This window comes from Schistocerca americana, chromosome X (assembly GCF_021461395.2).
Source record: "Schistocerca americana isolate TAMUIC-IGC-003095 chromosome X, iqSchAmer2.1, whole genome shotgun sequence".
Classification (NCBI taxonomy): domain Eukaryota; kingdom Metazoa; phylum Arthropoda; class Insecta; order Orthoptera; family Acrididae; genus Schistocerca; species Schistocerca americana.
In genome coordinates this window covers 669,984,797-670,128,975 of record NC_060130.1, presented here as the reverse complement: position 1 = coordinate 670,128,975, position 144,179 = coordinate 669,984,797, and the positions used below count along the sequence as shown (strand labels likewise).

Genomic DNA, 144,179 nt, shown 5'->3' with positions numbered 1-144,179 from the left:
CATATTCTGAGGCACCAAGGGATCACCAGTTTAGTATTGGAGGGCAGTGTGGAGGGTAAAAATCGTAGAGGGAGACCAAGAGATGAATACACTAAGCAGATTTAGAAGGATGTAGGTTGCACTAGGTACTGGGAGATGAAGAACCTTGCACAGGATAGAGTAGCATGGAGAGCTGCATCAAACCAGTTTCAGGACTGAAGACCACAACAACAACAACAACAACAACAACAACAACGGTAGAGATACCTCAAATGACCTTTTTTTACCACCAAAATTCAAACTTCCCACCAATCCCTATTAAGAAGTGGTGGACAGATGACTTAGGTTAGTGGAGGTAGCCCAATTGACCTATCTTCCCACCAGAATGGGCCATCTCGAATGATGTCATGCGCTGTTGCCAATTCTATCTTTGATACATCTGACAACAATGGAGAGTGTAAGGGTAATGTGATGATTTACTTCCCACCATACGTTTTCTATATTCGTCTAAAGTTCGCTTGCATTTGTAGGTCCGAATAGCAATGACTTTGCTACCTCCACCCACTTATTCTCCATCAGGTTGAGGTCCGGTGATCGTGGAACAAACGCCAACAGCTTTGTCCTCGTTTTCCCCAGAAATAAATCTAGGAGTACTCTGCTATGATGAATGGGCCTGTGGTCCTGTAAGTAAATTGTCATCTCGCTACTTCATACATATATATTTAAATAACGTATTTGTAATAAGCACATTGTCCGCCCTTGGTAGCTGAGTGGTCAGCACGACATAATGTCAATCCTAAGGGCCCAGGTTCGATTCCTGGCTGGGTCGGAGATTTTCTCCACTCAGGGACTGGTTGTTGTGTTCTGATCATCATCATTTCATCCTCATCCACGCGCAAGTCGCCGAAGTGGCGTCAAATCAAAAGACTTGGATGCTGCGAATGGTCTACACGACGGGAGGCCCTAGTCACACGACATTTATTTACAATAAGCACATTGTGTTAGTATTTTCCATGGGGTTTAAGAATTCAGACCCTGCCATAAATAAGTGATCTAGATTCAACAGTCCGATTAGGAATGTTGTTTACCGAGTCTGTCATATGATGAGAGTCGTCGTCGGAAATCCACATTAAGACTGACTGGCTGAATGCGATTAGCACGATGTAGTATCGAACTGAAATTAACAATGCTGCACAGATAAATTACTTTGATGGAGTAACAGGTAGCAACTGTCTAAGAAAAAGTGAGGAAAATGTCTACTAGCAGCAATGTAACGTAATTATAACCTATATTTTTGTGATGCAAACATTGAATCGAACAATACAGATATGCTTCACTGGTGGAAAGATACACCATATCGGATTTGTTGATATAATACACTACTGGCCATTAAAATTGCTACACCACGAAGATGACGTGCTACAGACGCGAAATTTAACCGACAGGAAGAAGATACTGTGATATGCAAATGATAAGCTTTTCAGAGCATTCACACAAGGTTGGCACCGGTGGCGTCACCTACAACGTGTTGACATGAGCAAAGTTTCCAACCTATTTCTCATACACAAACAGTTGTTGACTGGCGTTGCCTGGTGAAACGTTGTTGTGATGCCTCGTGTAAGGAGGAGAAATGCGTACCATCACGTTTCCGACTTTGATAAAGGTCGGATTGTAGCCTATTGCGATTGCGGTTTATCGTATCGTGACAGTGCTGCTCGCGTTGGTCTAGATCCAATGACTGTTAGCAGAATATGGTATCGGTGGGTTCAGGAGGGTAATACGGAACGCCGTGCTGGATCCCAGCAGCCCCGTATCACTAGTAGTCGAGATGACAGGCATCTTATCCTTATGGCTGTAACGGATCGTGCAGCCACGTCTCGATCCCTGAGTCAACAGACGGGGACGTTTGCAAGACAAAAACCATCTGCACGAACAGTTCGACGACGCTTGCAGCAGCATGGACTATCAGCTCGCAGACCATGGCTGCGGTTACCCTTGACGCTGCATCACAGACAGGAGCGCCTGCGATGGTGTACTCAACGACGAACCTGGGTGCACGAATGGCAAAACTTCATTTTTTCGGATGAATCCGGGTTCTGTTTACAGCATCATGATGGTCGCATCCGTGTTTGGCGACATCGCGGTGAACGCACATTGGAAGCGTGTATTCGTCATCGCCATACTAGGGTCTCACCCGGCGTGATGGTATGGGGTGCCATTGGTTACACGTCTCGGTCACCTCTGGTTCGCATTGACGGCACTTTGAATAGTGGACGTTACATTTCAGATGTGTTACGACCCGTGGCTCTGCCCTTCATTCGATCCCTGCGAAACCCTACATTTCATCAGAATAATGCGCGACCGCATGTTGCAGGTCCTGTACGAGCCTTTGTGGATACAGAAAATGTTCGACTGCTGCCCTGGCCAGCACATTCTCCAGATCTCTCACCAATTGGAAACGCCTGGTCAATGGTAGCCGAGCAACTGGCTCGCCACAATACGCCAGTCACTACTCTTAATGAATTGTGGTATCATGTTGTTGCTGCATGGGCAGCTGTACCTGTACATGCCATCCAAGACTTGTTTGACTCAATGCCCAGGTGTATTAAGGCCGTTATTACGGCCAGTGATGGTTGTTCTGGGAACTAATTTGTCAGGATCTATGCACCCAAATTGCATGAAAATGTAATCACATGTCAGTTCTAGTATAATACACTCCAGGAAATGGAAAAAAGAACACATTGACACCGGTGTGTCAGACCCACCATACTTGCTCCGGACACTGCGAGAGGGCTGTACAAGCAATGATCACACGCACGGCACAGCGGACACACCAGGAACCGCGGTGTTGGCCGTCGAATGGCGCTAGCTGCGCAGCATTTGTGCACCGCCGCCGTCAGTGTCAGCCAGTTTGCCGTGGCATACGGAGCTCCATCGAAGTCTTTAACACTGGTAGCATGCCGCGACAGCGTGGACGTGAACCGTATGTGCAGTTGACGGACTTTGAGCGAGGGCGTATAGTGGGCATGCGGGAGGCCGGGTGGACGTACCGCCGAATTGCTCAACACGTGGGGCGTGAGGTCTCCACAGTACATCGATGTTGTCGCCAGTGGTCGGCGGAAGGTGCACGTGCCCGTCGACCTGGGACCGGACCGCAGCAACGCACGGATGCACGCCAAGACCGTAGGATCCTACGCAGTGCCGTAGGGGACCGCACCGCCACTTCCCAGCAAATTAGGGACACTGTTGCTCCTGGGGTATCGGCGAGGACCATTCGCAACCGTCTCCATGAATCTGGGCTACGGTCCCGCACACCGTTAGGCCGTCTTCCGATCACGCCCCAACATCGTGCAGCCCGCCTCCAGTGGTGTCGCGACAGGCGTGAATGGAGGGACGAATGGAGACGTGTCGTCTTCAGCGATGAGAGTCGCTTCTGCCTTGGTGCCAATGATGGTCGTATGCGTGTTTGGCGCCGTGCAGGTGAGCGCCACAATCAGGACTGCATACGACCGAGGCACACAGGGCCAACACCCGGCATCATGGTGTGGGGAGCGATCTCCTACACTGGCTGTACACCACTGGTGATCGTCGAGGGGACACTGAATAGTGCACGGTACATCCAAACCGTCATCGAACCCATCGTTCTACCATTCCTACACCGGCAAGGGAACTTGCTGTTCCAACAGGACAATGCACGTCCGCATGTATCCCGTGCCACCCAACGTGCTCTAGAAGGTGTAAGTCAACTACCCTGGCCACCAAGATCTCCGGATCTGTCCCCCATTGAGCATGTTTGGGACTGGACGAAGCGTCGTCTCACGCGGTCTGCACGTCCAGCACGAACGCTGGTCCAACTGAGGCGCCAGGTGGAAATGGCATGGCAAGCCGTTCCACAGGACTACATCCAGCATCTCTACGATCGTCTCCATGGGAGAATAGCAGCCTGCATTGCTGCGAAAGGTGGATATACACTGTACTAGTGCCGACATTGTGCATGCTCTGTTGCCTGTGTCTATGTGCCTGTGGTTCTGTCAGTGTGCTCATGTGATGTATCTGACCCCAGGAATGTGTCAATAAAGTTTCCCCTTCCTGGGACAATGAATTCACGGTGTTCTTATTTCAATTTCCAGGAGTGTATATCTGTCCAATGAATACCCTTTTATCATCTGCATTTCTTCTTGGTGTAGCAATTTTAATGGCCAGTAGTAATATACATATATATATAACTGTGTTTCACATAGAACTGACTGTTTTTTATTCTATATACAGTATTTACATTTTTAATCAATTTCTATCTGATTGTGCTATGTGCAGTACTTACACTTTATTTCTGATCATTCTATATACAGTATTTGTATTTTAATCTTTGATCAATCTGCACACATTTTTCTATATACAGAGTGATCCACGAAGATATGCCAATATTTTATATCTTATTCTACAATTAAAACTGAAGAAAAAAGTTCATATAAACATAGATCTGCAAATGTTTAGTTACAGCGTTACGGCTAATAAAAGATTTTGCCTGAAATTTAGCAACTTCGCTAGTAGGAAGCCATCACAAAACTGTATGATGTTAAGGTAAAGCACGATTTCCATTTATTTTGTTGTTATTGGTCTGGTGAATCCAATAAGACATGTCTCAGACGTGTATCTGCACCAGTTTTCCAGGACATCCAGAGAAGCATAGATTATTATACAAGTAAATTTGTTTACTTTGCATTAAGAATGTAGAAATGTTAATGTCATTGTTGGCAACCGTTAGTGAGTTGTTTCAGTCATTTCCTAACCATGAAACACGTGAGGCATTACTTGCTAGAATTATGAATGCAATAGACAAAATTAAGAACAACCTTATGAAACTGAAATGAGCAACAAAATCTGTTCATACACGTGCAGCTAAATGCATTGAACTCGGTGGAGATATTTTTGAACATTTGTTGTGAATGTATTGTGAAACGGTATGTATACTGTACAACTTCTGTAACACTGAGCTTTGTTTTTTCCTGTTTGAATGAATTCACGTGTGCTATGGTATTAATAAAAGCAGATTATTTGACACATTCATACAGTTTTAGTTAAAGTTATTACCAGCGTTTTTCGAAAAATAAATTCTTTACAACTTTTGTTGAAAACTTTGTGCAATTGTGCTTTGACAATGAAATATACTGTTCAACTGTCTCAGGTGCAACATGACCTTATTATCTTTGAAACCAAACTGATCCACATGCTCAACAAGGACTTGAGCGTCATACTGCTCAAATTACGGAAGAAGAAGGGTATGTGTCATATGTGTCATGGCAATTGGCACTTCAAGTTGGACACATTGTGAGCTGCACTGCAGAACTTCCTCATTAGATGACAGTGGTCTCTATACGGACATTCTGCCTTTCTATCCACTGGTACCACACAAAGATGAAGTTAAGTGCCTACTCATGTAAAGCACGAGATTCTGGATGTAATACAAGCATGTTAAGTGGCAATATCGTTCAGAAGAGGGATGAAACTGGATCCCACAGTAAGTGGATTGTAGACATGTGAATGTACATCGAGGTGAAGTACGCTACTGAGCGCCTTACCTGAATCCCCTTCTTTCATATCGGAAGGAAGACTGAGTATGACACTCTTGACAAAAGTTTAGTACTGCTCTGCAGTTGAATTGCTTCATGATATCACTCCAGTTCTCCCCCAAATTTCGATGGAGTCCTTTCCCTTATCAGCATCACTGTCCTCTTTCGGGGGGAGGAGGTGTGAACTCACAGTATAGAGCTGTCATACACTTGATGGTAGGATAGTGTGAGTCGCTGACGATTTTGGAGAGCACTCTTTCCTAAACGCCTTGGCAAGCATCGAGAGAAGTTTCAGTATCTCGGTTCTTCACATTCATGTTGTCAATATAGGCTTCCGAGATCCTGTCACACAATCCATCAGCAGCCACAGAGTAGTCCATTGTGGCTACAGGACTTGGTGATTCACAACAAAGCGTCCAGGGCTACTGCTGCTGCTAGGCCCAGAATGACGTCGACGTGATGATGAATTCGAGATGATCCAGGACATGGAGAGTGTGGCTGTGTTGGCAGACGAGTTTGTGGCATCAGCCCATAGCAAGCTCATAATGGTGAACCCAGTTGCAAAGCGTTTGTGTGTGCAGCGAATACACCATCAAAGAACCAAGATGGGGCAGTGAACACATTATTGCAGGGTTAGTTGATGGAGTAGTAGCAGGTGCTAGCCCATGTTCACATGCTGTCCCCATATCATGTACTGGGTGGTTATAATTAAACTTTCCCTATTTAACACGTTATAACACAGAAACTAATTCCCGTATGAGGATCAATCTTGATAGCATTAATGTCAAGGACATGGGGAAGAGAAATAATGCAGAATCAATTCAACTGAAACACTTTTCATGTACTGTTACGGTACATCAAACCATTACTTACCGATACCATTAATGCTACAAAAAGGCTTAGTATGGAGCCCATTGGTGTCCAGAAGAGTTTGAAAGTGCATGTCCGTAGGTATGCTGGCTACTTCTCTTGATACGCTGTGCTTCAGGTCAGCACATATGTGAATGTTCTCCTGGCAAACCCTTTCCTTCAGGTAACCCCACAACCAGAAACCACAGGGCTTGAGGTCAGGTGATCATGCCAGCCGAGCACTTGGAAACCATCAGTTGATAATTCGATCGTTTCCAAAGGTGTTTCGGAGAAGCAGGTGAACTTCACAATCGATTTGCGGTGGCGCCCCATCTTTCGAATGCTTCAAATGGCTCTGAGCACTATGGGACTTAACATATGAGGTCATCAGTCCCCTAGAACTTAAAACTACTTAAACCTAACTAACCTAAGGACATCACACACATTCATGCCCGAGGCAGGATTCGAACCTGCGACTGTAGCGGTCACGCGGATCCATACTGAAGCGCCTAGAAACGCTCGGCCACTCCAGCCGGCCGCCCCATCTTTCATGAAAACTGTCGAGTTCAATGCGTTTCTCTCCTGTAGGGCGGGTATGACAAGCTGGCGCAGCATATCACAGTAACGCTGGCCAGTCATACTGCAAGTCTTTGGTCCTCGAGTGCCAACCTGTTCAGAGAAGAATGGGCCAATAATGAACATGGCCGTGAAGCCACACCATACAGTGACATGTTCACCATACAGAGGAACTTCATGTACAGTGTCTGAAGGTGAAGATCCCCACACTCATTAAAGAGTGGCAATCTGGAAACACTGTAACCACATGTACAGTAACTACCCCTGTCACCTCATACCAGCTTTCCTTTACAGTTGGTGCAGTGGGTAGAGTTTGGGTTAGCATGCAGGAGGTCGAGGATTCGATCCTGGGTTGGGGCACACTTTTTTATCTGCTAATTTCATTCTGGCGTTTCATACTGTAATATACACCGTTTCTTAGTTGACATGTATCCTAAATTTACAACATTTTGTGATGCTGAACATTAGAAATATGTGGTCCACCCCCATTAGTTGAGTGGTCAGTGCAGCGGAATGCCACGCCAAAGGGCCAAGCTTCGATTCCCGGCTGGGGCAGGAGATTTTCTCCACTCAGGAACTGGGTGTTGTGTTGTCATCATCATTTCATTCCCATCTCCGACGCGCAAGTCACACAATGTGGCGTTGAATTCAATAAGTACTTGCCCTTGGCAGCCGAACTTCCTCGAATGGGGGACTCCCTGCCCACAATGCCATATGCTCATTTCCATTTTCAGAAATTCGTGGTTAGACAGACAAGAAGCAGACAGTTGAAACAAATTACCTGTCATAGGACAGAATAACTACAAAAACATTATCAGTTTCGAGATGCTAAAGATGATAGCACAGTGCAATAACACTATATCTATTTGTCATTTCTATTACATGTAATATAAGCGCTCAGATTTCGCACATTAGCAACCAGTGACAATAATAATGTCCATATTAATGACCGCATGACCTTCACAACAGAATACGTTGTCCTCAGAACAATAGATGATCAAAGTGACCTCCCTGCACGTCCAGACATTGCGCAACCCGCCAGTTCACACACCTCTGAACCATATCCATTGCGTAACATGTAGTGGAACAACTTCCAGCACATCAGGCAGATAGTTTGAGAGAAATGCATGATACTTTCGTGCAGTCAACCAGTCAGGCAACATGTAGTGGCCCAAACACCTGTCGCCCAATATTCTGGCCCAGACGTTGATAGCAAAGCAAACTTGATAGCGACGGTCGTGGGTGATGTGCGGGTTAACCTCACACCAATGGCGGGCATTGTGCATATTAAAGACACCCTCATGAGTGAATGCTCCTTTATCCGACCATATTTACAATGTTCACGAAGTCATCGTTGGCTTCCTGTTGTTGTTGGAACCATTCACAGAATTGCATCCGCTGATGGCGATCTGCAGAATGCAGGTGTTGCATGAAAGCATAATGATAGGGGTGCAGCCCATGATAGTGCAGCACGTTAACCTTGCGTTGCACCGAGCGAGGTGGCGCAGTGGTTAGCACACTGGACTCGCATTCGGGAGGACGGCGGTTCAATCCCGTCTCCGGCCATCCTGATTTAGGTTTTCAGTGATTTCCCTAAATCGCTTCAGGCGAATGCCGGGATGGTTCCTTTGAAAGGGCACGGCCGATTTCCTTCCCCATCCTTCCCTCACCCGAGCTTGCGCTCCGTCTCTAATGACCTCGTTGTCGACGGGACGTTAAACACTAATCTCCTCCCCCTCCTCCTTGCGTTGCGAGACATGCAGCTGTCTTGTCACACTACATGTCCTTCGCTCCAGAATAGCTTCCTCAGTAAATGGTGGGTGGCGAGTCTGTGGAAGACCTCTGTCACGCGATTGTGGAAGAAGAGAACCTGACTCCCGAAGGTGCAGCTTATCTGGATGGCGCCGACGAGGATATCTAGAAGCATATCCACGAGTTGGAACATCAACCTGGTTATCGGATGCACCAAGGTACAGAAAAATATCGACATATGCATCGTTTGTGCATGCCATACGTCTGCCACACTTGTTTAGAGGTTTACAATGAGAAAATTCGATATGTGTACGCATGTACATTGGAGTCTGTCACAGGTGCATTACTTCACTCGCAACTACTCCCTGTCTGGTGGACAGTGCATGCAATATAAACACCTCGTCAGTCCTGTATGCTGTTGCACTTAACATGCATTACCCCTGTGACAGATATTGTTCTGCATGATTCATCCGAGCACCAATAATTGTGAAATGATGAGTTTCGAATTACACTGTTTCCCTAACGGTTTCCACAATCCCATCCATAATAATAACAACAATAATAATAATAACAATAATAATAATGATAATGATAATAATGCATTGACATATGTACTGAACAGCATGCGGCTACCAGATTCAGTGTTAAAAGGCATAATTAATGGGACCATGGTGATAATACACACAAATAGTAACTGAGTTTGGACATTATTTTCAAAGCATGTTGCTAGTCCTTCTGGCCCTAACGAAATATAATGGACCTCAAGGAGGCAAGAATAATAGTTGGTACTAATCTATGGAACGATTGGAGAAGGGTACAAAGAAAACAGGTTTCGCATCTAGTAGATGAAGTGGTGCAGATAAATTCACGCCCACGACGGGGAAAGAGCTTCTTTCAAAGCTGACCAGTCTTCCATTTCTACGACTGTAGTATGTAAGTGCAAATGTTTTCTAGAGAATCCGCTGAAATCACTGTTGTCGATTAAGATGCCAAATACCGTAACACCTGTACTACATTTGCCAAATAAAAAACATATACCTCAACCTGCGATCGAACCCTCAATCTCCTGCATGCTAACCCACAACTCTATCTTCTGCTTCAACTGTACACCACAAGCACTACCACATGGCAGAGGTAGTTACCATACACGTGGTTACAGTGTTGCCAGATTGCCACTCTTTAACGTCCTTTTTCTGCCAGATGTACTTGCAGGACGAAATTTTGTGACAGGCATTTTTGTTGTTGCTGGCATGTGAGGAATAGCACTGCGAAGCCCGAGAGGGCGAATTTAGCTTCACCCTGTATAGGGAAAGCTTGATTATAACCACCCAGTACATGGCAAGAAGGAAATTCATATCTATTATGTGTAAAATGAAATATATATGCAGACGTCAGTAGCAGGGGAATGTCTGTTCTGGGACATTTCTCATATCAAGTGAATATGAAATTAATTGATCACCTAATCAACCCCTCCTCCTGATGACATCATGGGATTTCCGCAACGGACCCATGGCCACCAATATGAGCGCACTTTTCTTTGTCACCTTCCGCTCTGGGAAATCCCACCTCCTCCCCTCCCCCCCTCCCTCAAACCTCGCTGTTACAAGGCACTTTTTGAATTCCGTGTGCTTTGGAATGGGGTTTCTGGTGCACTTTTCCTTGCCACCTTCCCCTCTGGGAAATTCCCAGCCTTTTTCCCTCCCAGAAACCCTGGGCCACCTTTTATATCAAATTAATTGACTAATTAATTAAGTTTATTGAAAAAAATTGACCAGAAATAGCTCAATTGAGGGACCTCCGATTAATCCATTGGTATTCTGTTGTGAATACGAGCTGCTTCAGATGAAGCCTGTGTTATTAGAATAGCTCCTCTACCACTCAATCAAATTGATTGACTAATTAATTAAATCGACATCCTTTTGTATGGAACAGTTGTCTTTGGTGGATACTACCCCTTCTGAAAATATTGATTAATTGGCAAGAAGACAGTGTATGGAATATTGTTTATTTAAACAATTTATGGGATACAGTTTGAGGAATATTAAAACAACTTCGATGCTTTTTTATAAAATCATGCATGGAATGCCATCATGAAACACTCAATGCACGTAATTACACTGTCAGATATCGCGCTACATATATCTGGCGACTGCTGGGCTGCACCACGCATTGCTGGAAGGAGTGACGTGACTAATGTTGGCTCCCACACTGCCCTGTGAAGGACCGGCAGCCGTCTCGCAGTATTAGCATGCCTTGAGTGGCTACCTTCTTTTGCATGCCATTACCTGGGGGAATTCCGCCCAACCTGTCCAAACCAGCACAACATGGTGTCTCGGAATACTGTATTCCTTTTTTTGTGACCATCCAGTAGCCAGATCACCCTACAGCTGTGGTCCCCTTTGTTCATGACTTTGTTCTTTGCCACCTCAATTGGCTACTTCTTGTTTGTGGGTACATGGACCAACCTTACCAAAACTGTCAACCAAAATATCCCCAAATACTGCCTTATTGGTTCACACCAAATTAGTGGGAGGAGCTTGAGTCTATATAAGCCCTACCCCTCAACCCTCGGCCACATGCTGCTATCGTTCAACGTTGGGTAACCTTGATTTGATTCCTTCTGCATGCATTATTAGTCTGTTTCCTTCATCGTCATCTTCTCTGTACCAACATGATGCGTTCTGCAGCAGTATCAGACAACAGGAACAGTAGTGCCAGTGGTAGCAATCATCCAAGGCAGCCACAGCAACGAGAATTACCTGGAAAGTACAGATCCAAATCGGCAACTGTAACTTTTTCTTCCACTAAGAATCTCGTAGTAGCGGTATAAACACATTTCGTCTTAATGTTTCAGTATATGTCCAACATGTAATTGGAGAGCTGAAAGCTAGCAGCAGCGACAGGATCAGCAGCAACAGCGTTGTAACTAGTATGTATATTTTTCTTCTTCGTAGTACTGTGTGTACGTAGTATGCTGCTGTTTGACAAAAATTTCATTGTATATGTAATATGGTGCATATCCTTTCTTCTTGTTGTAGATAATTTCCTGGCAGAAGAAGAGTAAGAGGGAGGGGTATGTGTCGAGGATAAGCAAGTGCCATCGCAGATCTTCTTTATGTGCATTTCTAAAAAATATTTTTTCTCATAATTTTTGAGTTTATGTGTTTTTTACTAGATCATTATGTTACAGGTGATATCAGTGAGAGGGACAGACGGCTTTTCGCCAGTTCGGGCGAGGACAAAATGCCACAGCGGGTGAAGGAGATGGAGAGAGACCTTCATCGGTATGAGAGGGTGTTGGGTTACCTGACGGAGATGCCAAGCAGCCAGCGGGAACTAGGTAATTTATATATATATGTACTCATTCTACTTACAAATAATAATAATAATCAGTGTGCTTTCTTTCCTTGCAGCAGCTAATGATGTCTGGAAAGCTGTACTTAATTTTTTTCGTTATTCTCTCTCTTCTCCAATGACTACATGAGGAGAACCATTTCCACAAAACACTGTGGCCCAGGTACTGGGTCAGCAAAGCCTTCTTCTCCAAAGTGGGATCTGGTGAGATATGCCTCCTCAGCAAGGTCGCCACTAGTCACCACATGAGAAACTGCCACTGCCAGTGCAGTTTACAGTCCCAGTACTGCTTTGGCGTCCAGGGATAGTTGAAGATCGGACTCTCGTCCCTCATGTAAGCCGTTCAGGGCTGCAGCAGCTCCAGCCAATCTGCACACACAGGGCTGATACCACATCATCTCCTGCTCATCCAGCTTCTCGTCCTCGCCCATCTCACAAGGAATGTGCACCTCAGTGTGTACCCCTCAACAATTCACCACAGGCACCTCACCAATGAGGTGGACGTGGTCATCATCTAGTCATAGTTGTAGTAATGGCGATGATCCTGTGGCTAGAATACTCAGTGATTGCAGCGGATCTCGTTCACTAGAACTGAGAATCCTGCAGGAGGGTATCGCGACCCTGTTCGGTTTCTAAGAGCGTGCCTTCCTATCGTGGAAACTGTGCTCCTCAAAGTGGTTAATGATCCTTCGTGTCCCGCCATTAAATGCAGTGCAGTGCTGTGTATTTAACTGTCGCATTCCCCTAAAGATACCTTTGGCATTGAACAGACAAATTTTAATTATTTTTGGGCGATAACAGGGAGTATATCAATCGATGAGTAGTTTAATGTATCCACTTGAGTGCTATGGACTGGTTTGCCGAGATGAAATTTAGGGGTCAGCTGAAGCACTGAGCTGAATACTACATCTAGACATCCATAAGCATGTCTATGATCTGGTAAATGGAGGGTCTAGCTATATAGAGCTACCTGAAATGTAGCAGACAAGAAGGCTTGCATTAATGTAAAAAAAATAAAATGGTTCAGTCTTGTTTTGCATGATTAATTCTGACTTGCGAGAGAAATTACAATGTACATCCAGAGCGTACAGGTTGATACCACATGGGAAAGATACTACCTCCAGAAGATAAAAGTTTGTCAGTATCGAGTTCCCCATCAAGATCCAGCACATACTTATATTTGAACCTCAGAGTACTGGACTGTCACCTCATGTTTATGGCCTGGAGAAATGTAAGTCAGATGAGCAGAACGAGCATATTGTTGTCAGCACTCTCCATTCCTCAAAATTTGCCGGTGAGTGTAATATACATGTAAACACACTGTTATTCTCAGATGAGAAAAATACAGAGATTGGCAATTATCATTATGTTCGGATCAAACGCATGTCACAACTCCTTTCCTCCCAATTGTCAAATAATACACATTGCAAAGCACTTTACTCAAGCTGCTGCAACGCCTCTTCAACAAGTGACATTTTAGCAAAGCATCTAGAAGATTGCACTTCCACAAGCATGGTACGTTTTATTATGGCTACTGAGGGAAACAAATTCATACAGTTTAATAATGCTCACCATCAGCAGCAACGCCCGTTTGTTATGTATGCCGACTTCGAATGCCTCCTCGCTCCTGTGATCTGCTCTGAAATTGACGCTATGGCCTCACATACTACCCTGACATATAAAACACGTACCGTATGCGGTAGCGTACCAGATTGTATCGTCTTAACCGCTACAAATATTACGTCGGGGATAATCGTGCAGTATGGCTTCTCACTGGGCTTGAAAAACTTTCATGGGAGGTTGATGAGCTTTACAGTGACAACGTTCCTTTGACCAAGTCGAATGACAATGAAGATTTGCACAATAACGTGGTTGACTATCATATTTTTGGGCTACAGTTAAATAGAAAAGTGGGAAGTCATCATAGGGATCACTGTCATCTTACGGGGAAGCTGCATGGTGCAGCTCACAATACATGCAATTTTAAGCACCAGTTACCATGGCACATACCCGTTTTCTTTCAAAATTTGAGTGGATGTGGCGCTCGCTTTCCTATTGAGCACTTCACTAATTTCGGCTGCGAGAAAAATCAGATCACCGTCCTACCTGAGAGGGTCGAGAAGTATTCTCCAGATGAATGACATCATGAATTACGCTCTGCTTTCTTGACTCACTACGTCTCATGCAGGCACCACTCCAGAAACTGTACTTAGGGAGGATGTACATATCACCCAAGCTCTATTTCCCAACGAGGAAAAGTTTCAACTTATGACTACGAAGGGGGTTTCCCATATAGGTATCTGTACAGTGTAAAAAAACTCAACGAAACCAGACTACCTGACATAACTGCAGACCCCAGCACCTTACAGGCGATACCATAACGAATGCTGAGTAAGAGCATACTGTGAATGTCTGGCAGGAATTCAACACCTCCACTTTAGGAGAGCATGCACGTCTTTACAAGGACACAGACATGCACTAGCTTTGCGTACGTTTCCGTGAAATTCTAGAGTTTATTCATGACCACATATTCTGTGGATCCCGCCTTTTATTGCACAGCACCTAGGTTGTCTTGGGACGCTATGCTCAAGAAAACGAAGCACGGCATCGAATTATTGACCAATGCTGACATGCTTCTTTTCTTTCAGCGATGGGCTTGTGGGAGACTGTCATCATGTCCACAGGCACATCGAGGCAAATAAGACACATACGGATGACAGGTTCAATGCATCACTTGGTTTGAGCTACATCATATATTTGGGAGTGAATAAGTTATATGGGCACACCGTGCAACCACACTGCCTATTGGGGAGTTTCTGTGGGTGCCCAAAGAGGAATCTAAGGGATTAGGTGGAAAAATCGAGGGTATGGCAGCTGATTCTGATGTGGGGTATGTGGTGAAGAATGACCTGACATACCCTATTAGTCTGCATGATGTGCACGCCAATTTGCAGCTGTGTCCAGAGCAAGTAGTTCCACAAGGAGGATCCACCCTAAAACTGATGACAATGCTGGGGAATAAGTGGAGATACATTATTCACTATCATAACCTCCAGCAGTGTCTCAGATTGAGGATGGAGCTGGTTAGAATCACCCAACCTATCTCCTTCAAGCAATCCCATAGTTAAAGAACTATGTTAATTTGAATATGACACTGAAGGCTTCCACGACATGACTTTGAGATAGATTTTTTAAGAATAATTAATAATTCAATTTCCGGTAAAACTATGGAGAATTTGACTGAACAATGTGACATTTTGATCAGAACCAAATGGGATGAGTGTAATGGCATAAAAATGTATCACCAGATCAAATTTTAAAGGGGTTACAATCTGAAATGAGAACTTTATTGCTGAGGAGATGGTGAAGGTTGGAGTAGAGTTTATGAAACCTATGTACAATATGTGAGGGTGTGCATACTAGACCTATCCAAACGCTACATGTACCGCTTTCATTATGAACTTGTGAAACCCCATTTCGCTGATCCTAAATCACTTTATATGCATGCAGATAACTTCACCTGTTGGGTGATGAACTGTGATCCACATGAAGTAATGAGGTACATGGCAATGAATTAGACACATCCTCATACACAGCCAATAATCCTTAAGTATTGTTCCACATAACAAGAAGGTTATTAGCCTACTTAATGATGAGGTGAATGGATTGCTGATTATGGAACTTGTAGATCTGCAAGCAAAAATGTGTGCCTGTCACACACTGGAAGGTGCCACCCAGAGGTGGGCAAAGGGTGTGGCAACGAGAGCCCTCTCTATCAAAGACTGTTTGCGGTGTGTGTACAGCGGTGTTCGCAGTGTTCCGCCACAGCTGCAGCACATTGTGTGGCAAACTACTATCTGATCAAGAGGACATGAGGTGTACTCTGTGCTGCAGTGTAAAATCGGCGTGTCCCTCATAATGATAAATGGGTCATTTGTGATGACAAGATTCTCACGCTATTCACTTGCTGAGTGTGTGGGAGGGGCGGGGACTGATTTTCTGAGAGGGAGACAACGAGACTGGGTAATTGTCCCTGTGTGTGTGTGTGTGTGTGTGTGTGTGTGTGTGTGTGATGTAAATATTTATTTGTGTACACTATGTATGCTAGCTTAGTTTGTGTACTGTGAACATGTTTGTAAATACATATGCACACCATGGATGCTAAAAAAAATTTGTAAATATATGGGCACATACCATCTGCACCAAGGTAAAAAGTATAGAATTGCACATCAGACTCCAAAAAATGTAATTGTGCCATCTACATTTGTAAATAGAATAGTCTTTAAGTTTCACCTGCCACTAGCCATCCAAGTCAGATTAGTTTTTAAGTTATGGAGTTCACAGTCCATTAGAACTCTTGTTGCTCATTCATGTACATTGTACTTTTGGGACTGCTGCAGTTTAGGAATAAAAGTATCTCTGCATTAGTGTTTAGAGTAGATTTATATATATCTTAAAACTGTAAATATTTCAACCCGTGATTTTTTCGTTTGTTATTCTTAAAAAATAGTATTACGTGAAAAAGAGTCAACTTGTAATATCAAGAACTGGATTGTAATCTCAAGAACTGAACTATATCTGTGAGAACTGAATAAACGAAAACATTCGTCACCATATGTGTTAGTTACTATCTACAAAAACTTATCCCAGCTGTATATATAAAGAATATGCAGGACACAAATGACATTACTTTTGAACATGAAGGTGAAGTTTAACATCGAAGATAACGAAATACACTCCTGGAAATGGAAAAAAGAACACATTGACACCGGTGTGTCAGACCCACCATACTTGCTCCGGACACTGCGAGAGGGCTGTACAAGCAATGATCACACGCACGGCACAGCGGACACACCAGGAACCGCGGTGTTGGCCATCGAATGGCGCTAGCTGCGCAGCATTTGTGCACCGCCGCCGTCAGTGTCAGCCAGTTTGCCGTGGCATACGGAGCTCCATCGCAGTCTTTATCACTGGTAGCATGCCGCGACAGCGTGGACGTGAACCATATGTGCAGTTGACGGACTTTGAGCGAGGGCGTATAGTGGGCATGCGGGAGGCCGGGTGGATGTACCGCCGAATTGCTCAACACGTGGGGCGTGAGGTCTCCACAGTACATCGATGTTGTCGCCAGTGGTCGGCGGAAGGTGCACGTGCCCGTCGACCTGGGATCGGACCGCAGCGACGCACGGATGCACGCCAAAACCGTAGGATCCTACGCAGTGCCGTAGGGGACCGCACCGCCACTTCCCAGCAAATTAGGGACACTGTTGCTCCTGGGGTATCGGCGAGGACCATTCGCAACCGTCTCCATGAAGCTGGGCTACGGTCCCGCACACCGTTAGGCCGTCTTCCGCTCACGCCCCAACATCGTGCAGCCCGCCTCCAGTGGTGTCGCGACAGGCGTGAATGGAGGGACGAATGGAGACGTGTCGTCTTCAGCGATGAGAGTCGCTTCTGCCTTGGTGCCAATGATGGTCGTATGCGTGTTTGGCGCCGTGCAGGTGAGCGCCACAATCAGGACTGCATACGACCGAGGCACACAGGGCCAACACCCGGCATCATGGTGTGGGGAGCGATCTCCTACACTGGCCGTACACCACTGGTGATCGTCGAGGGGACACTGAATAGTGCACGGTACATCCAAACCATCATCGAACCCATCGTTGTACCATTCCTAGACCGGCAAGGGAACTTGCTGTTCCAACAGGACAATGCACGTCCGCATGTATCCCGTGCCACTCAACGTGCTCTAGAAGGTGCAAGTCAACTACCCTGGCCACCAAGATCTCCGGATCTGTCCCCCATTGAGCATGTTTGGGACTGGATGAAGCGTCGTCTCACGTGGTCTGCACGTCCAGCACGAACGCTGGTCCAACTGAGGCGCCAGGTGGAAATGGCATGGCAAGCCGTTCCACAGGACTACATCCAGCATCTCTACGATCGTCTCCATGGGAGAATAGCAGCCCGCATTGCTGCGAAAGGTGGATATACACTGTACTAGTGCCGACATTGTGCATGCTCTGTTGCCTGTGTCTATGTGCCTGTAGTTCTGTCAGTGTGATCATGTGATGTATCTGACCCCAGGAATGTGTCAATAAAGTTTCCCCTTCCTGGGACAATGAATTCACGGTGTTCTTATTTCAATTTCCAGGAGTGTATATAGATTGGTTACATTGGATTATGCCTATGGTGCAGCATGAATTGGGTTATGGGGACAGGAGGCATGTGACTGTGTCTGCTTCCAAAGACATATAGCAGACGTGTCTAAAATGATATCTCCTTTATATCTCCTGCGCTTGAAGAAAACCGCAGACATAGTATCTGAGCAAAATTGCATATATTTGACTATCAAAGTGTACAAGCATGGCGAAATCATTAAAAAAAGTACACACAATGTATGAGGTAAAAATTCATTTATTTCTCATCCAACTTAACAGTAATTTTATATTTTCATAAGCAGATATAGCAATACTATTGTCACACATCATCCTGAGTTAATGGAGCGCAGAACACTTATAGAATTCCAGGTCCTGAATAGCAGCATACTTGAAGATTCGACGCATCTATGCAACCTTCTCCTTCATCTACATGATGCTATCAATGCGGTCGAATAATCGAAACGGCGTCACCGTATCTTTATAGCATATGCCAGGATTGTCTCAGTCAGTTCCATGGTAGAAACGTGTTATCTATTTTGCACTCCTCCGTGTTTTAGTACATTTCACATATCTGAAAAACGTCAGTGATACAATGTTTGCTGAGAATGTCTGTGTTATTTCGGCATCTTTTGTATATGCTATGTATGCAAAATCTTTAAATATGAACTGTCTAAGCTCATCATCATAGAAACTCTGAGCGCCTGCAATGATGTTCACACCTAGAGATAACATTGTGGAATGCTCTGGGTATTGCGCAGCACATGTTCTTTTATACAGTTCATTGTGCAACACTGGTGAGTGGTCAGTAGTTAATCACACAGTCATGTAGTACTAGAGCATACACTGCAGTGTGTTCCATGAAATTTTCCGAAAATTCGAGTACAATTCGCACAGCTATGCTTCCAGATTTAATTATCTCGTTCTGCTTGAGCAGTCTATTATGACGATTGGCGCCAGCTCCTTGAACTTCCATGGACATCTCTCCTCTTCATGGTGTGAAGCATGGAACCTTGTATATATGTCATATGCTAGACTGTATACATTTTCATCCCACGGCCGTTGTAAATAATCATACGGGTAGAATTCAGAGTTCAGGTACACTCTGGCATTAGTGAACTTGCAGTTATCAAATTTGGTGCAATCATTTGCTATATTCCCTCTTATATTGGTCTGAAAGGTAAGTATGCTGAAACTAGGCGTCTCCAGTTGAGCGGAGGCTTTAATAGATCCTGTTTGTCTGCTTGCAGTCGGTAGCACTGGATACTCAAAAACATCCATGAACGGAAAGATAATGGTAGGAATGCACCAGCATTCAGAACTTTTAAAACCTTCAACTGCTGCTCATCTGATACAATGATGTGTGCCACTTTCCATATTATTTTATTGATGATGATCTCGTTCTCTTGAATTCTTTGAATGTATAAGTTATTATCTGTTGCACTCCATACCAGAATAAGTTCCTGTTTGACATTCAGAATAATTCGCTGCATGTCCTCAAAGTATCCCATAAGCAGTTTTAAAGGTATACATGCAGTATGTCTCTTGTACTATTCCACTGTTCGGTCCACCGACTTGTCTATGAACCACCCAGCATTTTCTAAATGGTTCAAATCTGAGGCAGAAGCAGAGTCATACGTTTTAAGATATGATGTTATGCCTTTACTGCATGTGTGGTCAGTCTCGGCCACATTAAGTTCGTACAGTATCTCATGAAAAACGAACGCTAAAGCATTGTGTGTAAGGTTTTATGCCATTTTAGCAGTACCATCCCTTTTCGTAAATGATCCATCAACATATATGAAACTCCAGCAAGGGTGGATTAAAGTGTCTTTGTGTTGGATGAAAATCCTAATTTCATCGATCTTGTTAAATGTGGTTGATGCATAAGGTTTATGCGATATGTATTCCTATCATATAATACACTTGTTATATTCCACTGGGCTTGTTATATCAAACGACATCATTATGCAACTCAGCTATTGATTTAAGAAACTCGCAGTTTTCACGTGTTATCTATCACCTTGCTGTTCTGTTGTCAAATGCTGTGCTGTGCAGTGTGCACTTTGGTTTTATACCTTACATCCCTCCTGTCTTCATTGACAATACGGGGACGCTGCGATTCCTGACTTGTTGAATGTCGCCGCCAATGCTTCTGGTCTGGCAAGTTAAAGGTCACCACATCTGCGTTCAACAGGTTGCAAAAATCGACAATTTGATTATCCTGGTCCACAATATGCATCTCCAGATAGTCCAGTGCCTGAACTGTTACTAAGAGGTAAATAGGCTTGGTAGGGGTCTCAACGATCTTATTCCCTGCTTACATTGATTGGAAGACTCCATAAATTGTATGAATCAATCTGTTGTTAAGATAAGAGTATGTTGCACTGTTACAGTTGACACAGACTGTACTGACAGGGAGTATATCAACTGACTGGTCGGATCTGTAGAATTTATTAGGATCCTTCTTCAAAACCTGTCCTTCTGTGAAACCCAGTAGCCATCCTATTGAACATTTCTGGTTAAAGTCAATCGTTGCATTCATTGTCCCTATTCCAGATTTAAGTGTATTGATATTTGCACATAGTGCATTTTGTACTTGTGGAGGACTGTGGCTACTGGTTTTAAGGCGTTGGGCAAAGGAAGAGCTCTGTTTTACATGTCCCCATCTATTAATAAGATGTTCTTGCAATCTAATTTTGATGGTTCTGCCTGTTTGTCCAACATCTTAAGATTTTGCAATTTGCGCAAAAGGGTAAGAAGTTAAACATTTTGGAAGAAATTGAAATATTTAGGCATATGGAAGACAAAGATTTGTCTCTCCTTAACGGCCAAATATTTGGCGCCAATCAGGCCTTTTTAGAAGTTATAAAATCGGTGTTATTAATGTAATCCTGGAGCTCTCGTTGTTCTGCCTAAATATGAGCCCTGTTTCTCTCTGGTCTTATGTCGTCTTCTTAGCAAAGCCATTAGGGTTTCTCGACTCAAATAGGATACTTGCGAGTTTGTCGCTTTAAATGATGGCGCATTTTACATATTTCACTGTAGCTATAAAAAAAGGGGGGGAGTTTACCCTGCATAACGCCCGTCTTCCACGTTGGTGTGTACTTTTTAAGCCTAATAATTTTACTCGTATTTTATAAAAAAAAGTTTTCTTGCTAGACTTTCTAGCTCCGAATGACGCAGTATTGAGTGTTATATGGGCGGCCTCTTTATTTGAAATTACGGTCGTGTGTTTTTAATGTTCTCGTTCTAGTGGTATATGATACGAAAAATCTGTATATGTTCTGCATCTGTGTGTTGTATTACACACCTCGTTTTCTCATTTTAAATTTACCGCCTTCATTTATATCTTACTTCGTCAAAATTTTAGGATAAGTTAAACACAGGTGTTGCCCCTAGTAATTCCATCTTATCAATCTTTTAAGTGCATTACATTTATAAAGTTTTAGTGGGTATGTATATCAAGTTTACGATCCTTTTTGTGTATAAAGTAGTAGTTTTATTATCTTAAAGTTTCTTGCCATAGAGAGAAGGACAGAAAGCTTGCAGGGTGAATGTGTGTCAGGTGTTCGAAATATGTTTCCTGCATTGGGGTATTAACAGCATTGCAGTCCATGCAACTAATATATTGGAAACCACACTGCTTTAACTTATAGCATGTTTAAGCGCAGAACTGTATAGCCTTAGGAGTGTGTGTTTATGTTCTACAATCGTTTCTCTCTTTCCAACATCTTCTTGTTATTTAATAGATACACTACAACAATATTACACAATTGACAGCGCAAGTGATTTGGATAAAATGTTTCAGACTCCTTACATCTGGAGCTCCATGATGCTTCTTCTTCTTAATCGTCTGTTATATCACCACAACGTTCTCAAATGTATCAGACTTGTATCTGTTATACACCAATAAAGGGTGCTAGCTTCCTCAGCATGCATGCATCTAGAGAGATCGTGTGTAATTGGATGAGCGATATGAGTAAGATTGGTACAGAACAGTCTTCATGGAACAGAAGTTACGGTATTGGAATGAGAATGCTGGTCTATATCATTGGCGTTGGTCGGCTGTGCAAGGCTGGAACACGTGTTAGGCTCTTCCCTAAAGCAAAATATTGAAGTGCATTGATTACATGGAATTCAGCTCATTCTGTTCCTTAACAAGACATAGAATGCAGTGGGTATAGTGTGCTTCTATTTCTGGTTAGTTCCAAATTAAATTGGAGACAATGTTGCGAGGAGGGTTGGTTAAAGACAGAGGAACAGTTGCAAGATGCATAGAGAGACCATTTAGAGTTTTGCTCAGGATCCATGAATGCGAGAATACTTAGTTAGCCCTATTCACACAGAGAGAGATGGCCAATCGTAATAAAATCTTACCGAATTTATAAAGTGTTTCGGCTAAGGAATGCAGTTTTTGCACCTCCTCTCTGCTGATCGGTATTTCCTACACTAAGAAACAATATTTTCGTTATGTGGTGTACACAGTGTAACAGAGTTAACAATGTGTCGACATGTACAGAGCCCTCGCAAAGTTATGGAGGGGGGAGGCTTAGTAACGATACAGAAATTGAGAATCATGCTGCAGTGTCATTGGCTGATAGCATCACAAGATCGACACAATGAGATGTTTTGTTGACATGACAAGTCGTCGAGTGTGGTGATTTGGAACTTGAATAACGGGGTAAAATGCGTTTAAATTACGGGAAACATGGTAAAATTACGAAAATTGATGGAGAATACGTAAAATTGAGGGAAATATGACAAAAACGTGGACGAATGAGGGTACTTACATGCTCACCTGGGTTTATGAAAATCATTTCATCCCTCCACTGGTGTGATTGACAACGGAAGGCCCATAACATGGGTGCTGTATGGGTTTAAGTTCTGCAAAATACCCCTTGTTCCACATGCAGTTATGCACTGAAAACCATAAAAATGAAAGATGCAGTGCCCAAAAATTTGGTGGCCCTGGTGATCAACACCTAGGGCACTGAAACAATGACCATATACCCAGGTGTAATATGCCCCACCAATATGAGGTATCAATGCTCATGGTCTCTTTGAAAACGGAACACTCCCCAGGTCCAGTTTTCTTTGAGCACCGATGGATCGAAATGTGTTAATGCCAGTTTATCACTTGACATAGACCTCAAAGTCAGGGCGGAAAACCAAAATGTATGGCTGTGTACAAAGCAGTAGTCATAGACTGCTTGGATGTGTTACAGCAAAAAAACAATGTATCAAACTGCTTATGCAACAACAACACAGAAATCCTCTCTTGCGTTTGACAGTCTGTGCGATATGGTCCCATTACAGTGCAGGTGATAAAACTTTATGCAGGTCTATGCAGGCGATTTCGATCACTGGGTACCTGCTCCAGTGGATCAATATGTGTATATTAAATAGGACCACCGCATATCTACATCTACATTTATACTCCGAAAGCCACCAAACGGTGTGTGGCGGAGGGCACTTTACGTGCCACTGTCATTACCTCCCTTTCCTGTTCCAGTCGCGTATGGTTCGCGGGAAGAACGACTGTCTGAAAGCCTCCGTGCGCGCTCTAATCTCTCTAATTTTACATTCGTGATCTCCTGGGGAGGTATAAGTAGGGAGAAGCAATATATTCGATACCTCATCCAGAAACGCACCCTCTCGAAACCTGGCGAGCAAGCTACACCGCGATGCAGAGCGCCTCTCTTGCAGAGTCTGCCACTTGAGTTTATTAAACATCTCCGTAACGCTATCACGGTTACCAAATAACCCTGTGACGAAACGCGCCGCTCTTCTTTGGATCTTCTCTATCTACTCCGTCAGACCGATCTGGTACGGATCCCACACTGATGAGCAATACTCAAGTATAGGTCGAACGAGTGTTTTGTAAGCCACCTCCTTTGTTGATGGACTACATTTTCTAAGCACTCTCCCAATGAATCTCAACCTGGTACCCGCCTTACCAACAATTAATTTTATATGATCATTCCACTTCAAATCGTTCCGCACGCATACTCCCAGATATTTTACAGAAGTAACTGCTACCAGTGTTTGTTCCGCTATCATATAATCATACAATAAAGGATCCTTCTTTCTATGTATTCGCAATACATTACATTTGTCTATGTTAAGGGTCAGTTGCCACTCCCTGCACCAAGTGCCTATCCGCTGCAGATCTTCCTGCATTTTGCTACAATTTTCTAATGCTGCAACTTCTCTGTATACTACAGCATCATCCGCGAAAAGCCGCATGGAACTTCCGACACTATCTACTAGGTCATTTATATATATTGTGAAAAGCAATGGTCCCATAAAACTCCCCTGTGGCACTCCAGAGGTTACTTTAACGTCTGTAGACGTCTCCCCATTGATAACAACATGCTGTGTTCTGTTTGCTAAAAACTCTTCAATCCAGCCACACAGCTGGTCTGATATTCCGTAGGCTCTTACTTTGTTTATCAGGCGACAGTGCGGAACTGCATCGAACGCCTTCCGGAAGTCAAGAAAAATAGCATCTACCTGGGAGCCTGTATCTAATATTTTCTGGGTTTCATGAACAAATAAAGCGAGTTGGGTCTCACACGATCGCTGTTTCCGGAATCCATGTTGATTCCTACATAGTAGATTCTGGGTTTCCAAAAACGACATGATACTCGAGCAAAAAACATGTTCTAAAATTCTACAACAGATCGACGTCAGAGATATAGGTCTATAGTTTTGCGCATCTGCTCGACGACCCTTCTTGAAGACTGGGACTATCTGTGCTCTTTTCCAATCATTTGGAACCCTCCGTTCCTCTAGAGACTTGCGGTACACGGCTGTTAGAAGGGGGGCAAGTTCTTTCGCGTACTCTGTGTAGAATCGAATTGGTATCCCGTCAGGTCCAGTGGACTTTCCTCTATTGAGTGATTCCAGTTGCTTTTCTATTCCTTGGACACTTATTTCGATGTCAGCCATTTTTTCGTTTGTGCGAGGATTTAGAGAAGGAACTGCAGTGCGGTCTTCCTCTGTGAAACAGCTTTGGAAAAAGGTGTTTAGTATTTCAGCTTTACGCGTGTCATCCTCCGTTTCAATGCCATCATCATCCCGTAGTGTCTGGATATGCTGTTTCGAGCCACTTACTGATTTAACGTAAGACCAGAACTTCCTAGGATTTTCTGTCAAGTCGGTACATAGAATTTTACTTTCGAATTCACTGAACGCTTCACGCATAGCCCTCCTTACCCTAACTTTGACATCTTTTAGCTTCTGTTTGTCTGAGAGGTTTTGGCTGCGTTTAAACTTGGAGTGGAGCTCTCTTTGCTTTCGCAGTAGTTTCCTAACTTTTTTGTTGTACCACGGTGGGTTTTTCCCGTCCCTCACAGTTTTACTCGGCGCGTACCTGTCTAAAACGCATTTTACGATTGCCTTGAACTTTTTCCATAAACACTCAACATTGTCAGTGTCGGAACAGAAATTTTCGTTTTGATCTGTTAGGTAGTCTGAAATCTGCCTTCTATTACTCTTGCTAAACAGATAAACCTTCCTCCCTTTTTTTATATTCCTATTAACTTCCATATTCAGGGATGCTGCAACGGCCTTATGATCACTGATTCCCTGTTCTGTACACACAGAGTCGAAAAGTTCGGGTCTGTTTGTTATCAGTAGGTCCAAGATGTTATCTCCACGAGTCGGTTCTCTGTTTAATTGCTCGAGGCAATTTTCGGATAGTGCACTCAGTATAATGTCACTCGATGCTCTGTCCCTAACACCCGTCGATGTCAACACGCAGACGGTATTTCTTTTCGATATATCGGAAGAGAGGGATCTGGTAATAACTGATCAAGTTCTCTACCGAGTGAGATTAACAAAGTTTTTATGGTTTGCTGTTTTACTCCGTTGGTTGTTATAAAAATAATGAGGAGAGAGAGAGAGAGAGAGAGAGAGAGACTGTGCTGTCAATGAAATCTCTGACACCATTATGTTGTCGTGTTTCTTACGTAGTAATCATAGGAATACGATAAAGGAGATCAGGACATGTACAGGTTGATATTTGTTCACCGTCATTTGATATCTATGAAGTATAGGTGTTATGCTTCTGAGTTTCTTTGTGCAAACTTTGTATACTCTGCATGATTGTGAATTTCCTCCTGCACATTAATGTGCTATTTTTCTCGTTGTGAAAGCTCCCTATGTAGTTAGTGACGGGCGGAGGACTAGAAAGCCTCCTAACTAATGGAGAAGTGCTGTCGGAACATGATGGGATTTCAAGAGAATTAGCAGGAGTCTGTGACTTGGCGGGGGACATCTCTTACTCGTGGAAATAATGTGGATTCAAATGCTATATATCGAACACTGGAATATTCATGAGAATACAGCAGGTAAGCAATACTCTGAGGAAAGAGGAATTGATAGGTGAGCTCTATAATGCTTCTTCTGTTATGGGCAAACATATTACCACCTCTCACATATGTCACATGAAGTGACTGCAGTGAGAAAATTAGGAGCTAAAACGAAGATTTTTACCAAGATACAAATAGCAGTAGAAGTTCCGTCATTTGTTTTCTCGATAAATAAGAGAAAACATTCTTCCGTGAAGTTTGTGGGCGTGTAAATGAGTAGAGTGACATCTTAATAGGTAGAATAAGCTTACATTTACTTCTATATCAGAAAACCGGTCTGTTATAGCACGCAAAGTGGACTCACGAAACCACTCAGTGGCTGATGTGCTCTGTGTTACCACGTCATTATCGCCCAAAGAGAATTAAGACTTGTCTGTTCAATGCCAAAGGCATCAGCAAAGGAATCAGCACGGGTTTCGAAAAAGACGGTCGTGTGAAACCCAGCTCGCGCTATTCGTCCACGAGACTCGGAGGGCCATAGACACGGGTTCCCAGGTAGATGCCGTGTTTCTTGACTTCCGGAAGGCGTTCGATACAGTTCCCCACAGTCGTTTAGTGACCAAAGTAAGAGCATATGGACTATCAGACCAATTATGTGATTGGATTGAAGAGTTCCTAGATAACAGAACGCACCATGTCATTCTCAATGGAGAGAAGTCTTCCGAAGAAAGAGTGATTACAGGTGTGCCGCAGGGGAGTGTCGTACGACCATTGCTATTCACATTATACATAAATGACCTTGTGGATGACATCGGAAGTTCACTGAGGCTTTTTGCGGATGATGCTGTGGTATATCGAGAGGTTGTAACAATGGAAAATTATACTGAAATGCAGGAGGATCTGCAGCGAATTGACGCATGGTGCAGGGAATGGCAACTGAATCTTAATGTAGACAAGTGTAATGTGCTGCGAATACATAGAAAGATAAATCCCTTATCATTTAGCTACAAAATAGTAGGTCAGCAACTGGAAGCAGTGAATTCCATAAATTATCTGGGAGTACGCATTAGGAGTGATTTAAAATGGAATGATCATATAAAGTTAATCGTCGGTAAAGCAGATGCTTGAGTACTGCTCAACAGTGTGGGATCCATACCAGATAGGGTTGATAGAAGAGATAGAGAAGATCCAACGGAGAGCAGCGCGCTTCGTTGCAGGATCATTTAGTAATCGCGAAAGCGTTACGGAGATGATAGATAAACTCCAGTGGAAGACTCTGCAGGAGAGACGCTCAGTAGCTCGGTACGGGCTTTTGTTAAAGTTTCGAGAACATACCTTCACCGAAGAATCAATCAGTATATTGCTCCCTCCTATGTATATCTCGCGAAGAGACCGTGAGGATAAAATCAGAGAGATTAGAGCCCACACAGAGGCATACCGACAATCCCTCGTTCCACGAACAATACGAGACTGGAATAGAAGAGAGAACCGATAGAAGTACCCAAGGTACCCTCCGCCACACACCGTCAGGTGGCTTGCGGAGTATGGATGTAGATGTAGATGTAGATGTAGATGTAGATCTTAAGGGGAATGCAACAGTTCAATGCATAGCACTGCACCGCATTTTACGGCAGGACACCAAGGGTCATTAACCACTTTGAGCAGCTCAGTTTCCACGACAGGAAGGTACGCTCTTAGAAGCCCAACATGGTCGCAGTACCCTCTTGCCGGATTCGCGATTCTAGTGAACAAGATTCGCTCCTCAAAGGCGCCCGCAGGTGCTTATCTCACAAATTTCGACTACCTCCTATATATAAATACAGATGTATGACCATTTTGTATCCATTTTAACATATTTTTAACACTTTTACTGGTTTTTCATATTTTATCAGTTTTTGCGTTTTTCCCATATTTTTTCGTTCTTCCAATTTCTTTCCATATATTTCAATGTTCTATATATAAATGTATAAGTGTATGTATGATGTTATTGCTTATGTTACCGGGTGTGGGTCACCTTTTTCACCATCCAGGTGTGATGCAGAGCCCCAATACCACCAGAGTATCTACAAATAATACTTTTTCCAAAACCCAACCCACATAATGCTGACTACCAAAGCATGTACATAGATTGCTGTGGAGGTAGTATGTTGATGTTATTTTGTTATAAACACACACCCGTAGCTCAGATACACAATTTTGTGTGTTGTTTTTCCATGGGATCCCCTCGAATTCCTACCCCAACCCTCAGCTCCAGCTTACTACAGTGGATCCATCTTCAGACACCACCCGGATTTAGTGCTGGTGGATTCACTTCTACACACTATCCCGGACTTAAAGTGGTTGGATTCACTTCCAGACAGTACCTGGGACCAACTGCAGGATGAATCCACATTTTGGTCCTACCCCGGCTTGACACATGTGGACTCATCTTCACACTCTGTTCTAGATGTAATGCATTTGAATCCACCCTGAACGATATCCGAGGCATAATGGTAGTGGATCCACCTTTGGATATTACCCCAGATTTATTGTTGGTGGACCCATACGCAGCAATATTCCAGGCATAATACTGATGGATCCATCACTGCATGAGTTCTGCACCATATCCCAAGTCTATTTTGGACGGTGGGGACCCCCATGGGAAAATGACACACAAAACTAAGTTGTGTATGTGTTTACTGCAGAATAATGTCAACAGTCTACCTCCATAGCAATCCATGTATGTGCATATGTTTTAGCTTTCGCATTGGTAGTTGGTGTTATGTTGTGAGTTGGCGTTTTATTTACATGACTTAGATTAACACCTAATACTATTGCATGGCATTTGTCTAATTTTTAACCATTTATCTTACTACTAACCTTTTTTCGATTGTTCTCTCTGGCAGTATGAGTCATGGGAAATATACAGCTTTTTACAATACATGATTGACTGTTTTGGAGCATAGTTAACACACACTGCAGAGAGAGAAGTCTGGAAATGCTGTCAGCTCGACTGTTGTTCATAGCTCATCGCTAATGTGGAAGGTTAAGTCTGCCTCTGCTAATTCATCAAGAATGCCTGTTATCGTTATCTCCCAGGCTGAAAGCTCTTGTCATGGCCCCATGGTTTTAATGTTTAACATTTTACCACTGTGAATTATTATTATTTTAAAATAAGCAAGTACGCTTTTGATATAGAGTGGACGTGAGCGACTTTAAAAAAATGATTTTCCTTCATTAGTACATGTATCGATGTGTTAAGTAACACTATACACAAAACAAATCACATCCTCCCTACCCTTGTCCGAGATGGCAGCACACACACAAGATAGTGTTAGATTGCAGTTACTTACATCCACTTTTAGAGGTATGACCAAAAGTGCTGCCACATTGGGTCTTTACTCAGAGATTTTTCTACCAATACAAATTGTCGACTAAACTTTGTTTAACAGGTGGGGGGCTATTGCAAAATATAATCTGTCAGTCAAAAATTTTAATAATCTAACATGGACATCAATTAAGCAAACTTGTGCTGTTGGTGTTCATATAAAATACCAAGGAACGAGTTATGCTCACTCCTCACAGAGTACTATTGCCGAAAAAACATACTCGTTTTTATCATATTTTTAACACATGCCAGAGGCTAATAAGATCTTGATTCAGGCGTGCACCTCTGTTTCCAGCTAGACCATGGGCATGCTGTGCACGGTAACAGCTGTCCGCTAATGGATGCTGCACAGCTGTCAGGTGTTGTCTCGCTGGCAGAGTAAAAAATTATTCTCACTACCTGCCATTAGTATTATTGTGGAAGCGGTGCGTATCGTGATAGATACTGGATTCCAAGCGATGTCTGATGCTTACATATGACAAAGACAGGTTCCAAAATAGCATGCACCTGCAAAGCTGCATTACTATAGTATGTATGGTATTCTTTGAATGAATCCAACAGCGGTGTCTGAGGTCAGGGTAGCACACCACAGATAGTTGTTGTGTTGCACAAGAAGACTCAAAACATCAGAAAGTTTCCAGAATGAGATTTTCACTCTGCAGCGGAGTGTGCGCTGATATGAAACTTCCTGGCAGATTAAAACTGTGTGCCCGACCGAGACTCGAACTCGGGACCTTTGCCTTTCACGGGCAAGTGCTCTACCATTAGTGCTCTATCATTAGTGGATCCACTGTCCACATGACAGAACAGTGCCTGCACCTGTTCTGAAATACAATCCTGCTATCTGAGTACATACTGTTGCCTGGCTACGTATTTATTCTAATTTTTTATTAGTCCATCTCATCCTCCCCACTCTCTCTGCCCATTTGGTCCTCCCCTCTATCCATCTTCCCCTTCTCCTTCTGTCCATCTCCTCCTCCCCCTTTCCTTCTCTATGTTAACATGCTCATCGAAAGAGGAGGCTGGTGGTTCTTACAACCACAGTAGTCCTTTCCAGATTGTAGCTAATATGCGAAGCAAATTTGGTTGAAATCATCCCAGAGGTTTAAAATCAGCTCTCTACCCACGACTGTGCCTACATACGCACATGTCAAATATATTTCACACATATTTAACGTATTTCACATATATTTGTATACATATTTCACTTATATCTTGTGAATTTCTCTCTGCTGTTTCATTTTCACACAGATCAATGTTTACGACATATCTCCTGAACTATGTTGATATAATGTGAATGATATTGCAGTTATGTCTAATAGTATATGTGACTACTGTCTGAGAAATGTATTGCGAATAGAGTCTGTAATAAAGAAGGGGTGAACTGAAACTTCAATCTTGATGTTGTAGTTTTTCACACATCTCAGTATTTGACGTCACATTTCCTGAATTGAGTTGTAGAATTACATATTTTTGTGGATACATTCAGTGGCCTATATGGATACTGTCTGTCAAAAGTTATGCAAATAGAGTTAGTATCAACAAAGTAATAAATTTGAATTTAAATGACTTGCATGATGTGACAGTTTTTCAGGCATCTCAGTGTTTATGGCGTCATTTCCCCTAAACTGCATATCGTACAATGATATAATTTTGCTGGTACATTCAGTTTTACATGTGAATATTGTCTGCAAAACGTGTCGTGAGTACAGTTAGTAGCAAAGAAGTAATAAATTAAAACGTCATGCATCATGCGACAGTTTTACTGCATGAACAGCGAAAACATAGTAAGAGATAAACTTCTTTCCCTTCTGCAGTTTGTGTAGGTTGTCCACAAGAAAAAGTTTTTTAAAGGTTTGAAATTACGTGTAAAGTTTGTTGCAAGTCACTAAGTGCTCTCATTCTCACATACTGGATGACTAAAGGAGGGGTATACGAGCATCATGGGCTACACAGCTTCTTCAAGCCCATCCCCACCCCGTCTCTTGGTAGGTATGTGGTTGTTACCCCCACAGCAATTCTTTCTAGACAGTAAGTGATATATGTCTCGAGTTTGGTTGAAATCGATCCAGTGATTTAGGAGGAGATGAGAAACATACATACATAGATATATCTAAAACAATTTTTACTAACACATAGTTTTTATAGCATTGAAGACTATCCGAATATGGAAAAGTAATATTATTTATATATACTGATGAAAAATATTTGTATTTATTATCCAAGTTTTTGAAACAAATTAAAGATAAGAAACTGTATTGTAATTGACTGCATCCATACAATATATATTGTTAACGGATGAATAAAGAGATTGATTGATTGATAGACATCCATCCATTTTTATGATACGTATGGGTATTTAAGAATACTGGTGGAACCGGTTTAAGAGAGTGTTTCCTGTGTGCAGCAGTGAGCTGGTGCTACCATCTCTAAAATTACATGACAGGAAGTAAGAATATTCGAATTCTATTGGTTGAAATAAGCAAAGGAAAGAGACTTTTGGGTATAAATACGGATCGTCCCGATGTGAAAAGTCTGAGATCTCGTAGCAGCAACATCATCAATTGCGCTAGAATCAGCAGAGGTAAAATGCCATAATGGAAATGGTTATGATGATGGTTTACCAGGGACTAATAAGTGTCTCCAACTTGACTCTAGAGATTGGGATGAGAAGTTCCGTCTTATGCAAGACACTTTTTTTGTTCTTTTGTTTCACCCATACATGTTTCAGCGCATTTGTGCTATCGTCAGTGTGTTCAATTTTTATTTTTAACTGTAAAATTGTTGTTACATATTAACTTTTGTGTTGTTTACAACATTATGTAAAAGTTCCATTTATAGTGTAATTGGCGAAAACTGGATGTAAGCATTAGTTAACATACCTTACATGATATTATTGTCCATTTATTTTGGTAGCTATTCAGCTACACAATATACAACTTGTCATCTGCAAACAGAAAACCGTAATTTATGTACTATTTGTTATGCATTTACGAACGGAAATGAATCTGCATCACTTTTTTGTGTGTAACTTACAGTTTCGAAGTTTTGGTGCGTTCTGCTGTGTTGTTGGCGAAGTAAATATTATTTTTTATTTTATTTTTTATTATTTATTATTTATTTTGGTAGCTATTCAGCTACACAATATACAACTTGTCATCTGCAAACAGCAAACCGTAATTTATGTACTATTTGTTATGCATTTACGAACGGAAATGAATCTGCATCACTTTTTTGTGTGTAACTTACAGTTTCGAAGTTTTGGTGCGTTCTGCTGTGTTGTTGGCGAAGTAAATAGGCTTACTTCTTAACCTATGGTCGCTTGGCAATGCACTTTTTTCGATTTCTCAAAACATAGGCGGAGTTTTCGCCGCCATTACATGGCGACGCATATAGATGTGGTAGTAAGTCGGTCCATAAATTACAAGTATTTAGCGTCAATAAGGTGCAAGTTATGCGACAAAATCGTATCAAGTGGCATTAGAATTTGTTCAGTGTTGCATATTTTGTATCATTCGCATTTCTTCGCGAAAATAAATCAAGAAAACATTTCATGTACGTGTGGAACAAAGTGTAACGGACGTCTGGCAGCGAGTGAAATGTGCCGCGCAAATCGTGAAATAATAGTACTCGAATCACTGCAGAAAGAATTGAAAGCCACAAGAGAACATGCTCTGTTGTTGGAAAACATTATTAAAAGCCTATCTGACCCATCACATAAAGAACTCAGTCAACTTCAGGAGTACAGTGACCCAAAGAAATGTGCAAAATCTAAATTTGTTTCCAGTGAGTTAAAAGTTCCGTTAAGAAATCGATTTCAACATCTTATTACGGATTGTGAACTTAAAAATGTTGAAACAAGCAACTCACTCCAAGACTATGAATCGTAATCGGCGGGCAGGAAATTTACCAAGCGTAAAAAGTCAGTAAAACGTAACTGTCTCGATGTTGCAAACAAAGTGACTCCTAAAAACTTTAGTAGGCCTACAGTTTTGCTTGCCGACAGCCACGGAAGAGGAATTGCAGGAATTCTTCGTTTCCAGCAGGATCTCAATATTACAAGTGTTGTGAAACCTGGAGCAGGCCTAAAAGAAGTTTTGAAAGACTATAAAAACAATAATCACGTGACATAAAGTAGATGCATTGTAATATTGGGCGGCGCAAACGATGTATATAAGAATGAGCTCATAGTAGCAAACAGAGTGCTAAGAGATGCGCTATGTGCAACAGAGGATCAAAAAGTTATTGTTGTAGGCGTACCACACGAACACGATCTTACTGAATCTTCTTGTGTGAACAGAGAAATCCTAAAAGCGAACAAGATGTATAAAAAGATCTGCAAGACCACTTCAAATGCTTTTTTCCTCAGTATTGACGATCTTGAATGACAGCACTTCACAACACATGGAATGCATTTAAATAAATGGTGCAAATCGCTGCTCAGTCAAAAGATCAAAATGTTAGTGGATAGTGTTTCTCCTAGATGTATGAAAAGTGATCCTATTCCACTACCACTGGTAAAGGACACCTGCAAAGTATCTTCCCTACCATGTACTCCAGTTGCAGCAGTAACAAAACATCAGGTATCACTGATTACAAAAGAATGTGCTGGGAGAGAAGAAGCTGTAACTACAGTTACAACAGGTAGAACACCCCATTCTTGAACTAAGGTAAGGTGGCAGCAAAGGTGGCAGCATATTCAGCAACAAGTGTACCAACAGGTGATCCAGCTGTCCATTCTGCAGCAACATTTGAACTACCTACAGTGGGAAGCCAGCCACTTAGATCATGTCATGAACAAGAAGAAGAGAAGAGACCTCCAAGAGTAGAAGCAGTATCAACTGTAGTGGGCAAACGGAAAACTGTACATCCATTACGTCTAAATGATTTTTAGTAGAAGGCAGCAAGGGGAAGAAGCCCATAAGATAAATGGTGCCAAAGATTTAATAGCCTCTTAGCAAAATAGTACATCTGTAAAGAAAGACAGGTTTGACTTTATAATCTGTTATCTTAACATTGAAGGAGTAACGGATAAAGAATTTATTGTCAATGACTTTGGATTAGAAAATAAGTTTGATACCTTTTGTTTAAGTGAACACTGGGTTAGTGAGAGTGAACTTAAATTTATTAAATTTGATAATTATAATCTAACCAGTAGCTACTGCAGAAAATTGCATTTAAGAGGTAGTGTGGCAATATATGTTAACAGGTCACTTAGCGGTACAGTCAATAGATTAGATCTAGATTTTCTGTGTGATGAACAAAACTTTGAAGCTGCTGGTATAGTAATAGACAGTTTTAAGTTAGTTGTAATTTCCCTGTTCAGGTCACCTAAGGGTATAACCAATGTACACTCCTGGAAATGGAAAAAAGAACACATTGACACCTGTGTGTCAGACCCACCATACTTGCTCCGGACACTGTGAGAGGGCTGTTCAAGCAATGATCACACGCACGGCACAGCGGACACACCAGGAACCGCGGTGTTGGCCGTCGAATGGCGCTAGCTGCGCAGCATTTGTGCACCGCCGCCGTCAGTGTCAGCCAGTTTGCCGTGGCATACGGAGCTCCATCGCAGTCTTTAACACTGGTAGCATGCTGCGACAGCGTGGACGTGAACCGTATGTGCAGTTGACGGACTTCGAGCGAGGGCGTATAGTGGGCATGCGGGAGGCCGGGTGGACGTACCGCCGAATTGCTCAACACGTGGGGCGTGAGGTCTCCACAGTACATCGATGTTGTCGCCAGTGGTCGGCGGAAGGTGCACGTGCCCGTCGACCAGGGACCGGACCGCAGCGACGCACGGATGCACGCCAAGACCGTAGGATCCTACGCAGTGCCGTAGGGGACCGCACCGCCACTTCCCAGCAAATTAGGGACACTGTTGCTCCTGGGGTATCGGCGAGGACCATTCGCAACCGTCTCCATGAAGCTGGGCTACGGTCCCGCACACCGTTAGGCCGTCTTCCGCTCACGCCCCAACATCGTGCAGCCCGCCTCCAGTGGTGTCGCGACAGGCGTGAATGGAGGGACGAATGGAGACGTGTCGTCTTCAGCGATGAGAGTCGCTTCTGCCTTGGTGCCAATGATGGTCGTATGCGTGTTTGGCGCCGTGCAGGTGAGCGCCACAATCAGGACTGCATACGACCGAGGCACACAGGGCCAACACCCGGCATCATGGTGTGGGGAGCGATCTCCTACACTGGCCGTACACCACTGGTGATCGTCGAGGTGACACTGAATAGTGCACGGTACATCCAAACCGTCATCGAACCCATCGTTCTACCATTCCTACACCGGCAAGGGAACTTGCTGTTCCAACAGGACAATGCACGTCCGCATGTGTCCCGTGCCACCCAACGTGCTCTAGAAGGTGTAAGTCAACTACCCTGGCCAGCAAGATCTCCGGATCTGTCCCCCATTGAGCACGTTTGGGACTGGATGAAGCGTCGTCTCACGCGGTCTGCACGTCCAGCACGAACGCTGGTCCAGCTGAGGCGCCAGGTGGAAATGGCATGGCAATCCGTTCCACAGGACTACATCCAGCATCTCTACGATCGTCTCCATGGGAGAATAGCAGCCTGCATTGCTGCGAAAGGTGGATATACACTGTACTAGTGCCGACATTGTGCATGCTCTGTTGCCTGTGTCTATGTGCCTGTGGTTCTGTCAGTGTGATCATGTGATGTATCTGACCCCAGGAATGTGTCAATAAAGTTTCCCCTTCCTGGGACAATGAATTCACGGTGTTCTTATTTCAATTTCCAGGAGTGTATTTTAGAAAAACTGGAACTACTGTTACCTGTACTTACAGATACTAGATGGATACATTATGATATTGTGATAGGTGGAGATGTGAATGCTGAATTCGATGTTACAACACAAAAACGTACTGTCACTGAACTCCAAAACCTACTAAGACAGTGCAACTTACATACAGTCAATAAAAAGCCTACAAGAGAACATGCATGTCTTGACAATATTTTTGTAAATTTTAAAACAACAGAAGAATCATGTTTTGTGACAGTATTTCCATATTCTGATCATGATTCAGTATCTTTAAATTATACAAATAGGTTCCCTCTTGATAGGAGTAATGTAAATAAGCCTGTCCCAGAAGTTGTGGTCACTAGACCAGTCACAGATGAGAAAATTGACAGGTTTTGTACGTCCCTTTCTAACAGAGATTGGTTTGGCCTGTGTTATAATGAGACACATTATACTTTAAGCAATTATCTGCCAGCAAATGTACTATTTGATATGTTTCTTAAAGCATTTTTGGGACACTTTAATGACTGCATTCCAATAAAGAAATCCAAAGTAACTGACAGAGTCCTAAAAGCAAAAGTTCCAAATAGACGAAATACATGGTATAAAAAACAGCTGTCTACTATGAAAAATCAAGTTATGTTGTTGTACAATATTAATAAAAATCTGAAAAGCAACCATGCTAAATTAGCCTATGTTAGATCTAGGAATGAGAACAAAAAAGCAATTGTGGAAGTCAAAGAAGCACACAATTTCAGAAGTATTGAGAAATCCACCAATAAGTGCAAAGCAGCATGGACACTAATAAATGGTGTCGCCAAAGATAAAAGAAGTGACAAAATTAGCATCTCTCCCCAGGAATTTAATGACTTTTTTATTAAATCAGTTGAGGAAGTAGGCAGTGCTATAATTAAACCTGAAGTCAGCTCATCACAGTTACTGTCAAAAAATATTGCTAGGTCATCAACAAACACAAGTAATTTCAATTTATCTGAGGTCTCACCAGTTTTTGTGTTAAGAATAGTGAAGCAGTTAAAATCATCAGACAGTGTAGACGTATATGACCTGTCTTGTAACATGCTGAAGAAAGTAATAGACTGTATAGTGTACCCCCTAACATATTGCATAAACAAGTGTATACTGGAGGGTTTTTTCCCTGATGAGCTTAAACTGTCTAGGGTAGTTCCAGTACATAAAAGGAGATAAAAATTATGTCTCAAGTTAAAGGCCAATATCCATAGTCCCAGTTTTTTCAAAAGTTCTAGAATGCATAATTTACCAACAATTATCTGTTTACTTTGATAACATACGATTAATAAGTGGATCCCAGTATGGCTTTAGGAAAAACCTGTCAACCATTGATGCCATAGACAATGTTGTTAAATACATCCATCAAGTATTTGAAGATAAATGATTTGCTCAAGTGACTTTTTGTGACCTAAGCAAAGCCTTTGACTGTGTAGAACATAAACTACTACTGGAAAAAATGGACTATTATAGTGTTAAAGGTAACGGCCTGAAGCTATTAAGATCATATTTACAAAACCGTAAGCAAGCAGTCTGTGTTGGGAAAGAAATGTCCAGTATAGAACAATTTAAGGTAGGTGTTCCGCAGGGATCCGTGTTGGGCCCTTTCCTTTTCCTAATAATGAAAAATGACCTGTCATCATTTATTAAATCCAGAACAGTACTCTATGCTGATGATACAACGTTTCTGTAAGGCAATAATTATCTTAATAGCCTTAAAACATGTGTTACAGAGACAATTGAGCAAGCTTCACTCTGTTTAAAGCAAATGGGTTCTTGCTTAATGAAAGCAAAACCCAGCAGATTGTATTTAGTTTAAAAGACAAGTTTCCAACATATGATCCCAGTTGTGTTAAAATTTTTTGGTTATATTTGGATGATAAACTTTCTTGGAATCCACATATTAAGTATATTAGTGGTAAATTATCTAGGGTAATCTATTTGTTAAGGCAATTAATGTACTGTGTACCTAAAAATTATGTTAGAGTATCTTGCTACTCATTTTTCCAAAGCATTATATCCTATGGTATTATTTTATAAGGAAACTCCACTTGTGTGCATGATATACTATTGCTTCAAAAGAAAGCTATTAGGATAATTACAGGCCCACCATACAAGGCTCATTGTAAACCTTTGTTTACTCAACAAAAAATCATGACAGTAATAAACCTATATATTTATTATGTTTTAATCTACACAAAAAAGAACTTCCCTAAAGTAAAACGCAGGGCAAATATACATTGTTACAACACTAGGACAAACCGCTGTATCTATACACCCTACCACAGACTGTCAAAATCAGTTAACAGTTATGAACTTATGGGCCACAAATTATTTAACAAACTTCCACGAGCTATACAAAATGTACCAGAGCAACAATACAAATAAACACTTTATGACTGGTTAGTTGTAAACCCATTCTACAATATAAAGGATTTCATGACCTGTGATATTAAACTGTAACGTTATTAACAATGCTGTTCTTTTATAGCATGTACTGTATTGTATTATGTGTATGACTTTGTCTATTGCTGTAATGGCTTAAAGACAATAAAATTATTATTATTATTATTATTGTTGATGTTATTGTTGCTGTGTGGTGTTCATTTGTTTTGTAGCGTGTTTTGCTGGGTGAAGCGCGCGAGTTTGAATTGTATTTGGCGTTAGTGGTGTGTGGTTTGTGTGGGTTCGCATGTGTGTGTTGAGCACTGGGGCAGAGAGAGAGCGAGAGAGAGAGATGGGGGGAGGGTGGGGGAGGGAGGGAGGGATTGATAGAGGTAGAGATAGAGAAAGAGAGGGAGGGAGAGGTAGAAAGATTTTTATTTTTATTTATTTATTTATTTGTTCTTTTCCCCCATGGGTATTTTTGGTGTGGGTATAGTTCTTGAATTGTGGCGAAGAGGGTTTTGTTGCACAATAATGTGTAGTCATTGAGTGCTTTCTTTCCTTGGGATATTAATTTTTGGATGTGGTAGTTTTCTTCTATAGTTAATTTTTGATATAGGCTGCTACTAGCTTTTAGGATGTGTAAGTCAGTTTCAATGTTTATTGGGCGTTGAATGTGTGCTATCAGGTGGTCTGCAAATGGGTGTGAGCTATTGCTTCTCAGTGCACTGAGGTGTTCTGTATACCTGGTTCTGAAATTCCTACATGTTTGGCCCACATATACAGATTGACATCAGTTAGAAGTAAGTTGGTAAATAATGGACTGGACGTATTTGTCAGTGTTAGTGGTAGTTCTTCCAAGTCTGCTTTGTATTGTGTTGCTGGTTCTGTATGCGATGTTGAGTCCTTGTTTCTTTAATATATTAACCACCCTGTGTGTGACTTTGTTGTTGTAAGTAATTATGTGTCATTTGTTGCTTACTGTCTGCTGATTTATTGTGTGTTGTGTTGTGTTTGTTTGTGTGTGTGTTTTGTGGTTATGTGTTGTTTGTTTTTGTGTTTTGTGGTTTATTTTGTCTACTCTCTTTGCATCATATCCATTCTCCTGTGCAATTTGTTTTATTGTGTTCAGTTCTTCTGTGTGATCATGTTTGTTCCTGGGTATTTTGTTCAGCCTGTGAAGTAAATATCTGAAGCTGGCTTCTTTGTGAGTTATGGGGTGATTGGATTGGTTATGAATAATGGTGCTGGTGATTGTGGGTTTTCTGTGGATTGTGAATTCATGTTTATTGTTTCTCCTCTGTATGGTAAGAAATTAACTTTTTCACCTGTTTGTGTTTCAATGGTGAAGTGTATTTGTGGGTGGATGTTTATGTTTTCATTAAGTTCTTTTATGCGAGACTTGGTATGTTTTCATTTCTTATTTTTTCTATTAAATCACTTGAGTTCTTTAGACTTCTGTTTTCAGTGTATCTGCATATTGTCTGTAGCAGAGTGTGTGTGTGTTTGTCTAAGTGGAATGGCAGTACTTTGGTGTAGTTTATCAATGGACGTATAGGTATTCCGGGTTTGTGAACTTTAGGCAATGATTTTGGGGTGGGGCCTCTGGGAATTTTCTGTATCATTCTTTTAATCTGTGTTTCTGTGAAAATTGTTTTTCAGGGGTTTCTGTAACTTTCTTTGGTATCGGTTTGTTGGGTCACTTATTAATTCTGTGATGTTGTTGCTTTGGATGAATTCTAATGTTTTTTGAATGTATTCCTATTTGTTTATGACTACTATTGAATTACCATTGTCAGATTTTGTGCCGATGGCATTTTCTTGTGTTAATTTGTTCTGTAGTTTTCTGTTTGTTTTTTCTTCAGCAGTCCTAGTGTTTTCTTTTATGATAGTTTTGTTCGCTTTGATTATGTTTCTTATTTCCTCAGCAGCTAGTTCTCTTGTTAGATTTGCATTGAATTCAGGTGTGTTTAGTTTTTCTTGTTGCTTTATGATGTGTTCAGTTTCTGTTATGATATTTTCTACTGTCCTGTGTGACACCACTGTGTTTATGTTATGTTTGGGTCCCTTTTCAAGTAGGCTATGTTCTTGTTCAGATAATTTTATGTCTGTTAGATTAATCGCTCTTTTGTGAAAGGTGTGTTTGTTGTATTGGTGGTGGTATTGGTATGTGTTTGTGTGGTTTAAGATTTTGGTGAGTTTCTTTTGTTGGATTGTCTGTTTTCTGCCTATTATGGTATCGGTGTATATTCTGAGCCTATAAATTAGTTTATCAAAAAATGGTAGATATGTTATGTGATTTGCTAGTTCTATATGCAATCTGTATAGTTCAATATTAAGAGTCTGTTTTTTGGAATACAAAAACCGGATTTCTTGCTTTATCCACATGATTACTGCCTTACATTTTGTCTGCTGTGCTGCTGTTGGCATGTTGTTTACAGTTATGGTTACATAGTTAGGTACTATTTTATAAACCAAACATAGTTCGTTGAACTTTATGTTGAGTATGGTTTTATGAAGTCTGATGGTTGTGTTCTGATATTTGTTGAAGAGCTGCGAAGGAAATACCTGGCTTGGCGTAGAAACGATCATCTTATGGTGCGGTTCTTCTTGTTGTGTCCATGCTTGCTATGAAAATGGGATGAGAAGTCCCACCTTATGCAAGACAACTTTTTTTGTTTTGTTTCCCCCATATATGTTTCATCACTTTTGTGTTATCATCTGTGGGTTCAATTTTTATTTTTAACTGTAAAATTGTTGTTACATATTAACATTTGTGTTGTTTACAACATTATGTGAAAGTTACATTTATAGCTTAATTGGCGAAAAGTGGATGTAAGCTCGATAGCTGCCAGAAGAGCCTCTTCCACATCCCGGACAAGGCCCCCTGGCAAGCACACCAAGTGAACGTTGGACTTCTTCCCCGCCCTAGCTGCTATGTTCCTGAGGGGCTCCATGACCCACCTAACATTGGAGCTCCCAATAACTAACAAACCCCTGCTTTCACGTGCCTGTCTGGACCTCATTGACTACTTGAGCCAGAAACCAGTATCTGTGGAAATGCCTACCTAAAGTAAAAAGTTCTTAAAGCTGAAGAACACTCAACCACCAAGAATGATGTCCCTTTGTCATATACACTGACTTAGAGTACCTCCTACCTACTGTGGTGCATTGTGAAGGCACCAATACCTCACAGACTATCTTTACAGAAGACACATGCCATATGCAGCAGAGTATTAAGTTGTATGTTCGTATGACTCAAATGTCAAAAAATTCGAAATGTAGATGGCTGGCTGTTCTCAGAGATCAAAAACGTGTGTTGGAAGTTGATGGGATTTACCACAACAACATTCCCATGACCGACTCGCAGGAGAATGATGCCTTATTTGAGCAGGCATATTTGTAAGCTGTCATTGGACAGAAAACTGGAAAGTCCATGTGGAGACCACTAAAATCTAACGCATAAGTTCCACAGCTTACCCCACAATGCATCCAACTTGAGTGCCAATTGCTGTGACATATCAATGTGTTCTTCCATAATTTGAGTGGGTATGATGCCTACTTCCTTCTTGAGCACTTGGGTCATTTTGGCTTTGAAAGATGACTAGGCCAGTATCATTGTGGCACTGTTGAATAGTACATTTCATCCTACAAATGAATCACACCAAAAATAACTCCCTGTATCATGGATTTGCTGCATTTCATTAATGCTTCTCTTCAGAAATTTTCTGAGACGGTGTGTGAGAAGGATATTCTCATCACCAGGGCTGCAACTCCTGATCATGTAAAGTTTCAGCTTGTGATGGAGAAAAGGATCTTTCCTTATAAATACCTAGATTCCATGTGCATGCACAGTTACGCCAAGGCAAATGACCCACGAATGAGTGAGCGGTAGTACAGGCTACTGACGATTTAAGTTACATCATTTACCTGGACATAAAAAACTCTATGGGTATGCCATTGAACAAAGGGTTTCAATGGCTGCTTGAGGAGGAAATCGCCAAATTGAAGAGAAAGATCCATAACGTTTCAGAGGATGCCAGTGAGAGTTATCTTCTGGAGGTAGAACTGGCTTATCTCACTCATCTGCATGACGAGCACAGCGAGTTACCACTGTGTCCAGAATACCTAGTCCCATGAAATGGTTCCATCCCGAAGCTGTTATTAATGCTAGGGAATAAGCAGCGAGAGATTCTAAATTACAGAAAACTTCAGCATTGTCTCAGTTTGGGTATGTAACTTGTTGGAATCACCCATGGTATCTCCTTCAAGCAGCATTGCTGGTTGAAGGAGTACATTGATGTGAACACCAAAAGGAGGGTTCTTGCGATGTATGATTCTGAAAAAGATTTTTACAAATAAATGAACAATTCAGTTTTCTGAAAAATCGTGGTAAATGTTGTAGAATACCACGTAATTCATTTAGTTTACCGGTGGGGTAGGAAGGGGGGGGGTCGTTTAGTACAAGAGATTGCATCGCCAGACCAAATAGCACGTGGGTCACCATCTTTAATAAAGCACTAGTCGCTGTGGAGATGACTAAGATCTCAGTGCAGTTCACAAAGTCTGTTTATATAGCAACGTGGCCGGCCGAAGTGGCCGTGCGGTTAAAGGCGCTGCAGTCTGGAACCGCAAGACCGCTACGGTCGCAGGTTCGAATCCAGCCTCGGGCATGGATGTTTGTGATGTCCTTAGGTTAGTTAGGTTTAACTAGTTCTAAGCTCTAGGGGACTAATGACCTCAGCAGTTGAGTCCCATAGTGCTCAGAGCCATTTGAACCATATATAGCTTTGTGAAAACTCTTAACATTGTTGAAAGAAAACAAAGGTTATTAATATTATACATCACTGTCTTGCATGTCTACGTATTTACAGTCCTCTGGCGCTGGAGTGCTCCAAATTGTAGCGTGTAACATGGCAATGTGTAATGTAATCGAGTTTCGAATTTGAAGAGTTCGTCCACGCATGTAGCACCTCATTCAACACAACAAAGCTACATCACACATGAGAGATGTTATATCTGCAATAATTAGACGTCTTGAATTCACTGTCATCAATCATCCTCCATTTAAGAATTTAAAGAACATCTTCAAGAACTTCACTTTGATAGTGATGAAGTTGTGCAAGCAGAGGTGAGGTTGTGGCTCCGCCAAAAAGGTCAGTGGTGGTATGAACGAAATGGTCTCTCGTTGGGGGAAATGTTTTCGTCACTCTGTTGAGAAATAAATTTGTTGACTGAAGGATAAGTATGTAGAAAGTTGAAAACGATCGTTTCATTTAAGAAGAATTCAGAATTCTCATGTTAGGAATTTCAGCAGTCCCTTGTATTTGTAGTGAAAGTTATCAAACTTTTACAATCAAGTAATAACATTTTTTGTGCATATGCATAACATATTGCAGAAGGAATAGGAACCAAAAAACACCGAAAATACTCTACACATAAATTTTTAGTATGAATAACCCATTACAAATTATTGTTCAACAAACACAAGGTTCGTTTTTTGGTCATTGGCTTTAAGACATAAATTTTAACATAAAAACACATTTGATTTTTCTTATTATTTGACAACAACGTCCATTTTCCTCACTAATGGCATATGGGAAATCTCGCAAAAGAGTATCACACCATCACTGCTCCAGCAACTTTACATTTAAATCTCCAATCACTGGCTCATATTTATCAAGAGCCATTTTCAATCAGAGCACAAGGAGTTAGGGGCAACCCATGTTCTCAATATAAAGCACGTCATATACTTGTAACAAGTCTTTAACCCATCTCACTTTCTTCAAGTCCTACACAAAGACTCACAGCTCAGGTGGAATAACTGAGCATGTACCATTCAGCTCCATATCTAAAGGAGTACTCGCTGAGCCCATGCTGTGCTGATGGTGATTTTCCATCAGCCATATTGCCGAAGTTATACCCAATTCATAGTAGGGTGTTGTCCACTGTAGAATAAAACCACCAGAAACAACAATGCTACTTCAACACCACCCAACACCTGAAATGCAATTTCCTTCATAACAAACTTATTTTCTGTGGAGTGGAATCCTTGGAAATCAAAAATATGCGTCGTACATAGTTCTGTGCGAGAAGTGTGTTATCACTGTACCCCTTAGAAGTCAAAGAGGTTTCAGGAAAGGAAAAATGATGAGAAATCTCACAAAACTCTCTTCTTAAGCATCATACATTTGTTATTACCTTCAGTAAGATATCTGACAGACCAGTGAATAGAAGTAGGCAAATAAGCAAATTTACAGTTCAAGGTCAGACCACAGAAAACTAATCAGTTTTATTTATTTCCTTCAATCTGTGCTCTGTGTGTTGTGCTGTATGATATGTCTTACCTTGTAGACAATTGAAAGAACTGTATTGCTTCAGGTGTAAGTGGTAGACCAGTTAGCAAGAAACAAGTCAATAACACTTTCCAATATTTCATTTGTTACTCAATCTGTTGTTGCAGCTCTGTTGGCATTGATTTTATACTTGTGTCATTAGTAAAGCACTCAAATTCTGCTTCTTCAATGTAAGATGGAAGGTCATCTACATACTGCAAGAATGGGACTGGTTCCAAGATAGAGCCTGTGGGATGCCCATAGTAATTTATCACCACTCAGAAGAATATTCATCATGAGAGCTGCATGAGTCATCTAACATGACCCTTTGCTTCTTATTACTTATCATTATCTTATATTTACATATACCGAACGAGGTGGCGCAGTGGTCAGCACAGTGGACTTGCATGCAGGAGGACGACGGTTCAAGCTAATGTCTGGCCATCCTGATTTAGGTTTTCCATGATTTCCCTAAATTGCTTCAGGCAAATGCCAGGATGGTTCCTTTGAAAGGGCACAGCCAATTTCCTTCCCCATCCTTCTCTAATCCGATCTTCTGCTCCATCTCTAGTGACCTCGGTGTCAACAGGACACTAAACACTAATCTTCTCTTCCACCTAAATTTACGTGTATGCCCAAATTCTGATAAATACAGTATCTCTTTCAAAATTTTTGAGAAAGAAGTTAGTAGTGAAACAGGTCGATAGTTATGAACGTCTGTCCTACTACTATTTTTAAAAGAGCAGCCATACAATGGTATACTTCCTTCTGTCTGGAAAGAAGTATATCTGCTACCTGACAATCTCAGCATATAGTGCTCTTTAGGTGTAAGACACCTATCCACTTTCATGGACTTCGTTGCAGAATTCGTATACTGCAATCCATTACTTTTTTCCATTCCAAAGTAAACCCACATTTAGAACATGTAAAGGACTTCACAATTAGAGAAAGTCAGTAATCGTTGGTCTACCTTTGGTCCTCATGCAAGCGGCTATTCGGCTTGACATTGATTGACGGAGTTTTTGGGTGTCCTCGAGAGGTATATCATGTCAAATTCTGTCCAATTGGCGCCTTGCATAGTCAAAATTCCGACCTGGTTGGAGAGCCCTGCCCATAATGTTCCAAACATTCTCAATTGAGGAGACATCCGGTGACCTTGCTGGCAAAGACAGGGTTTGGTGAGCACAGAGACAAGCAGAAAAAACTCTTGCCGTGTGTGAGCGGGCATTATCTTGCTGAAATGTAACCCTAGGATGGCATACTGTGAAGGTCAACAAACGGGGTGTACAATATCGTCCACATACTGCCATGCTGTAGGGGTTCCGTGGATGAAAACTTAATGTGTGCTGCAATGAAATGTAATGGCACCCAGATCCTCACTCCTTGCTGTCAGGCTGCATGGCGTATGACAATCAAGTTGTTATCCCACTGTTGTCTGAGGTATCTCCAGACACATCTTTGCTGTTGTTTGGGGATCAGTTCGAAGCTGAACTTATCACTGAAGGCGATTCTACTCCAGTCAATGAGATTCCAGGCCAAGTATGCCCATGACTACTGCAGATGGGCTTGTTGGTGTACAAAGGTCAGTGGTAGTCGGCGTTAAGTTAGAAAAAAATGGAGAACATTTTTGTCTGACGTTATCCATGTTGCAGTTGATTACGTTCTGTTTTCTTTTCATTGATTCTACTTTACTATCACCTGTTTACACTGTTTTGTGCCAAAATAAAAGCAAACTTGCAAAATTTTCGTTTGTTTCTTTAATTTTGGAGACTAGTCTACATCCACATTGACAGTAGCTGCCTCGTCCTATGTGACAATGGGATATCTCACCCTGCATGATGTTGGCTTAAGGCCATAAATATGAAGCCAGCGAATTACGCATTTTATTTAGACAAAAACATTGCGAGTAGGGTATGTGTACTGTAGGATTATTAATAAAAATACAAACCTAAATTTGTGTAAAAATGATTACTTATATTACCTACAGATGCAAAAACATGAGTGGAGAGTCAAATATTACTGTAGGTAAATGCTTTAGCTACAATAATGCAACGGCTTTAAAAATAGACTATTCGTTTCGAAGTTTTCAGACTCTGACTTTTATACTTATATGTAGGTTCCTGAGGAATAGCACATGGAAAAGCTTGTGGGTCAAGGCTTTGTGACGAAATATAGCACACAGTCAAATACAGTACACTATGTTCAGAATGTGTCCTCAAAACTCAGTTTGACTGAAGGTCGACGTCATATATTCACATCACAGCCTAGCACTTTTTTCATATTTTCTCTCATGCATGCAGCATGTTTGCTGCACTACAGTTTTCATAAATGAATGTAATGTTTCTGTGTATGATACCTATTTATTTGACAGAATTTTATATTAAACTTGTTTCACTTTGCTCTTGGCAGTTCTGTTCACAGCAGCTGACTATGCATTATATGTTTTACTTGAATATTTACCTTTAAGATAATCCAGTGGGTGAATTTTGTGAGTAGGTAACAAATTACTCATTTAAAATTTTCATCATACGAATTCTTTTCTGTGCGTGTATGATTATTCTGCTCTGTGCTAATTGTTATGATGGAAGAGTTTTCTTTATTATTGGAACTGTTGCTCCAGAAAGTAATAATGACCGATGTGTATCAAAAAGTTCAACATTTCATGCAAATTCTACACATCTGTTTGTTTTCTATTGTTGCCAAAAGACATTCCCCTCAATCTAGATTTGAGGAACAGTTGTCATTCAGTTTGCCAAGACAATATCCTGTAATAATAACTGGTAGCAAATGAGGCACTTGGTTTCAGAGGTGATGCAGTATGTACATTCACAGAATTCCACTGATTAATCTTTAGTGCAGTTATGAGTAAGTGTCTGTCATGTGAGACATCAATTGCCACCTGATAATCACTTAGTATTACAATGTAGTATGGTTCACGCAGTGAGAATGTTGAGTGAAAGTCTTTTTATCACATGAACAAAGGTGAATGCAAACACAGGAATCGTATTATCTTTAAAAGATAGTGAACTAGATTTGTGATAAAGTACACTGCTTAATAAGTAGCAAGGCTGTGTTGTTTGCAAATGTGGAATAAAGATTTAATTTCATAAAGCAGTGGAATATGTTTTGCTGAATTTAAAATGATAATTTAGGTATATAACCCATTTGTTGCTGAAATACGTTTTTACAGACATTCTAACTGCTTATATGTGGAACAGTGATTGTAATGGTTGGCTAAGATCACTACTGAAATACTGATGGAAAACAAAAACGCAACACCAGCAAGGAGTTGTGTAACGTAAACTAAAGTTGGTAGGTATGGTTCTACATCTGAAAGATGACACCTGTTCAAATTTAGCATCACTCGTGTAAGAGTGGTGCTAGTAGTGTCACCATGAAGATGTAGGTCGGGTTCGTTTTAAATACCAACTGCACAGTCGTTAGCCTTCGCTACCTTTGAGATTGGATGTGATGAGCTGATGTTAGTCAAGAATGCCTTTAAGGCGACAAAGATGGCATTATCAACATCTCACTGAGTTTGAATGAAGTTGTGTACTAGGGCCATGAGAGGCCAGATGTTCCTTCTGCGATACAACACAATGACTTGGCAGGAATGTAGCCACAGTATGTGATTGCTGGCAGCAGTGGTCGGGAGAATTTACAGTCACAAAAGACCAGACTCTGGATGGCCACGTGGCGCTGCCAAGAGGGAAGACCATTGTGTTTAGCGTATGGCTATTGTGCATTATACTGCATCTGCAGAAGCAATTTGAGCACAGTTAGGATCACAATGACACAATGAACTTTCACAAATCAGTTACTTCAAGTATAGCTTCGACGCAGATGCCCTGTAGTGTGCGTTCTACAGACCACATACCGCTGCGATATGCCACTTGAGTGGCGTCAAGCCAGAGCTCGTTATTGGAGGGCAGGATGGAGGTTTGTTGTGTTTGCTGATGAAAGACGATTCTGCCTCAGTACTAGTGATGGCCGTGTGCTGGTTAGGAGGAGGCCATTTGAGGGCATGCAACCAATCTGTATGCGTGACAGACTCCCAGAACCTACACCTGGAGTTATAGTCTGGGATGTGAATTCTTATTACAGCAGGTGTGGTTATCCCACACATGCTGACTGCAAAATTGTATGTCAACCTGGTGATCCGACCTGCTGTGCTGTCATTCATGAACAGCATTCCAGAGGGTGTTTTCCACCAGGATACACTCGCCCACATACTGCTGTTGTAACCTAACATGCTCTACAGAGTGTCGACACATTGACATGCTGTCCTGACCTGCTCGATAACCAGATCTGTCTCCAAACGAGCACATGGGACATCATTGGATGACAACTGAAGCATCATCCACAACAGCATGAACTGTCCTTGCATTGACTGACCAAGTGCAACAGGTATTTGGAACCCCATCCCACAAACTGACATTGAGCACCTGTACAACACAATACATTCATGTTTGCATGCTTGCATTCAACATTATGTCAGTTACACCAGTAATTAATGTACCAGCAGTTCATATTTGCAATGTTTTATCTCTCACTTACATTAACCTGTGACCTTGCAATGTTAATCGCTTAAATATGTTTCCTAGACAAATGTATTCCCAAAATTTCATTACTCTACATAAAATATTTTTTGGTGTTGTGATTTTATCCCGTCAGTATTTATCTAGTGCCATTTAAGTAAAATTGTCAAACGAAATTGATAGTGTATAAAATGACCTAAACATTCCTAGAGATGGAAGAAATGTGTGTGCAAGAGAGAAACATACACTCCTGGAAATTGAAATAAGAACACCGTGAATTCATTGTCCCAGGAAGGGGAAACTTTATTGACACATTCCTGGGGTCAGATACATCACATGATCAGACTGACAGAACCACAGGCACATAGACACAGGCAACAGAGCATGCACAATGTCGGCACTAGTACAGTGTATATCCACCTTTCGCAGCAATGCAGGCTGCTATTCTCCCATGGAGACGATCGTAGAGATGCTGGATGTAGTCCTGTGGAACGGCTTGCCATGCCATTTCCACCTGGCGCCTCAGTTGGACCAGCGTTCGTGCTGGACGTGCAGACCGCATGAGACGACGCTTCATCCAGTCCCAAACATGCTCAATGGGGGACAGACCCGGAGATCTTGCTGGCCAGAGTAGTTGACTTACACCTTCTAGAGCACGTTGGGTGGCACGGGATACATGCGGACGTGCATTGTCCTGTTGGAACAGCAAGTTCCCCTGCCGGTGTAGGAATGGTAGAACGATGGGTTCGATGACGGTTTGGATGTACCGTGCACTATTCAGTGTCCCCTCGACGATCACCAGTGGTGTACGGCCAGTGTAGGAGATCGCTCCCCACACCATGATCCCGGGTGCTGGCCCTGTGTGCCTCGGTCGTATGCAGTCCTGATTGTGGCGCTCACCTGCACGGCGCCAAACACGCATACGACCACCATTGGCACCAAGGCAGAAGCGACTCTCATCGCTGAAGACGACACGTCTCCATTCGTCCCTCCATTCACGCCTGTCGCGACACCACTGGAGGCGGGCTGCACGATGTTGGGGCGTGGGCGGAAGACGGCCTAACGGTGTGTGGGACCGTAGCCCAGCTTCATGGAGACGGTTGCGAATGGTCCTCGCCGATACCCCAGGAGCAGCAGTGTCCCTAATTTGCTGGGAAGTGGTGGTGCGGTCCCCTACGGCACTGCGTAGGATCCTACGGTCTTGGCGTGCATCCGTGCGTCGCTGCGGTCCGGTCCCAGGTCGACGGGCACGTGCACCTTCCGCCGACCACTGGCGACAACATCGATGTACTGTGGAGACCTCACGCCCCACGTGTTGAGCAATTCGGCGGTACGTCCACCCGGTCTCCTGCATGCCCACTATACGCCCTCGCTCAAAGTCCGTCAACTGCACATACGGTTCACGTCCACGCTGTCGCGGCATGCTACCAGTGTTAAAGACTGCGATGGAGCTTCGTATGCCACGGCAAACTGGCTGACACTGACGGCGGCGGTGCACAAATGCTGCGCAGCTAGCGCCATTCGACGGCCAACACCGCGGTTCCTGGAGTGTCCGCTGTGCCGTGCGTGTGATCATTGCTTGAACAGCCCTCTCGCAGTGTCCGGAGCAAGTATGGTGGGTCTGACACACCGGTGTCAATGTGTTCTTTTTTCCATTTCCAGGAGTGTAGATAGGCTTTCTTCTGGTAAACCTTCAGGGATGTAAGGTCGTGGTCCATGAAACTCTTCAGCTCCTAACGTTTCGTCCAGAGCTGCGCTGGACATCTTCAGAGGGGTGTTTCTCCTCTGGTGAGTCTTGCCGACTCACCAGAGGAGAAACACCCCTCTGAAGATGTCCAGCGCAGCTCTGGACGAAACGTTAGGAGCTGAAGAGTTTCATGGACCACAACCTTACATTCCGGAAGGTTTACCAGAAGATATGTCATCCGGTCGTGAAAGCTTTCATACTATGATAGATAGGCTTTGCTTAGCATTAAGCTTATGATTCTAATAGTAACGCTTAATTGCATCTAAGCTCAGTCAATAATTTTCATACAGTACTGTCAGAATTGTCATGTTCCTTTACAGATAACTAAAAAGTGTCAGTTTGGCACTTATGTTCTGAAAATCTTGCATTGTAATAGTAAAATGGTAGGAAGGATCTTGTGCCATTTGTACTGTTAACCATTAAAGGTAACAGATAGACTAAAGTTAAAATGATCATCTGATTTGCCACAGTATGGTCAATGCCTAATGAGTGAATTTTTGCATCGACAGATTAAGTGCTCAGCTATGAGCATTCCTCTATGAAAGTATGTCATGTCTAAGTACATACTCGGATGTAACTGTCAATTCAATGACCTTAAGTAGAGAGGACAAGTTTCACACAGGGTTTTATGAGAGAAATCCTTATTTCGGTCTCAACAAGATGGCGGATTTCTGTGCCCCCCCCCCCCCCCCTGCCATCATCTAGTGCCTAGGTAACGCTATTTTCCTTTTCTTCTTATTCTAACCTCCTTGTAACATATGCCTTTGGTGTCAAGTTACATTAATATTACAGCCCAATATATACATTTGCATCACTCACTGCTGCAAAAATATTTCTATCTGTTAGTTGGAATGACACTAGGAGCGCTAGCTGCGAGAAAGCCTGCCGTAAAATTAATGTTTGTTTTTAATAATTTTTCTTCATCATTAACGAAATAGATATTATGTTTTTGCATTCCAAGCATTACTAAATTATCAAGATACGTGCATGATCGTAAAATAAATCTAAAATCAACCGGATGCAAGTATTGTATTTCATACCAGTTTCCTATGTTCTAATTTCACTGTTTTGACTGGAAGTGTTGTGAAGAAAACTTTATGTTGCTGAGTAGATATACGACCATTTTTTGTAAAAGGTTATTTCTTTTACTAGCCTTTCACTTGCACTGAAAAGAAAACGACATTCTTCAGTAAATATCTGTAAGTTACAACAGAATCGTAAATAAACTGTCCTGTAATGTACCATTTCATACCTCGTAGGGTCCTCAGGAGAGAAATAGAAAGACAAATGTGGCGCCATTTTTTAATTAGTACCGATTTTGGTGGCACAGCATACATCCCCTGTTGCAAATCTATGTTACAAATCAATATAAACGGTGCTATTCGCGTTCGTCCGACATCGTACTCAAAAGTGTAGGTTTCGGTCCGCTGGTAGCGTTGTTTTCGCAGTGTTCAGCAAAAATGAGCAGGCTTGTATGTACGGGTGGTAGGTAGTCTCTGTGGTAATATCTTTATGGGCGATTGTATGCTTTGGGGACGAAAGAGAGAATGCTAATTGGCGCGATGGCTAGTGGTGTGTTGTAATTTGTGCCCGAGGAGTTTGTGTGTATTGGTTGGTGAAATGTGATTATTTTATTCCTATTAACTTCAGTTTAGTGTCCAGTGAAGTGAAGTGTTGTAGAAAATGTAGTGGTGTACAGACTCTATCCCGAAACCGACTCATCGAAATTTTTTTGATTTTGTTAAATGTCATCATCTGTAGCAGTCGTGACTCGAGCGTGATTTCACTTCAGACGTAGAGTTAAATAATGTCATCGCTTCAGAAGAAAGTTCTTAAAACTAATCTCCCTCCTTGCCCGTCTGTTGCAAGGTATTGTTAAATTTGTTCATGATTATTAATGTTAGAAATGGTTGAGGTTGTTTAATATTAGATTGTTACGGTGTAAAATGAAACATTATGGTTAGAAATTACTATGTCAAAATGAATCACTATTGTCGTATCAAGTGTCTATAAATGACATCTTGTTACTGATTTTGGTAAGATTCAATTTGATGTCGTTAGTGATAGTTCTTTCACTACTGCTATTTGTACACAATCAGTATTATGTCGTGACTCTTTTGAACTGTATACTTTTTATATCATTTAACACGTTTTTCTTACCGGCGTTTGTCATGTTAAGAAAAACGTTAAGTGGAAATTTCGTAGAATCGTTGTACCTAGCTGTATACTTTTAAACCACTGATATTACCCTTGTTTATAGTTTGCCTACTGTGATAGTTGTATTCAGAAGGGATGGAATGTTGAATGATTGCCCGAAACTGCATAAATTTATGAAAATTTTCCCTGTGAGTGGTCGAGAAAGCATGTAATTTTATTAAATGAAGGAGATTAATCATATTATTTTTTTGTTTGTGTTCCATCAAATATGTTAGCTATAACACAGAAGGTATTGGATGTTTGTCAAACAATAATATCAACTTCTGTCTACAAATAGATAGGATCTTTTGTGAATAGGCTTACTGGAAATGCACAGGATAGGTGTAATTTTATGTGGTGTAAGGTGCCTCTCCCTGCCCCCCCCCCCCCCCCCCCCCCCTCGTCCTGAAATGGACAGGTTCATCTGTTAAGAGAGGCCTAATTCCATGTGTGTGAAGGAAACTGTAGTTTTTTTCCTCTTTGTGACAATTTGTTACTGAGCATATTGTAAGCTTTTGAATTTTATTCATTTCTGCTCCATATCTTTGTCCTCAGCACTGAATATTTTATATTGACAACTCCATTTGTATCCTGTCACTGTTGCTAAGTGAGAGTATTTTCCTGTCTTTCATAACAGTCATAATTACACTGTATATAACCAATGATGCCATCACAGCCTTATCAGCATTGGTGGCCTAACTTACATTGAGTTGCATAGTTCAGGATGTTAATGTGAGGTTTAAGATGTTGCCTTCAGGAATTGGTTCTCTGCCTGCTTGAAGTTATTTTTGGGCAAGACATTCAGAATGATGTCGGGTGAATCCTTGTCTCTGGCACTTGTTTTGATTGTATGAGTCTCGTAGTCTACGCGTGTCAAATTGAAACTCCCCTTTCTGAACCACATTTGATGCTTAAATTCACCCACATAATTTCACATGCAGTACCCATAACAACTTCACTGGATATTATTGAATTCTTTACTCCAGTGCCACCATTGGCCTATAACCTATCCTTGCAATAAATATTTCAATCTGTATTTAGGATTTTGTTGCTGTTCACATTTGTTTTCAACTAACTTTCTGTTCCTGATACTATATGGGCAGTATTATCTTAAATAAGTCACACTAGTTGTGGTACTGTACCATAGATACTCCTGCAGTTTAGTAATATCATATTAAACTTTTCTATTTTCAACCTGTGAGGCCAAATAGTGTCTAAGAGTAATGTGGCTGATCTATCTTCGATTTCAATGGGCAATTAATCACAGATCCAAACAGGGTGGGGGTCCTCAAACTTGAAAAAAGGCTCTGTGGCAAGGAACATGGATGACAGAACACAGAAAATTAAGTTTCAAAAACAATAAATCCACTATTCAAATTTGACTCTCATTTTTAGTGCTATCAGAATATACAAAAATACAAGACTTGATTCTTCTCATTTCCTCTTGTACACAAACACGCACATTTCCATGAAGCTCCCTTGTGTACATGAACATGCTCTGTGACTAGGTACTTCAAGAAGTATGATGCACTTGTAGTGCCTCTAATATTTAGTGGTCTTGGAATGCCATTGACACAAAGTGCTAATGATGTGGAGAATTAGTTGCAAACGATCATGGAGAACTGAATAAGAAGCACCAGAGTACCACAACACTGGATTAGGAGTGTCACAAGTCTCTCCATCATGCCAGTATGGCACACACACAATTTGCATCCATTTCACATGCAGAAGGTACAAGCATTGCTGCAGGAGACTAATAAAAGAAGCTAGAATTGTGGAACTGCATTATACATCAGATGCAAGACCAGTGTTCCCCCATTAACAATTTTTGAAAGGGAGATTGTAGGTAGACTCATAATATGCACAAGTGTAAAAAAAGTGGACTCTCTGGGCACTTTAATATATACACAGTGACAAAAACAGTGTTGATATCTGGTGTAACATGTTTTCATAACTTAAGGCCATAGGTCCTACAATAAACACAGATAGGAGAAATGTAACAACAGTTAACGTATGCAAAGTGTAACACTGTCAGATAAGTGTCTTACCTTTTTACTTTGTTGATATCATTACTACATATGTGAAAATGGGCACAGGCTGACACTGGGAAGTAATGTAATGGCACAATAGAACGTGCAATAAGGGTCAACATTTATAGATAACTTGACAGTGTATGGCAGATATTTACAATAGTTTTATCATTCATGACTATATTTGTATCTTTGATCTTTTTAGGAAATATTTTCAGAAGTTTGTTGACCAATCATGTGAATACAGAGCATTATTGAGGAAAGTTAAAGGTAATCTGGATCCTTTGATAGTGATTGCTTGTGAACACAATATCTAACAGCTAATTCTTGAGATCTCAGAACACTAGAGTTTCTTTCATGTGTCCATCTGGAATCTCCAATTTGTGAAGGGGAGATTTCAGTAGAGAACATAAGTAGCCTATGTGATTTTGGACACAGGCATAATGGATGTGTATTAAACAATTCTATCTATGGAGAGTTCAAGTTCCAAAAAGAACAGGGCGTATAAAACACTTTTTTTTACAACTATATGTTTTTAAAAAGTACCCTGTTCAAGCATCCATTAGTTGCTGTGTAAGTACTAAATGTGCATATTACAGATTTCTTGCAATTATTATGTCACATTTTTCTTCGCACACGACATATACTATAGCACTTTGCTCATGTTCTTGCTCACATGCTTTAGGAATAATTGAGGGATCATGCCTACATTACTGAACTGTTGTATGTTTGTTTCTCTTCTGTTATAGTTAGTTAGTTTTGTAGTGTGCTGACTTGGGGGATATATTAATTTTGTTTTAATGCTTTACTAATATTGTGTGTGCATTTGTTGTGATGTATTATGGTGTTGAAGTATATGTTTTCTGGTGTGTGTGTGGGGGGGGGGGGGGGTTGTTATACGTACACACATTGTGTTATTGTTGTCTGTTTGTGCATCTGGATTGTTTTTGATCTCCCTGCCTTCTGTCCGTATTTTCCTTCAAGTGGTGTTGAATAGTTTGTGTACTATGTTGCCTTTGTGCCTATTTTTTGTGCTATGTTGATAACTGTTGTTCTTTGTGACCTATCTAAGGCACTTGACAGTATGACTCACAGTATTCTTCTAGATAAATTGAAGTTTTATGAGATTGATGGGCTAGCCAACCAGTGGATAATGTCGTATCTAAACAGAAGAATGCAGAAATTTGTACTTTTAGTCTGGGGACCTAATTCTGACTGGGGTGAAATTACATATGGAGTTCCCCAAGGCTCAATCTCACATTTACTGTTTTTCCTCACCTGCATAAATGATCTTCTGTGTAATATACAATTAGTAGAATAATTGTTTTTGCAGATGACACCAGTATTGTAGTCAATCCAAGCATACATACAGAATGAGAAGAAATGGTAAACAATGTTCTTAAAAGTATCATTGACTGGATCTCTGTGAATGGTTTCACTCTCAGTTTTAAAAAGACACAATGTATTCAGTTCTGCACATTTAAGGGTACTACACCAATGATAAATGTAGCAAGTAGCACCAGTAGTATGTAGTAGGAATTACTAACTGAACTCACGTATATATTTTTTCTTTTTGTGTTAAAAAAAAAAAAAAAGGCAAAATGATTCGTGGAACATCTAACTAACATGTTTATTTCTTCCTGATAGTTCTTTTTGCTTAGATCACACACAAAATTTTGCCTCCTTCATTTCCCACCCTACACCACACCACTCTCACCCTCTGATAAGTCAGACCTATAGCGTGTGAGCAAGAACAGTGTGCTATAGTGTAGGTTATGTGTAGAAAATGTGGCATATCAATTGGAAAAAATGTGTACTATGTACATAAAGTACATACAGAATAACAAGTGGATTCGTTAATAGAACAGCAAATGAATGTAAATGAAGGAAAACCAGTTCTAAATAGAAATAGTTGGATTCAAAAGAGCTGCCAAGAATCAGTACCTGTATAATTAATTTGCTTTGTATTTACGGACCACTGAAGATGCCTAGCATGGATAGGCAAAACATGTACATTTCATGTGCGTCATATAGCCATGTAAGAGGCATGCAACCTTTTATAGATGGGGAGCTTTTTTATATACGCTGTTGTTGTGGTCACTGGAGAAAAATTTAGTCACTTGATGTTGAGCATTATCAGCAAACTCATCTCCAGAATATATGCAGAAAGGTTACAAATGTCTTGAGGAACACAGCTTTTTTTTAAAGTAATTATCAAATAATGAAATGGACAATAGTTTAGAAGAACGTAAATTAAAATGAACATACATTATGTGATCAAAAGCATCCGAACACCCCCAAAAACATACATTTTTCATATTAGGTGCATTGTGCTGCCACCTACTGCCAGGTACTCCATATCAGCAACCTCAGTAGTCATTAGACATTGTGAGACAGGAGAATGGGGCAGTCGCGGAACTCATGGACTTCGAAAGTGGTCAGGTGCTTGGGTGTCACTTGTGTCATACATTTGTATGTGAGGTTTCCATGCTCCTAAACATCCCTAGGTCCACTGTTTCCGATGTTATAGTGAAGTGGAAACGTGAAGAGGACACGTACAGCGCAAAAGCGTGCGGGCTGACCTCACCTGTTGACAGACAGACACCGCTGACTGTTGAAGAGGGTCGTGATGTGTAATAGGCAGACATCTATGCAGACCATCACATAGGAATTCCAGACTGTCAGGATCCACTGCAAGTACTATGACAGTTAGGCAGGAGATGAGAAAACTTGGATTTCATGATCGAGCGGCTGGTAATAATCTACACATCATGCCAGTAAATGCCAAACAACGCCTCGCTTGATGCACGGAGTGGAAACATTGGATGATTGAACACTGGAAAAACATTGTGTGGAGTGACAAAACACTGTGCACAATGTGGCGATCTGATGGCAGGATGTGGGTATGGCAAATGCCTTGTGGAAGTCATCTGCCAGCGTGTATAATGCCAACAGTAAAATTCGGAGGTTGTGGTGTTATGATGTGGTCATGTTTTTCATGGAGGGGGCTTGCATCCCTTGTTGTTTTGCATGGCACTATCACAGCACAGGCCTACATTGATGTTTAAGCAACTTGTTGCTTGCCACTGTTGAAGAGCAATTTGGGGATGGTGATTGCATCTTTCAACACGATCGAGCACCTCTTCATAATCATGGCCTGTGGTAGAGTGGTTACACAACAATAACATCCCTGTAACAGGCTACCTGCAGAGAGTCCTGACCTGAATCCTGTAGAACGCCTTCGGGATGTTTTGGAACACAGACTTCGTGCCAGACCTCACCGACAGACATCGATACCTCTCCTCAGTGCAGCACTCAGTGAAGAATGGGCTGCTATTCCCCAAGAAACCTTCCAGCACCTGATTGAATGTATGCCTGTGAGAGTGGAAGCTGTTATCAAGGTTGAGGGTGGGCCAATGCCATATTGAATTCCAGCATTACCGATGGAGGGCACCACGAACTTGCAAGTCATTTTCAGCCAGGTGTATGGACACTTTTGATCACATAATGTACTAAAGGGGGTAGGGAGCATCATAAAGATGATATGGCATCATGTAAAACTACCAGCATCAGAATACAAATGAATGAGGAAATATAACGTTATTTACAAAGTAACAAAGTGGCCAGTACGTGGTGTGAATAGTAGCACAAGGAGCACTGAATGTGGTAGACAAGCAAAATAGATGCAAAATTACTTAAAAACAAAGCACATCAATAAGAATGTGATACAGCAAAGATCATAAAATACCTAGTTGCCATATATCAGAAATAAGACTTACAATAAAAATGTAAAACCTAAATGTAAGATAACGGATGAACGTGGGGCGAGAAACGGATGAAAGCTGGATGGCACATTAGGCACATGTCATATTACATAAAGGAAATACATAAATATTACATTTTACAAAAGACAGACTCTTATTAAGCTGCACTATGAAAGTCAAATTCATATGATTAAATTAAGAATGTGAAGAGAAGGGGACTGAGGTGCCCATTGACAATTTTTGTTTAATACTTACATTCACAAACAGTGAATAACATAACGTAGTATATAATTAAAATAAGTACAGTTTTAATGTTAAATCAATGATAAAGAGCCTAAAGAAATGGATATGCAACTCCATTGCAAAGGTTGAAGAGAAAAATGATTTACATGATCAAATTTGAATGAAGGCCGATTGTTATCAAAGTGCTGGTTGAAATATACTGTTGTAAAATGCATGTACATCAACAGAATCGTAAATGTCGTCTGGATTTACATGGGCTCCATTGTAATTTATGAATGGTAGGTACATCAGTAAAGAGTAAAGAGTAAAGGTAAATAAAGGGGAAAGCGGAAAATAAAGTAAGGGCATGGAGATGGGTGTAAAAAATTTTGTTAGAAAGACATAAAGGGGAAGGGACAACATGGGTCGGAAATAAAGAGAACAGTGATACAGGGCAACAGATAAGCACTGTGCAAGAGCAGAAATTGACAAACTGTAAATGAAAAGTAATGGCACATTGTTGCACAGTATTCTAAAGAGGGGAGGTAACAAAGAAGCACAAGAGCCACATATAAAATAATGAACCTATACAGGAAAAATAATAAGCAGGCTGTATAGTGGAATGTGGAAATAAACTATGTAAACAACAGGTCATCAGGTACATTGAAAAACTATTGGTGAGCCAACCCTGTTTGTTGGTTAACCACTTTTGGATGACTGATAGAATGATGAATATAAATTTAAAGCTCCTGAAGAATGTCTAAATCCTGCTCTTTAGGCTTGGTATGCAAGATTTCTGAGTTATCGTTAATCGAGGATAGTAGATGGCCTTCATTTTTAAAATGAGCAATGGGTACTGTTGTTTTTATAAGTGTGTTCCCTTAAATGTGTGACAGTCCTTTCGAATCTGCCCTATGTAAACATTATCACATGAGCCACAGTTAATTTATGCTCCAGATATTTTAAATTTCTCTCTCCTGCCATCAGGCAATGGTGTGTGTGTGTGTGTGTGTGTGTGTGTGTGTGTGTGTGTGTGTGTAAAAAAAAAGGGGGGGGGGAGCCTATTTTCACATTGGCTCTCTTGAAGCTATAGCCTCTTATCATAAACAGGGCCAAAGTAAGATAGGGAAGCAAATTTGGTTTTCTCAGTAAATGGTGCAAGTAGGTGGTTTTTATCTGTTCAGAATGTTATCACCCATTGCACGAATAAAGCTTTCGGCATCTCCGTTGGCAATTCCAACTTGAGTTATGATGTCAGTTTCTTTTCTAATAGTTGCAAATTTCGGAATGAAATTCCTTTCTCAAGCTGTAGGGGACACACACACACACACACACACACACACACACACACACACACACACACACACACACACAATTATTGGGGGGGGGGGGGGGGGAGGCAGCAAGTTACCTTTGGTTTAGGCTTGGGAGGCTACAGGAGCGAAAGATTTGCTTTAAGGATAGCTGCCGTCTGCGCAGTTCAGAAAAGCTGGAGATGGTGGAGAGGATCCAGATGGCACGGGTTGTGAAGCAGCCACTGAAACCTGGCATTTTGTGCTCTGCTGCGTGTTGTGCCACTTCTTCTGTTTGGAAGCAGTTTGATTGTGGTCATTCATTTCTGGTTGATAACTGGTTGGTTGTCAGATCAATGTAAAACACTGTGCAGTGGTTGCAGCAGAGCTGGTATATAACATGGCTGCTTCCACAGGTGGCCCAGCCTCTGACGGGATAGGACAATCCTGTGACAGGACTGGAGTTAGGAGGTGCTGAGTAGGTGGGTAGGGCAGGTCTGGCATCTGGGTCTTCAACAAGGGTAGGATCCATGGGGCAGGGGTTGGGAGTGGGAATGGCATAGTGATGGACTAGGATTTTAAGTAGGTTGGGTGGGCAGCGGAACACCACTTTGGGAGGGTATGGAAGTACCTTCGGTGGAGTGTGCCTCATTTCAGAGCATGATGATAGATAATCATAGTCCTGGCAAAGAACATGGTTCAGTTGTTCCAGTCCCAGGAGGTATTGGGTGACAAGGGGGCACTTCTTTCTGATTGGTTCTTGGGATGGGTTGTGTGTGAGTATGGCACGGGACGTATGTTTGCCTGTCTGTGAAGGCCTTCGTGAGACCTCACCCCAGTACGCTCACTATGGGCCGGGAAAGAGCTGAAGAGCTGGCTGGTTTTTTTTTTTTTTTTTTTTGTGTGTGTGTGTGTGTGTGTGTGTGTGTGTGTGTGTGTGTGTGTGTGTGTGTGTGTGTGTGTGCGCGAGAGAGAGAGAGAGAGAGAGGGAGGAGGGGGGAGGGGCACACGTGCGTGCACGCTTGTTCCTCCTACAGCGTGAGAAAGGAATTTCATTCCGAAAGCTAGCAAAGCAAAGCTCTGTACCTCTTGTTTTTGTATCTGTCGAGGACGCAGCACTTCTGCCTTTCAGTGAGTCATCTCTTTATTCCTTAATAATTCATTACTCTCAACCAGAACTTTTCATGCGTCTTTTCTAATAGTGTCATCCTTAAGTTGTTCAGCAAGCATATTGAACGTAGAATGGAAATGTACTCACTTGTGGGAGATGGGATGATTTAAGTCCATGTCAGTAATTATTATCAGTGGTTATTAGCTTATGATAAATATCAGTTAGGAGGTCAGGGCACTCCGTACTTATTGTCAGACCCAGTGCTTATAGGGTGAAGGTTTTAATGTGTTGCAGAGTGGCTGGCTTCTCCTTTTTTATTCTCATGGTGAGCCAACCATGTTAACCTGCTTTGTTGTTTTATTCTCTTCATCCTGTTTCTTGTATTTCTGTGGTTTTCTTGTCCACTTTTGTCCATTTACATGTTTGTTGCCCTTCATCGTTCTTGTGATTTTCCCTGTCATTCTGTTTTGAGTTGTCAGTCTCTTTTGTTTTATTCTCACACTTGTGGCATTGTTTTATTTGGAACAAGGGACTGAAGACCTTGTAGTTTTGTCCCTTCTCCCTCTTTTAATCCAACCAACCAAATAGCTCATTCTTGATGGAGCCGCTATGATTATGTGGTTTCCTGGTCATATCACTCTGAGAGTAACAGAGACTGCTGCCAAGGCTGCAGTCCTTGTACCTCAGGCCGCTAGTTCGTCCAATCCCTTTGATGATCTCTCTGTTGCTGTCTGTCAGCAGGTGGTTTCACTTTGGCATCACCACTGATCCTCCCTTTGTGGGATCAAGCTCCAGGGAAAGAAGCCTTTTGGAGTGGCTTGGATGACCACCTCTGGGCCCTCTCGCCATGGGATCATTTTAGCTAGGTTGCGTATTGGACACTGTCTTTTTAGCCACCGCCATTTGTTAAGTGGTGCTCCCCCAACACTTTGTGCTCATTGCCCTCAACCTCGGACAGGCTGCCATTTCCTGACAGAATACCTTGTTTTCAACCACTTACGTTCTCATTTGTATTTGCCGTCTGAGTTATTGGCCATTTTAGAAATGACGCGCGGGCTGTCGACAGCATTTCACTTTTTATCTTTCTCACAGTATGACAAATGACATTTAATCTTTAGTCTAGAAGCTGAATTTCTCTATGGCTTATTTTATAGACCTTTCTCCACATCCCTGGTATTAGCTGTTTTTCCTTCCTTCGGTTGGGCTTAACATGTAGTCGTTTTTAAATCCCGTCATTGTCTTCATGTTACATGGTTCTGACATGGGCACGTATGACCCTAGTTATTTTTGAGCTCTAAAACAAAACAAACAACTGCAGGCCTTTTTGGGTAAAGTTAGTTATTATTCTAAGTTGCTCCCTCAAGCAGCACACATTATGCACCCACTTAACCAGTTGTGCAAGAAGGGAGTTCAGTTCAGGTAACTGGCTGCCTGTGAGCATGCTTTCAGCCAGCTGAAATACCTTTTATGCTCAGGGCCCTGCGTTACGCCCTTTTCTCCATATTTCCCCTTGTTTCGGCTGCTGATGCTTCCCCCTGTCGCATTGCTGCAGTGCTTGCGCATCGAAACGATGATGGTACTGAGCAACCCATTGCCTGTACATCTGAGATACTGACACCTGCTTAGAGAAACTACTCACAGGTAAAGAGGTTTTGGTGACCATCTTTGCTCTTAAGAAATTCCATGTGTACCTTTTTAGGACCAAGATTACCCTCGCTACCAACCACAAACCATTGGCCACACTCTCAACTTCCAGAGTGGATGGCTGAAAGGCTCCAGCATTGGGCTCTTTGCCTTAGTTCTTATAATTACACTACTAAGTGCTAGCCTACCATGCAACATGCAAACATAGAGGCACTCTCTCGTCTATCCTCCGGACCAGACCTGGCATTTGACTGACAGATCTTCTGTTTCCACATTGACATAGAACAATGCTACTTGGATGGATTTCCCATTACTGCTACTCACATCAATGCAGTTAAGTGCTGGGACCCTATTTTACGGTGTGTTACTGTGTGTGGGTGGCCCACTTGTTTTTTAAAATCAGCTGATCCACAACTCTAAGCCAGGGCTCACCTCTCTCACTACCCCCCTGCGGGCCCAGGGTTAGAATAGGCCCGAGGTATTCCTGCCTGCCGTAAGAGGCGACCAAAAGGACTGTCGTAAGAGGCGACTAAAAGGAGCCTCACACATTTCGGCCTTTATGTGATGGTCCTCTGTAGGGTTTGACCTCCATTTTTCAAAAATTTTCCCAAAGAGCGAGCCAATTGAGGAAGGTGCACCTTACAAGGTGCATTGTGTCCATTGTGCATTACATCTTTAGCACACTTTCTCGTCGTGGCATTGCAGTCCCACTCATCTTCCATCTCTTGGACGAGGACACTTTCCTGGGTGTGTTTTCCTCCACCCACTATGCAGTGTCATTTTCTGCACCAACGATGACCATGGAATTCTTTGCACCTCATATCCAGCACAGTAGCCAGTCCGTTGTGGTGGGACTGCCATGTACCCTGTTGGTTTAGCCCCCTGACTACACAAGGATTGCTCTGCTGATGCCTGCGCCATTAACTCCCCTTGTATGCCCAAGAGTAGATGCCCGTCACCCTGGGGCATTGGGACTCCCTGCAGTGGGCATCCTGCCAGGTGGCCTTTGCTGCAGCTGGGTGGTGCTCGTGGGGAGGGCCCCTGGTCAGAGTGCGTGGCATCAGGGTGAATGACACGCGATTAAGGTACCATGTCATCACTTGCTGGTGATCAAATGCCATCAGTCTCAAAGTGTTCCAAGTCTCAGTACATTGCAAGGAAGTATGATCCTAAATAGTTACCCTCCCTGGCCACACCATGGGAGGAACGCCAGGCTAAGGATGGCAGCTAACCTTTCTCGCCCCGTTACCTCGTATGTATGAGAGTGATGGGGACTCCTTTGTCTCAGTAAAGCCTCAGTTATTTTTAGAGGACAGGTTTGGGGAGGTGGAGGGCTTTTCCAATATGTGGTCAGGGTCAGTCTTGATAAAAACGACATACTCTGCCCAGTCACAGGCATTACTCGCTTGTGATAAGCTGGGGATGTTTCCGTCACCATTGTGCCTCATAAGAGCTTAAATATGGTTCAGGGTATTATATTCCACATGGACCGTCTTTTGCAGTCCGACAACGAGCTGCGCGCCAACTTAGAGCAATGAGGAGCTCATTTCATCCTGCGCATCCATTGGGGTCTGAGGGATAATCGGGTTGCCACTGGTGCCTGCCACTGGTGCCTTCGTCTTGGCGTTCGAGGGTGACACATTAACCAAGAAGGTCAAGATAATGGTCTGTCACTGTCATTTCGAGCCATGTATCCCTCCCCAAATGTGGTACTTTAAGTGCTGGAAGTTTGGCCAAATGTCTTCCCGCTGTACTTCCAGCATCACATGCCGAGATTGTGGACATCCACCCCATCCCAATACTCCATGTGCCCCACTTCCCATCTTTGTCAACTGTGGAGAGCATCATTCACCTTGCTCGCCAGACTGCAGGATTTTACAGAAAGAGAAGAAAATCATGGAATATAAGACCCTGGACTGACTGACCTACACTGAGGCCAAGAGGAATTTTGAGTGCCTACATCCTGTGACTGTGATCTCCTCTTATACCGGTACTACAAGAACAGTTGTAGCCCCATCAGTTCCGTGAGTTCCAGTCAGCTCTCAGAGCTGGAAGACTACACCAGCCTCCTTGATGGTAGGGGGCACTTCCCTTCCTGTTGCTCCCATACCATATACCTCGGGAGCACTGTCCCCCCAACCATTGGGGACACCAGTCCCCACTTCTCAGCTGGAGAAGCGTAAGTATTCTTCGGCTCCTCTTGCTAGGAAGTTGTCCCTTGTATCACTCCCTCCCCAGGTTTCTGATAGTGGGAAAGATGACTACTGCCAGTGGCTGAAGTGCTCAAAAGCAGCTGGTTGTATGGCTTCACGATCAGCCTCAGTCCAAGAGACTGAATCAGTGAAGCCCTCCCAACCTGATAAAACCAAGGATCAACAAGAGAAATCCAGAAAGAAGACGTCCAAGACCAAGGGAATTGCGGTGGCACCCACACCACCACTGCCTACAAGCTCTGGTGTCCACTGAGGACCTAGATATCGCCAGACCCTCAGACACAATGTGTATAGCCTGCTCAGAAAATAAGTCAGTGGCAGCAGGTGACCCTGAGGTGTAGACTGCCTCATTGAGTGTTTCATGCCTTCCCAGTCAGCCATCTTTTTGGGTACCAGACCCCTACAGGCATCCCTGGCGTTAACATCAATGGTGTGCTCTCTACCGACGCAAACGCGATGGCCGAGCACTTTACTGAGCACAATGCTCGAGGCTCTGCATCGGAGAACTACCCCCCAGCCTTTTGCACCCTCAAATGGCGGATGGGAAGGAAAATCCTCTTGTTCACTACACGCCACAGTGAACCCTATAATGCCACATTTACAGAGTGGGAGCTCCTCTTCACCTTTGCACATTGCCCCGACATGGCTACTGGGCCTGATTGGATCCACAGTCAGATTATTAACCATCTCTCATCTGTCTGTAAGCGATATCTCCTCGTCACCTTCAACCACATCTGGTGAGATGGTATCTCTCCATCTCAATGGCTGGAGAGCACCATCATTCTGGTGCTAAGACCTGGTAAAAATCCGCTTGGTTTGAATAGCTATCAGCCGATCAGCCTCAACAACATTCTCTGTAAGCATCCTCATATGGTGACCAGCAGTTGGGTTGGGTCCTGGAATTACGTGGCCTACTGGCTCCATGTCAGGACGGCTTCCGCCAGGCTCGCTCTACCACTGATAATCTCGTGTCCCTCGAGGCTAATTTTAGTGCATTTTCTTTGGTCCTCTGTGTACTCCGACCTACGGCTTTTAGGGTGGAGATTTTAATGTGTTGCAGAGTGGCTGGGTTCTCCTTTTTTATGCTCATTGTCAGCCAGCCATGTTAATCTGCTTTCTTGTTTTTAATCTCTTCTCCCTGTTTCTTCCATCTCTCTTTGGTTTTCTTGTTTTGTCCAGTGTAGTGTTTGTTGTCCTGTCTTTCTTATGGTTCTCCCTTTCTCCTGTTATTGTGCTGTACGTCTTCTTTCTTTTCTTCTTTCCCTTGGATAATTGTTCTACTTGGAACAAGGGACCGATGACCTTGCAGTTTGATCCTTTTTTCCCCCTTTTAAACCAACCAACCAACCTCTCTCACTCCGTCACCTTTGCGACCACATTCGTCTGGACTTTGCTGGTCCCTTTCTGGGATCTATGTGGCTCATTGTCGTGCATGCTTATTCCAGCTATCCACATGGGGTGAGCATGGTATGCACCACTACCACCACATCACTCAATACACTTAAACCAGGGTTTTGCCATCAAAGGGCTTCCCTGCATCCTCATGTCAGATAACGGGCCCCAATTCACGGCAGTGCCCTTCGAACAGTTCTGCAAAGCCATTGGCATCAAACACCTGTTCAGCCCACATTTTCACTCATCCTTCAATTACGAAGTAGCTGGATGGTGCAAACATTGAAACAACAAATTTTGAAAGCTGTGAGAGCATCCATTAGTGCAGGAGCACTTAGGGTTCCTGAGCACCTACATGACAGCTGCTGTCCATGACCGCAGCCCGGCGGGTCTCCTCCATGGGTGTCCGCTGCGTGTTCTACTCCACCTTCCTTCACCACAGCCCTCTGAATGCCAGATCCAACGTGCTAGACGATACCCCCAGGTTCAGTGGTATGGGCACACTCATGCGGAGCAAAACCTTCACGGATGCCTGCTACAGTGGTGGCCACCCATGTGTGGCACCTCATTATGCTTGATACTCTGAGGGCTTTGGAACATTGGCCCACTAACTGCCCCATCACTGAGTAACTTGGGAGTTGTAGTGCCTGCTTATGCAAATTCCTCAACCAAATGGGTACAGTAGGAGCTCCAGGACACTGTCAGTGGTTCTCGTGGACGTGGATATGGATCTCACTGCAGTCTCCCACACAGCCATTTGCCAGCCCATTGTGCAAAGTCCCTTGTTCCTTCTCCCACCACCAACAGTGCTATTAGTTCTCCTTGTGAAACATTGTCCTGGGTGCTTTAGGTCCTATGTGCCTATTTTGGAGTAGAGAGAGGGGGGGGGGGGGGGGAATCTGGTATCCTGGCCTGATGATTTTGAAAGCCCGCCAGAACACATGGGCCTAAACGACAGCCTCTTCGTGGCACTCCTAAAATTTGCAAGTACTGCTGTCGCCACCTCAGTGCTATGTGTGGGGCACTCCACACATGCAAGCCTATTGACACTTGCGGCTGCACTATAAAGCTAACAGCGCAGGAGCCTGGACCTCAGTCATGTTCAGACTGTGCTGTAGTATTGTTCAGTGTATTCATTGTTGTCTGGTTCCTGATATTGCTATGTCTAGGCTCTAGATTTGGTTCACTCTCTGGAATTGTCATTCTGCCACTCTCTGGACTTGTCATTCTGAAATGTTGTCTTCATTGGCCATCCATTGCTGTTGTTGGCTTTCCGTGGTATTTGGCGGCTCACCATTGATGCCCTCGGATGGTCAGCCAGTGTCTCCTGGCCATGTCCAATGCTTGTATATTGTCTCACATGATATTGGCGTGGTTTCTTTGTGAGGAACAGTATAAAATATCATTGAACACCACTTTTCACATAACTGAATGAGTGAATACTATATAGGCCTACTACTCACCACATGTTGATGCCTGATAATTCTTTGGACTCTTGTTTGACCTTTCCTCTGCATTCTATTTGCTAATTATGGGAAAAAAAGTTGATCTGCTTACAGCCTGAGTTCTCTTACTTTATCCATATGATACATTTGTGAAATATGATGGAGGTTATAGAATCATACTGCAGTCTGTCTTAAGTAAGTAGGCTGTTGGCCATTAATGTCGCAACTCCTCGAAAGGTAGCGAAAAACATTTATTTGTTGTATGTATGCAGTACAGTAGGAAAATACATAGTTTAAATTTGTAGGTGATGTGGGGCTTTACAGGGGAAATTAAGTACACAGAACTGTCACCTCAGGCAGAAAGAATGGCTCTAACCCAACTAGGCATAGAGTTGAGCTAGGCTTGGATGACAGAAATTGGTATATCATTCCATGATGCTTCAACTGTGGCATAGAGTCCATCAGTCACAATGGCTGGTGAGTGGTGGCTGTGCTGGTCGGGGCAACAGTTGAACACCCTGTGCATTGAGGTATGTCAGGACAGCCTGGGCATTGTATGGTCATGCATTATCCTGTTGAAAGCTAATGTCACAAGGCCCTCAAAACAGCTGCTGTCAAAATAACTGCCTATATAAACCAGATGTGATGATGATATGTACCCAGTGGCACCCATACCATCACATCACGTTATGGTCTTGCTTGAAGTTGACAAATGCAGTCTGGTCATGTTTGCTGGTGTGGCTGTTTTCTGCAGCAAGTACATAAATATTCATTTTATAAATTATAAATGCTATTTTCTTGCTGCGATCTATATTTATTTGTGTTACAGGTGCATTTTGCCTTTGTATTAAGGCATCTTCCATGGATTTAATCTGGAATAATATAGTTTGTTTTTATACTATATTAATAGATTAGAAAACACCTCATGTCCTAATTTGTACATTACTAGATTATTACTTATCATCATTTGCTTTTCTGGCCAAAATCAGCATGTTCTCATCTGGTCATAGGCTAGGCGTCACACTGTCACATCACTTATAAAATGTAGACACATTTTCCACAAAATTTAGTTTATGAAATATGAAGACAATACACAAAGATTGTCACGTGAAAATGTGTCAATGCTTTATAAGTGAAATGAGTGTACATCCTCTAACCAAAGACTAGATGAGAGGAAATGCAGATTTTGACTGGAAAAACGAATAACATGAACCATTTCCTCACCTGTAAATGTCGCATATAAAAACAAACCTGTATTTTTTCCATATTAAGTCTACTGAAGATGTAACACGCAAAACATGTCTGAAACATAAATACAGGGCTATTACAAATGATTGAAGCGATTTCATAAATTCACTGTAGCTCCATTCATTGACGTATGGTCACGACACACTACAGATACATAGAAAAACTCATAAAGTTTTGTTCGGCTGAAGCCGCACTTCAGGTTTCTGCCGCCAGAGCGCTCGAGAGCGCAGTGAGACAGAATGGCGACAGGAGCCGAGAAAGCGTATGTCGTGCTTGAAATGCACTCACATCAGTCAGTCATAACAGTGCAACGACACTTCAGGATGAAGTTCAACAAAGATCCACCAACTGCTAACTCCATTCGGCGATGGTATGCGCTGTTTAAAGCTTCTAGATGCCTCTGTAAGGGGAAATCAACGGGTCAGCCTGCAGTGAGCGAAGAAATGGTTGAACGCGTGCGGGCAAGTTTCACGCGTAGCCCGCGGAAGTTGACGAATAAAGCAAGCAGGGAGTTAATGTACCACAGCCGACTGTTTGGAAAATCTTACGGAAAAGGCTAAAGCAGAAGCCTTACCGTTTACAATTGCTACAAGCCCTGACACCCGATGACAAAGTCAAACGCTTTGAATTTTCGCGCGGTTGCAACAGCTCATGGAAGAGGATGCATTCAGTGCGAAACTCGTTTTCAGTGATGAAGCAACATTTTTCCTTAATTGTGAAGTGAACAGACACAATGTGCGAATCCGGGCGGTAGAGAATCCTCACGCATTCGTGCAGCAGATTCGCAATTCACCAAAAGTTAACGTATTTTGTGCAATCTCACGGTTTAAAGTTTACGGCCCCTTTTTTTCTGCGAAAAAAACGTTACAGAACACGTGTATCTGGACATGCTGGAAAATTGGCTCATGCCACAACTGGAGACCGACAGCGCCGACTTCATCTTTCAACAGGATGGTGCTCCACCGCACTTCCATTATGATGTTCGGCATTTCTTAAACAGGAGATTGGAAAACCGATGGATCGATCGTGGTGGAGATCACGATCAGCAATTCATGTCATGGCCTCCACGCTCTCCCAACTTAACCCCATGCGATTTCTTTCTGTGGGGTTATGTGAAAGATTCAGTGTTTAAACCTCCTCTACCGAGAAACATGCCAGAACTGCGAGCTCGCATCAATGATGCTTTCGAACTCATTGATGGGGACATGCTGCGCCGAGTGTGGGAGGAACTTGATTGTCGGCTTGATGTCTGCCGAATCACTAAAGGGGCACATATCGAACATTTGTGAATGCCTAAAAAAACTTTTTGAGTTTTTGTATGTGTGTGCAAAGCATTGTGAAAATATCTCAAATAATAAAGTTATTGTAGAGCTGTGAAATCGCTTCAATCATTTGTATAGTTTGCACCAAGAAAACGGCAATTTCAGTTTGTAAAATAAACTGAAAATGTTCATTCTCCTTGGAGCCTCCACACACAGTTACATACATCGTGAAGTTGTATGCTGAACTGAGACTCATCTAAAAAAGGCATGGTGTCACTGATCTGTTAGTGCTTTTGTCGGAGGCATATTCATTGACGTGCTTCCCTTTGTTGCTGCATCAAGGGAAGCCTCAACAATGGCCACCAGACTGACAGTTTGTGGAGCTCAAGACATCAGTGTACTTTCCATGTGAATAGTTGTCTTGCTGCAAAGAAGCCAATTTTATGACTTGAGGTGCACAATATGATATATCTGTCTGAACCTGCACTGCTGACTAAACAACACATCTGTCCTCCCGGGTGCTAATCACATGGAACTCTATAGAGTCCTGCATGGCAATGAAAGTGGCGCTCCAGTGCCCCTGAATTGCGTATTTGCATGACAGTTATGGGGTCCCAACCAGTGTGAGCAGCAGTATTGCAGACCAATGAACCGCAGGTCTTGATAGATCACAAACCACCTGCTGTCGAATTCTGACTTGGTGGTAGACATTTATCCCTGTTACATGAAACGCAACATGATTTTATCACATACAACCAACATTCAAATATGATTTTCTGATTGAGAAATCCACTTCATAATTGTTCCTTATATACTGAATTTGGATGGTATTACTCCTATCTAATTTGTAATTTGCAAATGCAGACATGTACTACATTTTTTGCCAATTTGACATTTGTAGCTTGCTGCATTTGTGCTGTTCCAATTTTAATGGAAAAAGTGTACTTTTCCAATATCGCATTCTTAAAAGAATCTCACTTTTCTAACAAATATTTATAAGTAAGATCTCAGAGCATTTGTAACATTACCAAAGACTCCAGTTACAAATCTAAAAATATGCATCTGAATTCCTTTGACCCCCTCTTTCCATCTGACATGGTGAAGATATGTGTATAGATCACCACCAGAATTCAAATTGATTTGGATGCTAAAGAAAACTCGGGCTATATTAACTACAATGTTCTTGATATTTGTCTAACTGTGGTAAGTAGAAAAACTGTCAGTTATTGTTGTCACTGAGTTTGCAAAATTCCATTAATCAAATTCTGTCCTTAATTGTGGGTAATCCGTTTAATTCTTACTTTGAAGTTAAGAATATGATGCTTACATTTAGTGGGGTTGACCAGTAATGTGAATAATTTTCTGTATCTTGTTCTTGATTGTGTGTTGCTTGTCTCTTGGTACAACAGAACTGTTCAAAATTTGCCTTATAACCTGAATCTTTTTAGAGTGCAGTTTCTGAGAAAGACTTCTTATTTACAGGGTCATTTCAGCCTTTTTTTAAAATTCCTGATTGACATGATGTTGCAGTTTCAGGGTAATTGTTCACCAGTAGTGAGATTTATGTTCTGGGAGGAATATCCCTATGGTAACCTCAGAAAATTTGCTTCAAAATGTGTATTTTGTTCTCATAAATTCGTCTGCTTTCATATATACGTATACATAAAATGCTTGATATATTATGTTCCATAATCTCATGGCACGTTAACTGATGTCAGTGGTGTTCATCCACTCTCCTGTTATTTCCCTCCGACTGTTGTAGGTAGTATCACTACTAACTTCATATCATCAGATATTTTTGCTGGACATTTTACTAAAAAATCATCAAATTATGCACAAGCAAGACTAAAAACTTTCTAGTTTAAGTCAGGTTCAGTTAGGTTAGTGACATCTGACATTAATAAGTGGAAGACCAGTCAAGTTGAGATAATTTGCAAAGTTGCTGGAATTAAAAAAGCCTCAACGCAGAATGAATGTACATTTCCAGAAAACTGGTATATGCACTGGAACAGGTGAGTTGTCAGTTGCAACTAGTAGAGAATTTCTCACTGACATCATTTTTTATAACTATTAGGTATCGATATGGATGGTACACAGTTCTTAAAAAAAGTGGCTCACTTCAGATGGAACCTAACATTTAATAATTGATACCTGGTTGGTTACAGTGAAATGTGGGGGAGATATGTTAAACACTTTCTGTATTTGGAGCGATTGCCCAAATACAAAACATAAGAGGGGGGGGGGGGGGGGGTTGGGTAAAGCCTTATGGTAACACTCAGCTAGGATATTAATGCAGATGTGATATTTGGACTATTACTCCTGCACAAGAAAAATACTATATTTGATTTGTAAGCAGAACAGGGGAAGTGTGACTATGAAATCTTTCGCAACAGATTTATTGTTGTAAATGTTCTCAGTGTACTTACCGCATTAAATTTCAACGAAAAAAAAAATGAGCTTTTGGCAGTATTCGCCATTATATTGGTAGGAAAGCACCTGACAGTTAAAGGAAAAGAATTACACAGATATAACTGATACTATGTAATAGTGCCTACTGTGACCCGATGTTACATTAGAGCCAGCAATGAAACTTCACTGACATTGTCTTTATTTGCATCAGGTCAGTTGCTTTCTTGGCACTGGCAGCAGTGGACATTGTGAAAAACTTGAATTCTCATTTGGAATTAAAGTGACAAGTGCTCTGAGACCATTTAATACAGAAGAGAAATAAGTTTGTATGTTGGCTAATGTGGTTATACATCTAGTACTGCTTCATTTGACGCCTTTCTGAGAGACAATCTCCACTCCTTCCAAATTAGCAATGTACTAGCTTGAATTCAAAGAAATAGTATCGACAGCAGTTGAGAGATACACACACCAAATAAATTAACCGGTGGTGGAGCTGATACTCCTTTGTACACAAAAAGTGTCAAAACACTGTTGCAGAGACAACAAAAAAAACATGCCAAATTTAAATGAACACGAAACCTCTCAAGATTGGCTATCTTTTACGGAAGCTTGAAATTTAGTGCGGACTTAATGTGAGTTGCTTATAATAGTTTCCACAACGAAAGTTTGTCTCGAATCCTGGCCGAAAATCTAAAGAGATTCTGGTCATAATGTAAAGTATGCTAGCAGCAAGACACAAGAAATGTCCTCTCTGCGTGATAGCAATGGAAATACTATTGATGACAGTTTTGCTAAAGCAGAGTTACTAAACACAGCTCCTAAGAAGACAACATAAACATTCTGGAATTTGAATCAAGATCAGCTGCCAACATGAGTAACATAGAAGTAGGTATCCTCGGGGTAGTGAAGCAACTTAAATCACTTAATAAAAGCAAGTGTTCTGGCCCAGACTATGTACCAATTAGATTCCTTTCAGAGTATGCTGATGCAATAGCTCCATGCTTATCAATCATGTAAAACTGCTCACTCAACGAAAGATCTGTACCCAAAGATTGGAAAGTTGCGCACAGGTCATCCAATATTCAAGAAAGGCAGTAGGAGTAATCCACGTCGATGTGCAGCAGGATTTTGGAACATATATTGTGTTCGAACATTTATGAATTACCTCAAAGAGAATGGTCTGTTGACACACAGTCAACACAGATCTAGAAATCATTGTTCTTGTGAAGCACAACTAGCTCTTTACTCATACGAAGTGTTGAGTGCTTTTGATTCTGTATTTCTAGACTCCAGAAGGCTTTTGACACTGTACCTCACAGTCGGCTTGCAGTCAAGTTGTATACTTACGGAATATCTCTCTGTTATGTAACTGGATTTGTGATTTCCTGTCAGAAAGGTCACAGTTCGTAGTAACTGACAGAAAGTCATTAAGTAAAACAGAAATGATTTCTGGTGTTCCCCTGAGCAGTGTTATAGGCCCTCTGCTAAACAATTTAGGGGACAATCTCAGCAGCCGTCTTGGTTGTTTGCAGATGATGCTATCATTTATAGTCTAGTAAAGTCATCAGAAGATCAAAACAAATTGCAAAGTGATTTAGAATAGATACCTACGTATGTTACAAAAATTAGCAATTAACTCTAAATAATGAGAAGTGTTAGGTCATCCACATGACTGCTAGAACGAATTTGTTACACTTTGGTTACACGATAAATCAGTCAAATGTAAAGGTCGTAAATTCAGAATTACAATTAAGAACAACTTAAATTGGAATTAACACATAGAAAATGTTGTGGGGAAAGGTGAACCAAAGACTGCATTGTTTTTTACTGCAGAGCTTTATGCTGTTCTCCAGGCTGTCCAATACATCCGTCACCATAAGGGGATACACTATATTATATGCTCGGATCCGCTCGGCTCTCTTCTCAACCTCCAAGCTCTTTATCCCATTCATCCTCTGGTCCACCGGTTTCAGGACTGCCTCCACATGCTTCACTTGGGAGGCATCTCTGTGGCATTCCACTGGCTTCCAGGGCATGTTGGCATCTGTGGAAACAAGGCAGCTGATATAGCAGCAAAGGCTGCAGTAGTCTCTCTCCCTTGGCCCGCTGTTTGCATGGTTCCCTTTGCCGATCTACAGAGTGTTTTATGTCATTGTGTTGCTCATTTATGGTACACACATTGGTCTGCACTTCCCAATAATAAATTACAGGACGTCAAACCTCTTCCCTGTCCTTGGACCTCTTCCTCTCGGTCTTGTAGTCCAGAGGAGGTAATTTTAACTAGACTCCAGATAGGGCACTGTCGTTTTAGCCATCAGCATCCTTTAAGTGGCAGTCCTCCCCTGCTTTGTCCCCACTGCTCTCAACCATGGATGGTGAGACACCTTTTACTTCACTGCCCCTATTTTAATCCGCTACATGCCCATTTACAGCTGTCACCTGACATATCTTCACTTTTAGCAGATGACACCCGCTCAGCCGATCACATCCTTCAGTTTATCAGTGTCAGTGAGATTACATCGGTCATTTGAAGCTCTTTTTCGGGGAAACCACCCCACCTTCAATAGCAATTTTCTAAGATTTCCTTCAGTTTTGTTACCCTCCTCCTTGAGTTTTGCTCCCATTGCTGCTCATTTGAAATTCATCTTTTTACCCTTTGCTAAGCCACAGAATGGACACTTATGACCATAGCAATTTTACACCCTAAAACCATAACAAAAAGGTTGTGTTTTGTTGGCAGAACACTTAGAAGATGCAACCGATTTACTAATGAGACCGCCTGCACTACACTTGTCTGTCCACTGTCAGAATACTGTTGTGCGGTGTGGGATTCTTACCAGATAGGATTAAGAGTACATTGAGAAAGTTCAGAGTAGAGCAACACATTTCGTGTTATCGAGAAATAGGGGCGAGTGTGTCATTGACATGATACAGGACTTGGAGTGGACATCATTAAAACAAAGGCGTTTTTTGTTGTGGCGTAATCTTCTCATGAAATTTCAGTCACCAACTTTCTTCTCTGAATGTGAAAATATTTTGTTGACGCTGATCTACAGAGGAAGAAATGGTCATCATAATAAAATAAGGGAAATCAGAGATCACACAGAAAGATGCAGGTGTTCATTTTTTCCGGACACTGTTAGAGGCCAGAATTATACAGAATTATTTGGCAGAGGGTTCATTGAAGCCACTGCCAGATGCTTAATTGTGTTTTGCAGAGAATCGGTGTAGATGTAGGTATTATATCTGCAAGACAGTTGGTGAAGAGAGAGGGCATATGGTGTAATTTGCTAGATTGTATGGTCATAACTGTCACTAAAATGCTTTGAGAAGGTTGCAAGTTGTTCAAATGAAATGTATACAGCCATGTTTACTTGATCCAGTCTTCTTTACTTGAGGTATTGATGGTTTTCCCAAATCATTACAAGTAAATTTGTGAAGGTTTCTAGTAAATAAGGCATTTTCCTCCTTAAATTCCCGTTGATAATATTGGCAGAATGAAGTAAATTTGGACACACTGTTTATTATTGTCATGGTGTTGTTTAATTTTGGAATTTCATGGTTCCTTTATTAATCTGTTTTTACTTTATTTTATTTATTTATTTTTATATACTTCTACCCAATTAAGTTCAGTGTGTGTTATATTATAATCTGTGACACTGTAATCATCACAGATGTTCGGTTTAATAAAATCAGTAAGCAAAGACATAAAAAATGGGTTGTGACAAGATTTTTTTATATATATATATATATATATATATATAAAATCTTGTCACAACCCATATATATATATATATATATATATATATATATATATATATATATATATATCGGCTATACTCAGAGACATCCAATTGGCATTGAAAAATGCTTTAAGCATTATAATCTCACAAAACTGTGAATTACAGGAGCTGATGAGGTCAATCGATATAGTGTTACTGATAGTCATTTAATTTAAGAAAAAAATGTTTACTATTAAAAACTTCCAATTTTCTTTTTTTTGTCATTTCATGCTTCAGGTACTCTGTCTTTTTTAGTTTCCTCACATTTATGTTACCTTGTTCCACATTTTTGCTTGTGATTGTTAAGTTTCAAATTCTACTTTTATTATAATTTGTATATTACTATCGCTGTACTAGTGCATATATTGATCCGTTGTCTTCGTTGATTCATTACTCTCTCCTTTTTTTTTTTCCATATTTCAATTCTCGTGATGTTTACATATGCTGAATACTGTACAAGGTCAAAATTTCTGCTCACTGTTTCTCTAACACCTGAACATCACACACAAACTTTCCAGTGTTACCAATGTTTCATAGCAAAGTGTCCATTGACTTGTAGTGTTATTGCGGTACACAAATGTAATCCATTATGTGAACTACTGGCAGACTGATGAGTCTTTCCCATCCATTTCTGTTTGAAACTATAGACACTCATTTGGCCCTGCATGTGTTGTATTGCTATGTTCTCACCTTTCATTAGGCACTCTTCTTAGTCTTGTCTACTTATATCCAGAAACAAACTTCCTTGATCGGTCCATCTTCAATCCATTCATCTGGCTATGTATCACGCTAACCTCTTTCATTTTGATCATAGTTGTAATTGCATCCTGCACTGTATGCTGTTCCCTTGATCCATTTATTTTCTTTTACCATATCTCTTAATAATTCTTGCCATAATCCTCTCAACTACCCACTGAGCAACCCTAAGTTTTTAAGATTGTTTTTGCATTAAAAGCCCACCTCAGTGACAAAAGGCAAAACTGGTAAGTCACATTGATGGAGAGCTTTCATTTCAGGTACATCTGATCTTCATTTTAAAAACTCTTTAGTTTAGCAAAAGCACGCCACACCTTTTTATGCCAATTTCGGTTTGTGTAAGTGTAATCATTGTCTTCAGTTGCCTGTAGTACTGAAACTAATCCAGCTGGTTCTATGACTTCGTTGTATATTTGTACTGTTTTCTTTTTGATGTGTGAATTATGCTTTTTTTCTTGTCTGTTTACATCAGCCTCTAATTCTTGTGTTATAACATTTTCTTGGGGATGGAATCTTAAATTTTTGTTGTTGTTGTTTCTCTCTCTCTCTCTCTCTCTCTCTCTCTGTCTCTCTCTGTCTCTCTCGCTTTCCCCCTTCCTCTCTTTACTTTTTTTACTTCATCTCATCTCCCTGTATCCTTGTGTTTCTTGCGCTCTTTCAATAAAAAGTGGTAGTGTTAAGTTTACAGTTTTTATTGGGCTTTGTCTGCAGTTAACACCATTGTTTGCTAGGAAAAGACAGTTAGCCAGGTATGAGAAGTTCACACTTAAAACAGGTGGAAAATGAAGTTTAAGGTTCTAGAGTATTAGATTCAGAATCTAATAGTTTTACCTGTGTGGTGCTGCCCTTGTCATTAGTGTTGTGTAGTATAATCATTCTACAATGCAGAGCTACATTTTGTTCTCACTCACAGCCCCTAGTGATTTTTGTCTTTTAGGATATACATTCTTTTCTTCTTTGAGACTGGGTCTACAGAACAAATGGCAACTGCTGGTAGCATTAAACAATTTAAACATGTGTTATTGTTTTACAGAAGGCGCCTTGCAGTGGGCAGTAAACGTGATTACGCTCCCACAAAATGGAATAAATATTTCAGTGAATATGAAGATGTGCATGTTCGAGAAAACACATTTCGTGTGTATAAGCGAGGTGACAGTGGTCCTGCTTTGGTTTTATTACATGGTGGAGGATTCTCTGCACTTACTTGGGCAGTCTTTTCAGTAAGTAAATTCTCCAATCTACAACTGTTGCACAATTAATTTATATGATAGTGTCAAAGTCTCAATGTTCATAGGCATCGGTGACAAACTTGGTTGCGTGCCGAGTTCTGGCTATTGACCTGAGGGGCCATGGCGACAGTGAAACGACAGATGATGAGGACCTGTCTGCTAAGACAATGGCAAGGTAGGTTCATTAAACAAAAAGTTTTGTAAATTTCTAAATCTTTCTCATGAAGTTAGCTAAAAAGTATTGCTGAATGAGAAAAATCTTTTGTAAAGAGTTTTGACATAGGATGATAGTAAGATTTTTACAGAGTAACAGTAGTGACACTTTTAATTTTGTACCCAGTTCTCACTTTTCTAATTTTCCAAAGAAATGAGTCGTCATAAATATTTGAAGTGCCATTCCAATTTTAACTACTACATCTGCAGACAGTATTAAATTTGAATCTTGAGTAATGTCTTACAGTCACCAGCTATAATTTTCATGAGCGATGATATTGTTTTTTGAGTGTTCTTATTTTATTTTTTAGTGACGTTGGAGATACTATAAGCATGCTGTATGGCACTGATGCTCCCCCAGTAATTTTGATTGGACACAGCATGGGTGGGGCAATTGCAGTTCATGTTGCTGCTGCTGATTTAATACCATCACTTTGTGGACTAGTGGTAATAGATGTTGTTGAAGGGACTGCTATGGATGCTCTTACAAGTATGCAGAGTTTCTTACGTAGCCGCCCCACTGGGTTCAAATCAATAGAACAAGCTGTCGAATACAGGTAAGTGCTCAAAACTTTCAGCTGGCAAAAATATGTATGCTATCTTTAATTAAGGGGCTTAGTAGTAAATAAAGAATATCAGTTAAATACTGTGTACAAGAGACACATCCTTCATTCTCAGTTGTTGCGTATGTGGGTGTCTTATTAGCATCTAATTGATTTTGTTTTGAGTGTTTTTATGTTGCTGAAGAAGCCTAAAATGTAATTAGCAACATATATTCTACTAAAATTCCCATGTTTTACCTTTGAATTTAGCCATTCAAGTAATTTTACGAGGCATCACCGAACATTTTAATGGGAAATAGTTTTGCAAGTTATCAGATTCTTTCTGCCACATGTATAAAATGAGAAACTTAATCCATGGTTAAAATGTTGTAAACAATATTACTCTCTTATGGATCCATTTTGTTTGGTGTCTGCTCACTTCAGGGCACAATTAGTTTATATTGTCCTACTCAGTTTGATAAACAAATGACTTACTTTCTTATGAACGGTTGATTCTATTGACAAGGAACCCCTTGAGTGCTAGGTTGCAGAAGGCCAATGATGTTTTCAGCATATGGTGCCCCCCATGTTGTCTACCATGCAACCACAGTATTGGCTGCAAATGGCAACAGTAGTCGGCACTGGATATATCAAATGGTGAGCATAGCATGAGGCTTTCGAGTATAGTTGAACTGCTTAGTTGACTAGTAACTCACAACAGTGCTACAGTGCTAGTGGTGTTGATACAAAGCGGAGCAATAGCAACGATAATCAAAGCAAACATTGCATTATATGTACAACAGTTGCCGAATTTGACATTTGGTCAGAAAGGAACCCAAGGAATTTCGCAGAGTGAGAAAGAAATGGCAGATAAAATATTAGCATTTCTGCAAGATGAGTCAGTGGAATGTGTGGTGCTGTATACACCCGACAGTGTGGACAATGTACATGAGGAGTACAATGATGATGATGCTTAACAAATGAAAGTGATATTGAAACAGGTGTGGAGCCATGTAGTGCATCATCATTGTTGGACAGGGAGCCACAAATCTCGTCTACAGTGAAACATAGTAAAGGACAATCATCCAAGGAGCTGGTACTAAACATAATTACATATATGGAGGATTATCCATAGCATAGTAAAAATAATAAAAAAATAAAATTGTGAATAGATATTCAATAAATGTGCAGCAATATAACAGTGTAACTCATCAGAAAAACTACAGATATTCAAGAGAGAACAAGGTGCACCTGTTACAAAAACTGGTGTGTGCGAATTTCAAGGATGCTTGATTCAGTTTGAGGGCTTTGCATGGCAGTGACCTACTATGTCATGCTGCATGCAACATAGATTAGTCATTTCAGGGGAAATAGTGGATGTTTGCATAACTTGAAACAATATTACAGAACTGGAAAACGTAAGATAATGAAATTTCAAACAAAGCGTTAACTTGACGATGCACACCAAACTACAGAATTGGCCTGAAAATTTGTAGATAGATAAACAAACTTATCCCATCATTCAGTAAGGAATTTGTGTTTTACTCTGACCAATGGGGATTTGAAGAGCAAACGCATGTGAAAGAAGCTCTGTAAATTATAGGTACCAAGACAGTTGTGTGAAAATCGACTAACATCAATGCCTTAACACATTTGTAGACAATTATGCCAATTGTTAATCTGGATGGTAAATTGGCTGGAAAGTTATTAGGTATTGTGCTACAAGAAGTTGGAGGTGCTCTGCCTCCTACAATTCTTTCACATGTGCGTGATCTTCAGGAGGAATATTTATGTCACAGCAAGCAAGAATCAGAAAATTGGTGTAAGAGAACTAAAACTGTCGTATGATCACTGTTTTTGGCCAGTAGCTGGTCAAAATAAATTGGTTTTGCTTGATTCCTGGTCTGCGTGTAAAAGTAATACTTTTTTAGAGCAAACTATCCCTCCTGAAAAATTTGTGACATTGTAAGTGATACCACCTGGAACCACTGAACAAATTCAGCCTCAGTATGTTTGTTTTCTATCATGCCTCTAAAACACATTATCGCACTATCTGCAGCTCCGCCTTCCAGGATATCCAGTTTCATAATGATTTCAATGACAGACTGTTTCGCATTTGGTTTTATGCCATCACAGTCAATCAGTTCTCATTACCATGTTACACCACTATGAGTGTACATGCATTCTTTAAGAGTGGAAACGTAGCTGAACATCCTGCACGGTTTGTAACTCCCAAGAAGTTCACCTTTGATCTTGAAGGTGCAAATCTTTGTGATCACTGACACACCTTTTTTCATGCGGTTTTTATAGTGTAAGTTAGTGGTCTGTGTTGAACATTTCTTGAATGTTGTTGATTTCCATTTTGTGAAGTGTATTACATACATCCCATTGAAGGTTGATCTCTGCACCTCCTGGACACTCATTTTCTGTCACCCTTCTGATGAACATGGTGATTCGAACTTATGACCTCACACTCAGGGGGTTCCGTCCATGTGTGTGTGTGTGTGTGTGTGTGTGTGTGTGTGTGTGTGTGTGATAATGATTAACATTAGACAGTAATGTGTTTGTTATGTAATGTAATGCCATAATTGATGTGACGTGAAATAGGCTATTTAGGTCATCAGGTTAAATAACATAAACTTTTTTATGAAGGTAATAAATCATATTTTCAGAGTTAATTGTTTCCAGTGCATAATGTTACTCAGTGTCTCACAAAATGTTCTTTCTTCTCCAGCCACACAATCCAAAATTAATAATTCACCAATTTGGAAACATTCATTATTTCAGCTCTAACTGTGATTTTAAATAATATTGTCATGTAGAAGAAGGTGTAATTATATGAATGACTTAACTTAACGAAGGTTTATTCAGCACTTGCACATACAAGAGCGTGGATTGAACTGCCTCCGACCAGAACACATACAGTATATGTACAGTTACAGAACATTCCAGTACACTGATTCCTGACATTTGTGGATACTTCTAGAATGTACTCGAACCAAATATAGAAAATAAAATTGTACAGCCCAGGTGAGTTTTGAACTTGGGACCCTCCCTGCAACAGTTTAGTATCATAACCGGTACACCACAGTGATGGTGCTACTCGGCTTCTTCTGCGACATTGCTCCCTCCTTAAGAGAACAGCGTCTCAGTGTTATGTTCTCATAGTCTGGGACCAAGTCATCAGTCCTGCATACTCAGACTCCCGATAACTGATGTTCACCCAGGTGGTGGTCCTCTTAGAACTTCCTATGCTGCTACGCTCTTCATCACCTTTCCGCTTGTTGCCTGTTGCTGGTGCTGCAAATTTACCCTGGGTTGCAGGATCCTTGTGGGGCTTCATTCGAAGGATGTGGACCGTATCTCTGATCTTTCATCGTTTTGTGTTGGGGTCAAAATCTTCAACATCATAAGTGAAATCAGACAACTGTATTACAACCTTATAAGGTCCAAAGTAGCGCCTGAGGAACTTCTCAGAGACCAACCTTCCATACAGGAGTGAAGATCCAGATGAGGTCACAAGGCTGGTAGACAACGGGGCAGTGGCTCGCGTTATACCTTCGGCAATTGTTTTCTTGAGCCTGCAGCATGTAGAGTTGAGCTAAGTGCCAAGCTTCCTCAACTCTGGTTAACACCTGGCTGATGTAGTCATTGTCCACGTCATCAGGATGTAACGGAAACACAGTGTCCACCGTCGTAGTCGCCTCACGCCAGTGCACCAGAAAAAAATGGTGTAAATCGTGTGATGTCTAATTTGGCAGTGTTGAAGGCAAACATCACGAAAGGTAGCACTTCATCCCAGTTGCTCTGCTCAACATTGATGAACATTGATAGCATGCTGGCCAAAGTCTTATTAATGTGTTCAGTTAGCCCGTTAGTTTTCGGATGGTAGGCAGTCGTCATGTGATGAGTAATGTTGGACTGATGATTTATCTCTGTCACAAGATTCGATTGAAAAACTTTCCCTCGATCCGTAATCAACGACCTTGGGGCACCGTGTTTTAATACAATGTCTTCCATGATGAATTTGGCTACCTCGGATGCTTCGGCTGTTTTTATGGTTTTTGTAATGGCATTGCATGTCAGATAATCAGTGCAAACAATAATCATTGTATTGCCACTAGCAGACGTTGGAAATCGTCCGAGGAGGTCAATCCCAACATTCTGAAAGGCATTTCGGCTGGTGGAATTGGTATGAGTCGGCCACGTGGTTTCTGAGTAACTGCCTTTCTCCTCTGGCACTCTTGACAGTGCGAAATATAGTCGCGGACACTCCTAAATAAACCTGGCCAGAAAAATCTCTTGCGGATTCTATCGTATGTCTGAATAAATCCTAAATGCCTGGCGTCAGGTGTGTCATAGAATTTCTGTAGAACATCTAAGCGCATGTGTTTAAGAATCACTGGTAGCCATCTCTTTCCAAATGGATAAAAGTTTTTCCTGTGAAGTAATCCATTAACTACCTTAAATTGTCCTTTCACATCCTCTGACAGACTTAAGGCGAGCATAATTTGAGATATCTTGGCATCCTCCTCCTGCTCAGCAGAGAGATCTTGGAGTGCAGCGAGACAGTCACGATCTTCATCAGTCTTGATGGTCTTGCACAGGGTTTCTTGAGAGACATTCGGCATCTTCGTGTTTTCTTCCAATTTTTTACACTATGGTAATGTCATATTCTTGAAGACGTAGTGCCCACCTGGCGAGTCGTCCTGTTGGATCCTTAAGACCTGTCATCCAACAAAGTGAATGATGGTCTGTAACAATTGTGAATGGCCTTCCATAGAGATACTGTCGAAATTTGCACATGGCCCAGATCACAGCAAGACATTCTCTTTCTGTAGTTGAGTAGTTTCTCTCAGCTTTTGTAAGTGTCCTAGAAGCATAGGCTATAACCTTCTCTTTTCCATCTGAAATTTGTACCAGATCAGCACCGATCCCATACCTACTGGCATCTGTGTGTAGTTCTGTAGGTGCTCTCTCATCATACAAACCAAGTACGAGGTCGGTCAGTCAGAACATTTTGCAGCACATCGAAAGAATCTTGTTGAGCACCACCCCAGATAAATTTAGCATCGGCTTTTACAACTCTTGGAGTGGCCAGGCTTTGATACAAAAGTCTTTGATAAAACATCGATAATAAGAACATAATCTGAGAAAGCTTCTCACACCTCTAATACTTTTAGGAATAGGAAATTCTGTTATAGATCTCACCTTTTCTGGGTCTGGCCGCACACCTTAGTTTGACACAAGGTGTCCAAGTATTTAGATTTCTTTTGCTCCAAAGAGACACTTTCTTAGATTAAGTTTCAGTCTGGCTTGTTGGAGACACTTAAGAACAGCCCTCAGTCTTTTTATGTATTCATCAAATGTCTCTGCGAACACTATAATGCTATCTAAATAACAAAGACACATCGTACACTTCAGGTGACTTAGAAGATTATCTATCATCCGTTCAAAAGTTGCTGGTGCATTACACAAACCAAACGGCATTCCCTTAAACTCATACAGGCCCTCAGGGGTGATGAATGCAGCTTCCTCACGATCAGCTTCATCTACTTTGGTTTACCAGTATCCCGAGTACATGTCCATGATTGAGAAAAACTTAGCCCCCTTCAAGCAATCTAGTGTATCATCAATTCGTGGAAGATGGTCAACGTTGTTTTTAGTTACCTTACTAAGCTTCCTGTAATCAACACAAAAGCGGCAACTGCCATCCTTCTTCTTAACAAGGAGTGCTGGTGACGACCATGGGTTCTGCGAAGGCTGAATGATGTCATTCTTCATCACTTTCTCTAACTCGTCGTGAATTATTCGATGTTCCGTTGCTGACACATGGTTTGCTCTCTGGCTTATTGGCTGATGGTTTCCAGTGCTAATTCGTTGCTTCACCGTCAATTTGTCTAATTTGTTCTTCACCTGTTTATTGAAGCATTCAGAGAACTCTTGAAGAACGGCAAGTAGCTTCTTCTGTTGTTCCTTAGTTAGATAGTCGAGCTAGAAGATCTTGTCTCGTAGTGGTAGCACTAATTTTGCCCACAGACTTGGCATGGGAGGTTTCTGTGACGCTCAGCTGTTCTTCGATTAACAGCTCAGTGTTTGCTACGCACGTGTGTCTTGGAAGGATCTGCAGTTCTCAGCGACATTTAACTATCCACAATTCAGCGAATCCATTCTTAAACGAGACGACGGAGGCTGGGATGACTAAGTTATTCTTCAGTGGTATGCTTCTCTTACATTCCACGACAAGATCCATGGGTTGCTGCATGGCATGACATGTGACAGTTACCTTTTTAGTGCTGACTGCAGGACCAAGGAAGACTAACATCTGGAGGAGCACACGTAGTCTCCACACACTTGGATGCGCATCTGCCTATCCACAGTATCTCATCTCATCTAGCATAATCTTCGAGCGACCACAATCTATAATTGCCTGACGAGCTTTAAAAAAAGTCCTATCCGAGAATGACGATTAATATGAGGGCTGTGTATGGCCACTTACACCCACACAAATCTTTGTGTACATTTTACATATTTCCCATTAGCCACCTTCAGCAGAGATGTTTTGTTGTCGACGAATACGGTTTTCTGCAAGTGGCGATGCTACTTCTCTGTAATGACTGAATATGGTGCTCCAGAGTCCCCAAGAGCGTGGGCTGATCGGCCATCCATGAGGATATCAACGTAGTTTCCTATCGTTTTTGTAGTGATCGACGGCGGAAGATTTTTCTCTTCGACGGCCTCACCTCCAAGAAAGGTCGCACCCTTTAGTTTTCCAGGTTGCGGTGGCTAAGTGATTGGCTGGAGCTTCTAAACGGCAATGGAGACCTTGATTGGCATGTTTGGGAGCGTCCTCTCCAGCAGCTAGCTTGTGTTGATGGTGACCTACGTCATCCTGCACCCACATCTTTTTGTTCATCTTTGTCGTCCCGGAGTTGGCGTCAGCTAGGATCGGTCTTCTGGCGCAGTCGTCATCAAATATCTGCTGCCTTTCTAGACAATAGCGCACCACATGTCCCAGTCGCCCACAGTGGAAACATACTGGTTGGTTATCCTGGGTCCTCCAGACGTCAGTCTTCATTGGTGCCCAAACAGGTTCCTCATGCGGCATTGTAGGAACATAACTTCGCCTTGGTCTCGACTTTTTCAACGTTTTAAAGGGAAATGAAGGATGAGAGATTGGGTTCAGTGTTTGTTCCACTTCCTCCCTTATGACTTCTTGAAACGTCTGAGTTTTTTGCTCACTGTGCAATCCAAATGCCTTCTGAACTTCCTCTCTCACTATCTGACGAAGAACACTTGTGAAATCAGTTCCTTCCTCCATCACAGACATCGATATAACTTTTGGAAGCTGTTTAATCTTCTTGCGTGTAATTTTTTTTTTATGCATTGTCTCGATATACTGGCACCATTTTATGAAGTCATCTGCTGTTGAAACCACATTCAGGAGTAGGGCTTGATACATGTCCTAAGCAACACCCTTCATGAGATGTGCAACCTTATCTTCCTCCTTCATTCTAGGATCCACTATTTTTCACAGCTCCAAGACATCTTGAATGTAGGATGCTGTAGTTTCTCCTAGATGTTGTGCCCTCCACTTTAATCTATCTTCAGCCTTGCACTGTTGTTGTTGCGTGTTGCCGAAATACTTGCGCATTTCCGCCAGGAATACTTCCCAGCTTGTGAACTTCTCCTCGTTGTTCTCATACCATTGCTTGGCAGTGCCCTCCAAGTAGAAAAATGCATTAGCCAAACACACGGTGTCATCCCATTTGTTAAATTTGGCTATACGCTCATACACCTTCAGCCACTTGCTTGGATCTTGGCCATTGTCACCAGAGAACCCGGAACGATGTCTCATGTGGTGGCACACAGTTGCTGTCATCATAACATCCTCTCCTTCTTCTGTCTCCGATGGATTGCAATCTGTTGAATATGGCACGAACTAGGGTTTCTCGCCACGTAAACCGCGGCTCTGTCGTTGCCTGATGGGAGCCACTGTGTCGTCAATAATGTGCTGTGTAACAGGTTCCAATACCCGGCGCCTTCACCAGAATAATGTCGCTTAGAGGAAGGTGTAAGTAGATGAATGATAAACACTAACTTCACTTAATGAAAGTTTATTCAACACATGCATATACAAGAGTGCGGAGTGAACTGCCTCCGGCCAGAACACATACAGTATATATACAGCTACAGAGCATTCCAGTACAAGAGTCTTGACATTTGGGATACTTATAGAATCTACTCGAACTGAATATATAAATTAAAATTGTACAGTCCAGGTGAGTTTTGAATTCACGACCCTCCATGCAACAGTTTAGTATCATATCCGCTACACCACAGTGACTGTGATACTCAACTTCTTCTGCGGCAATATTTTCAGTAAGAAAATTTTTTATATTGTCATAGCTATGATAATCATTTTCTGGCGCGCACGCGCCCACACACACACACACACACACACACACACACACACACACACACATCCCGTAGCTATGGTTTGTTATTCTCTGTGAATGTTAAGTCTTTGTTTCATATCACGTAGATTGGAAAAAAATACTTACATGCAACAATTGATATGACATAAAGTTATATACTATTTATTTATGTATTTCAGTGTTCGTAGTGGACAAGTCAGAAATTTGGAGTCAGCTAAAGTTTCTATGCCTGGCCAAATAAAGAAGTAAGTATAATATAGGCTTATGAAGGAAAGTAGTGAAGTAATGTTGTCGTAGTAGTGAATGAATGAAACCATTATCTAACCTACAGCAGATTTTAAAACCCAGTAACTTCTATGTAACATTTTAGTAGAATGTTTTGCACCCAAAGTAAGAAATATATGAACGAGTTTTACTTGCCAGAATTGTTTGCATGTGTGAAAGAGTTTGAGAAATAAGACAAGTTCATAAAATTTCAATATTTTGTATTAAATAGTATAGTGAGAAGTAAACTATGGAATGTCAGAGTTTGGACACTTTTCACTTACAGCTTCAGAATTCCAATGCCGAATGTTCTGCTAGTTCACATACTCCGATAAATGCAGCCATGCTTCATCAGATAAAAGGGCATTTCAGGATTATCTTCATCATGGGCAGTTGCAGTACTAATGCCAAGCTACAGTATGTGCATTGGTCAGTCAGTGCACTAGAGTAACTTGGTCAAGTTTGAGTTTGTGCACAGCTCCGTGAGCCGATGCTATTGGTGAATCAGTCTGAAGTGCTACAGTTGGGTCACTGAAAGAAGGTCTGGGGCAGCCAGTGTCTCTTTTGCCAGTGCTTCTACATGGCTGTTTGTTGTTAAACCGTGTAGATTACATGATTACGACCATCACACCAGAAGATTTTAGAGCCATTGCAGTGCCAAACTACTGAAATGTGAAAAAACATTAATAATCTCGAGGATCAAAACACTCTTATCTTCATAATTAAAAAGAAAAGGTTTGGAAATATATTGTGAGGTAAAGAAAAGATTTTAATGTTTCAGTATGTATTTAAATGCATAGCTGCACCTGTTGTCTGCATCTTACGGAAGAGAGTAGACACCACAGTCTCCAGTGTGTGTGCATTCAAGATCAACATCTCCTGTTTCATCATCACTGTCTTTACTGTACTCTTGCTGCTGCTGCTGCTGCTGCTGCTATAATCCCCTAACCTTTTACTAATTCTTCCACTCTGTGTTCCTGTGCAGTTTCTCATTACCATTCCTTTATGGGAGTAATACTGCCCAATGCCTTGTACACATTAAAAATTCAATACCTTTTAAATTCAAATTTTTATTTCTGTCTGCAACATTCAGATTTCTCCTGAGCCCAAACGAATTCCTCTGTGTTGAAATGGCAATGATATGGTGGATGGCACAATACTTTATGACCGTTTTCCTTCCAATTTTGTCAATGTCAGAAATGATATACGATTTATGGTGTTTCCAGATTTCAAGATTTGTCAAGGTGTATATGACCCGGGAGATCTGGGAAAAACACGGTAATTTTTTCATCTGGGAGAAAACTGGGAAAACCTGGGAATTTTTTAGAATTCCAGGAATTTTTCATTGTTTTAGTTTTCAGTTAAATTTTTGTAATTTTGGCTGGTTGAACCGATAATCTAAGAAAGGATATTACTGTATCCTGCTACTGCAGCAATAAAATGTGAACGAGAGAGAAAAATGAAAATAAAACTTCATTTCCAAAGGAAATGTGCCACATACGTCATCAAAACACAGTGCTCATTCAAGTGTCTGCCAACAGCAAAATGTGTCAAAGCTTTTAGGAAGACTATGAAATACTTCATAACAATAAATTGCCTCTGATGAGCGTGACGTCACAACTGTTTACATTAGAGTCATTCGAACAGTTGAGAGCGGGCTCATGCGCATGTGCAGTTAAGTCACATATGAGTAGTACATTCTCCCGCTTCTGGCTACAGAAGTGTGACTGTCAGATGTATAAGCAGTAGCAGTAATCAGCCAAATGCTACCTGAAAAAATTTTACTGGTGCGTCCAATCTGCCAGATTCACACGTGCACAGCAGGCGCGGATCTTGGGGCCAGAGGTGGGGGGGAGGGAGGGGGGGGGGGGGGGAAGAACCGGTTGTGTCTGGGTCGGGTGTTTGGAAATATCGTAGATCTGGGGAAGATGCACAGAGCAGTCTGAATTATAGTGGGTAGTCTCCACGTGACCCGTGTTTACGTTTAGTGATTTTGCTGTTTCCTCTTTGTTCACTGCTCTCCAGTAAAATGAAAACAAAACAGATTTCTGTGGCCTGAAGCTATCAAGTGAATTAAAATACATTCACATAATTATGAAGGCCTAAAATGTTATTAGTTTCAGATCTTATTTTATTTCCATGTTTCTGACAGTCAAGCATTAATTGCTTTGCAGAACAATGAAGTTATTTTTGTCAGTTTGCTAAAGAAGTTTGGCTTTTATTAATCTTTTCTGCTGAGGCAGTCAATTTATTTGAAACGAAGTGTTTCATTCCACGCTGTTGGCTAGTTTCAACTGTTCACTGCATTTCAAGTGCAAGTTTTCATCTTCTAGCACATATGGCATTATGCCATAATAAAGAACCAATCAAGAAATAATACAGTACTGGTACTCCAAGAACATTTACGTCTTTAAAACCAGACTGAAAAGCTTAATATCATGTCAAGGCCTACTTCATCGGGAATCTGGACATACAAATGTGCACTATAAGCCGAATTATGCATTTTAGTATGGTTCATGAAATTCAAATGCTCGTGGAGTATCCACTGATGTCTTGTTTCTTTTAGGACATAATGTAAGATATTTTAATGTACAAACATATGGGCTTCCTACGTAATTGTAGCTGCACAAGTGCAGGGACGACTGTTATCTGCTACACTCTGCCAAGTGCTGAAACGAACCTATTTCTAACAGGTCACGGGAAAATATTGCGAATGGTGGTTTGAAAAGCATTAAGCCTATTTTGCACAACGACTGTGTGCAGATATCCGAAAAGGGAACATTATTCTCTGTTCCCCCACTTCATATTTCAGTTCGTCCACACACCATGAACACACGTAATCTCAAAACTCGTGCAACTAGTGTTGCCAAAGTTTGAATACGACGAAAGTGTTTAGTTTCGCAGAGTTGGGCGACTGTGCGGCACGCATGTGCAGTGGCCGGTAGTGCAGTTGCCTGCAACCTAGTGTTGTGTAAACTAGGCTTTACTTTCAAAGTAAATTTCTTTTTACGCAAGATGAACTATGTGCGAGAATGTACGATGAATTTTTAAAATCAAAGAGCGTTTGTCTCTCATTTAAAAATCAACTCTTTGAGGACAAGCCATTTAGAAGAATTTAGAGTCCAGAAGATCAGACATTTATGTCATTATTAAACATTTTTCTGGCACATTTGTGTGATGTATCTTAAAGTGTAACACGCGCAAAAAAAGTCAACATTATATGGGAAAGCATAGCTTTTCTCCGCAGCTTATTAATCTATAGGTAGTGGAGAGCAGGCGTGGTAATTAAGAAGATAATCACTCATTCTTCAATCACTTTCTATGAATACTTTTATTCTCGCAGTGTATACACAGTGCGTGTAGCGTAGAGTGCGTACTACAGAGAACTGATCTGACAAAGATACAGTTGTTCTCGCTATGGTAGGGTAGTGACATTATTGGGGAGTGAGCCAGAGTTCTACGTCCCCACAAATCGTAGAGACCAATATTATATGTGAATGAGCTGTTATTCTTATAGCAACACTATGTATATTAATTTAAACCATCAACTTTTCCTGTTTGTCTTTTCGCGCTACTTAACAGTGATATTGCTATTGGCTGACTACATCATGTATCCTGTACTCTGAATATCCGCTGTCATCAGCTGGCAAGATCATGTGACATGAGCTGTGACTGGCTGAAAAAAGCGCATCACAATCTTGATTTCAATGGTTCAGAAAGTAACATGTGGTATTAGGTGAAATTCGCATTTATACTTCCGTAAAACGAAAATATGCGGCGTACATGTTGCTGCACGTCAAAGATCTTTCCAAAACATGTTCCCCTACTGAGTTTTGTTTTCTAAAGTGCTAAGAAAGTCTACACCAATGTTTAAAACCATAGCCATTCAAAGGATTGATAACTCTTACAGTTCCGAGATAAAGTATACTGTGATGTAACATGGAAAAAGTGTATTTTCACCCAGGAGAAGATTAAATTTTAACTGGGAAAAATCCACGAAATTTTTTTCCTTGTCTGCATATACACCCTGTTCGTGCTTTTTTTCATTTTACTATCAAATGAATATATGCCGTTCTTGCCTACTTCGTCCACTGTGTCACTTCCTGCTGCTGCATGTAGAAGCTTTATTTAACTGAACAGGTATACGATGCATTATCAAAAATTATTCAGTTGAGTTTTCTTCTGTGTTTGGAAGCAAAGAGTGTGCTAACCATTCTTTAAATTCTGTTGCTGTAATTTCTTCATGGTAGTCCACAGATTTCTTCTATGTAAGCAACAAAACATTTGGAACAAACCCACTGATCGTTCTAGCATCTAGAACAATGAACTGACTGTCTTCTCCATTTGGAACTTGCAGTGTCATGGATCTATGCAGTTGGTTTGAAATGACTAATATTTACCTGCATTTAGTCCAAACAAATGATTTCGTGAGGTTTGCATTTGCATACCTCCCTCAAAAACTGGCGTCTTCAAGCAACAATACCTTCCCATTCAAGCAAAACTCCTCTTCCAGGAATTGCTTTCCATTGAAATCTCATCTTCTTTAGCACCACTGAAAGTCTGGTTTTTCATTAAAAAAAAAACCTCAGGATCTCATAGTGAGAGATTGAACTTCTTCCATGTGAGATATTTTTTCTGCACGTAACAGTCTTACACACTCCTGGAAATGGAAAAAAGAACACATTGACACCGGTGTGTCAGACCCACCATACTTGCTCCGGACACTGCGAGAGGGCTGTACAAGCAATGATCACATGCACGGCACAGCGGACACACCAGGAACCGCGGTGTTGGCCGTCGAATGGCGCTAGCTGTGCAGCATTTGTGCACCGCCGCCGTCAGTGTCAGCCAGTTTGCCGTGGCATACGGAGCTCCATCGCAGTCTTTAACACTGGTAACATGCCGCGACAGCGTGGACGTGAACCGTATGTGCAGTTGACGGACTTTGAGCAAGGGCATATAGTGGGCATGCGGGAGGCCGGGTGGACGTACCGCCGAATTGCGCAACACGTGGGGTGTGAGGTCTCCACAGTACATCGATGTTGTCGCCAGTGGTCGGCGGAAGGTGCACGTGCCCGTCGACCTGGGACCGGACCGCAGCGACGCACGGATGCACGCCAAGACCGTAGGATCCTACGGAGTGCCGTAGGGGACCGCACCGCCACTTCCCAGCAAATTAGGGACACTGTTGCTCCTGGGGTATCAGCGAGGACCATTCGCAACCGTCTCCATGAAGCTGGGCTACGGTCCCGCACACCGTTAGGCCGTCTTCCGCTCACGCCCCAACATCGTGCAGGCCGCCTCCAGTGGTGTCGCGACAGGCGTGAATGGAGGGACGAATGGAGACGTGTCGTCTTCAGCGATGAGAGTCGCTTCTGCCTTGGTGCCAATGATGGTCGTATGCGTGTTTGGCGCCGTGCAGGTGAGCGCCACAATCAGGACTGCATACGACCGAGGCACACAGGGCCAACACCCGGCGTCATGGTGTGGGGAGCGATCTCCTACACTGGCCGTACACCACTGGTGATCGTCGAGGGGACACTGAATAGTGCACGGTACATCCAAACCGTCATCGAGCCCATCGTTCTACCATTCCTACACCGGCAAGGGAACTTGCTGTTCCAACAGGACAATGCACGTCCGCATGTATCCCGTGCCACCCAACGTGCTCTAGAAGGTGTAAGTCAACTACCCTGGCCGGCAAGATCTCCGGATCTGTCCCCCATTGAGCATGTTTGGGACTGGATGAAGCGTCGTCTCACGCGGTCTGCACGTCCAGCACGAACGCTGGTCCAACTGAGGCGCCAGGTGGAAATGGCATGGCAAGCCGTTCCACAGGACTACATCCAGCATCTCTACGGTCGTCTCCATGGGAGAATAGCAGCCTGCATTGCTGCGAAAGGTGGATATACACTGTACTAGTGCCGACATTGTGCATGCTCTGTTGCCTGTGTCTATGTGCCTGTGGTTCTGTCAGTGTGATCATGTGATGTATCTGACCCCAGGAATGTGTCAATAAAGTTTCCCCTTCCTGGGACAATGAATTCACGGTGTTCTTATTTCAATTTCCAGGAGTGTATATGTTTACCGAATTGCGTCTTCTTGAAAATGATCCAGTTCCACACTCTCTGGTTTTTCCTCAAGTCAAAAGAGTAGCAGTTGTTTCCTTTAAATCTTCATCTCACTTCTCTCTTATTTCCTTCATAGAGATAGTTACAATTTTCAGAGCTGCAGCTACTTGTTCGAGAAAGATGTAAGAGGCCCACTGTTATCATTTTCTTCATCAAAATAGCATTGTATATTATATACAAGCCCATAATATTGGCAGAGGTAGCTCCCATATCTACTTTCCTGTAGCTTGAGGAAGAGATCATACTTCCAGATACATTTGAAATTGGCAGTACTACACTTCACACCTCACTGTTAACAAAATCTGTATCAGTAACTCATGATCTGCAACAAATGTGCAGCCTTGAGTTGTGCAAGTGTGGCAGTGTCACACCATCACTGTAGCAACATTTATTAGTTGCAGGGCACAGATTGGCACTGAAGTGTCCCCCCCCCCCCAAACTCTCTCTCTCTCTCTCTCTCTCTCTCTCTCTCTCTCTCTCTCTCTCTCTCTCTCTCTCTCTCTCACACACACACACACACACACACACACACACACACACAATGTGCTCTAAGTGTATGAAGTATCAGGTATGTTATTTCTGCGACCTTACTGTAAATGGTGCAGTGATTTTCTTGTACTTCTTTCCAAGGCCTCTCCTAATTCATCTTACTTATATGCAGCTAAAATAAATACACCACCTGCCACACTGTCCAAGCACTTGACCAGAATGTCATGTGATGACCACAAACAGTCCATATAGGTACTGATTCAACTCGAAGCTGGAGACTGCACTGAATTGTACATGAAATGCCCTGTATTTTTGAAGCTAAATATAGCTTACTGTTAAAGTATTATTATTTATCTCAAGGTTGATGCAACCAAACAGTTCAAACTCGAGGATGTCGTATTCATAGCAATATTAGCTTTCCCTTTTGTGAAGATAAATGCCTCTCTCTTGTGATATCACTATAAGTGTCATCCTCTTCATATTCAGATATCTCAATTCTACCTTCATTTTAATCCTCATATCCTCTGAAGATCAGGAGGACGTTATCAGGAGAAAGAAAACTGGCATTCTACAGGTCAGAGCGTGGAATGTCAGAGCCCTTAATCAGGCAGGTAGGTTAGAAAATTTAAAAAGGGAAATGGATAGGTTGAAGTTAGATGTAGTGGGAATTAGTGAAGTTCGGTGGCAGGAGGAACAAGACTTCTGGTCAGGTGAATACAGGATTATAAATACAAAATCAAATAGGGGTAATGCAGCAGAAGGTTTAATAATGAATAAAAAAATAGGAATGCGGGTAAGCTACTACAAACAGCACAATGAATGCATTATTGTGGCCAAGATAGATATGAAGCCTACGCCTACCACAGTAGTACAAGTTTATATGCCAACTAGCTCCGAAGATGATGAAGAGATTGATGAAATGTATGATGAGATAAAAGAAATTATTCAGGTAGTGAAGGGAGATGAAAATTTAATAGTCATGGGTGACTGGAATTTGATAGTAGGAAAAAGAGAAGGAAATGTAGTAGGTGAATATGGAATGATGGTAAGGAATGAAAGAGGAAGCTGCCTGGTAGAATGTTGCGCAGAGCATAACTTAATCATAGCTAACACTTGGTTCAAGAGTCATGAAAGAAGGTTGTATACATGGAAGAATCCTGGAGATACTCGAAGGTGTCAGATAGATTATATAATGATAAGACAGAGATTTAGGAACCAGGTTTTAAATTGTAAGACATTTCCAGGGGCAGATGTGGACTCTGACCACAATCTATTGTTTGTGAACTATAGGTTAAAACTGAAGAAACTGCAAAAAGGTGGGAATTTAAGGAGATGGGACCTGGATAAACTGACCAAACCAGAGGTTGTACAGAGTTTCAGGGAGAGCATTAGGGGACGATCGACAAGAATGGGGGAAAGAAATATAGTAGAAGAAGAATGGATAGCTTTGAGGGATAAAATAGTGAAGGCAGCAGAGGATCAAGTAGGTAAAAAGACAAGGGCTAATAGAAATCCTTGGGTAACAGAAGAGATATTGAATTTAATTGATGAAAGGAGAAAATATAAAAATGCAGTAAATGAAGCAGGCAAAAAGGAATACAAACGTCTCAAAAATGAGATTGACAGGAAGTGCAAAATGGCTAAGCAGGGATGGCTAGAGGACAAATGTAAGGATGTAGAGGCTTGTCTCACTAGGGGTAAGATAGATACTGCCTACAGGAAAATTAGAGACCTTTGGAGAAAAGAGAACCACTTGCATGAATATCAAGAGCTCAAATGGAAACCCAATTCTAAGCAAAGAAGGGAAAGCAGAAAGGTGGAAAGGAGTATGTAGAGGGTCTATACAAGGGCGATGTTCTTGAGGACAATATTATGGAAGTGGAAGAGGGTGTAGATGAAATGGGAGATAAGATACTGCGTGAAGAGTTTGACAGAGCACTGAAAGACCTGAGTCGAAACAAGGCCCCGGGAGTAGACACCATTCCGTTAGAACTACTGACAGCCTTGGGAGTGCCAGGCCTAACAAAACTCTACCATTTAGTGAGCAAGATGTATGGGACAGGTGAAATACCCTCAGACTTCAAGAAGAATATAAAAATTCCAATCCCAAAGAAAGCAGGTGTTGACAGATTTGAAAATTACCGAAGTATTAGTTTAATAAGCCACAGCTGCAAAATACTAATACAAATTCTTTACAAACATATGGAAAAACTTGTAGAAGCTGACCTTGGGGAAGATCAGTTTGGATTCCGTAGAAATGTTGGAACACGAGAGGCAATACTGACCCTACGACTTATCTTAGAAAATAGATTAAGGAAAGGCAAACCTATGTTTCTAGCATTTGTAGACTTTGAGAAAACTTTTGACAATGTTGACTGGAATATTCTCTTTCAAATTATGAAGGTGGCAGGGGTAAAATACAGGGAGCGGAAGACTATTTACAATTTGTACAGAAACCAGACGACAGTTATAAGAGTCGAGGGGCATGAAAGGGAAGCAGTGGCTGAGAAGGGAGTGAGACAGGGTTGTAGCCTCTCCCTGATGTTATTCAATCTGTATATTGAGCAAGCAGTGAAGGAAACAAAAGAAAAATTCGGAGTAGGTATTAAAATCCATGGAGAACAAATAAAAACTTTGAGGTTCGCCGATGACATTGTAATTCTGTCAGAGACAGCAAAGGACTTGGAAGAGCAGTTGAACGGAATGGACAGTGTCTTGAAAGGAGGATATAAGATGAACGTCAACAAAAGCAAAACAAGGATAATGGAATGTAGTCGAATTAAGTCGGATGATGCTGAGGGAATTAGATTAGGAAACAAGACGCTTAAAGTAGTAAATGAGTTTTGCTGTTTGGGGAGCAAAATAACTGATGATGGTGGAAGTAGAGAGGATATAAAGTGTAGACTGGCAATGGCAAGGAAAGCGTTTCTGAAGAAGAGAAATTTGTTAACATCGAGTATAGATTTAAGTGTCAGGAAGTTGTTTATGAAAGTATTTGTATGGAGTCTAGCCATGGTTGGAAGTGAAACGTGGACGATAAATAGTTTGGACAAGAAGAGAATCGAAGCTTTCGAAATGTGGTGCTACGGAAGAATGCTGTAGATTAGATGGGTAGATCACATAACTAATGAGGAGGTATTGAATAGAATTGGGGAGAAGAGGAGTTTGTGGCACAACTTCCCTAGGAGAAGGGATCGCTTGGTGGGACATATTCTGAGTCATCAAGGGATCACCAATTTAGTATTGGAGGGCAGTGTGGAGGGTAAAAATCGTAAAGGGAGACCAAGAGATGAATACACTAAAAAGATTCAGAAGGATGGTACTGGGAGATGAAGAAGCTTGCACAGGATAGAGTAGCATGGAGAGCTGCATCAAACCAGTCTCTGGACTGAAGACCACAACAACAACATCCTCTGAAGATGTGAAGGCTACATATTGCTATTTGTATAATAGTGTTGTGTTATGTTCTAATGTGTGTCGTTTTATACAGATGCCAAGATACTTCATCTGACAAAGTTGGTCACTTCCTTCTCATGCTATCCTTATCTGAGTGTGTTGAATGTTTATGAAATGTTGCCTTAAACCATCCATCCGTATGACTGCTTTTGAAAGGATAAAATACCCAAATCGTTTTCTTACATAATGAGTTGTGTTACATTTGTTTTAAACAGTTGCTTGAAATGTTTAATGGTCTCACGGGAATTGAGGACATAATAATTTTCAGTTACTAGTAAATGCTTGCAATATTTTCAGGAACTAGCTTAGAAAAGCATTCTTTTAGTCTGTTTCTTTGTGCTAGCTAGTAATTTTTTGAACATTGACTGCAATAAGTGTCTGTACTAATTGGAGTAGAAACAAGGAATCAAATCTATATACATGTCTCTATCTTGTCTGATCTGAGGTCCTTTTGTATCTTAATGTATTCACATACTTTGATTATAATTTCCGTTACTGGGGTGGTGAACATTCTGAAAATGTTACTACATTTTCCACTTCCCACAATTTATTGCATTGTCATCTTACCTGTCAAGTCATTAAACGTTTATTTGGATTTGATTGCTTTGCCATTGCTTATAATTTCATTGATGAATTAAACTATTGTTCTTTCTCTTGTATACACAGCTGTGTTACTAACAAGGCAGCTACAAATGACCTTAATTTGTATGAACCTTCAGAGGAATCACTCGTTGCTGAGATATTATCTTCCGAGAATGTTATCCAAGAAGAACCAAGTGGAGAAGAAAATGACAACACTTCTTGTAGTGGTACAAATGCAACTCATCGTACCAAAGACTCTTCAGATACAGATGATACGTGGGAACAACAAAGCTGTTCTGTCCAAGTAAGGGTAGATCCTTTGTAAATTAGCTGTTCTCTACAAATGAAGTGAAACTTAATTCTGATAAGTCACAAAAATTGTGGTACTTTATCTGCATATTAATTCCTGGTTGTAAAGTCTGTTCACCATTTCATCTTACTAGAGTTTTGAAGTTAGTGGGCTATGAAGTACTGTGTCTAGATTGTCAGTGGTGGAAATGATAGAAACAATTTTAGCAACATAATTGAAGAAAAAACTGATGCTATTTTCTATGCTGTGCAGTCACAATATTGAATGGAACACACTATATGGTGTCACAGACACTACCGTCCCACTATCTGCAAAACTATCTCCTTTCTGCAATTTAACCATGCAGATTTAGAAATCTATATCTTATTGTTTATGGCAACTATGGTACAATGAACTTAATATTAACACACACACACACACACACACACACACACACACACACACACACAGTTTTGTGTCACCCCTATATTTCAAAATTCATGGCACAGAAACATAATTCTCTGAGGCATGCACATAATTTCTTTGCAATGTTTCTAGATCACCATATGGAAAGAAAATCGTGTAGTGACAAAATCAGTTTCACATGGAAGTTTTTTTACAGCACTCTTTACTTCTGTACAGGCTTGAGTCTGTTGTGGCATACCTTTGATGAGATCATAAAGTCAGCCTTGGTCCAAATTGTCCCACTCTTCAATGGCAATCCTGCATGAGCCGCACAAAGTGTGTGGTCATTGTCAACACCCAAAAACAGCTTGTTTCAATTGATCCTACCCATGTTCAATTGGTCTCATATTTTGGAACAGGCAGGCCACTCTGTGGTGGTGATCCTAGCATGCTGAAAGTATGTGTTCACGAGAAGAGCACCTTGAGCGTGAGAGTTATCATCCATCAAGATGAAATTGTCACTAAAATGTTGACAGCATGGTTGCGTTGTTGGTTACAGAATTTCGTCCCTGTACATTAGAGTGGTGAGGTTTCCCTCAACAATCAGAAGAGCTGTACATGGCCTCAGGCACCCCAGAACATCTCTCTGCCACCACCTTGATGCCCATGGGAAACAGTGTTGGGAGACATTCAGTATTATCTGGTTGTCTCCAGACACGTAGTCTGCAATGATCGCTGTCCAAATATCAGCGCTGCATGCATCAACACCACTCGACCCCAACTCTGGTGCATCCATTCTGTAAGATTTCTTGCCCATCGGTAATAATGATCTGGTTCTCGCCATGTCGTTGAGAGTGGAGATTCGCATCATACGCCCTTCTCCTTATAGTTTGGTGCAATCTGCAACATCCTGTAGCCCTTCACATGCTGAATACAGTTCTGGAGCACTCAGCCTATGGTTCCTTTGACTCAAAAGTTGTAGATATCTGCCATCTTGTGCACTTTGCAAATGTGGACAGTATGTGTGGTGTGAGTCCTCAAAACAATCTTCCAGGCGGGACTGATACCCCATCCACAGCACATCACTTTGACTCTGGTGCACACGTCGAGCAACTTCCTCGGTTGATAAGCCTTATTTGCATTGATGGTTTGGACCCAATCATCGGTTGCAATTGTCCTTAGTAGCAGAATGGATGTTCACTCTGGTGTTCCCGTGCTGTCCCTAAGGCCATACCCTACAGCAAGGAACATCTGGATATGCGACACTCCAGAAACAAGTGGCAACATCAGGCGATGTGCTTGGGTGTGCTGCATGCAAGTGATAGTCTCTGCTATAAGATGGCTTCTAGAACTGACCATCTGTTTCTATAAAATGGCACCTCTAAACTGTAGAACATTGTAGCTTGAGGGTAAGGCAGCAAAATTAGCTTTGCTTAGGAAAATAAAGTGATACAGAAGCACTGTGCATGAAATTTGTGAAGGGAGGAATCTTCATGGAGAATTTCGTAATTTATATCATAAAATGTGAAGATTGCCACACAAATGCTTTGATTATAAGCGGATGAGCAGAGACACATTCAGATGTCTCATCAATAAATTAAAGATGAATGTTTGTGACATGACCAAGAACTTTCAACAACTAGTAAGTGCGGGAGAGTGACTAGGTAAATATGTAATAATGAGCGATTTACTGCTGAAGGTATACATGGTGTAACGGTTGCATCATAAAGTAGTAACTGGTATCATTATTAGGTTCCAGGTTCGATCCTGGCTACTACTTATATTTTATCACCTATCCCAGAATATATCACACACATTAAATTCTTAATAAAACACAATGAACAAGCATGAAATTTTACTGATATTTTATTGTTGGTAACGTAATTCATCAGCAATCATTGTTAAGGCCAAGTGTTTCAATTCATCTAAATAGTATGTGTAAGTAAAGCGTACCAAATCTTTGAAAAGAAAGTGAAAATTTTTGTGAAATGACATAATAAAAGTAAGAAAACAGGTTAGACGAATATTTGATGCATCTCATTTTCTGTACATGATTTCGAGGCAAAGGCACATCAAATGTCTCTGATCTGTTTTATTTTTTCAGACAAATCATTTTCACAAAATATTTAATAGATTTCTTTCATTTTTTATTTTTATTTATTTATTTATTTTTAATTCAGAAAGCACAATTTCATTGACACCCCATTTGCCTTCCTAGTATCTTCTGTTCTCAAAATTTCTAAATTTAGCACTTGATTTTGAAGGAAGCCCTTTTGGGCAGTTAAATGTAGCACCAATGTATCTTTTTATGCACATGGTAGCCAGACCTTGAAGAGATGAACTTTTTCACACTTCATTTACATAGCTAGCAGCAGCTGTTCATGAAATATTTCAGTTTTCCTCAAATTGGTAATTAAATTTTCCTTAATTACCCTGATTACTTATAAACAATTAAATATTTTCTTGTAATACTGGACCTCACACTGGTCACTTTGATACCTCATTTGCCCATTTCTCACTCTTTGTTTGGCTATGAAAATTTGGACAAAATCTCTTTGTGTAATTTATAGGAAGTCTTGTTTTTCCTCCGCTCAAACATTTGACCAAAATGTTTAGAGTGTTACTCATACAACAAAACACATCCTTTTTGTCTGCTGTCATTTCCAAAAACCTCATCTTGATATCTTGAATCATTTATAAAATACGATGATTTTTACGGTCACTTGATTGCAGGTCCTAAGGAAATAATTCGGGTGTGCTGCAAGCGACCTGTCATCTGATATAAGAACCAATAGCTCAAGAATGAAAAGAGCTATCATTCTGCTCTCAACTTTAAATACAATTTCGATGTGTTGGCTGCATTTAATATGCAATAATGTATGGCTTAAAATGAACTACATGCAAAGTCTACTCAGTGTGATTTTATCTCCGGAAACTCTTAAAAATTTTGTGCAGTCATTTATTTAGTTTCATGCAGCACAGTAACTATGACAAATAATGAAAAGAAATTCAGCCCTCCATTGAGCAAAGATATCAAGCTGCATCTGTGTTTTGCTGAAAAGACTAGTAGCTGTCACTGTCACTGGCACACATGCTGTGGCAACAACATTCAGACACATTTGAATCCATACATCACAAGTTGTAGCAAGGGACAGGCAGCTCTATGGACATTGCTCACCTAGGAAATTTCCATAACTATACCTGTGGTTGTGTTTTGTCTTTCGAAGCAATCGTGTGCTGTTGGTTGCTTCTGTTGCTTACATAGGACATGGTCTAATGCATCGCTACTGGTGCTTTACTTTCAACAAAACTCTTGCAGTCTAATAGAGGGCAGCATTCTACCTATGGGTAGTGCTGATGGTAACTTTGTGTATCTTGTTGTTGAACAGCATTGGCGATGACCTTCAGATTGGTACAGGAATGGTCACAATAGCATAAATTGTTAATAATTAGGGACAGGAAAAAATCATTTCTTTTGTGGTCAGATTTTGGAACTCCTTTTTGGCCAGATATCAGTGTTCCTTTTTGACCAGGATTTGGTTCTCTTTTTACAGTTTAAATGTTTATTGCCAAGTTTGATTATTCCCCCCCTCCCAAGTTTTATGTGCCTGTTTTGTTGTTATTTTTTCCCAGTTTCGGTATTTTGCCAGATTTGGTGTTATTTTTGAAGTCGCATCATAGCTCGCTATGCAGGAATTGAACTGCTATTTTATGAGTATATGCAAACCTCAGGCTTGAGGAAAAAAGAAGACAAAATGCAATTTCAATATTCAATAACAGTAGAATAGCTCTGCAGCCAGCCTCAAATGCCTGTTTTCTAAATTTGGACAATAGTGCCTTGTAGAAAGATTGCTGTCTTCCCTCCAGATGCTCTCATTTGAGTTCATGAAGCATATCTGTAAATACTTGCATGCTCATGGTATCTACCATTAACAAATCAAGCAGCATGCCTCTGAATTGCTTTGAGCCTTCCTTTAATTTGACCTTGTGGGGATCTCAAATACTTGAACAGTCCTCAAGAATGGGTCGTACTAGCGTTCTGTATGCTGTCTCCTTTATGAGTGAGCTGCAATTTCCCAAAATTCTCCCAATGAAATGAAGTCAAACATTCACCTTCCCTACCACAAACCTTACATGCCTGTTCCATTTCATCTTGCTTTGTGCCATTACGCCTAGATATTTATAACACTGTCAAGCTGCATCCTGCTAATCCTGTATTTGAATGTAACAGGGCTATTTCTTCTGCTTATCCACATTACCTTAAATTATTATTGATTTGGAGCAAGCTACCAATTATCACACAAACTAGAAATTTTGTCTAAGTCATCTTGTATATTCCTACAGACCAATGACACCACCTTCCCAGTTCACCCCCTGGTAGCTGAGTGGTCAGCATGACGGAATGTCATACCTAACACCCGGGTTTGATTCCTGGCTGGGTCTGAGATTTTCTCCGCTCAGGGACTGGGTGTTGCGTTGTCCTTATCATCACCATTTCATCCCCATCAACACGCAAGTCACCAAAGTGGCGTCAACTCGAAAGACTTGCATCAGGCGAATGGTCTACCTGATGGGAGGCCCTAGCCACACGACATTTATTTACCACCTTCCCATACACCACAGTGTCATCAGCAAACAGCCGAACATTGCTGCTGACCCTGTCTGTCAGTCAGGTAGAAGGAAAAAAAGAAAATAGTTCTGTCACACAGTCCTCCTCCGAATGCGAAAATATTTTGTTGACACCGACCTATATAGGGAGGAACAATCACCACGATAAAATAAGGGAAATTAGAGCTCGCACAGAAAGATATAGGTGTTCATTCTTTCCACGCGCTATACGAGATTGGAGTAATAGAGAATTGTGAAGGTGGTTCGAAGAACCCTCTGCCAGGCACTTGAATGTGATTTGCAAAGTATCCATGTAGATGTAGATGTAGCTGTAGAGATGGAGATGTAGATGTAGATGTTGATGTCCTGGGGAAGTCCTGATGATACACTGTCTCCTCTTTGAGGACTGCGTACTGGCTTCCATTACTTAAAAAGTCCTTGAGCAATTCACACATCAGGGAACCTAAACCATATGCTCGGACCTTTGTCTCCATTCTGCAGTCATGGCACCAAGTCAAATGCTTTCTGCAAATCTGGGAATATGGAATCTGTCTGTTGCCCTCCATTCATGGTTTGTAGGACATCATGTGAGAAAACGGTAAGCTGAGTTTGACACAAGTGATGTTTTCTAAATCTGTGCTAATTTGTGGACACACACCTTTTTTGTCTCAAGGAAATTTGTTACATTAGGACCTGGAATGTTTTAAAGAATCCTGCAGCAAACCGATGTTAAGGATACTGGTATTTAATTATGTGGGTCAGTTCTTTTACCTTTGTCATATACAGGAGTCACCTGCACTTTTTTCCATTCACTTGGGGCTTTTGGCTGGGTGAGAGGTTTGCGATAAATGCAAGCTAAATAAGGGTCCAAAGGAACCAATGCTGCGCAGTACTCTCTGTAAATCTGAATTTGGATTCCATCTGCACCTGGTGACTTACTTGGTTTCAACTCTTTCAGTTGCTTCTTTATGCACAGATGCAGATTCTTTGTCCCCCAGGTGAGAGTGTGTGTGACAGTCAAACAATGGTATGTTTGTACAATCCTCATGCATGAGTGATTTCTTAAGTGTGAAATTTAAAACTACAGCTTTCGTTTTGCTGTCTTCTACAGCCACATCACACTTAATGAGGAATGGCTGGATAGAAGCCCTCAACCCACTTACTGATTTTACTATGTATGACCTGAATTTTCTCAGGTTCTTAGCAAGATTTTTCACTAATGTGCAACAGTAGAAGTTGTAGTTGTATGGATCATGAATTGATCTTCTTACCTACACACGAATTTCTACTAACTTTTACCTGTCGACATTTTGTGTGTTTTTTTAAACCAAGAGTGCAACTATCTCTGTTTCCTCAGCATTTTCTAAAGTTGATTATTAAACCGTGGAAGGTCCTTCCCCATCCTTAAGCCATCAAACCACATGTCTCCATAGTGTGATTAACAGTCAGTTTAAACATTGCCCACAATCCCTTTGCATCCATTGCACTGGAGCTAAATGATGCTCCTTAATTGTCTAAGTGGGGTGTTAACAACTGCTTATCTGCTTTTTCTATCATAAACATTCTCCTGGCCTTTTTTATAGATTTATTACTGTTAGTAATCATTGTTACAATGATATCATGATCACCAGTCCCTGTTTGTATACTGATGCTGTTGATAAGGTCAGACCTGTTTGTAGCTCCAAGGTCTATAAGATTTCTCTTGCTTCTGGGTTGTTTAACTAGTTATTCAAGCTAGCTTTTGGAAGAATGTCCTCAGAAGTACTCCAAAAACAAGATACCTAAATTTAATGGTTTGGTTTTATCTTCACTTCACCTTAAGTAGTTTTTTGTTTTCTTTAATTTGATGAAATTGCTCTCACCAGATGCTGCAGTCACAGGAATTGTCATAGTATCCTCAAAGCTGTTTTAATGTTTGGATAAGCATCTCTTAATGTATACTTTGAATGAGAAAGACCTTCAAAATTTCCGAATGGAAAGCTGTGTCAATGCTCTTTGATAATCTCTTTCACTGGATCTTGAAAGAAAGTATTTCATCAAGTAGCTTTGCTGTACTGATATCCCTCTTATCTTCATAAAAAAATTACTTAAGAGTACTGTTGCCAACATGTGCATGTTATGATGTAACATTTTTGAGATGGATTCAGTCCTAAAATAATTATGGAATACGATGTCTGATTTTGTGTGTGTAATGTAAAAGAATATGATGATTACAGTATGTAATATGTTACACCACATGTGCTTTGAAAATGACTTAAGGTCAAAATTAACCAGATGTGTGATTCAAATAAAGAACATTCACATTACGGCCTAGAACTGTCTGTGTTTTCATTTAGGGGTCCTCACGGAAACAAAATTTATTACCTCTTATATTTGGCACCATAAACAACTCCATATTTTTTGAGATAAGATAGAGATTTCATTTAAGGCATATGCTGACAGGATATTAATCAGGAGAAATTACGTGATATGGCTGAAGACTGGTTGTCCATTTCAGTCCTCCTCCTCCTCTCATATACTTTGAAGCAATCAAACTGAAATAGTTCACTGTGACAACAGCGTTTGTTCACAGTTGTTGGCTGAAGGAAAGACTTTTTGTCATGTGCAGAAGAGAACAAAGGGTAGAAAAGCCCACCACATACCTCTCCTGTTGGATTCTTTTTTTTGTCCATTTACGCCCCCAACCACGGCAAAGGTACTACTCACCACACCTGTGGTGCACCCTAGTGTGGTGTGAAGTGTAAGTACTCTGTTTAATTTTTGGACCTGAGGATATTTCACACCTCATCAAAGAGGTTGGTTCCTCTTTACAAGAACATAGTAACTTGGTGTACGTATCAAAAGTGTGGGCAGATCAGCTAGAAAATATGATCTGCAATGAGCACCTTTTATTAGCACAATAGGATGTAAATGAGTACTAAAACGTTATCATACTGTTCTTGCTTTCTCTTTGGGAAATGAAATTTGAACGAAAATTTCACTGTAGTTATTGGTCTGATTTCTAAGTGTAGACGGCACAGTGTGGCAGAAATTCACTGTAAAATATTTCGTGACAGCATAGTTAATGCTTTACCTTCCTACTACCATAGTAATTACTTACTACTACCATAGTAATTACTTACTTCACTGAGTCCTTTCAGAGAAAGAACTGTCCTGAGTTGAAATGTAATGTTCTTTAGATAAGAAGAGCTCCAAAAACTTGGCTGCCCTATACGTGTGAACATGGTGCATAGATATACAGGGTGTTACAAAAAGGTACGGCTAAACTTTCAGGAAACATTCCTCACACACAAATAAAGAAAAGATGTTATGTGGACATGTGTCCGGAAATGCTTAATTTCCATTTTAGAGCTCATTTTAGTTTCGTCAGTATGTACTGTACTTCCTCGATTCACCGCCAGTTGGCCCAACTGAAGGAAGGTAATGTTGACTTCGGTGCTTGAGTTGACATGCGACTCATTGCTCTACAGTACTAGCGTCAAGCACATCAGTACGCAGCATCAACAGGTTAGTGTTCATTACAAACGTGGTTTACAAATGCGGAGTTGGCAGATGCCCATTTGATGTATGGATTAGCACGGGGCAATAGCCGTGGCGCAGTACGTTTGTATCGAGACGGATTTCCAGAACGAAGGTGTCATGACAGGAAGACGTTCGAAGCAATTGATCATCGTCTTAGGGAGCACGGAACATTCCAGCCTATGACTCGCGACTAGGGAAGAACTAGAACGACGAGGACACCTGCAATGGACGAGGCAATTCTTCGTGCAGTTGATGATAACCCTAATGTCAGCGTCAGAGAAGTTGCTGCTGTACAAGGTAATATTGACCACGTCACTGTATGGAGAGTGCTATGGGAGAACCAGTTGTTTCCGTACCATGTACAGCGTGTGCAGGCACTATCAGCAGTTGATTGGCCTCCACTGGTACACTTCTGCGAATGGTTCATCCAACAATGTGTCAATCCTCATTTCAGTGCAAATGTTCTCTTTACGGATGAGGCTTCATTCCAACGTGATCAAATTATAAATTTTCACAATCAACATGTGTGGGCTGACGAGAATCCGCACGCAATTGTGCAATCACGTCATCAACACAGATTTTCTGTGAACATTTGGGCAGGCAGTATTGGTGATGTCTTGATTGGGCCCCATGTTCTTCCACCTACGCTCAATGGAGCACGTTATCATGATTTCATACGGGATACTCTACCTGTGCTGCTAGAACATGTGCCTTTACAAGTACGACACAACATGTGGTTCATGCACGATGGAGCTCCTGCACATTTCAGTCGAAGTGTTCGTACACTTCTGAACAACAGATTCGGTGACCGATGGATTGGTAGAGGCGGACCAATTCCATAGCCTCCACGCTTTCCTGACCTCAACTCTGTTGACTTTCATTTATGGAGACATTTGAAAGCGCTTGTCTACGCAAATCCGGTACCAAATGTAGAGACTCTTCGTGCTCGTATTGTGGACGGCTGTGATACAATACGCCATTCTCCAGGGCTGCATCAGCGCATCAGGGATTCCATGCGACGGAGGGTGGTTGCATGTAACGTAAGACATTTTGAACATTTCCTGTAACAAAGTGTTTGAAGTCACGCTGGTACGTTCTGTTACTGTGTGTTTCCATTCCATAATTAAAGTGATTTGAAGAGAAGTAATAAAATGAGCTCTAACATGGAAAGTAAGCATTTCCAGACACATGTCCACATAACATATTTTCTTTCTTTGTGTGTGAGGAATGTTTCCTGAAAGTTTGGCCGTACCTTTTTGTAACACCCTGCATTTAACTGTATTATACTGTGGGTCTTTAAATTGTGTTAAGTTGCCAGCCTGGTTGTCCACGTGTCAGACCAGACTGACCACCATCCTGTCCACAAATCTGATCTCTCAGCAGTGCCATGTCTAAGCGCCTACCTCTTAGCTTTGTTGGTTGCCAAGCTGTCACCTGCTGAAGCTTCTGCACATATTTTGATTATTTCTCTCTTCATTTTCTGTACAATTCTTTGTCTCTCACATTCCAACTTGTCAAATACAGCTCTCTCCATGGTTCTGACATCTCACCTTTTTTGTAATCTTTATGTATTCCTTTGGACTCTTACTACTGTGAATGGTTATACACTTCTGGAAATGGAAAAAAGAACACATCGACACTGGTGTGTCAGACCCACCATACTTGCTCCTGACACTGCGAGAGGGCTGTACAAGCAATGATCACACGCACGGCACAGTGGACACACCAGGAACCGCGGTGTTGGCCGTCGAATGGCGCTAGCTGCGCAGCATTTGTGCACCGCCGCCGTCAGTGTCAGCCAGTTTGCCGTGGCATACGGAGCTCCATCGCAGTCTTTAACACTGGTAGCATGCCGCGACAGCGTGGACGTGAACCGTATGTGCAGTTGACGGACTTTGAGCGAGGGCGTATAGTGGGCATGCGGGAGGCCGGGTGGACGTACTGCCGAATTGCTCAACACGTGGGGCGTGCGGTCTCCACAGTACATCGATGTTGTCGCCAGTGGTCGGCGGAAGGTGCACGTGCCTGTCGACCTGGGACCGGACCGCAGCGACACACGGATGCATGCCAAGACCGTAGGATCCTACGCAGTGCCGTAGGGGACCGCACCGCCACTTCCCAGCAAATTAGGGACACTGTTGCTCCTGGGGTATCGGCGAGGACCATTCGCAACCGTCTCCATGAAGCTGGGCTACGGTCCCGCACACCGTTAGGCCGTCTTCCGCTCACGCCCCAACATCGTGCAGCCCGCCTCCAGTGGTGTCGCGACAGGCGTGAATGGAGGGACGAATGGAGACGTGTCATCTTCAGCGATGAGAGTCGCTTCTGCCTTGGTGCCAATGATGGTCGTATGCGTGTTTGGCGCCGTGCAGGTGAGCGCCACAATCAGGACTGCATACGACCGAGGCACACAGGGCCAACACCCGGCATCATGGTGTGGGGAGCGATCTCCTACACTGGCCGTGCACCACTGGTGATCGTCGAGGGGACACTGAATAGTGCACGGTACATCCAAACCGTCATCGAACCCATCGTTCTACCATTCCTACACCGGCAAGGGAACTTGCTCTTCCAACAGGACAATGCACGTCCGCATGTATCCCGTGCCACCCAACGTGCTCTAGAAGGTGTAAGTCAACTACCCTGGCCAGCAAGATCTCCGGATCTGTCCCCCATTGAGCATGTTTGGGACTGGATGAAGCGTCGTCTCACGCGGTCTGCACGTCCAGCACGAACGCTGGTCCAACTGAGGCGCCAGGTGGAAATGGCATGGTCTCCATGGGAGAATAGCAGCCTGCATTGCTGCGAAAGGTGGATATACACTGTACTAGTGCCGACATTGTGCATGCTCTGTTGCCTGTGTCTATGTGCCTGTGGTTCTGTCAGTGTGATCATGTGATGTATCTGACCCCAGGAATGTGTCAATAAAGTTTCCCCTTCCTGGGACAATGAATTCACGGTGTTCTTATTTCAATTTCCAGGAGTGTATTTTAAGAATTTATGATGAAGTCTTTCTATAACTCCATGTCCACCCCATTTGGCTTCCTCAACATCATGATACAGTAGGACAGTTCCAAATTTGTTGTTATTTGTGTGTTCGTGGCCATCACTGTCGATCAGTGTCAGCTTGAGATTAACTATGTTCATGTATTGTACAAATATGCCATGTTGTTTTGCTCATCACAGTACAATCACCAACATACTTCATCAAAGCTCGGAATTATCTTCTGTGACAATTTGGTACTAGTTTTGAACTGTCATATTGTTACTGATTATCAACTTGCTGTCTTCTTTTTTTTTTCCCCCCCTCCCTGTCATATTAGTGGTACTTAATTATCTTTTAGTAAGTCCTTCAAATTACCCTGTTGATTCCAGATGATCTGAGCCCCAAGAACTATAATTTTTATTTTTACAGTTTACTATCTAGACTTTTCTATTGAACATTCAGAATTCTTAGAAATTGTTTGTATTTTTATTCCACAGAGAACTTTCCACTACTGTATTGAAATTGCATATGGTGCTTAACTTCCCCAAACATCTCCACTTTTGTATAGTTTCCAGAAATTTGAATATTTTGTTTTTGAACCACTGGGCAGTTTCTTCTTTTCTTATTTTTCAGGTAGGAATTTTATTTCTTAAATGATTGTTAGTGTTATCCTTGATGATGGCATGTGCCTTCTCTAAAATGTGTGTTACATTTTAAACAAGTGTTAAATACATTCATATTTAATCGTAGGTAGAGAGGAGGCTCTGCCAGTAGCCATTGAATACACTGGTTGTGACTGGCTGTATGTAGATTGAGGCCCACATCACACCCAGTTGAGTTACGTGTACCGCTAGTCTTGTACGAGGGGTGGAAGCACAATTCTTGATTTACAACATAATTCACAGAACTGCTTGTAATCCTTTAGTTTGGAGCTGATTGAGGTGTTAAACTAGAATCTCAGAAGTTTCTGTGCCTAGCTTTGATGTGGATTACTTCACCTATTTCATCAAATAGAAAGTCATTCCCATTAACACTTTGAGGGCTGGGCAGCTAGAGTGTCATTTAAGTGGCTGATACTGCACATTTCCACAATTTTTCTGAATTTTATGTAGGAGGTTCTATTGCACAGAATTAAGATTAGTTTGTTGCATTTGGAAGACAGATTTTGTTTCTGTTAAATGCTGCAAAGAAACATAAATGTACATGTATGACAAATATTTTATATCTAAATAAAAATGTATTTTCACAACAAAATTTTTTTCTGACATTATTTCCTAAATGGAGATAAGATTATAATTTGTTGGTATTAAAAATAAGACTGTTTGAAAATGTATTTTTTTGTCTAAAATTGTTTAGTTATATTTGGTTTAATGTGAAAACTTCTGAAGCATTCTGGGCGATCTTGTGGCAAATCCTTTCCTATAAAGGGGGTCTACAGTACAGAATTTGCAGACTAATAGTCAATTTCTAACAAGTCACATATGTAAAACCACAACAAAAAACTTGCGCAGTTCACTGAGTTTCAAGTGACTCCACTAATGCCAAACTGTGTGTGGCTCCAGGTTCCATGTTACATTTAACATGTCAGTAGTTGTTCTAGCACAGCGGTTTCTCTCTCGTATTACCTTCTTCAGCAGTTCTTTGCCGAAAAAGTAGGTGAAGCAAACACCGTAGAGTTCTTGTCAATCTGAGTTTGAATTCCAATTGATTCTCCAAAACCTTGAAGCTGTGGTGTAGTAGTGTTACCTCTTCAGTGCACAGTTGAAAGACGCAGATTGATATTTTGAGATGGGGGATCTCTGAAGCAGCATCAACATCAGCAGCTTCACCATGAGGGCTCCTGGACTCATAGAAATGCCTCCTTCTTCTATATAATAAATCACAAAAATTAACTTTCTTGTGTACAGTAGACAATATGTACACTTACGGAAAAATGTGGTGAAACAAGTAGCTTACCATCACTGCATTCAAAACTAGAAATTTGTTCATCAAGCCCAGAGTCACTGTTGTTCAACAGAAACTCTATCATCACATAAGTTCATCTTGAAGACAAACATGTAGTCTAAACTGGCAACACAGACAACATTGGAAGTCCTTTGCTGTGTGTGTAACATTGGGAGACACTGCATATGGCAGCTAGGTGAAACAAAACAAAGCAAGCAGCATTCCTTTCCCACTAAGACAAGTGACACAGGCTGCCAATAGCATTTTCTTTATGGTCACACAAGTGTTAAAGAATCCCTTCATGCAGAGGAGACATAAAACAAATTTTGGGATTCACATATGAAGCTGAGAAACTGCAAATTTAGCTCCTACATAAATTATCCTTTTTGGAGTAAACCTGTGCGTCGTAGGAGCTATGTCATTCATCTTGAAAGTGTTAATAGGTCAAATGAGCACTACCCACAGAAAGCATCTGCACCTCATGATCTAGTGGCTAGTGTTGCTGCCTCTGGATCATGGGGTCCTGGGTTTGATTCCCAGGTGGGTCTGTGATTTTCTCCACCCAGGGACTGGGTATAAGTGTTGTCCTCATCATCAGATCCTCATTCGGATAGTGGCGAGACTGGAAATGGAAAGATTGGAACTCGTTCGGGCGCTGATGACCACGATGTTGAGTGCTCCACAAACCACCACCACCACCACCACCACCACCACAGCCAACCAACCAACCAACCACAGAAAGTGGTTACTCACTAAGCAAAGTGTATATGTAGCCTGGCATGTTACATGTGGTGTTTACATGGGGATTGGTTTTTGAGGCTAGAGGAACATGTCTGTATGTCCAATGATGAAGTAGATACTAAATTCAGAGAAAGTAGATCAGCTACCTCAAGTAGGTATGACATCTTCAAATGTATTATTTATGTGCCGTAATTTCTCTCTCTCTCTCTCCCCCCCCCCCCCCCCCCCCCCAAATCAATTTTAGTGTTGCATTACACCATCCTCAGACCTATGAATGCAGTGTACTATCTTTGTTGTAATTGTACATAATGCAATATCGAACTACCTATATTTACTTCGAAGTTGGTTACATATTAATTCCATTAAACTAAAAAGCTCCAGTTTTGATATGTATGTATGACCAGCAAAGTGTTAAAACCATAACAAAAGAAATGACCCATATATAGTGTGTATATGGCACCATATTTATAATGACTGCACTGAAATCTGATAACCTATGATGTAGAATTAATAATTAAGAACAGTGCAGTCACACAAAGTAATTAGATGTACACGTGATTATTCAGTAGGGTGAAGAACCATATTGCTCTACTCAGCCTTTGTCAGCATTCACTGCTTGGCACTGGTACAGGCAGTTACATCTACATATATATTCCGCCAGCTACCAAGCGGTGTGTTGCGGAGGGTACAATTCGCACCAAAGTCATATCCCCACCCCTGTTCCCTCACAGATTGGGCGAGGGAAAAACGACTGTCTGAATACCTCAGTACAAGCTCTAATTTCCCTTATCTTTGAATGGTGATCATTGTGCGATTTGAAAGTTGCTGGTAATAATATATGCTCTTCATCCTCGACGAAGATCGGATTTCAGAATCTAATGAGCAGCCTCTTCTGTTTAGCGTGTCGTCTATCTGCTGGTGTGTAACACTTCAGACTTTCTATGAGATTTGTAACACTCTTGTGATGGCTAAATGTACCAGTCAAATCTTGCTGCTCTTCTTTGGACCTTCTCAATCTCTTGAATGAGACTCAACTGGTAAGGGTCCCATACAGACAAACAATACACCAAAACTGCACGAACTAATGTGTTGTAAGCAATTTCCTTTGTTGAAGGACTGCATCGCTTCAGGATTCTACCAATAAACCGCAATCTAGAGTTCACCTTGCCCATTACTTGTGTTACTCTCGGTGTAAACAGATTTAACATATTATGCATAAATAGGTGGGGAAAGCCCATTGCTGTTTGATTACAAGATTGATGATAAATTGCTGGATCTCATCGGAACCAGGAAATAATATCTAGAAGTGCCCACACACGTAACTGCGTGCTTGACAAGCATGCATGCACAAGCATGCTTGGCCAAACATACTTGAGCATGTGTAGGATAAATTTGTACAAGTATCATGAATGTACAGGCAACTTGATGCATGATCAAAAGTCAGTTATGCATGCTTGTGCAAGTGTTCAAGCATATGGGTGCTTGAGCATGTGTACGAATAATAGGAAAGCTTATGCAAGCATTCGTCAGTGATTTGATTTGGTTTAATTTTTAATTGGTCCTGTTAAATTACTTTGTGTACAGAGGTTGTTCTGTAATGTAGGACAAGTCAAATAATACAATATTACATGGAGAAAAGAGAAGGAAAAACAGCAGTACTGTGAGACAGTTTCTATAGTGTGTCTATCTTGAATAGTTAACATGGGAATAATATTTTCTATCTTTACTCCAAATAACACATTTCCATTTTTTTCCTGTAACACAAGCAAAAAGGCTGCCAAAACCAGCACGTCGTCATCTGAGCTTGACATTTTTTGGTAAACAAACTGGTGCTTGTACAAGTATAGTTGAACGAACTGAAAGTGCGAGGAATTTGTGCATTCTTGTGCAAGCACATTGCCCATGCGCGCATGTCAAACATGCAGTTGTGTTTGTGTGATCGCATTAAGATTGTGGTTTCAGAGTAATTGTCAACAGTTCGCATCACTGCTGATGCCTAAAAGTTTGAGCACTTTTAGGGAATTACACTTTTTAATTATCTTACTTTGAAAGTTTTTCATGGTACACAGACATATCCTCAGTGACTTGTGGTGCGAACTGTGTTATATTTGTAGAACATATTTTTCATATCAAAAGTAGTTCAGCTTTTCATTGGTGAACACCCTGTGTTTAACTTGTGGTTATAGCACAGCCGTACAATGTACTTGTCAACAAGGTTAGGTATGTACTTTACTGGAGCAATAATATCTACGACTGTTAGGGACATGAGAGTTGTAATAAGTATACAATAATCAAGCAAAGATGTGCAGGAGGAAATTAACAGGCCCTTGTCATTCTCATCTTAATGCAGGTATCACCATTTGATGCCACTTTCACAACTTATCTGAAAGGGGGGAAAAAAATATCAGTGACAGAACTGAACCTCTAACCTCCACATTATTAGACAGCAGCACTTGCCTCTTGGTGTTGAAAATGATCTATTCGGATGTGTGTGGTGATAAATAGGAAAACTTGTAATGACCCTGGTGTGTATTATATAGTACTTTAGTGCTTGTTGTCCAGAAGGATAATGTAGCATTTTGTGTATGAAGAAATGGGCATCAGGACATAGTCCCCAAATACTAATCAAAGACTATGATAGAGATTTGTCAGCTCAGCAGTACCTCAAACTGCCTGCCTTGCACCCAAGCACATCTTCCTCTACATCAAAGATACATTCATGGTGTAGTAGCATAGGAGACAGATGATTTTGAGAACACAAAGTTGCTGTGTTGAGCAAACTGCTTCTGGGGAGGTATTATTATGGGGAAACCCATGTAAATAAGGATCCTTGAGAATTTTGTTTTATTGAGGAGGCCAAGTCCCACCCTGAGATTACTGCCAGTGGAAGAAGAGAGTTTTGTTAATGGTGGCAAAAGTTATCAGCTAAGTCAGATGTGAAATTCCTTGTTGGAGGCTATATGCATAGAGCACATCCAACAGTGGACAGCACATGACACAGATCAAAAATGCCCATGCAAAGGTTAAAATGTCTCTCTCTTGGCTCCCCACCCCACCTCAATTCGCCCTCACACCACCTCAACCCGCCCACAACGTACACAAGATTTAACTAGGTCGAGGGGGTTGCTCCCCACTGCCAGTAGAGTATTAGAAGTGTAGGAAGAGCTGCAGTGTCTCAACACCACCAGAAGATGATTTGTTTGACATTCACCAGAACTTCTCAGTATCTCAATACTACTACTGGCTGCAAACCAGCTTTATGTTAGTTGTATATTCCAGGAAAGTCTATGTTTATCCAAAACAGAATGAGGTAACACAGTCTAGGTTAATTTCTGTGATATGTTGCTATATTTCAGATGCACAGTGTAAAGTGAGAACCACACAGAGGGATGTAAGGTCGTATAAAAAAAAGTCTTTCACGTACACCTAAGGGAATTATTATGAGCTGTACTTTGAAAATTACTTCACACCTCTTTTACAGTGTCAAATTTATGTGTGTGTAAGAAGAGTAAAGAACAGCAGAAAAGGCTTTACAGAAAATTGTGTGTTAGAAATGATTCAGTTTGAAAGGGAATATTTTATTGCCCTCACAGCTTTCAAATGTGGGACAGAAAAGTGCTTTGTATCTTCTGAACTTTTGATGTCCAAAGGGAGAAACAGCAGTGTTACACAGAAGTATGGGTGGAACCAATGACAATGTTCCAGTTGTACAACTTACATAGACAATAAGAAATAAGTGGGATATGTTCATGAAGTAGACAGACATCTTGGAAATATGATATAAAATTGACAGGAAAAGCTGAAAGTAACTGCCCAGAATTTTTTCCATTTCCACTTCCTTGGTATCACAAATGCATGTCCTCTCCAAATTAAGATCCCCAGGTGTGTCAATGGCTGTGAAAGTATTTTGTATATTCATTGTCAAAGGTATTCGCACGAAAAGGAATTTCTCTGAGAGAATAATTTTAAAGACAGATATAAAATGCCCAAGAAATGTAATCCAAAAACTGCACTGGACTAAAGTTTCACAGAACATAGGCAGTGTAAGCCTTCTAGTATGTGACATGCTTAAATTGGAGCACCAAGCAGGAACCACATCACTTTGATGGATCTTCAGAGTATTTGATTTATCAGTGTGTCTCACATATGAAATAAACTACATTGTTAATTTTTACTCTAAGATGAATTTTCGCAGGTTGTACAACTTACCAAGAACAATTTATTTTACAGCTCTTGGACTATTTCCCTTAGTATAGCATTCTTCAGGAAAATACCAGTTGTAACTTTTTTCACCACAGCAATCCATAATATTTACATATTTGATCAACAGTTACTAGTCCAATTCACAACACCTAGTTATCTTCCATTTCACTGTGACTTGTCAGCTGTATATGTTACTTTGATGATTATCAACAATGTAGGAAAAGATAGAGGGCTACGTACCTTAAAGAGAACACACTAAGTCACAGACAGGTACAATTAAGACACTTACACATAAGCTTTCAGCCTCAGCTTTCATCGGAAAAAGAGAAACACACCATTCATTCACGCAAGCAAGCAGGCCTCACTCTGCTGCATTCTGGCCCTGAGCTGCCGGAGTTGGCAGTCATGTCTACCACTTGGGGTGGAAGCTGCAATTTGGAGAGGGTGGGGAAGAGAGGGAAATATACAGGTGGGCGAAGAGAGGAGCATAATCTGGCGGCGTGACTAGAATGCCAACAGGCATAGTGTCAGCAGGTTGTGGGGAAAATGAATTAAAAAAGGAAAGAAGTGGGGAAAATGGGTGGGTGCACTGTTAGAGGGTGGGAGAAAAGAATGGAAAGGAGGTGATAGGACAGAGGGGGTGGAAACTGTCGGGTGGAGGGTGTGGGGACCATATGTTCCCATAGGTTGAGGCTGAGATAGTTAGACAGCAGAATTTTTGTTTGTAACTTTCAGCAGCTTGAGAAGCTAATGAGGCTAAAAATTCATGAGAAACTCATGATTTTGACATTTAGGGAGCATTAAAATAAGAACGCTGAAGGAGCTAAACATCCCAAATTCTTCTATGACAAACACTCTGATGCAGACAGGTTTTGCATGTTACAATTTTAAAAGGATTTGTTTAGTTGTAGCACCATACAAGTTTCAGCATCTTATTTGAAAATCTGAAATACCACACACAATAAACATTTGGACTTGGCACTGGAACCTACAAGACAAATGAAGCATCCAGTGTATCTGCTGAATATGATAAGCTGCTAATTGCTTTCGTGCAAATTGTATATAAGGTACATTACTAATGATGTTGATCACCAGGCTACAAAGTACAAGTTCCCAACAGCAGCATGGTCATTTATGATGCAGGCGTACTTTGGAGGGTCAGATGCGAAAATTGTTACTTAAAGCTATGACACTGTTCACACGTTTGGTTTTAAGAAATCTTGACCCAAAAATTCTATAATACGAGAGAAATATTACTCAAAATCGTGTATAAACTGCTCATTAAAAGTTTAGCACCAGCTGGATATCTGCAAACGTGTGGGCTTACATTCAAGGAGAGTGGGAAATGAAATAGTAAGCTTTGTGAGACGGAAAAATATTGTAGTGAAATAAAAACGAAACAATAGCTTAAATAAAAACAGTTTACTCGAAAGTGAACATTTTTACACAGGTGTGAAATCAAAATTTGCTGCTGAGTAACATCCTCCCTTGGCATATTGTCTATAAGGTGCTCAAGATGATATCAGCTCTCGAGAGGTATTCCGGTGTGTGAATCAGGTTCCTGTGATGATGTTTTGCAAGTTTCAACTGACCCCACATGTGCTCTGGTTCAAGTCTGTAGATGCAGCAGTCCTCTCCATTCAGTCGATTATTGCCTCCAAGAGTTTGGGTACGGATCTGATCTTTTCATTCATTATCATCTTGTAAGGCAAATCCTTTGCCGAAACGTTCACTATAGGGAATCGACAGTAGGTTGGAGGATACTCTCCTGGTAGTGCACAACTGAAATTACGTAAATTGCAGTAAGCTGTGTCAGACATCTGTACGTGGCTCAAAACATGATTGATCCATCTCCCTGCTGAACACGTGGACATGCATACCAGTGACGTGATCCTCCTCTAGTACAGTCGTCACGTGTCGCACAATTCCTACATTTGTCAATGTAGGAAACCAAACACAAGTTATCCAGGTTTCATTTCAGATGACCCCTTGTCCCCCCCCTCCCCCTCCACAAACCTCATTGCAGGAGGGTTTGTACCGTTCTTTGTAATGGACATGTAAATTCAAAATTGATCATGTGGAGACGGTTGTGTACTTTCTGCGGTAATATTTCCTTGTTGCCCCAAAGGTAGCACATAGTTCTATTGCATTCTTCCCTTCATTCCCCCTGTTTATCTCTCTTCTTCCTATTTTATTCTCCAGTCTCCCTGCACATCTCTCCTTCTGTAAGAGAGGTTGAATCAGTACCTGAAGGAACGATCAGTTTTTTCAGTTAAGTTATTCTCTAATGATTAACATAACTTTTTTGTTACCCTAGTGAAAATCAAAAACCACCCTATGCAGATGCTATGTTTTATTTTGTATTTAAGGCTTTTGCGTACCAGGAATATTACTGAAACCTTGTGTAATTTGCATTTACTACTGAAAATCTTATAATTTTCCAGGAAAAGAAACGCAGTAGAACAGCTGACAAATATACGTGGCGAATAGACCTAGCAAAGACAGAGAAATATTGGTCTGGATGGTTCAAAGGACTGTCTAACATTTTTTTGAATTGTCCAGTGCCAAAAATGTTATTGTTGGCTGGAATAGATAGGCTGGACAAAGAGCTCATGGTTGGGCAAATGCAAGGTAATGTGTTCAAACAAGTTTTGAGCCTGGATAATATGTGTTACCATTTTGCTGAAAACTGTAGAGAGCATTAGTTGTTTTGAACTGTTGTAATAAACCCTGTATATCCCCTGGTAAAAATAAATATCCATGCAACTTTTACTTAATTTTCTGTATCGCATATGTTAGGAATGTTAATATTTAGAGGGCAGCTATCATTGTGATATTGTGCATGTGTATTGCATGTTTTTGGGAGATAAACTTGCTATGTTACACAACTACTAACATCTCACTCAAATTCTGTGGAATTGTTGTCTTGAGTATTTCTAATGAGAGATAGAAATACTCTTTATTTTGTGAATATAGTTGGTTTATAATATGTTTACCTATTTTATTTTGTTTTGAATATTGCTTCTCATGTGCAGGTAAATTCCAGTTGCAAGTTTTGGGACAGTGTGGCCATGCTGTGCATGAAGATGTTCCAGAAAAACTAGCAGATATAATGGCATCATTTATGGTGAGATATAAATTTGCAGAGCCAACAGCAAACTTTCAGCGGTATGTATTGGTGTTGTGAAATGATGAAATGTTTTTCAGTAGCTGCTCTAAAGCAATTAATTTGCTTTTATTTGAATCTCCAATAAAATTTTCATTTGACAATGTACTTTTTTGTGGCGACATTCTTGTATAAATCCTTCAGAGTTCTTGCCATGTCTGATTTTTCAATCTTCAGCGCTTGATGGCATCCTCTTTAATCATTGTCAAATTTCATGCATTTGTTATAGGTACTTAAGTTGGCTGAATTACGTCACGGAAATATCATAAAATAACGAAACTTTCATGTGTTACCAGAGATTATGTTGATGTCTGTGACTGAAGAACATTGTTAACAATGTTGATTTTGTTCGTTTAGAAAATTCACCACATTGTCCACAGTAACTTACTGAAAACAATACTGTGATACATTTAATCATTCTGTGGATGTATGTGGGATAACCCATCTTACCGGTCTTACTGTGCAGACTATGGCTTGTTTATCTCCATTCTGTAGGCTTTTGATCAGTACCTATTTCCAAACAATGGTACTAGACAAATTATTGTCTTTGAAATGAAAGGATCTTTTTTAGGATTCAGTGGATAGCTGTATTATGCACCATCTGGTCCTAATGTACAAATAGTGAAACATTCTTGTGCCATGAGGTGAACAATATGACGGAAAATTCATGAATGATACAAATAGTACACACCATGAAAGATGTTAGTTATCCATCACCATCAAACTATTGTGCCTAAATTGGAGATGTATACAAGACTAATACTAACCGTAATTGTGAGGTCTATGACAAGGAAGAAAAATATCTTGTAACCACATGTATAAAGACTGTAGCTTCCTAATTGATCTGCTTGGTTGGGTGATCAGGAACATCACTGCCACCCTGTTGAAGACTGACCATCCCTTTTGCCTGTAACACAAATCTGTAGTACCAGCAATAGACTCAGCTTCTTCTCATTACATTGGAATTGAGTGAATGTCATTAGCTTTTCCCCAATAAAGTAGAAGTTGAAGAAATTCTCAAAAAATTACCATATTATGTTTCCAACCCATTTGCTAACGGACCAGCTGCAAATAGTATTCTTTAAATCTTAAGTTAATGAGTAGTAGTATGGACTAAGCAATGATTGTTTGTACATAAAACAAAAAAATCATTATTGTTCACAGGACTTTCCCTGCATGCTAAAAAATAAGAAAGAGTACAAGAAGACAAGAAACTGGGAAATGCAATGTGTTCTGAGGTGGAGAAATTGGCTGACAGTTCTGGTATGTGAAATGGAATGTGGAGCAGAAAAAAAAGTTAATCATTTATCCAGTCATGTTAAGATATCTCAGCCAGCTGTACTTCTATAAAAATAAGTGTACTGTAGCTGAGCTTATGGCCTATCTTAATAATCTATGGTGTAGTGAGAGAGAGGGATAAATGGATTGATAGCTGTTCAGCACTTTGTATTAATTCCTTTACCAAGATGCAGTGTTTTTTAAGAGACTGAATAGCATGCTGGTGTGTTTATTCTCAGCAACAACAGTAATTTAACAATTTATTCTTGTATTGTTAATGCTATGACTTTCAATTTCAGATTGTGGTTCATTGCAGTGATTTCTGTTTTGTAATAACTTGTCATCTTTCATCTTTAATTCAATGTTATTCCAAGATAGTTATGTAGAAATTCACTCTGATCTTGGGAACAGTTTATAACTCAGTGTAAAAGCTCATACTAACTCCAAAAGCATTTAAGTATGGGATTTTTCTTTGATTTTTAACGTCATTGTAAGTTTAGTGAAATTACTATGTAAAATTCACTGTTGTGTAGATATACAGGTCGTCCCAGGAAGAATGGTCAGTATTCAGGGAAATGACAGGAATGATCATTTGAATCGAAAAACTTTGTATGAACATTTGCTCTATGCCAAATGGTTTCCGAGGTAGAACTCGTGTAATATATATATTGACAAGAGCCCTATGGCTCCTGCCACATCCCGTATCTCGGCCTCCATAATAACCTATTTTGTGTTTTCAGTGGTCAAGCTTCTGTCGCTCACACCCCTTCCTATCCTTTGAATACATTTAAGTCCTGGTCTTCCTCTGCACCTTCTGTTTGTTGGTCTGTGTTCAAATAGATTTTTAGGTAGTCTTCCTTGTCTCATTCTCATTAAATGTCAAAACCAGAAAAGTTGTCTGCATTTCATTTCATCCAGTATGGTATCCTGTACATCCTCATTTGTTCTTTGTTCCAAGTGAGACATACTTGAAGCTTGTCTGTATTATTCAATACATAGTCAGATTTATTCATGTACAGTAGTTAGTAAATATTATAGTATGTGTTTTACAAAGTGTCAACTGATTTGTACATTTTATAACACATTTATCTGTAAGCAAGATCATACACTTCACATTACGGCTGTTGTACAGTTCCCAATAAATGTTTCAGTATCCCACCGTCAACTTCAAGGCATTTGTGCACTCTTCGGAGAACATTTGTGTTGCATATCTGAGTGCCTCTGCATGTTACATAATGACGGCAGCAGTATCCACGATGTGACCAAGCAGTACATCTTGCATATCCACTTTTTGTTTGTACACATGAGACATCATCCAACCCCTTTTACAAAAATCTAATGGCATAAGGTCTGGCGATCTTGGTGGCCTGTTAATTGTACTACCATGACCAATCCAGCGATTATGGTAAGTTTTTGTGAGATGTTCCCTTAAACGTCTGGGGAAAATGTGGAGAGACTCTGTCATGCTGAAATACAACACAGTCTGTGGGGCCAAAGGAACAACCATCACCAAGGTGTTTAACACTGAATTTCCCCATAAAAGGGGGGGGGGGGGGCGGCAAGTTATTCTTTCTCGTCATTCACTCTTCAAACATGACTGGATCTATTTGTTACAAAACATGCTCCACCAAACATTGATTGAAAAACAAACTTGGAAATCAGTTTCCTCTGTAGCATATAAATTTTCCTAGATGATTATTGTGTGTGTTGTTGATTCACTTTTGTGCAAAGGTGACCTGATCGGTGAATAGTATTAATGGAAGCAGATGACGATTGTCGTTTAACCAGTGACAGTATTAGTCCTATGGTATTGTTGTCAATGTGAAGATTGTAGACACAATGTGTGTGAAATTAGTGCAGTTTTTCCCAGTGTAATTTTTGCTGTATACATGTTCATGGGACATTGAAATGTGTAGAAAGTCACCGTGTGCTGCTAGTAAGATTATACTACACCATTTCAACAATGTGTTGCTGTTCCTAGATAGGTTGTTGAACTACATGATCAGAAGAAAAATGAGAACTTGGAAGAATACCTGTTTCACACAATGTGCTGAAACCTCTGGTAAACTCTCTGTCATCAGGAATTCAATGAGTCAGAAATTAGCAATTGTATTGCTAAAGGGCAGCAGGAGCACTACCATTGCAGGAGCTATGTATAAACTCAGTTAACAGACACTTCTCTCTGCTACATGCTCAGACTCCCACACTACTTTACTCACAACACACGATGGACAGCTGTGCATTCCATGGGCTATTTTATTGGCAAAAAGACATCTTGAGCAAAAAGGTTTGAAAGCAATGAGGTAGGTTGGGCTAACATGAAATTTCAGAGGTTGAGTGGATAAGACACACATTCATGTGTGCCACTAGCCCGAAAACAAATGTACATTATATGTGTCCTATCCCAGAAACCATTCAGAATAGGACATGTGTGCATATGAAGTTCTTTTTGCTATGAATTAGTGTTCCTGTCATATTCCTGAATACTGACCATTTCTTGTGGGACACTGTATATCACAGTAGTCACAGCAAGTGACCAGAAAAATTAAATCCTGCTTGATTTACAGGAAACTTCATAGTAGTATCTTGTGAGATATATTTAAATGCAAGTGCGCCTCCCCTCCACACACACACACACACACACACACACACACACACACACACACACACACGTGCCAGACTAAGTGCATTTTGTTAAAAGGTAATACTGACAAAGAAATTAGCTTCCTTTTGTTGTAATTTTTAGTAGTACTTTAAAATGTTTAATGGAGTCCTTTATAGAGAATGAGTTGTGAAAAATTTTTGGAACGTGACTGCCTTCAGTTATCACAAAATGAATGTCTTTCTACTACTTTCTAGAAGCAGTGTGGGTGATATATGTGGATTAGACTAGCTAATGACACAATGCAGTATTTGTCAGGTAATCAGTCTACTCTGGTGGGAATCTGTCATAGTCAACAGCTATTAAAGCATAATTCAACTTATATTACCCCATACCATTTTGTCAAGCTGAAGAAAGATTGCCCACTTTTTGAAAAACAGGAATTTACGTTACCATTGTTAAACATGTTTTAGTGTCCGCCATTTGTGGCACATGTGGAATGACACGTGCGAGTTGCTCTGATGTTAACATGCATTGTCTCTTAACTAGCAAGATTGTGACATCATTGTCCTTAGTTGGCTATTTGAAGCTTTGGCAGTGGGACTATAAATAAACCAACCTCCTTTCTGGTTGCTACCATATATGTGGTGTTTTTGATTTCTTATTTGTTCAACTGATCTGAACCAGAATGGAATACTTGTTTCTCCATGCTGTAACTGTCTTTCAGAAAGATCCAGACATAGGCAAGGAAGAGAAGGTTTTTGAAAATGCTGAAGGTAGTACTAAAAATGCATTGCCGATAACTATTGGATGGCTTATATTCTTTCATCATTTGTGTGAAGTGATGAACACTGGTAATCCATTTATTATGTCAAAGATCAGCTTGAAGTAAACATAACTTTTTGTAGTGTGGTTGAAGTGATGTATACTTGAGCTGTAGGTTTTCTTAAGGAGAAATTAGTGGTTTTTGCTGAAGATAATCTGACTTATTATAGAGTTTGGAGACAACTGGTTACCCTCCATGAAATGAATGTGAGAAGAATATTGTAACCACAGAATAAGAGAAACCATGTATCAAACTATTTTGCAAGATTTTAGTGGCACATTTCAGGTGTGTAAGGTTCTCCCTTAAGTGGAATAATATGGAGATAGTAATTAAAAGCCAAATAGTTCATTAATGAACTGTTCAAAGCAGTTCTCCACCACATCCTTTCTCTCAGGTGTGCTAGTGTTGTGTGGGTTAAGCAACAGAGCATCTTTATGGGCTTTGGAAATCACTCAGATTTAATAGTGTGCCATAAATTGCTAGAGGGCTTCATATTTTGGTACTTTAGTGTTAACAAAACACTACAAGAGGCATTAAAAAAGAAATGTTATATGATGATGCATAGTAGATGTCTTAAATAACAGCTTATAAATATCTGACAAGTTCTGTTCATCTGCACATTTTGGTTTGGTGGCAATAGCAAAATTGTGTGTATGTTGTATAATTAGTCATTGGCGGTGTGAAGATAGCCACCACAAAACTGTAGGCAGATTGTTTTCATGGTACACAGGGGTATCTTCATTGTTACAAAATGGGCTAAGTATCGATTCATAGTCATTGTAAATTGGTGGTAAAATAATACATTAATATAAATACTATGTCAAAGTGTATTAATTTACTTTCTGACTGTAAAACATTGTGATATATGTTATGTAGGCGTGCAAAAATCGAATGTAGAGCTGTGAAACATTTATTGAATATCGGAAAGTATTGGAATTATTAGGTTAAATTATATTAAAAGACAAGTTTAGACACAGCTTTACTTTTCATGCTAGTCCCATCTTAAGTACTAGCTCAATTGGTGTTACCAATGTGTAACACATACAGTTGCAACACACACTGCTGTGAAAGTTGTTACCCCAGAAGTTGGAACACCACTAGCTCCCCTTGTGGTGAGGGAGCAACTGTAAGATGACATTATGTGTTTAATTATTTTTCTACTTGATTAACAAAATAGTTACTATATTTCTGCAGTTCAATCATTGGTAAATTATCGAAAGATGTGATTGATCCCGAAATAAATGTTAAAACAGCTAAATCTCACTGATTCAGCACTATAAGCTACAACTTAGTCATGAATAAATACTTTTTAATATGTGTATAATTGCAGCTTATACAGCTGAAATTGAGAGAATACATACGCATATTTTATGCCTGAGAAACACTTAATTCTGTTGTCTGTTCTTATTATGATAAGCACTTTCTTTGACATGTAACAATTTTCTGTGAAGTCTAATGATTTGCGCATTCTTACACTTCTCTCAACTTTCCAAAGTGTGAATATTTTTCTAAATGCAACTGCTATTGCTTCAAAAGTGAATGCGTTGAACATTCTTGCCATTTGTGGTTCAGATGTAGCAGCAATAACAGAATTGCTTTCTTCTGTGTTGGGAAACAGGCGTACGACATATTTTTCAAAAGGTTGGGTTTATGCTCTTTACTAATCCTTTCTTCTTGTTCATAAAAGAAAATGGTATTCTTCAATAAATATCTGTAGGTTACAAGATAATTGTAAATAAAGTGGTCTGTAATGTACTATTTCATACATCCCAAGGTCCTTAGAAAACTAAAGAAAGTCAAATGTGGTGTTACCATCAATTTTTGTGGCACTATATATGTTGTCCATTGTAAAAACTACGTTGCAAATCGATATGAGTGATAGTATTCGCACTCATGCGATATCATTTTCAGAAGCATAACTTACTGGCTGGTTAGAGTGCTGCTGTCACAGTGTATAACAAAAGTGTCATGACTCTGTGTGTTAGACTGTGGTGTTACTAAGTGATGAAAATGAAGTGGAAGTGGGGATGTTGTGTTGTGCAGAATCCTTCATGTAATGATTGCTAGTTAGTCTACCAATGGTAATTGAGCTGATCTCTCAAATCCCGGTGTTGATTCTTTGTTAATGCTTGAATTTATTTTTTTCTTGTATTATTTTTTTTTTTACTGTGTCTATAAAAGCATAAATTACACAACATAATTGTTTTCACAAAAGTCAGTACCGCCTTTAGCGAGGTATTTGATGTTGCCATATGGCAATGCTAGGTGTTTTCAGTACCTAAATTTATATGGATTAGTACTTCAACAAAATAAATAGATTATTGAAAGTTCTTATTGCATATATAACTTTCATTTAAAATTATTATTAACTCTTCATTATACAATTGATATTTTATGATACAATACAATTGCTAACAATACATGGCTAAAAGAATCAAATACCTCATACACAATCCCACATTACACTTGGAACATTGTTCTCACAGTAGATTTACAGTCATTGTGAGAACATGTATTCTTCTTCTTCTTCTTCTTCCCTCCTGTATGTCAGATGAGGTGGTGAGTTTTATCAAATCTAATTGAACCTGATATACAGCTCTCAGAAGATGCATTTGATGCAGAAGTTCTTCCAGCTCCTTTGGGTAAAGCTTTTTATCTCTGCAAGTACACAGCTGCTACTTCGCCGTTGAATTCCAGGTGAGAAATATTTTGGTTTCTTCTTTTATTATACAAAATCCAACTCTTTTGTATGCCAACATCTTACATCCGTGTGTGTGTGTGTGTGTGTGTGTGTGTGTGTGTGTGTGTGTGTGTGTGTGTGTGTGTGTGTGGGTGGGTGGGTGGGTGTGTGTGTGTGTGTGTGTGTGTGTGTGTGTGTGTGTGGGTGGGTGTGTGTGCATGCGCCCGCGCTCACTTTTTTAGTTGTGGAAATCTCTGGACTTGCTCAACTTCTGGAGCACCACCACATGAAGAAGAGATTGCTGTGACAACTGAGTTGTCCAGCCACTGCACGTACTGCTCTTTTGATTCTCAACTGCTGGCTCAAAATGTATTGGAAAATGATTTTTTGTTTCCCAGTGGGCATTCTTTAGGAATTGTGTTTTCTCTCATGGTACCAATGGCAGAGTATCCACAGTACTTGAGAAATGAAAACAGAGATGCACCTGAAAGTAGATTGTCCATGTGGAAACTGTAGCAAAGTTCTCTCTTCACTTCAGGAATTTCATCTAATAAAACAAGTTAAGGACTTGCTGCCTTGTCAAAAAACTGCTCATAGACTGTATTTCCTTTAGGACCTTTGCCCTGATAAAGTCCATAATTTACCAAATATCCATGTTTGGTGTTGAGGCTCCAAATCTTGTAGCTGAACCTAATAGGCTTACCACAGCTGAATTGTTTGTGTCCATGACAGCCAGAGTACTTCAACATACATTCATAATATGACAGATGTTCCTCAGGTATGAAATTCTCAATGCAGTGCTTCATCTCCATAACTGCAGCCCTTGGTCTCGCTGGAGATCTGCCCACCATCCTCACAGATACCGATACCAGTGTTAACAGTTTGGTGAAATTTTGTGAACTATCAGGCCTCGTCCCTAAAGTGGTGGGGAAGGGCAGCAGACTTTAGTATGTTATAAACTGCTCTGCATGTGGGGACATCCTTCGTCCCCACCCATGAGATTTCATGTTAACTTTTCGTCAGGGCACTGATGACCGTGATGTTGAGCGCCCCCCTCAACCCAACTCATCATCATGATCATCATCATCATCTCCATAACTGGACAGATTTTCCGTGCTTTGTCATTTTGATCGATCTTAGTATTATGTGCACAGTGTAAAAACCTCTCTTCCTGTAGGCTGAGACACAGCCAAGTTTTGCATCTCATCTTTTGAGTCCCAATAGTCTCTTTTAGAAGGTAACTTGTTGTAGCCACTAACATACAAAATGGAGATTAAACACTATATCTTGTCTGCTGTAATTTTTGGGTCCTGACAATTGAGAACTAATATTAATGCTTTGTTTCTTTCATCAAATGCTCAATAAATTCCTGGTCAATAAAAAGTTCAAATGTATTGATGATCAACATGATTCTGTATCTTGAGTACGCAGGCCTTGGAAATGTAGAGGGATTTTGAATGTCAAAGTCAGCTCCTTTCTCTCACCTCTGCCCACATGTATCTCCATTAGAAGACCAGTTCACAATATTGCCAGATAATAAGGTAGATCCTACTTTGGATACAGAGTGCTCTGGTAGACTTGGACATGGTGCAGCTGGTTCAGATGCAATAGGATCTGTGCAGCATTCATTGATTGTGCCAGCGGGTCATGGTCCTCATAATAAACACAAATCCTTTTGTTGTTTGGCAGCCTTATTTCAGCATTAGCTCATAACTGGGGAGAGGACAGGTTGTCTACTAATCTTTAACAATACAAAATGGAATAAAAAAATCATAAAGTAGTCTGTGTCAGTATCAGTAAACAGACAATTCAAAACAAACCAGTGATAGGCCTACTTACCTGCCAACATAATTTCCTGAATCATTATCTGTGTTTAAATTCAGATCTGATGGCTCAACAAACACATCACCATCAGTATCATCATTACTAAGAACACCCAGTGCCTCAGAAAGCGATAAACCTCTTCCAAAACAAGAAAGGGAATTTTTTTTCATTTTACTGAGTAGAAGTACCTCATGGCAACACCAAAGTTCAAACAGCCTAGCTCAACATAATTTATTGCACAACAAGCAATAATTTTCAAAGAATTTATATTTGAGTATACAAAGTATAACCATACTAAAAACAGTCATATTTCGTATATTATTGTGTAAAACATACTTACTCAAAATTATATTCCGTTTTTCTTTCTCATTCAGCAAATGACAAATTCCAACACTGCATACATTGCGACTTTTAAATGTACTCTTAAAACTTGCATTGTAGTGATCTTTACAGTCTTATGAAATAGAAGCAAGTGCTACCAGCACTCTTGCTTCATTGATGTCATGGAAACAATTTTAAAATAGTGTAACAAGCATTGCCATATGACAACGCACAATGCTAATGGGTTAATGGTACATTTTGTAGGACTAAAGCAAGTTTTTTGCAGAAATTAAGCTGTTATTCATGGTCTGAAAAAGCAGATACCAGTATCACTATAGTCTGATTAAAATTACCTTTTAGTTGACTTCTGTCACTTACTGCTACAGTGTTGTCACATTGGCTGCTGCTCTGTTACAGACGACACACAAATGTGGCTGGTCGCTTCACAAGTGCTGTTAAGGAACCTGCACTGTTTGATATTTATTGACAAAACTAGTTTGTCAAACTTTCAGTATAGTGAAGCAATTGTCACACTATCAATGATTTTTGTCAATACTCTCAGTTGACAGAGCGATTTTACAAGGTTAAGATGTTGAAAACCCAAAAGAAAGCACGTGCCACAATTTTTCTAGCTTTAGCTGGTAAACAACAGAAAATGATAAGTGGAAATAGGTCCAAGAATGGCTAAAAAGAGAAGTGACTTGTTGCATGTTTATTTACTGACTAAAATCTTAACCATGGACACAAGATTTTGTAAATTATTTTCTTATGAATCCTGCCTCTTACAACAAATTATTAATGTTTGTATGGCATAAAATAGGAAGCAAAATTCATTAATAACAAAAGAGGCAATCACAGTCAAAGAGAGATCAGATGTAGCTGAGTTTTCTGACAACAGGCAGGTCATTCGAACATTTTTATTGTAGTACTGTATTATCAGCGAATACAATTAGCAAAACTGTTATTTAAACCTGTGAAGTAATTCAGTCAGTCCTACAATGATAAATTCATGTAAGGAATGTAATTTATGTTTTTTTGATATTGTTGTGAGGCTGACCTGTATTTTTCACTCATCTCAGTCTACTATGTTTCCAAATCAATAAAGAAGTAAGTGCCATAATGAAGCCTTCACTGACCACCTTAAAGTGGTAAATGTTATGACTACCACTACATAGTCCTGTTGAAACTTTTTTGTGCTAAGACTTCTTGAAAAATTGAATCAGAGGGATGTTATGCTTAAAGACGAACTGAAAACATAAATGGTGCATAGTAACATTGTGTGGCTGGTTCATGAAGCTCTGTCAACATGTTAATAGTGAATATTGTGAAACTGTCAGTTCTTGACCTTACACACTCGGTGTGTATTGAGAATATGTTTGAAGGCCATCAGTACTGATTGTCAATATATCTGGTATATCTACTATTGACAATACGCCAATACACATCCTCGGTGGGTCAATATATTCAACAATATTTTTGAATGTGTGAGGGCCACTTTACCCACGTGTAACATGGAACAGTGTTGTCATGAGGTATGACTGGAACGCAAGATGATATGTTGACAGTGATTTTAACTTTGAACTGCTATCGTGACCACAACCAAGTGATGTGCAATGTGTCCAAGATAATGGCAGCCAACAACTATTAAACACACACTCTTTGTTCACAGCAGTTAAAACTAACATATACAAGCAAACTCTAGAAAGATGAATGCTAGAAGCAAACTATCATTTCTCACTTTTGTTGGTTACCTGAAACTAGTCTCACACTGATGACATGAGCTGACACATTATGGGTTAACATGAGTATGGCATGTACAAAATAAAGCCTTCCTGTTAAAAAGTAAGGAAATGTTTTCTGTGTACATATCTCCACCAGTTGCTAACTGCAGACAGCTTCTTTGTCTGAAAAACAGTAGATACCACTGATTTCAGAGTTACTGGAACTTTCCAAAGTGGATGAACAGCTGGAAGCAATAAGTAGTTCCTTAACATTATCTTCAAGAAAACCATCATTATTCCACACATCAGTTACTCACTTTGAATGCATAGCAACAGGCCCCTAGCCCATTTCAGTAACGTTTCCAGGCCCTGGTAGTTAATTGGTTTTATGAAGTTGCAAGGGTTCTAATAATTATAGTTTCTCTGTGTATCATCCAAAGTAACTTAGTGTTATCGTAACCCCTGAATGATGTCTAATGTCTGATGAGTTTCCTGAACTTGGTAACAACGTATTTTTGAACCAGTTTCTGTGGTGTACTTCAGGAGAAGGTTGAGCAGATAACACCCCCCACCCCCCCCCCCCACCCCCCCCACACACACACACACACAAATTATTAGTAATTTATTAAAACTTGAACTTTGTATATACTTAACTTTGGAAAAAATCCATTGCATGGTTATAGTTTAACATCAGAGCACAGTTGGCCTTAAGTGGATATAATTTCAGAATAACTGTTCTGTTAGCACACAGCCAGATCTGTGCTAACACAATACTATTGTTCTTAGCAATGGTTAAAAGTGGTTGCTGATTACAGAGGGACTGGGCTGAGTGGCACTGCACTTGGACATAAATAACTTTCCGTTTGCAGTGGTGTAAGGAAACACACAGTGCAACAAAAGTCTTACTTGTGGTGCTGTCTTGAGGTACCAACGTCAGCATGTGACCTTGTTCTGCAGACAACACCAAAATTTTATCATGGTACTCTGACTTCTCTTAGATTTTTATACTCTCACTTTCCTTCAATTTAAAAAGTGGATAGGCAGAAATGAAGCCGTGGTAGATACCAACATGAAAAAGAATAATCCTACCTTCTTTGCCTGTGGAGAGTGCTATATCTTATCCTTCGTAGTCATTCCAATCTTTAGTAATGGTATGAACAGCATTCACTCATGCTTTATCAGTCCAAAATGTCCTTGAAATTAATGTCTCTCTTATGTCGCGCAAAAATCTTTGTCGCCATGCATTTATGTCTTCCAGTTCCATCAACATTTTATGACCTGAGATATCTTTGCATTTAAAACTGATCCTTTTGTTTCGCATTTCATCAGATGTGAAAACACACACACACACACACACACACACACACACACACACACACACGCACACAGTGAACTGACTATTTATTTTGGCAGTAGCATGATGTGGAGTGCTCTGATTGAGGAAACCAGCTCCGTGTGAAGTGTTGACCAATAAGTAATTTCAGTCAGACTATAGAATCCTAGTACACGTTTTTGAGTGAAACAAATTGTGAGCAGTTTCCCTTGCTCTATTGCTTTGATGCACATAAGGTAGTCATGGCACTGAGCAATCAAAGGTTGCAGTTAAATGACAGACTATAATAATAATAATAGTTATTATTATTATTATTATTTCTGTTTTTTCACAACAGAGCTCACATTGTTGCACAGTGACGTCTACTCCAGGTTACTTCTGCTTCCTCAAGAGTAGGCCTGGTGACTTGAGTGATTTTATAGTACTTTAAGCAAGATATAGGCAGTACCAAACAGTACCTTATCTTTTATTTTACTGTCTTTACTACATCCTGGAATTCCATACAGTGAACTGACCTTGATGCTCAGATCATTGTATTTAAATTTCTTCTGAGCCGCATTATCATGTATGCTCCCATGACACTGAACTGAGACATCAGTGAAGAGGCATACTCTTTTTATCTGGCTGAACAAATCAGACTTGTTAGCGGCAACTGTACTATTGGTATACATTTGTTAATGGGACAGGGTAGACTTGATCTGCATCCACTACAACGTCTTCGAACTAGGCAGTTTGGGTCCTGCCATTGCAAAATTTGTTGTCAGATGTGATGGAGACATAACATTAGGAGATTGCTGAGAAAAGGGGAAGTATAACCTCCTTATGTAGAAGCAAGTATACATACATTAGTATAATAGAAAATCTTCACTGGAATAGACAGACATCTGCTCACCACATGAATGAGATATTGTGCAAGGGATAAGGACAGCAACAAAAGATTAAAATTTGCATCTCAGCATTTGAAGTTGAGCAACCTGTCTTCATGATCTCATCACAGTGTCGTCAGCTGTGACCATGGAAGTATACCACACTTGGACAAATACACTATTTTGCTGCCAGAAACAATGATTGTTGATGTTCTGCTGCCATTGCTGGTATATATCCTTGTACTTAGTATTACACCAGACTAATTTGAATTTGCGTAATTGAGTGGGCACATGAAGTTGCGATTTTGACAACATATTTTGTATAATGAGAACCTGACCGATGGTTCCTGCTGACAGGATGTCAAATGAGGCAATTCATGGATGTCTTTTTTTGGGCTGATTGTGGGTGCACACTCCAAAAGAAAATTGTAAATATCTTTAGAAATACCATGACCAAGACTGCCAGTTTGAACAGTTATAAGATACCATTTGTTACACTTTTAGAGTAGACATGGCTACTAAATTCTAAAACAGAGTACGGTGTAACAAAGATTTAAAATTGTTAAAAAAAATGGAAAGATTCAAGGAAGGCAAATGAAACAGTGTGTAATTTTATAGACAGTTGCATGCCCCAACCTTGTTTGTATGAAATAAGTACTGTACACTTATTACACAATCAGCTGTGATATTCCAGAGTACTGCCACATACGTTGCTGTAACATATATTCTGTTCATTTGTAATTATTAAACTTGGAATGTGTTTGAGAAGTAAGTTCTAGATTGGTATTTGTAATACATGAGCTGTAAAGCCTTCTTCTTTCAGTAGCACAATTCAGTAGATGGTTTTTGGACTTTGTTTTCAACTCTTAGTTCTGCATGAACCATAGTAGTGAGAGCCATTCTACAAGAAAAATATTGATTGTTACTTGAGAAATTACATGGCAATATTTAATATGACTGTTTCTCGTGGCCACCAGTTCTGACTCGTACAGTTGCTTGTGAAGGACTGTTAGCAGGAGCATATTGTTGGCAATATTAACATTTATAATTACACCACCATTATATTCTGAAGTAATAGTAGCTGCAACTGCTGCTGCTCCTCTGTTTCCCATATTCAAGGCGCAAACTTTTCATATTATATTCTTTTAGAAAGTTACTTGTGAAGTGTGTACTGTGTGATTGTGTTTGCAGATTGCTTAGTCCATATTATGGTATATCTGCAATATTTTAGACTGTGGGTGCTTCCTTAAGGTGCTGTTAAATATAAATTACTGGAAAAAAAAGTCTGCACGGGAACATGAACATTTGTACAAGAGTTGTGAATTATCAGTTTACCTATGCATCTATGAAAACATGATGTTGATTCCATTCACTATTACACAAATTTTTATTCATAAATGTACTATCAAGCATTATGGAAGCAGGGAAGAAATAAAGTTCCACTCAACAAATGTGCAGAAGAGCACTAGAAAGTGCAGATCTATAATACCAAGCCCTTAAAACATTTAAAAATTGGGCTCAGGCTTGTGAAATGAATATACTATTCTTCTAAGAACGTATTCCTTTCGTGGACTGAAATAAACTGTTAGTTTATTTTAAGGATTTTGTACATTCTAAGACTTACCTCTTGGTTAGTGTGTGTTCTGTTCAGTGGGTAAAAAGTATACGTGCAGAAGTCAGTATATTTAGTGTTATTTACCAACCTTATTAAACTGAAATTTGGTGAGCACACTGAACTACAACTACACCTGGACCTGGATTCCACCATTTCAAAATGTAGAACATGCAAAAATTTTATAACAAGTTTTTGCTTTTCTTGGGATTTAGAAGGGTGAGGGAGAGCTTGTATGTGACCAGTGATGTATTTGGATTGTTTTTCTCAAGCATCCTTCCAACAAAAGGCAGCTACATTAAAACCATTATTTCTGTAAAATGTGCTTTAAATATGAAACTTACTTTAAATTAGAAACAAGTGTCCTACATTCTCCCATTAACGTGGTGTACTTTAGTTGCTCCTTCTGAAAAGTTTTATTGTTTATAGAGTTCAGAGGTACTTGTTATGAGCATGTACATTTCTTTTCATGTTATCACTTTGTGTGCATTAAATGTGTCTAGTTATGTATGACAGTAGCTCCAAGTTTGTGATGCAGTGTATTCAAATGATTTCGTATTATAAGCTGGAATTGCTCAGAATTTTAAAAAATGAGACTTTGTATTCTCAAGTATTTCTGTTAGTTCAAATCCAGTTATGAATTTACTCTCACTTATAAAGATATATTTATCAGAGAGCTGAATTACCAATATTGAGCACTATAAGGATGGCTGTTTCAATTGTTTTGCAAAATTTCTCACTTTGTTCTAATGTCCTTCATGTAAGATTACTATTGCTATTCGATTTTTTAGTTTATTAAGGAAACAGTCATTTGGAAACAAGCCTTCTGTTCCTTGCAGTGCAAGATTTGTCGTTCTTGTAACTTGTTAGTGGTGTACTTCATACATACTTACAATAAGTTTTCCCTTGATAGTTGTGCAGTTGTTTTCATGATTGACACCTTACTCACATGACATCAATAGATTAGTAAAGTGTTCTGTCTTGTACAAATTTATGGTTTGATTTGAAGAATTTTGTCCACACATACCCTAAAAATTTCTAACGTTATGACTGTATACGTATATAATGTGATTCTGATGGAAAATTATGTTTCTCCATGGAGTGATTTGTTAGGGTATATTGCTTACTTTTAAAAATAATTGTTTGTGTTCAAGAAGTAACAAAGAATTTGTATGTAATTAAAAAAGCATTATTTTGTATGGAAGGTAGATTGGGTTGTAGGTATATTTGCTTAACATATATTTGACAGTTACAGAAAAAATCTTATATACTCCATCACAGGACGGCCCAAATTTAACAGAAACACATATTTCCCCTTAAAATGTGTTTTGCATTAAAATTGCCAATCATCAAATAGGATTTTTAAATTCTAAAGCTTGTTTGCTTGTTAGTCCACAGGACTGCTTTACTCAAGTATTCAATCTTTGTCCACTTACATAACAAATCCTCTGACTACATTGTATATTTTGTTTTGCAGCATGTAAGAGCTGAGCAGTATGCATTATGAAGGTTCAGAAAATCGTTTCAGTGGGGAGCAGCCTTAACTTTGTTTCCTGGTCCCAACAGTGGTTGTTCAATTGTAAGGTGTACTTTTGTGCTGTTCACAATACTGTAAATTTTGAGAGGGAGAAACTGACTTCAATGGCTGTACAACAAATAATATAATAAATGATTTTTACCTCCCTCAGTAAATAGATATGTATATATTATTAACATCTTGCCTGTTGTTGTGCATTCTCAATGGTCTTTTGGCAAATAAGGCATTATTCATGTCTGCTATATCCTTTTGTCTTCTTATATGAATGAAATGATTATAACTTTCATTACTATCACTTACAACATCTGCAAAATATAACTTCAAACTGCAGCGTAGCAGTATTATTTCATACATCCAGAATGTCTGCGTTTTTGGACGTGTTCCATAACAAGAGAGAGTAAGAGTGAGTGTGTAGCATACTGTAGGAGAAATTAAGATATTTATTACTTGCTTAGACAAATTCCTGAGTAGATTAATAAATCTAATTATCATATCTACACATTTTTACATCTTCAACCACTCTCTGCATGAAATGGTACAGTGTCATTAAGCCCTTTCTTTGCTTGTCCTAAAGTAGATATTATGTTCAAATCATGTCAGCAAATTTCTTTTTGCTGCTGCATCAATCCTCTGAAGTTGCATTTCATGTTCCGTACTCGAGTAATTTAACATGTTGACTACCATGAGGCAACTGGTGGACACAGTGGAGCCTTGTGACTGACATTGCGTGCCCGCTGACAGCCACACATTCAACTCTATTCAGTCTAGTAGTGTGCATTAACTGGTATTCCTTGATTAAGTTGATTCTAGTATACAGTAAGTCTGGTACTGTATCTTGTTCAACTTTTATTATTATATTATTATTATTATTATTATTATTATTATTTTGCAAGTTTAGGTTCAATGGTTTTTATTACTAATTCTTTACAAAATTACATCATGGCTCTAAATCCATTATGAAGCTGACTCCTAATTTACCTTTTGATATGGACAGTGAGATTTCCTGTCATATAACTTGAATGTAAATGGTTTTCACTCAAATAAATTCCACACTGTCAACATTTTAAATTTCCAAAAACTGACTGGTTTCACTGAAGAATTATTGAGGATGCCGAAAAAATAAGGTTTTTATGGTGAACCAGAATTATCAGTGACAATGACGTATTGGTAATGGTGATGGTGATGGCAGTAGACAGCAAGAAACCTACAGTAGTTTGAACTGTACGAGGCCACAACTATGACGAAGGCTAAACTGGTAATACCATCCATTTACAGGCTGCATTGATCCGCAGTATGTGATTAACAGGGTGCAGGGGATTGTGATGGAATTATGAACACAACTTCCAAAGATATGCTGTATTGAACAGAGTGGAACTAGGGGCTGCCTGCTGGCACACATCAGGCATGAGACTGCTGCATCAGCCAGTGGCCTTGTGGCAGCCAACTTGTTAAAAATGCATCCCATTCAGTTGCACTACTCACCAATGCCTTATGTGGATGCACATGAGAATTATTACACAAGTCTCCACTTTCTTTTACTCTTGGAACCCATTGTGCAATATAGCACAGTCTTCTAGACTTTGTCAAATTCTATTTTGAGCATAAGAATGAAAATTATCATAGTTGTGATTGTTGTTGTGTGTTGTACAGTATGCATTAAATGAGCAATATTGTACTCGATTTTGCCTGTATAAATTTGTTTTCTTTTGTGTTACTTGTACTTTAACCTATATAGTTTGCCTCTGACTGTTGTAAGCAATTTTGACTCTTTACTGTTATCGCCTTTTAATGTTTTAGTGCCTTTTGTTTTTCATAAATCACTGCTTTTATACTATAATTGGAAGCAAAAGATAACATCTCAGTTTGTAGCACAAATTGTGTCCAAAACACTTTTTCTCCTAACTGATAAGAACCATTCATTTGATCAACTTATTTTCATAATTTGTTGAATATTTATTTTTTTCCTAATACCAGTGCTTTAGTGCACTTGTCTTGAAAGACTGTTTAATACTATGTACAAATTTCTTCAAATGGTATTATGGCCAAGATAAAACAAATCTTTTACTGCAAAGGGTCCATAGAGTTATGATACAGAAAAGTAACAATTCTGGAAATGATTGTTTCCAGGTATATTTTTGAAATACATATTGCCAACACACTTTTTGTGGACATTTGATGAACAAGCCAATTTGTATTCTGATTTGTTTGTTGTTTAAAGTTGAAAATATATTTATTTCATTCATTGAAGTAGACATTATGCCATAACTGTAACTTATCACACCCTTCAAGTAACTTTGCAATGGGCCGAATTCAGACGATTTTTTTTATTTTCCGCTATGACTGTTGGATGAAATAAAATAAAGTGTTCTAAAAATTTTTGTTTGTAGAACATTCTTTATTTTCCACTACTAGACCAAGGAGATTGTGCAGAAGGGTGCCCCAAGATGTGTAACATTGAAAGAATTGTATTGTAAGTTTGGTTAGAGTTCTACATTTTGTTTGGCATTCCGTATCTACAGAATAGAATTATTTAAAAATATGACTTGCCAGCAGGTTTCATGTGTTTTGTCCTAGAGTTATTTTCTTGTAGACGTAGAGAATTTGCATTGGTCATGACAGAAAAGAAATAGCCAAATCAAGCTTAGGATCTTTCCTAGGCTCACTATCCATAATCTTTTTTCACTTGCACACAACATCTGTAAAAAGCATGCATTTGTAATAGTAATTTGAATAACCAACATCTACAACAGTTACTGATATTTATTAATTAAACAACCCACGATTTTGATAACTACAGTTGATTGTCAAGGTGCGGTATGTATAAGGAGAGGAAAATTTCACAAAGATGACGATGTGAAATTTGCAGTTTTGAGCAAAATAGCATGAAGTCAATGATTTTTACGAGATGTGCTATAAATTTGAGTGTGAGAGTTTACTAATATATGTAACTGATAGTTATTAAATGTTAAAATCACATTTTTATATCTAGTCTCAACAAGGCTGAGGCATGTATATAATATTAAAATCACAGTTCATTTTCTGTGTAACAAATTCTGATGTGACGACAAAAATAGTGTAGAAATTTGTAAAAATAATACCAAATTTGGCAAAAAACACTGAATGTGACAAAACGGGCAGAATTTGGTAAAATGTAAAATTTGGCATAAAAGATGCCGAATTTGGTGAACTTGTATTAAAAAAAAAAAAAAAAAAAAAAAAAAAAGAATCAACGGACAAACCACCTGTTCATCCCAGAGTAGCACTTGCAACCTAAATCCTCAGTTATTTTCTGTATGTATTTCAATCTCTGTTTTCCTGTACAGTTTTTATCCTCTACAGCTCCCTCTAGTACTGTGAAAGTTATTCCATGATGTCTTAACTGGTGTCCTATAATTCTCTTCCTGTCAGTGTTTTCTGAAGAACCACCTCTTTCCTTACCTTATTGGTCCACTAATTTTCAACAATCTTGTGTAGCACTCCATCTAAAATGCTTTGATTCTGTGCTTTTCTGGTTTCCCCAGTCCATCTATCATTACCATACAATGCTGTACTCCACACTTACAGTCTCAGAAATTAAAGGTGAAAGGATATCAATTCAAGGTGAAAGGATATCAATAATGAGATTTGCTGTTGTATAACATCACCAATACCAAACTGCAACATTCTGCTTACATGGGTTGAAAAACAAGTAGCCACACATCCAAAAAAATGTGGCAGTGGCTTCTTGTCTACGACACAATAATGTGCAATGTAATCAGCGGCAGGTATTCCATAACATTCTGTTAACAGCCTTGAGGTATTAGTATGGTGAAGTCTATCAGAGATCAGAATCATCATCTGGTTGATGAGTATGATGTCACAATAACAGCGACATCTGTGTACTACATCACCACGCCAAATGTGTTCATCAATTCCATATTCATTAGGTGTGGCTCTTTGAAACAATATGGTTTCAAGTGGATTGTACAAAGCTACACTGTTGTTGCCAAAATCGGTTTTTTGCTTCTTCTTATGATGTGTGTGAAAGCTAGTGTGTATGAAGCTAAACTGCACAAGCGTGGACTTCAAACAAGACTTTCGTCAAGAAATCACCATTGTGCCAGCATTGGTGTTCAAAAATTAAATGGATAAATTTGCACAGTGTCTCTGAACACGTATTAACAACAAGCAAGTCAATTTTAAGACGAATATGCATTGAAAGACGTATGTAGCTGGCAGATACAATCAAATAGAAAATAGAGGTGTCTGCTATCTGAGCTGCTAAAGTATTGCCATTCCCACGATATCCCTAACTTTACTTTCCCAGCCTCCTGCCCTCACTCATTCCCAATTTTTCTATCCTTTTCCTTTACATACTACCGCCTTGTTTACTTAAGACTATAAATTTCTCACACATCCTTCAGAATGTGCAGAGTTGCCTCTGTATTACCACCCCAACATCCATCACCCTTTCTACACCTTTCCTTAGCAATTATTCATCTCGGATGAATTGTGTTGTCTCCAGAAATGTGAAGAAACATTAAGTCCAAAATGTATTCTTTAATAGTACAACAAACTGACAGTTGTGAAACATATCTGTTGTTTTGCATGTCTTTTCTACAAGCTTTATTGTACAGTATGTTACATTGCTCCAGCAACCTTCAATGAAACTGCTACTAGATAACCAGAAGATGGGGAACTTCTGTAATCATGCACTGTGTTGCCTAATGTTTGTTTCACAAATGCCAGCCATGTAATTAATAGTGCTACTATTTCAGATTTATTTCCATTTTTGCTGAAACATGAATAGTTGTTACAGATTATTGGCCAAATTGATCTGCTATACAGCTGAAACAGTAATTTATTTTCAACAATGTTCCATATGAATGAGGCAAAGTGACAATATTGTCAAAACTGATTTGTGCCCTTGTCGGAAACCAATGATTTGAGTCCGAACCAAGTAACACAACCTCAAGACCATTGCACATCTTCCACTGAATATCACTGTTGCCACAACACACTTAATGCCAGTGCCATATCACAGTAAACATTTCATAAAATCTTGTTCCAGTGCTCAGCAGTGGTTTGCAAGGTATGCACCATTTGTAGGTGATCTCTTTTTATTTTTGTGCCTAGTGATGTCTGGCAGCAGTATGACCATGCAAACTTAGTCCCATTTCTAGAGCACCTTGCAGTGTGCATATATTCCCATGTGTGTTAAGTTGGGTCTCTCTGAGCCTTTCACTTCTCTACATGAGCAGTGGGGTACATTAGCACTGTATTCTCATTCGGGTGGATGGTGGTCCAAATCTCCATCAGGATTTGTTTTCCATGGTTTTCCTAAGTTGCTGAAGTTAAATATGGGGATGGTTCCTCTGAAAAGGACATATTCGATTTCCCTCCTGAAACCGAGCTCTAATGACATTGTCTTGAGCTGAAAGTCAAACCATAATCTTCCTTACATAACTTATGGACATAAATAATTATTAGACAAGTAAATTATTATGCATAAACATAAGCACTGCTGAATGTCATTGTTATTCTCAAACTGAAAAAGATATTTAATAATAAAGCTCATTAGCAATAACTGTTTGCCAAGGATGCTTATGCATATAATTGCAAAATGTGTGCTTGCAAAAACCACATTTAATAAATAAGTTTAGTTTTGTGAAGGGTAGTGAAGTGAATACTTCTTGCATAAGAAATAAATTGCCCCAACAGGCTGTAGCAATAGGTGGCAGTGAATGAAAATTCAGTACATTGGATGCATACAAGATTTCCATTTATAACGATGTCAAAATTGCCCAGTGCAAACTGACCCTCCAGTGGATAGCAAAGTGTTCAGTACAGTTCCTCATAGTGAACAAATTACAAGCTTACAGAATATTAGGCTGGCTTTGTGATTT

The 144,179-nt window shown here is 40.5% G+C and overlaps 1 protein-coding gene across 5 annotated transcripts; it reads left to right on the top strand.

Annotated features, from left to right (window-relative positions):
• Positions 1-53,241: 53,241 nt before the first annotated feature.
• On the top strand, positions 53,242-140,672 carry LOC124554974 (protein phosphatase methylesterase 1). 5 transcript variants are annotated; one of them, XM_047128711.1, is made up of 11 exons: positions 53,242-53,589; positions 79,520-79,706; positions 79,781-79,890; positions 80,240-80,485; positions 89,088-89,153; positions 99,915-100,134; positions 120,973-121,159; positions 121,564-121,655; positions 122,859-122,957; positions 128,997-129,097; positions 138,235-140,672. In XM_047128711.1, exons 1-11 carry the CDS (start codon positions 53,528-53,530, stop codon positions 138,239-138,241), a joined length of 1,377 nt encoding a protein of 458 aa, XP_046984667.1. In that variant the 5' UTR covers positions 53,242-53,527; the 3' UTR covers positions 138,242-140,672. The 5 variants fall into 5 exon arrangements, 3 of the variants coding, with proteins under 3 accessions (XP_046984667.1, XP_046984668.1, XP_046984669.1); XM_047128712.1 differs by lacking the exon at positions 128,997-129,097; XR_006968502.1 differs by lacking the exon at positions 128,997-129,097 and having other exon boundaries at positions 53,243-53,589; positions 121,564-121,696.
• Positions 140,673-144,179: the final 3,507 nt, after the last annotated feature.

What these genes read in the sequence shown, in the direction of transcription:
- LOC124554974 (XM_047128711.1), top strand. Translation starts at nt 53,528, where the DNA reads ATGTCATCGCTTCAGAAGAAAGTTCTTAAAACTAATCTCCCTCCTTGC. An exon ending in AACAAAGCTGTTCTGTCCAA is followed by an intron (nt 100,135 to 120,972) that starts GTAAGGGTAGAT and finishes ATAATTTTCCAG; the next exon opens with GAAAAGAAACGCAGTAGAAC. An exon ending in GAAATTGGCTGACAGTTCTG is followed by an intron (nt 122,958 to 128,996) that starts GTATGTGAAATG and finishes CCTGATATACAG; the next exon opens with CTCTCAGAAGATGCATTTGA.